The following is a 144,179-nucleotide window of genomic DNA, read 5'->3' as shown; positions in this document are numbered from 1 at the left end:
TGAGCGCTGTATATATAACGTACTGAGAATACAGGGGGGTGTACTCACAATGAGCGCTGTATATATAACGTACTGAGAATACAGGGGGTGTACTCACGATGAGCGCTGTATGTATAACTTACTGAGAATACAGGGGGGTGTACTCACGGTGAGCGCTGTATATATAACGTACTGAGAATACAGGGGGTGTACTCACTTACGCTGAGCACTGTATGTATAACGTACTGAGAATACAGGGGGGTGTACTCACGATGAGCGCTGTATATATAACGTACTGAGAAAACAGGGGGGTGTACTCACGATGAGCGCTGTATATATAACGTACTGAGAATACAGGGGGGTGTACTCACGATGAGCGCTGTATATATAACGTACTGAGAATACAGGGGGTGTACTCACTTACGATGAGCACTGTATGTATAACGTACTGAGAATACAGGGGGGTGTACTCACGATGAGCGCTGTATGTATAACTTACTGAGAATGCAGGGGGTGTACTCACTTACGATGAGCGCTGTATGTATAACGTACTGACAATACAGGGGGTGTACTCACTTACGATGAGCACTGTATGTATAACGTACTGAGAATACAGGGGGGTGTACTCACGATGAGCGCTGTATGTATAACTTACTGAGAATACAGGGGGTGTACTCACTTACGCTGAGCGCTGTATATATAACGTACTGAGACTACAGGGGGTGTACTCACGATGAGCGCTGTATGTATAACGTACTGAGAATACAGGGGGGTGTACTCACTTACGCTGAGCGCTGTAGATGTAACGTACTGAGAATACAGGGGGTGTACTCACGATGAGCGCTGTATGTATAACGTACTGAGAATACAGGGGGGTGTACTCACGATGAGCGCTGTATATATAACGTACTGAGAATACAGGGGGGTGTACTCACGATGAGCGCTGTATATATAACGTACTGAGAATACAGGGGGGTGTACTCACGATGAGCGCTGTATATATAACGTACTGAGAATACAGGGGGTGTACTCACGATGAGCGCTGTATATATAACGTACTGAGAATACAGGGGGTGTACTCACGATGAGCGCTGTATATATAACGTACTGCGAATACAGGGGGTGTACTGACGATGAGCGCTGTATATATAACGTACTGAGAATACAGGGGGTGTACTCACGATGAGCGCTGTATGTATAACTTACTGAGAATACAGGGGGGTGTACTCACGATGAGCGCTGTATATATAACGTACTGAGAATACAGGGGGGTGTACTCACGATGAGCGCTGTATATATAACGTACTGAGAATACAGGGGGGTGTACTCACGATGAGCGCTGTATATATAACGTACTGAGAATACAGGGGGGTGTACTCACGATGAGCGCTGTATATATAACGTACTGAGAATACAGGGGGGTGTACTCACGATGGGCGCTGTATATATAACGTACTGAGAATACAGGGGGTGTACTGACGATGAGCGCTGTATATATAACGTACTGAGAATACAGGGGGTGTACTCACGATGAGCGCTGTATGTATAACTTACTGAGAATACAGGGGGGTGTACTCACGGTGAGCGCTGTATATATAACGTACTGAGAATACAGGGGGTGTACTCACTTACGCTGAGCACTGTATGTATAACGTACTGAGAATACAGGGGGGTGTACTCACGATGAGCGCTGTATATATAACGTACTGAGAATACAGGGGGGTGTACTCACGATGAGCGCTGTATATATAACGTACTGAGAATACAGGGGGGTGTACTCACGATGAGCGCTGTATATATAACGTACTGAGAATACAGGGGGTGTACTCACTTACGATGAGCACTGTATGTATAACGTACTGAGAATACAGGGGGGTGTACTCACGATGAGCGCTGTATGTATAACTTACTGAGAATGCAGGGGGTGTACTCACTTACGATGAGCGCTGTATGTATAACGTACTGAGAATACAGGGGGTGTACTCACTTACGATGAGCACTGTATGTATAACGTACTGAGAATACAGGGGGGTGTACTCACGATGAGCGCTGTATGTATAACTTACTGAGAATACAGGGGGTGTACTCACTTACGCTGAGCGCTGTATATATAACGTACTGAGAATACAGGGGGTGTACTCACGATGAGCGCTGTATGTATAACGTACTGAGAATACAGGGGGGTGTACTCACTTACGCTGAGGGCTGTATGTATAACATACTGAGAATACAGGGGGGTGTACTCACTTACGCTGAGCGCTGTATGTATAACGTACTGAGAATACAGGGGGTGAACTCGCTTACGATGAGCGCTGTATATATAACATACTGAGAATACGGGGGGGTGTACTCACTTACGATGAGCGCTGTATATATAAAGTACTGAGAATTCAGGGGGGTGTACTCACTTACGCTGAGGGCTGTATGTATAACGTACTGAGAATACAGGGGGGTGTACTGACTTACGCTGAGCCCTGTATATATAACATACTGAGAATACATGGGGGTGTACTCACTTACGATGAGCGCTGTATATATAACGTACTGAAAATACAGGGGGGTGTACTCGCTTAAGCCGAGTGCTGTATATATAACGTACTGGGAATACAATATGATGTACTCACTTACACTGAGCGCTGTATATATATAACGTACAGAGAATACAGGGGGTGTATTCACTTACACTGAGCGCTGTATATATAATGTCTGAGAATACAGGGGGTGTACTCACTTACACTGAGCGCTGTAGAAGTAACGTACTGAGAATACAGGAGGGTGTACTCACTTACACTGAGCGCTGTATGTATAATGTACTGAGAATACAGGGGGGGTGTACTCACTTACCCTGAGCGCTGTATATATAACATACTGAGAATACAGGGGGGTTTACTCACTTATGTTGAGCGCTGTATGTATAACGTACTGAGAATACAGGGGGTGTACTCACTTACGATGAGCGCTGTATATATAACATACTGAAAATATAGGGGGTGTACTCACTTACGATGAGTGCTGTATATATAACGTACTGAGAATACCGGGGGGGTGTACTCACTTACGCTGAGTGCTGTATGTATAATGTACTGAGAATACAGGGGGGTGTACTCACGCTGAGCGCTGTATATTTAGCATACTGAAAATACAGGGGGTGTACTCACTTATGTTGAGCGCTGTATGTATAATGTACTGAGAATACGGGGGGTGAACTCACTTGCAATGAGCGCTGTATATATAACATACTGAGAATACAGGGGGGTGTACTCACTTAAGATGAGCGCTGTATATATAACATACTGAGAATACAGGGGGGTGTACTCACTTACGCTGAGCGCTGTATGCATAATGTACTGAGAATACAGGGGGGTGTACTCACTTATGTTGAGCTCTGTATGTATAACGTACTGAGAATACAGTGGGTGTACTCACGCTGAGCGCTGTATATATAACATACTGAGAATACAGGGGGGTGTACTCACTTATGTTGAGCACTGTATGTATAATGTACTGAGAATACAGGGGGTGTACTCACTTACGATGAGCGCTGTATATATAACGTACTGAGAATGCAGGGGGGTGTACTCACTTATGCTGAGCGCTGTATGTATAACGTACTGAGAATACAGGGGGTGTACTCGCTTACGATGAGCGCTGTATATATATAACGTACAGAGAATACAGGGGGTGTATTCACTTACACTGAGCGCTGTATATATAATGTCTGAGAATACAGGGGGTGTACTCACTTACACTGAGCGCTGTAGAAGTAACGTACTGAGAATACAGGAGGGTGTACTCACTTACACTGAGCGTTGTATGTATAATGTACTGAGAATACAGGGGGGGTGTACTCACTTACCCTGAGCGCTGTATATATAACATACTGAAAATACAGGGGGGTTTACTCACTTATGTTGAGCGCTGTATGTATAACGTACTGAGAATACAGGGGGTGTACTCACTTACGATGAGCGCTGTATATATAACATACTGAAAATATAGGGGGTGTACTCACTTACGATGAGTGCTGTATATATAACGTACTGAGAATACCGGGGGGGTGTACTCACTTACGCTGAGTGCTGTATGTATAATGTACTGAGAATACAGGGGGGTGTACTCACGCTGAGCGCTGTATATTTAGCATACTGAAAATACAGGGGGTGTACTCACTTATGTTGAGCGCTGTATGTATAATGTACTTAGAATACGGGGGGTGAACTCACTTGCAATGAGCGCTGTATATATAACATACTGAGAATACAGGGGGGTGTACTCACTTAAGATGAGCGCTGTATATATAACATACTGAGAATACAGGGGGGTGTACTCACTTACGCTGAGCGCTGTATGCATAATGTACTGAGAATACAGGGGGGTGTACTCACTTATGTTGAGCTCTGTATGTATAACGTACTGAGAATACAGTGGGTGTACTCACGCTGAGCGCTGTATATATAACATACTGAGAATACAGGGGGGTGTACTCACTTATGTTGAGCACTGTATGTATAATGTACTGAGAATACAGGGGGTGTACTCACTTACGATGAGCGCTGTATATATAACGTACTGAGAATGCAGGGGGGTGTACTCACTTATGCTGAGCGCTGTATGTATAACGTACTGAGAATACAGGGGGTGTACTCGCTTACGATGAGCGCTGTATATATAACATACTGAGAATGTAGGGTGGTGTACTGAGCGTTGTATGTATAACGTACAGAAATACAGGTGGGTGTACTCACTTACACTGAGCGCTGTATATATAACATCTGAGAATACAGGGGGGTGTACTCACGCTGTGCCCTGTGTATATAACGTACTGAGAATACAGGGGGTGCACTCACGCTGAGCGCTGTATGTATAACGTACAGAAAATACAGAGGGTGTACTCACTTACACTGAGCGCTGTAGATGTAACGTACTGAGAATACAGGAGGGTGTACTCACTTACACGGAGCGCTGTATGTATAATGTACTGAGAATACAGAGGGGTGTACTCACTTACGCTGAGCGCTGTATATATAACATACTGAGAATACAGGAGGGTGTACTCACTTATGTTGAGCGCTGTATGTATATCGTACTGAGAATACAGGGGGTGAACTCACTTACGATGAGCACTGTATATATAACATACTGATAATACAAGGGGGTGTACTCACTTACGATGAGCGCTGTATATATAACTTACTGAAAATACAGGGGGGTGTACTCACTTACGCTGAGCGCTGTATATATAACGTACTGAGAATACATGGGGGTGTACTCACGATGAGCGCTGTATATATAACGTACTGAGAATACAGGGGGGTGTACTCACGATGAGCGCTGTATATATAACGTACTGAGAATACAGGGGGTGTACTGACGATGAGCGCTGTATGTATAACGTACTGAGAATACAGGGGGGTGTACTCACGATGAGCGCTGTATATATAACATACTGAGAATACAGGGAGGTGTACTGACGATGAGCGCTGTATATATAACGTACTGAGAATACAGGGGGTGTACTCACTTATGTTGAGCACTGTATATATAACGTACTGAGAATACAGGGGGGTGTACTCACTTATGCTGAACGCTGTATGTATAACGTACTGAGAATACAGGGGGGTGTACTCACGATGAGCGCTGTATGTATAACTTACTGAGAATACAGGGGGTGTACTCACTTACGCTGAGCGCTGTATATATAACGTACTGAGACTACAGGGGGTGTACTCACGATGAGCGCTGTATGTATAACGTACTGAGAATACAGGGGGGTGTACTCACTTACGCTGAGCGCTGTAGATGTAACGTACTGAGAATACAGGGGGTGTACTCACGATGAGCGCTGTATGTATAACGTACTGAGAATACAGGGGGGTGTACTCACGGTGAGCGCTGTATATATAACGTACTGAGAATACAGGGGGTGTACTCACTTACGCTGAGCACTGTATGTATAACGTACTGAGAATACAGGGGGGTGTACTCACGATGAGCGCTGTATATATAACGTACTGAGAATACAGGGGGGTGTACTCACGATGAGCGCTGTATATATAACGTACTGAGAATACAGGGGGGTGTACTCACGATGAGCGCTGTATATATAACGTACTGAGAATACAGGGGGTGTACTCACGATGAGCGCTGTATATATAACGTACTGAGAATACAGGGGGTGTACTGACAATGAGCGCTGTATATATAACGTACTGAGAATACAGGGGGGTGTACTCACGATGAGCGCTGTATATATAACGTACTGCGAATACAGGGGGTGTACTGACGATGAGCGCTGTATATATAACGTACTGAGAATACAGGGGGTGTACTCACGATGAGCGCTGTATGTATAACTTACTGAGAATACAGGGGGGTGTACTCACGATGAGCGCTGTATATATAACGTACTGAGAATACAGGGGGGTGTACTCACGATGAGCGCTGTATATATAACGTACTGAGAATACAGGGGGGTGTACTCACGATGAGCGCTGTATATATAACGTACTGAGAATACAGGGGGGTGTACTCACGATGAGCGCTGTATATATAACGTACTGAGAATACAGGGGGGTGTACTCACGATGGGCGCTGTATATATAACGTACTGAGAATACAGGGGGTGTACTGACGATGAGCGCTGTATATATAACGTACTGAGAATACAGGGGGTGTACTCACGATGAGCGCTGTATGTATAACTTACTGAGAATACAGGGGGGTGTACTCACGGTGAGCGCTGTATATATAACGTACTGAGAATACAGGGGGTGTACTCACTTACGCTGAGCACTGTATGTATAACGTACTGAGAATACAGGGGGGTGTACTCACGATGAGCGCTGTATATATAACGTACTGAGAATACAGGGGGGTGTACTCACGATGAGCGCTGTATATATAACGTACTGAGAATACAGGGGGGTGTACTCACGATGAGCGCTGTATATATAACGTACTGAGAATACAGGGGGTGTACTCACTTACGATGAGCACTGTATGTATAACGTACTGAGAATACAGGGGGGTGTACTCACGATGAGCGCTGTATGTATAACTTACTGAGAATGCAGGGGGTGTACTCACTTACGATGAGCGCTGTATGTATAACGTACTGAGAATACAGGGGGTGTACTCACTTACGATGAGCACTGTATGTATAACGTACTGAGAATACAGGGGGGTGTACTCACGATGAGCGCTGTATGTATAACTTACTGAGAATACAGGGGGTGTACTCACTTACGCTGAGCGCTGTATATATAACGTACTGAGAATACAGGGGGTGTACTCACGATGAGCGCTGTATGTATAACGTACTGAGAATACAGGGGGGTGTACTCACTTACGCTGAGGGCTGTATGTATAACATACTGAGAATACAGGGGGGTGTACTCACTTACGCTGAGCGCTGTATGTATAACGTACTGAGAATACAGGGGGTGAACTCGCTTACGATGAGCGCTGTATATATAACATACTGAGAATACGGGGGGGTGTACTCACTTACGATGAGCGCTGTATATATAAAGTACTGAGAATTCAGGGGGGTGTACTCACTTACGCTGAGGGCTGTATGTATAACGTACTGAGAATACAGGGGGGTGTACTGACTTACGCTGAGCCCTGTATATATAACATACTGAGAATACATGGGGGTGTACTCACTTACGATGAGCGCTGTATATATAACGTACTGAAAATACAGGGGGGTGTACTCGCTTAAGCCGAGTGCTGTATATATAACGTACTGGGAATACAATATGATGTACTCACTTACACTGAGCGCTGTATATATATAACGTACAGAGAATACAGGGGGTGTATTCACTTACACTGAGCGCTGTATATATAATGTCTGAGAATACAGGGGGTGTACTCACTTACACTGAGCGCTGTAGAAGTAACGTACTGAGAATACAGGAGGGTGTACTCACTTACACTGAGCGCTGTATGTATAATGTACTGAGAATACAGGGGGGGTGTACTCACTTACCCTGAGCGCTGTATATATAACATACTGAAAATACAGGGGGGTTTACTCACTTATGTTGAGCGCTGTATGTATAACGTACTGAGAATACAGGGGGTGTACTCACTTACGATGAGCGCTGTATATATAACATACTGAAAATATAGGGGGTGTACTCACTTACGATGAGTGCTGTATATATAACGTACTGAGAATACCGGGGGGGTGTACTCACTTACGCTGAGTGCTGTATGTATAATGTACTGAGAATACAGGGGGGTGTACTCACGCTGAGCGCTGTATATTTAGCATACTGAAAATACAGGGGGTGTACTCACTTATGTTGAGCGCTGTATGTATAATGTACTGAGAATACGGGGGGTGAACTCACTTGCAATGAGCGCTGTATATATAACATACTGAGAATACAGGTGGGTGTACTCACTTAAGATGAGCGCTGTATATATAACATACTGAGAATACAGGGGGGTGTACTCACTTACGCTGAGCGCTGTATGAATAATGTACTGAGAATACAGGGGGGTGTACTCACTTATGTTGAGCTCTGTATGTATAACGTACTGAGAATACAGTGGGTGTACTCACGCTGAGCGCTGTATATATAACATACTGAGAATACAGGGGGGTGTACTCACTTATGTTGAGCACTGTATGTATAATGTACTGAGAATACAGGGGGTGTACTCACTTACGATGAGCGCTGTATATATAACGTACTGAGAATGCAGGGGGGTGTACTCACTTATGCTGAGCGCTGTATGTATAACGTACTGAGAATACAGGGGGTGTACTCGCTTACGATGAGCGCTGTATATATATAACGTACAGAGAATACAGGGGGTGTATTCACTTACACTGAGCGCTGTATATATAATGTCTGAGAATACAGGGGGTGTACTCACTTACACTGAGCGCTGTAGAAGTAACGTACTGAGAATACAGGAGGGTGTACTCACTTACACTGAGCGCTGTATGTATAATGTACTGAGAATACAGGGGGGGTGTACTCACTTACCCTGAGCGCTGTATATATAACATACTGAAAATACAGGGGGGTTTACTCACTTATGTTGAGCGCTGTATGTATAACGTACTGAGAATACAGGGGGTGTACTCACTTACGATGAGCGCTGTATATATAACATACTGAAAATATAGGGGGTGTACTCACTTACGATGAGTGCTGTATATATAACGTACTGAGAATACCGGGGGGGTGTACTCACTTACGCTGAGTGCTGTATGTATAATGTACTGAGAATACAGGGGGGTGTACTCACGCTGAGCGCTGTATATTTAGCATACTGAAAATACAGGGGGTGTACTCACTTATGTTGAGCGCTGTATGTATAATGTACTTAGAATACGGGGGGTGAACTCACTTGCAATGAGCGCTGTATATATAACATACTGAGAATACAGGGGGGTGTACTCACTTAAGATGAGCGCTGTATATATAACATACTGAGAATACAGGGGGGTGTACTCACTTACGCTGAGCGCTGTATGCATAATGTACTGAGAATACAGGGGGGTGTACTCACTTATGTTGAGCTCTGTATGTATAACGTACTGAGAATACAGTGGGTGTACTCACGCTGAGCGCTGTATATATAACATACTGAGAATACAGGGGGGTGTACTCACTTATGTTGAGCACTGTATGTATAATGTACTGAGAATACAGGGGGTGTACTCACTTACGATGAGCGCTGTATATATAACGTACTGAGAATACAGGGGGGTGTACTCACTTATGCTGAGCGCTGTATGTATAACGTACTGAGAATACAGGGGGTGTACTCGCTTACGATGAGCGCTGTATATATAACATACTGAGAATGTAGGGTGGTGTACTGAGCGTTGTATGTATAACATACAGAAATACAGGTGGGTGTACTCACTTACACTGAGCGCTGTATATATAACATCTGAGAATACAGGGGGGTGTACTCACGCTGTGCCCTGTGTATATAACGTACTGAGAATACAGGGGGTGCACTCACGCTGAGCGCTGTATGTATAACGTACAGAAAATACAGAGGGTGTACTCACTTACACTGAGCGCTGTAGATGTAACGTACTGAGAATACAGGAGGGTGTACTCACTTACACGGAGCGCTGTATGTATAATGTACTGAGAATACAGAGGGGTGTACTCACTTACGCTGAGCGCTGTATATATAACATACTGAGAATACAGGAGGGTGTACTCACTTATGTTGAGCGCTGTATGTATATCGTACTGAGAATACAGGGGGTGAACTCACTTACGATGAGCACTGTATATATAACATACTGATAATACAAGGGGGTGTACTCACTTACGATGAGCGCTGTATATATAACTTACTGAAAATACAGGGGGGTGTACTCACTTACGCTGAGCGCTGTATATATAACGTACTGAGAATACATGGGGGTGTACTCACGATGAGCGCTGTATATATAACGTACTGAGAATACAGGGGGGTGTACTCACGATGAGCGCTGTATATATAACGTACTGAGAATACAGGGGGTGTACTGACGATGAGCGCTGTATGTATAACGTACTGAGAATACAGGGGGGTGTACTCACGATGAGCGCTGTATATATAACATACTGAGAATACAGGGGGGTGTACTGACGATGAGCGCTGTATATATAACGTACTGAGAATACAGGGGGTGTACTCACTTATGTTGAGCACTGTATATATAACGTACTGAGAATACAGGGGGGTGTACTCACTTATGCTGAACGCTGTATGTATAACGTACTGAGAATACAGGGGGGTGTACTCACGATGAGCGCTGTATGTATAACTTACTGAGAATACAGGGGGTGTACTCACTTACGCTGAGCGCTGTATATATAACGTACTGAGACTACAGGGGGTGTACTCACGATGAGCGCTGTATGTATAACGTACTGAGAATACAGGGGGGTGTACTCACTTACGCTGAGCGCTGTAGATGTAACGTACTGAGAATACAGGGGGTGTACTCACGATGAGCGCTGTATGTATAACGTACTGAGAATACAGGGGGGTGTACTCACGGTGAGCGCTGTATATATAACGTACTGAGAATACAGGGGGTGTACTCACGCTGAGCACTGTATGTATAACGTACTGAGAATACAGGGGGGTGTACTCACGATGAGCGCTGTATATATAACGTACTGAGAATACAGGGGGGTGTACTCACGATGAGCGCTGTATATATAACGTACTGAGAATACAGGGGGGTGTACTCACGATGAGCGCTGTATATATAACGTACTGAGAATACAGGGGGTGTACTCACGATGAGCGCTGTATATATAACGTACTGAGAATACAGGGGGTGTACTGACAATGAGCGCTGTATATATAACGTACTGAGAATACAGGGGGTGTACTCACGATGAGCGCTGTATGTATAACTTACTGAGAATACAGGGGGGTGTACTCACGGTGAGCGCTGTATATATAACGTACTGAGAATACAGGGGGTGTACTCACTTACGCTGAGCACTGTATGTATAACGTACTGAGAATACAGGGGGGTGTACTCACGATGAGCGCTGTATATATAACGTACTGAGAATACAGGGGGGTGTACTCACGATGAGCGCTGTATGTATAACGTACTGAGAATACAGGGGGGTGTACTCACGATGAGCGCTGTATATATAACTTACTGAGAATGCAGGGGGTGTACTCACTTACGATGAGCGCTGTATGTATAACGTACTGAGAATACAGGGGGGTGTACTCACGATGAGCGCTGTATATATAACGTACTGAGAATACAGGGGGTGTACTGACGATGAGCGCTGTATATATAACGTACTGAGAATACAGGGGGTGTACTGACGATGAGCGCTGTATATATAACGTACTGAGAATACAGGGGGTGTACTCACGATGAGCGCTGTATATATAACGTACTGAGAATACAGGGGGTGTACTGACAATGAGCGCTGTATATATAACGTACTGAGAATACAGGGGGTGTACTCACGATGAGCGCTGTATGTATAACTTACTGAGAATACAGGGGGGTGTACTCACGGTGAGCGCTGTATATATAACGTACTGAGAATACAGGGGGTGTACTCACTTACGCTGAGCACTGTATGTATAACGTACTGAGAATACAGGGGGGTGTACTCACGATGAGCGCTGTATATATAACGTACTGAGAATACAGGGGGGTGTACTCACGATGAGCGCTGTATATATAACGTACTGAGAATACAGGGGGGTGTACTCACGATGAGCGCTGTATGTATAACTTACTGAGAATGCAGGGGGTGTACTCACTTACGATGAGCGCTGTATGTATAACGTACTGAGAATACAGGGGGTGTACTCACTTACGATGAGCACTGTATGTATAACGTACTGAGAATACAGGGGGGTGTACTCACGATGAGCGCTGTATATATAACGTACTGAGAATACAGGGGGTGTACTGACGATGAGCGCTGTATATATAACGTACTGAGAATACAGGGGGTGTACTCACGATGAGCGCTGTATGTATAACTTACTGAGAATGCAGGGGGTGTACTCACTTACGATGAGCGCTGTATGTATAACGTACTGAGAATACAGGGGGTGTACTCACTTACGATGAGCACTGTATGTATAACGTACTGAGAATACATGGGGGTGTACTCACGATGAGCGCTGTATGTATAACTTACTGAGAATACAGGGGGTGTACTCACTTACGCTGAGCGCTGTATATATAACGTACTGAGAGTACAGGGGGTGTACTCACGATGAGCGCTGTATGTATAACGTACTGAGAATACAGGGGGGTGTACTCACTTACGCTGAGCGCTGTAGATGTAACATACTGAGAATACAGGGGGTGTACTCACGATGAGCGCTGTATGTATAACGTACTGAGAATACAGGGGGGTGCACTCACGGTGAGCGCTGTATATATAACATACTGAGAATACAGGGGGTGTACTCACGATGAGCGCTGTATGTATAACGTACTGAGAATACAGGGGGGTGTACTCACTTACGCTGAGCGCTGTAGATGTAACGTACTGAGAATACAGGGGGTGTACTCACGATGAGCGCTGTATGTATAACGTACTGAGAATACAGGAGGGTGTACTCACGATGAGCGCTGTATGTATAACGTACTGAGAATACAGGAGGGTGTACTCACGATGAGCGCTGTATGTATAACGTACTGAGAATACAGGGGGGTGTACTCACGATGAGCGCTGTATATATAACGTACTGAGAATACAGGGGGTGTACTCACGATGAGCGCTGTATGTATAACGTACTGAGAATACAGGGGGGTGTACTCACGATGAGCGCTGTATATATAACGTACTGAGAATACAGGGGGGTGTTGTCACGCTGAGTGCTGTATATATAACGTACTGAGAATACAGGGGGGTGTACTCACGATGAGCGCTGTATATATAACGTACTGAGAATACAGGGGGGTGTACTCACGATGAGCGCTGTATATATAATGTACTGAGAATACAGGGGGTGTACTCACTTACGCTGAGCACTGTATGTATAACGTACTGAGAATACAGGGGGGTGTACTCACGATGAGCGCTGTATATATAACGTACTGAGAATACAGGGGGGTGTACTCACGATGAGCGCTGTATATATAACGTACTGAGAATACAGGGGGGTGTACTCACGATGAGCGCTGTATGTATAACGTACTGAGAATACAGGGGGGTGTACTCACTTACGCTGAGCGCTGTAGATGTAACGTACTGAGAATACAGGGGGTGTACTCACGATGAGCGCTGTATGTATAACGTACTGAGAATACAGGAGGGTGTACTCACGATGAGCGCTGTATGTATAACGTACTGAGAATACAGGGGGGTGTACTCACGATGAGCGCTGTATGTATAACGTACTGAGAATACAGGAGGGTGTACTCACGATGAGCGCTGTATGTATAACGTACTGAGAATACAGGGGGGTGTACTCACGATGAGCGCTGTATATATAACGTACTGAGAATACAGGGGGTGTACTCACGATGAGCGCTGTATGTATAACGTACTGAGAATACAGGAGGGTGTACTCACGATGAGCGCTGTATATATAACGTACTGAGAATACAGGGGGGTGTTGTCACGCTGAGTGCTGTATATATAACGTACTGAGAATACAGGGGGGTGTACTCACGATGAGCGCTGTATATATAACGTACTGAGAATACAGGGGGGTGTACTCACGATGAGCGCTGTATATATAATGTACTGAGAATACAGGGGGTGTACTCACTTACGCTGAGCACTGTATGTATAACGTACTGAGAATACAGGGGGGTGTACTCACGATGAGCGCTGTATATATAACGTACTGAGAATACAGGGGGGTGTACTCACGATGAGCGCTGTATATATAACGTACTGAGAATACAGGGGGGTGTACTCACGATGAGCGCTGTATGTATAACTTACTGAGAATACAGGGGGTGTACTCACTTACGCTGAGCGCTGTATATATAACGTACTGAGAATACAGGGGGTGTACTCACTTATGCTGAACGCTGTATGTATAACGTACTGAGAATACAGGGGGGTGTACTCACGATGAGCGCTGTATATATAACGTACTGAGAATACAGGGGGGTGTACTCACGATGAGCGCTGTATATATAACGTACTGAGAATACAGGGGGGTGTACTCACGATGAGCGCTGTATGTATAACTTACTGAGAATACAGGGGGTGTACTCACTTACGCTGAGCGCTGTATATATAACGTACTGAGAATACAGGGGGTGTACTCACTTATGCTGAACGCTGTATGTATAACGTACTGAGAATACAGGGGGGTGTACTCACGATGAGCGCTGTATATATAACGTACTGAGAATACAGGGGGTGTACTCACTTACGCTGAGCGCTGTATATATAACGTACTGAGAATACAGGGGGTGTACTCACTTACGCTGAGCGCTGTATATATAACGTACTGAGAATACAGGAGGGTGTACTCACGATGAGCGCTGTATGTCTAACGTACTGAGAATACAGGGGGGTGTACTCACTTACGCTGAGCGCTGTAGATGTAACGTACTGAGAATACAGGGGGTGTACTGACTTACGCTGAGCGCTGTATATATAACTTACTGAGAATACAGGGGGTGTACTCGCTTACGATGAGCGCTTTATATATAACGTACTGAGAATACAGGGGGTGTACTCACTTACGCTGAGCGCTGTATATATAACGTACTGAGAATATAGGGGGGTGTACTCGCTTACGATGAGCGCTGTATATATAACGTACTGAGAATACAGGGGGGTGTACTCACTTACTCTGAGCGCTGTATGCATAACGTACTGAGAATACAGGGGGGTGTACTCGCTTATGCTGACTGCTGTATATATAATGTACTAATAATACGGGGGTGTACTCACTTACGCCGACTGCTTTATATATAATGTACTAATAATTCAGGGGTGTACTCATTCACAAATTTGTCTCTGTCTTTTGTCCTGGACATATTTTCGTCATTGATCCACACTGAGCACACTCATTCTATAGAGGCTTCGGACAGAAGGACACATCCCTGGTTATATTATAGATAATAATAGATAAGAAGGACTGTGGCCGGGGTGAAGGACTGTGGTGCCAGAGATCGCGGTATGCGGAAGCGCTCACCACATACCGCTATCTCTGGCACCATTAGGCTACATACCTCGCTCTCCGGTGAGTCTGGAGGAGGAATTTGGCGCCGGAATTCGCACATGTGCATAGCGCGATCTGTGGCGCAAAATGGCGCATGGAGATCGCGCAATGCGCAGGCGCGGACTCCGGAGCCACAGTCCTTCACCAAAGCCTCGTCCTCCTCCCTCTCACCTGTAACGGCAGATGTTTTCTTCTGTATGGAGTCAGATTGTCAGTCAGTCTTCGGACAGAGGGACGCGTCTACGGTTATATTATAGACTAGCTATTGAACCCGTTCTACGCCCGGGTAGCAAGCATTTTTATTGGTATATGGTGTCTCACATGCTGGTATGTGCTGCCCCCCTCCTGGTATTTGTGCTGCCCCCATCCTGGTAATTGTGCTGCCCCCATCCTGTCCCCACCATCCTATCCTGGTATGCATGGCACCCCTCATCCCTATCCTCGTATGCATGGCACCCTTCACCCCAATCCTGGAATGTATGGCACCCCTCACCCCCAATCCTGGTATGCATGGCACCCCTCACCCCTAATCCTGGTATGCATGGCACCCCTCACCCCCAATCTTGGTATGCATGGCACCCCTCACCCCCAATCCTGGTATGCAAGGCACCCCATCCCTCATCCTGGTATGCATGGTACCCCTCATCACTATTCTGGTATGTATGGCACCCCTCATTCCCCAATCCTGGTATGTATGGCCTCCTCATCCCCCAATCATAGTATGCATGGCACCCCATCCCTCATCCTGGTATGCATGGTACCCCTCATCCCTATTCTGGTATGTATGATACCCCTCATCCTGGTATGCATGGCACACCTCATCCCAATTCTGGTATGCATGGCCTCCTCATCCTAGAAACCTGGTATGCATCGCACCCCTCATCCCTATCTTGGTATGCATGGCACCCCTCATCCCAATCCTGGTATGTATGGTATCCAATACATCATCCTGTTATGCATGTCACCACTCATCCCCCAATCCTGGTATGCATGGCACCCCATCCCTCATCCTGGTATGCATGGTACCCCTCGTCCTGATATGCATGGTACCCCATTCCTCATCCTGGTATGCATGGTACCCCTTATCCCTATTCTGTCATGTATGGCACCCCTCATCCCCCAATCCTGGTATGTATGGCCTCCTCATCCCCCAAACCTGGTATGCATGGCACCTCATCCTGGTATTCATGGTACCCCTCATCCCTATTCTGGTATGTATGGTACCCCTCATCCTGGTATGCATGGCACCTCATCCCAATTCTGGTATGTATGGCCTCCTCATCCCAGAAACCTGATATGCATGGCTCCCAATCCCTCATCCTAGTATGCATGGCTCCCTCATCCCTATCCTGGTATGCATGGCACCACATCCCTTATCCTGGTATGCATGGTACCCCTCATCCCTATTCTGGTATGCATGGTACCCCTTATCCTGGTATGCACGGCACCCAATCCCTCATCCTAGTATGCATGGCTCCCTCATCCCTATCCTGGTATGCATGGCACCCCATCACTATTCCTGTATGCGTGGTACCCCTCATCCCTATTCTGGTATGCATGGTACCCCTCATCCTGGTATGCATGGTACCCTGCATTCCTATCCTGGTATGTATGGTACCCCTCATCCCTATTCTGGTATGCATGGCACCCCTTACCCCCCAGTCCTGGTATGCATGGTCCCCTCACTCCTCAATCCTGGTATGCATGGTACCCTCAGCCCCCAATCCTGGTATGTGTGGTACCCCTCATCCTTGTATGCATGGTTCCCTCAGCCACCAATCCTGGTATGTGTGGTACCCCTCACCCCCCAATCCTGGTATGCATGGTCCTCTCACCCCCCGATCCTGGTATGCATGGTCCCTTCATCCCCCAATCCTAGTATGCATGGTCCCCTCACCCCCCAATCCTGGTATGCATGGTCCCCTCACCCCCCAATCCTGGTATGCATGGTCCCCTCACCCCCCAATAATGGTATGTGTGGTACCCCTCATCCTGGTATGCATGGTCCCCTCACCCCCCACTCCTGGTATGTGTGGTACCCCTCACCCCCCAATCCTGGTATGCATGGTCCCCTCACCCCCTAATCCTGGTATGCATGGTCCCCTCACCCCCCAATTCTGGTATGTGTGGTACCCCTCATCCTGGTATGCATGGTCCCCTCACCCCCCAATCCTGGTATGTGTGGTACCCCTCATCCTGGTATGCATGATCCCCTCACCCCACAATCCTGGTATGCATGGTCCCCTCACCCCACAATCCTGGTATGCATGGTGCCCTCACCCCACAATCCTGGTATGTGTGGAACCCTCATCCCCCCCAATCCTGGTATGTATGGCCCCCTCATCCCCCTATCCTGGTATGTGTGGCCCCCTCATCCCTTTCACGCTGCACACACATACAAAATATAAACACTTATACTCACCTTTCTTCCCTGTGCTCCAGCCCTGCTATGTCCTGTTCTGCCAGAGGCCGGGGGAGGAGTGTGGCACCGGAGTACACGCGTGCTCATACCGCGCTGTCCGGCGCCTTTTTGCTGAACACACACTGCAAATGTGTCTTCAGTAAAATGGCGCCGGATAGCAGTATGCGCATGCGCCGTTTCCAACGCCTCACTCCTGCCCCGGTCTCCGGCGAAGAGAGGCTCCGGGGCAACGCTCCTCCTGGTCAGGTAAGTATGTAAGGATGGCGCCGGAGATCGCGGTATGCGTTGTGTCTACGCATACCGTGATCTCCGGCGCCATACACACTCCTCTTATTTGTAACGGCTCCATGCGGTTTTCTGTCTGGAGCCAGACTGCGGAGGCGTGTCACGCTTGCGCAGTCTATAAAGGCTTCAGACAGAGACACACGTCTCCGCTTATATTATAGATATTATCGCTATTATAGCTTCAGACAAAAGGACACATCCCTGGTTATATTATAGACTAGCTATTGAAGCCGTTCTACGCCCAGGTGGCAAGCATTTTTATTAGTCTCCCATGCTGGTATGTGCTGCCCCCCTCCTGGTATTTGTGCTGCCCCCATCCTGTCCCCACCATCCTATCCTGGTATGCATGGCATCCCTCATCCCCATCCTGGTATACATGGCACCACTCATACCTATCCTGGTATGCATGGCACCCCTCACCCCCAATCCTAGTATGCATGGCACCCCTCACCCCCAATCCTGGTATGCATGGCACCCCTCACCCCCAATCCTGGTATGCATGGCACCCCTCACCCTCAATCCTGGTATGCATGGCACCCCTAACCCTCAATCCTGGTATGCATGGTACCCCTCACACCCAATCCTGGTATGCATGGCACCCCTCAACCCCAATCCTGTAAGGCATGGCGCCCCTCATCCCCAATCTTGGTATGTGTGGCACCCCTCACCCCTAATCCTGGTATGTGTGGTACTCCTCATACCTATCCTGGTATGCATGGTACCCCATCCCTCATCCCTATCCTGGTATGTATGGTATCCCTCATTCTGGTATGCATGGCACCCTCACCCACATCCTGGTATGCATGGCACCCCTCACCCACATCCTGGTATGCATGGCACCCTTCACCCCCATCCTGGTATGCATGGCACTCCTCATTCCTATCCTGGTATGCATGGCCCCTCATCCGAATCCCGACATTCATGGCACCCCTCATCCCCAATCCCGTTATGCATGGCACCCTTCTTCCCCAATCCCGGTATGCATGGCACCCCTCATCCCCAATCCTGGTATGCATGGCACCCCTCATCCCCAATCCTGGTATGCATGGCACCCCTCATACCCAATCCTGGTATGCATGGCACCCCTCACCCCCAATCCTGGTATGCATGGCTCCCCTCATCCCCAATTTTGTTATGCATGGATCCCTCATCCCCAATCCTGGTATGCATGGCACCCCTCACCCCCAATCCTGGTATGCATGGCTCCCTCATCCCCAATCCTGGTATGCATGGCTCCCTCATCCCCAATCCTGGTATGCATGGCTCCCTCATCCCCAATCCTGGTATGCATGGCTCCCTCATCCTCAATCCTGGTATGCATGGCACCCCTCATCCCCAATCCTGGTATGCATGGCTCCCTATCCTGGTATGCATGGCTCCATCCTCCCCAATCCTAGCATGCATGGCACCCCTCATCCCCAATCCAGGTATGCATGGCTCCCTCATCCCCAATCCTGGTATGCATGGCTCCCTCATCCTAAATCCTGGTATACATGACTCCCTCATCCCCAATCCTGATATACATGGCACCCATCATCCCCAATCCTGGTATGCATGGCTCCATCATCCCCAATCCTAGTATGCATGGCTCCCTCGCCACCATCCTCGTATGCATGGCTCCCTCATCCCCAATCCTGATATGCATGGCACCCCTCATCCCCAATCCTGGTATGCATGGCTCCCTCATCCCTATCCTGGTATGCATGGGCCCCTCATCCCCAATCCTGGTATGTCTGGTATTCCTCATCCTGGTATGCATGGCACCCCTCATCCTTATTCTGGTATGTATGGTACTCCTCATCCTGGTATGCATGGCACCCCTCATCCCAATTCCGGTATGTATGGCCTTCTCATCCCAGAAACCTGGTATGCATGACACCCTATCCTTATCCTAGTATGCATGTGACGCGCCCCCTGGGCCTGTGTTGTGCGGGGGATACACGGAGCCGGATCGCTGGGGGTTGTAGTCTCAGTGTGGTGGTGACCCGGTCCGTGCCCAGGGCGGTCAAACCAGTGGCAGTCTTAGGTAATAACAAATGTCCGACTACGCCACCCGTGGATTGCGGTCAGTGGGGACCGCCGCTGCGCTGCAGACCGCTGAGGCTGATGTAATTTGCGCAGCCGAGTATGGAATAACTCTCCACGGGAGAAGTATTGCCTCAGGGCAGTTAGTGTGGAAGATGGGAGTGATGGTGTGAGCGTCCCAGTACTATTGGTGCTGGTGCGGCGATGAAACACAGAGAAGTGTGGTGCAGTTCAGGGTCTTTACTGATGGTATAAAGCAGACCCTCCCGGGAGTACTGGTTAGCAGTAGGGGCCTGGTCAGTCTGTGAGCAAGCAGGATCTCCCCCTGGCCAGGTGGAGTTGTAGGCCTCCCCGTCTATCTGCACTCTTTCCTGGCTACCTTGCTCTATGCGGGTAGAAGTAGCCCACGTCCCTGAGTATACCGTGTGGTGCTCACCCGTATGGCCGGTGACTTGGGGCCTTCTGTTAGCCTCCGCTTCACAATGGCGTTGCTGGTCCCTTGCTTGTGACCATGCCTCCGGGCTTCTATGGCCAGAGGACATGGAATCCCCTGCCGGTTGGATTCTGCTGCTGGACCTGGATGTCCCCACAGCCTCGGACTCCGTGTCCGGTATTAGTGTCTTCAACCAGAGCGAACTCTGCTCAGCTCCAGCCCCTGGTATTCAGCTACTGTTCCTACAGAGCTCCTGGTTCTTACTTTCCCTTTCCAGGCTCTGACTCTCAGACTCTGTCTGACCTAATCCCGCCCCAGACCCAGTTTATAAGGGCAGATTCCTCCCCTCCCAGGTCTGGGCGGGCAGTGTTGCATGCTTAGGGCTCCTGACCAGAGAAACCTCCCACTTGCTCTCAGACATAACATTTCTATTACTGTGGCAACCAGACCCCTGGGGTGCCACATTCCCCCCTAGTAAATTTTAGTACTCCGGGACTAAACACATTTTTAAAGAAACATAAATACAAAGGTATAACAATAATACAATAACATATTTACAAGAAGCTTTAGTTCTTTAAAGGTCACGGCGTGTCCGCAACCGGGTGTCCATATCACCTAAGGTGAAGCTTTAAGCGAAGTAGGGGACCTGTCCAAAGCAAACCCCTTGCGTTGGCCTTGGGCGTGGCTGCAAGGCTAGACTAACTACTTTGGGCCGCAAAGAGGCCACGCCAGACAGGTTTTCTCTTCCGCGGCCGTCTTCGCAAGAGGCACAATGTGCAACTATCTACAAAATTGTTCCGGTTATCCAGTGTCCATAACCTGTTAGTCCAAAGAAATCTGCAGGGTAACTGAGAAACATAATTAATAACAGGCAACAACAAAAACCATAAACAGTTAAACAGATAAATTCACAGTGCACTAGTTTAGATTTTCCAGCGAGCGGGCATCTGACCTCTAGTGACTCTAGTGGACCTACGGAGCTCACTAACTGGTCCTGCACTACAGGGTGTAGGAGGTGTTATGGGTAAGCTGGGCAGCTGTCTGCGCACTCTTTGGCTCACTAGGGGCACGGCAGGCTCACTACTAGCAGAGGGTTGATCCTTCTGCACTGCTGGTGTGGACTCTTCTGCCTCCTGGGCCGGCTGCTCTTCCAGCTCTACCTGGTCTTCTGTAGGCACTTGAGGGGCTGGCTGGAGAAAGGTGAGGACGGGCACCACGATAGCGTTGTTTTCTTGTGTCCAGGACCGGGGAAAGTCTCAGAGTACGGTGCTGATCATTTCCTCCTTTTCCTCTACGGGTTGAGGGTCTTCCTGATCTTCATCCGTGCTTTGCAACTTCTCGGGGCACTTTTTCAGGTGGTCTCTGGAGACAGTGGCTGTGGTCTCTCCTCCATCCTTGCTGATGACGTACACCTTTGGATTATTGTGGCTTGAGGGCAGTACGGTGTACGGGTCCTTTTCCCACTGGTCGTCCGACTTATGGAGCCCCCTCTTTCTTTTCAAGACCTGCTCTCCCGGTACCAGGGGAACAGCGGGAGCATGTTGGTTATAAGTCCTCTCCTGCCTTTCTCTTGATTGACAGAGACTTCGCTCGACGCTCTCCTGTACCTTCCGGTACTGCTGCTGCCGTTCTGTATCCCAGTCTGCTTCTGGCGAGGTGTCCTCGGGTATCAGGACTCCCATATCCAGGTCAAGAGGCAGCTTACCAGGTCTTGCTCACATTAGGTAAGCCGGGGTACAGTTGGTGGAACCTACCGGGATGTGGTTATACAGGTCCACCAGATCGGGCAGTTTCTCAGGCCACAGACTGCATTCTTCCAGGGGCAATGTTTTTAGCAGATCTATCACCACCTGGTTCATCTTCTCGCAGAGTCCATTGGTTTGGGGGTGATAGGGCGTTGTTCTTATCTTCTTGCAGCCATACAGGTTGCAGAACTCCTGGAAGACCTCCGCTTCGAAGGCTGGTCCTTGGTCCGTCAGCACTTGGTCCGGGTACCCGTGTGGGCGGCAGAAGTGCAGCTGGAAGGCTCTAGCTGCTGTTTGTGCTGTTAAGTCTTTGACGGGGACCACCACTAGGAATCGGGAGTAGTGATCCACGATGGTTAGGGCATAGACATACCCGCTTCTGCTTTGAGCCAGTTTAACATGGTCCAGAGCGACCAGTTCCAGCGGCTGCCTGGTGATGATGGGCTGCAGGGGAGTCCTCTGGCTGGCACGGTCCCTTCTTCTTAGATTGCACGGGCCACAGTCTCTACACCACCTCTCAATGGCTCCTCTCATGCCTATCCAGTAGAACCGTTCACGCAGCAGGAACTCCAGCTTCTTCCATCCGAAGTGCCCTGCCCCATTGTGGTAGGCCTCCAGCACCATAGCTGCGTCCCGTCTCGGTACCACAACCTGCCAGATCAGCTCATGTGTCCGGGAATTGACCATTCTGCGGCACAACTTCTCCTTGTAGAGAAACAGTCTGTTCTTTTCCGTCCACAGTTGCTTGGTCTCTTCCGGAGCGTCCGGGTCCAGGCGGGCGTCAGCCTGGGTCAGCATCTCCTTCACCAGACGGACTGCGGGGTCACTGTCTTGCGTCTCCGCCCAGTTGTAGTGGGGCAAGGGGTTGAACGTAGCGGATCGCTGGCCCCTCACACGGTGGGAATACTGGGTAATCCCATGACGGTGAAACGCAGGGAGTTCGATCTCTTCCAATTCTTCTGGATCCTCCCCTTCGTCCGGTAGGTTTGGCATCCTGGACAGGGCGTCCGCGTTGGTATTGGAGCGTCCTGCCCGGTATTTGATCGTGAACTCATAGTTGGACAGGCGGGCCATCCATCTCTGCTCCAGGGCACCCAGTCTTGCAGTGTCCAGGTGTGTCAACGGGTTGCTGTCCGTGTACACGGTGAACCTGGAAGAGGCAAGGTAATGCTTGAAACGTTCGGTTACTGCCCACACCACTGCCAGGAACTCTAGCTTGAACGAGCTGTAATTCTCAGGGTTTCTTTCCGTGGGTCGCAGTTTTCGGCTGGCGTAAGCAATTACCCGTTCTCTCCCCTGCTGGATCTGGGACAGTATGGCTCCTAGCCCGATGTTGCTTGCGTCCGTGTGGAGGATAAAGGGCTGGCTGTAATCAGGGTACGCCAGGATCTCATCCCCCGTGAGGGCCATCTTCAGCTGGCGGAAGGACTCCTCTTCCAGCTTTTCCCATTTGAAGGGTGGCTTCTGGTTTTTGGCCTTCCTGGACTGGCCTATCAGGAGGTCCTGCATAGGAGCTGCCTTCTTGGTAAAACCGGGAATGAATCTTCGGTAGTAGCCTACCAACCCGAGGAACTGCCGCACTTCCTTTATGCTGGATGGTCTTGGCCAGTCCTTAATCACGGTGATCTTGTCAGGGTCGGGGGCCACTCCGTCAGCACTCACCACGTGTCCCAGGTACTGTACCTTTGGCTTCAGTAGATGACACTTTGAGGGTTTTACCTTTAAGCCGTAGTTTGCCAGAGCTTCAAACACTTCGGCCAGGTGTTCCAGATGGTCCTCATAGGTCTTGGAATAGACGATGACATCGTCCAGGTATAATAGGACCGTCTCGAAGTTCCGGTGTCCCAGACAGCATTCCATCAACCGTTGGAAGGTTCCTGGTGCGTTGCAGAGCCCGAACGGCATACAGTTAAATTCGCTGAGTCCCATCGGGGTGGTGAATGCGGTCTTCTCCCGGTCCGCCTCTGCTACAGGAACCTGCCAGTACCCGCTAGTGAGGTCCAAAGTAGAGAAGAAGTTAGCAGATTTTAATGCAGCTAAGGACTCTTCTATCCTTGGTAACGGGTACGCATCTTTGTGTGTGATACGGTTGACCTTCCTGTAGTCTACACACATTCTCATGGTATTGTCTTTCTTTTTCACTAAGACTAGTGGAGCTGCCCAGGGGCTACAGCTGTCCCTAATTACCCCAGCCTCCTTCATGTCTTTTAGCATCCCCTTGGCGTGTTGATAGTGTGCAGGGGGTACGGGTCGGTATCTCTCCTTTATGGGAGGATGGTCTCCCGTGGGGATGTGATGTTCTACCCCCTTTACTCGCCCGAAGTCCAGCGGGTGTTTACTAAACACTCTCTCGTACTCTTGAACCACCCGATAGACTCCCTGTTTTTGGTGTGAGGGAGTGGAGTCAGTACCCAAATGCAGTTGCTGACACCAGTCCTCCATTGGTTTCTTAGAGCCGTTACCTTCCTCTGGTTGAGATGGAGGCAAGGGTTCCACGGCCTGTACAGAGTTCTGGTTGATGGTGAACAATTTGGCTAGCGTGGCATACCGGGGCAGGTATACTTCTCTCTCCCCGATATTTATGATGCGGATGGGCACCCTCCCATGGCGTACATCGACCACCCCCCGTGCTGTCAAGATGGTGGGCTTACTGTCTGAGTAGACGGGTTCTACCATTGCTTGGTAGTCTATACCTCTTAGACCAATAGCTGCCCGGCACCAAATCATCATCTCACTTTTCGGGGGCATGGCAACAGGGAACGGGTCACACATTCTCACGTTACCTATCTCACCACCAGATAATTCCACCTGTTTCATCAGTGCCCGGATCTCTTTTTGGAGGACACGCTGCTGGCTGGAACTGGCGTTCTTGGCAACCTGTTGCAAAATAAGAATCACCTCTGCAAGACAGTTTTCGATTACATTAGTACCTAGGGTTATTTTTGGGTGACTCTCGCGACGGTCAATGTCCACAATGATAAGTCCTTGTGCCGGCAGTTCAACTTTACCGACCTTGATGGTCACTTCCTTAAATCCTATCTGTGGCACGGGCTGACCATTGCTGGCGATAATGCTCAGGTCGTCATCTGGGTAGCGGGTTATGTCCGAGTCATTCCAGTACCGCTTAAAGAGCACGTACGGGATGGTGGTGACCTGTGACCCGGTGTCCAGTAGGGCACTCATAGGAATGCCGTCCAGTACCACAGGCAAGACCGGACGTCCCCCTACGTATTTGTCACGCCAGTTCGATGGGCCTGATGATCTTATGCCTGGGGGTTGGCCCTCTACCCCAGGTTGTGCCAGTTTAAATGACAGTACCTTGCCATATGTCCGGGTTGATTGCAGCGGCGGCAGATGGGTCGTCCATACTCGTTGTATCTGTCGCTGGGTCTTCCTCTGGCCGGTGGGGTTATTGTTCAAAGCCTGCGTATCAGCTCCCACAGGCCTTGCAGACAAGGGCGCCGCGTCCTGGTGATAAGTGATAGCAGGGCGCCTGTGGGGCACCCGGATGGCTCTGTCCTTGAACTGTGCAAAGTCCAGGTCAGGGTCCTATAAGGCCATTGCCCGCAACTGCGTTCGGTGGGCATTGCACAGTAGACCCTCAATAAATTGTTCGGTCAACAGCTTGTCTTCATTCCCCACGCTGTCAGGGTCTGCCTGCTTAATGACTCTCAGGGCCTCTTGTAGGTTTAGAGCATAGTCTCTTATACTTTCATGTGCCCGCTGTTTGCACCCGTAAAATCTGAGTTTTATTTCAGCTGAGGTGCGGGTGTCAAATGTGTCTTTCAGACTGGCTAGTATCTCTCTGACAGTCCTCTTCTTCCCAGGTGACCAGGACTTTACCTCCCTTTGGGCTGCCCCGATTAACTGGGCCACCAGGATGCTCACTTTTTGCTCTTCCGTGAGGGGGTATACCTGGAAGAGGCTATCCAGTCTTTCCCTAAAGTCACTTAGGGTATGTGACTCCCCTGAATAACTGGGGTAGCCAGGTTGCCCCCGGGATATAGGGCATGGTGAATGGCATGACCGCAGCAGCGGTTGCGCTGGCGGCCTGTGTGGCGGTGGAGCTCCCCTCGATGTCCGACATCCTCCTTCCCCCCTAGTGGACCGTGGCCTACCTTGCGATGCTCTTCTTCCGTAGGCCGCGGCTCCGCAGTCAATCGTCGGGGTAGAGGACCTGGCGTCGCGCTCCGATGACGTCAGCGTCGCTCTTCCTCCCTTCCAGGACCTTGCGCAGCGTCAGTGCGTGGGGCGCAGCTTCGGATCTGGCGCGCTTTTCGGCGTCCACGCCCCTCTTCTTCCCGTGCGGCGTCCTGAAGATGGCGTCCGATGGCGGGAAGCGGCTGCGGATGGCGGGAAGACGGCAGAAGATGGCGGGAAACGACCCAAGATGGCGTCCGATGGCGGGAAACGACTCCGGACGGCGGGAAACTTCGCCACAGGTAAGTATAAAAGTCTTTTTCAGGGACGCAGTACCCGGTGGTTGCGGGCACGAAATCCTGACGACTACGCCAAAGTTGACGCGCCCCCTGGGCCTGTGTTGTGCGGGGGATACCCGGAGCCAGATCGCTGGGGGTTGTAGTCTCAGTGTGGCGGTGACCCGGTCCGTGCCCAGGGCGGTCAAACCAGTAGCAGTCTTAGGTAATAACAAATGTCCGACTACGCCACCTGTGGATTGTGGTCAGTGGGGACCGCCGACGCACTGCAGACCGCTGAGGCTGATGTAATTTGCGCAGCCGAGTATGGAATAACTCCCCACGGGAGAAGTATTGCCTCAGAGCAGCTAGTGTGGAAGATGGGAGTGATGGTGTGAGCTTCCCAGTACTATTGGTGCTGGTGCGGCGATGAAACACAGAGACGTGTGGTGCAGTTCAGGGTCTTTACTGATGGTATAAAGCAGACCCTCCCGGGAGTACTGGTTAGCAGTAGGGGCCTGGTCAGTCTGTGAGCAAGCAGGATCTCCCCCTGGCCAGGTGGAGTTGTAGGCCTCCCCGTCTATCTGCACTCTTTTCTGGCTACCTTGCTCTATGCGGGTAGAAGTAGCCCACGTCCCTGAGTATACCGTGTGGTGCTCACCCGTATGGCCGGTGACTTGGGGCCTTCTGTTAGCCTCCGCTTCACAATGGCGTTGCTGGTCCCTTGCTTGTGGACATGGAATCCCCTGCCGGTTGGATTCTGCTGCTGGACCTGGATGTCCCCACAGCCTCGGACTCCGTGTCCGGTATTAGTGTCTTCAACCAGGGCGAACTCTGCTCAGCTCCAGCCCCTGGTATTCAGCTACTGTTCCTACAGAGCTCCTGGTTCTAACTTTCCCTTTCCAGGCTCTGACTCTCAGACTCTGTCTGACCTAATCCCGCCCCAGACCCAGTTTATAAGGGCAGATTCCTCCCCTCCCAGGTCTGGGCGGGCAGTGTTGCATGCTTAGGGCTCCTGACCAGAGAAACCTCCCACTTGCTCTCAGACATAATATTTCTATTACTGTGGCAACCAGACCCCTGGGGTGCCACACATGGTACCCCTCATCCCTATTCTGGTATGCATGGTACCCCTCATCCTGGTATGCATGGCACCCCATCCCTCATCCTGGTATGCATGGTACCCCTCATTCGTATTCTGGTATGCATGGTACCCCTCATCCTGGTATGCATGGCACCTTATCCCTCATCCTGGTATGCATGGTACCCCGCATTCCTATCCTGGTATGTATGGTACCCCTCATTTCTATTCTGGTATGCATGGCACCCCTCACCCCCCAATCCTGGTATGCATGGTCCCCTCATCCCACAATAATGGCATGTGTGGTACCCCTCATCCTGCTATGCATGGCACCCCTCATCCCTCATTCCTGGTATACATGGTCCCCTCACCCCCCAATCCTGGTATGTGTGGTACCCCTCACCCCCCAATCCTGGTATGCATGTTCCCCTCACCCCACAATCCTGGTATGTGTAGTACCCCTCATCCTGGTATGCATGATCCCCTCACCCCACAATCCTGGTATGCATGGTCCCCTCACCCCCAAATCCTGGTATGCATGGTCCCCTCACCCCACAATCCTGGTATGCATGGTCCCTTCACCCCACAATCCTGGTATGTGTGGTACCCCTCATTCCCCCAATCCTGGTATGTGTGGCCCCCTCACTCCCTAATCCTGGTATGTGTGGCCCCCTCACCCCCCAATCCGGGTATGTGTGGCCCCCTCACCTCCCAATCCTGGTATGTGTGGCCCCCTCATCCCTTTCACGCTGTACACACATAAAAAAAACCTTTCTTCTATGTACTCCAGCGCTGCTGCGTCCTGTTCTGCCGGGGGAGGAGTGCGGCGCCGGAACACTGCGCTGTCCGGCGCCATTTTGCTGAAGACACACTGAAAATGTGTCTTCAGTAAAATGGTGCCGAATAGCGCTATGCGCATGCGATCCAACACCTCACTCCTGCCCCGGTCTCCGGCGAAGAGAGGCACCGCGGCAACGCTCCTCCCGGTCAGGTAAGTATGTAAAAATGGCGCCGGAGAACGCAGTATGTGTTCAGCGTCTACGCATACCTTGATCTCCGGCACCATACACACTCCTCTTACCTGTAACAGCCGGATGCGGTCTTCTGTCTGGAGCCAGACTGCGCGTCGCGCATGCGCAGTCTATAAAGGCTTCAGACCGAGACACGCATCCCCGGTTATATTATAGATATTATCTATAATATAAACAGGGATGTGTGCTTCTGTCCGAAGCCTCTATAGACTGAGCATGCTCAGTGTGGATCCATAATATGTCCAGGATAAGAGAGAGAGACAAATTTGTGAGTGAGTACACCCCCTTATTATTAGTACATTATATATACAGCAGTCGGTGTAAGTGAGTACACCCCCCTGTATTCTCAGTACGTTATATATACAGCGCGCATTGTAAGTGAGTACACCCCCCTGTATTCTCAGTACGTTATATAGAAAACGCTTAGCGTAAGTGAGTACAATCCTCTGTATTCTCAGTACGTTCTCTACACATCGTAAATGAGTACACCTTCTGTATTCTCAGTACTTTATATATACAGCGCTCAGCGTAATTGAGTACACCCCCCTGTATTCTCAGTGCGTTATACATACACCGCTCAGCGTGAGTACACCCCCCTGTATTCTCATTACGTTATACATACAGTGCTCAGCGGGAAGTGAGTTTCCCCTCTGTATTCGTAGTACGTTACATCTACAGCGCTCAGCGTAAGTGAGTACACCCTGCTGTATTCTCAGTACGTTACATCTACAACGCTCAGCATAAGTGAGTACACCCCTCTGTATTGTCAGTACGTTATGTATACAGCGCTCAGCATGAGTACCCCCCCCCTGTATTCTCATTACGTTATACATACAGTGCTCAGCGGAAGTGAGTTTCCCCTCTGTATTCGTAGCACGTTACATCTACAGCGCTCAGCGTGAGTACACCCTGCTGTATTCTCAGTACGTTACATCTACAACACTCAGCATAAGTGAGTACACCCCTCTGTATTGTCAGTACGTTATATATACAGCGCTCAGCGTGAGTACCCCCCCCCCATGTATTCTCATTAGGTTATACATACAGTGCTCAGCGGAAGTGAGTTCCCCCTCTGTATTCGTAGCACGTTACATCTACAACGCTCAGCATAAGTGAGTACACCCCTCTGTATTGTCAGTACGTTATATATACAGCGCTCAGCGTGAGTACCCCCCCCCCATGTATTCTCATTAGGTTATACATACAGTGCTCAGCGGAAGTGAGTTCCCCCTCTGTATTCGTAGCACGTTACATCTACAACGCTCAGCATAAGTGAGTACACCACTCTGTATTGTCAGTACGTTATATATACAGCGCTCAGCGTGAGTACCCCCCCCCTCATGTATTCTCATTAGGTTATACATACAGTGCTCAGCGGAAGTGAGTTTCCCCTCTGTATTCGTAGCACGTTACATCTACAGCGCTCAGCGTAAGTGAGTACATCCTGCTGTATTCTCAGTACGTTACATCTACAACGCTCAGTATAATTGAGTACACCCCTCTGTATTCTGTATTATTAATGGCACCCCTCGGCGCCATTAATAAAATTATGAGTATACCAATAAAAATGCTCGCCACCCGGCATAGAACGGGTTCAATAGCTAGTAGATGTATATGTGTAGTTGATGGATATGGAATGAGCATTTGTTGTACAGCATGTGTTTGTGTACAGTGGATATAAAAAGTCTCCACACCCCAGTTAAAATTCCAGGTTATTGTCATATTAAAAATAGTACTAAGAAGAAGAATTACAGAGTTTTTTTCCACCTTTAATGTCATCTATAATGTATACAATTTAATTAAAAATGAAATGAAATCTTTTTTTGGGGGGGGCAGGGGTGGGAGAACTAATATAATGTGGTTGCATAAAAATGTGAATTCTTAAACAAATACTTTGTTGGAGTATATATTGTATCTATGACAGCATTCAGTCTTTTTGGTTAGGAGTCTATCAGCATGGTACATCTAGAATTGGCAATCTTTGCCATCTCTTCCTTGTACTAGTGCTCCAAATCTGTCAGATTGTGAGGGCATCTCCTGTGTACAGCCCTGATAAACAAAATAATCAATACAGCTAATATAGTCCATAATTTGCCAATATGTTATATTACTTGTTATCAGGGGTGGATTAAGAGTAGTCAGGGCCCCAGGCAGTTTAGAAGGTGTGGGCCCCCCACAGGTACCCAATGTATCATGTGACATGTCACATGATCCCCTTTGATAGATCATGCGATAGGTCATGTGACTAACACAGATGCTTTTGACGCGCCCCCTGGGCCATATTCTTTAGGGGGAATATCCGGAGCCGGATCAGATGGGAGTTGTAGTCTTCCGAGTGGCTGTGACCCGGTCCGTGCCCAGGGTGTCAAACTCAGTTGTATGTGGCAGTCCTACAGATGTTAATAAGTTCTTAATGTCGACTACGCCACCCGTTGTATTGCGGTCACTATGGCCGCCGCTGCAGCAGGGTCCGCTGAGGCTGATGGTGTTGGTGCAGCTATTGATAGTATAACCCCCAACGGGTGGGGTATAGCCTCAGGGGGTCAGGTGCAGAGGATGGGGGTTGTGGTGGTGCAGCATAGATGGTAATGAAGACAGAGTCGGGTTATGCAGTTAAGGGTATTTACTCACTGCTGATGTTCCGGTCACTCCAGCTTCAAGTGACCTCCCGAGCCGTGCTGCATCCACCAGGTCCTGGATCCAGCCAACCCCCAAGCGAGTCCGGAGCGTGACCCTGAGCTCTCCTTCTGTCCTTTCACTGGCCGTCCCCACTATTGATCCACCCAGGTCCAGCTCCCTCGGGCCTTCTGTTGGGAGACCCTTGGCCTTGGGTTCCCTGACCCTCCACGTGGTATGCCTTTGTGGTGGATGTGGTGGGTGGCCGTGGCAGACGCTGCCCACGGCCTCCGGTCTCTGGCTGGGGTGTGTTTTTGCCCCCACCAGCTTGGGTTCCGGTACCCTAATGCCAACTCTTCACCCGCTGATGGACTTTGGGTTCTCAGAGTTCCTTTTCTGTTTCCCCCTCTGGGTCTTTCTTTCTTTCTCCTCTCTCTCTCTCAGGGGCTTCTCTGCTCCTCTTACTTCTCTCTGCAAAGACTCACAGCCTGACTGACTGTGGCTGACTGACTGACCCTGTTCTTTGATGGTGCCCACCTTATATACACCCTCTATGTGTGAGCTCAGGTGACCAGCACCCAATGAGCTCCTATCTTTACCCAGGCTGCTCCCCCTATCTGCCCCTACACTACTTGGGATGTACCACCCCCCTCCCACTCCAGCCAGGAACAGACTCGGTCGTACCTGCACATTTCTAAGTGGGAGTACCGTCGGCCTGTTCCTCGGAAATGGGATGTGTGTAGTGCATGCAGCCTACCGAGCTCAGTTCCACACTCCATCCTTACCCGGGAGTGGAATATCACACCTCTGGGTTGAGGTGCAATACCCCTGTAGCAGCCGAATCCTCAGGGTGCTACACTTTCGTGACATCTGTAGACGGAAAATTATGGAAATTTTTTCCATTATGTACACAGCCCTATACATAATATAGCGCTATATATAGTAGAGCAGCGGTGGGAGATTAATTTCCTTGAGGGGCCACATGAGAGACCATGACTGTTGTAGAAGGTGAATCAATAGGCTGAAATTAATTCTGCTCAATATTAATAATATTAACAAAATAATAAAAAATATATTAATTGTATGACTCAGGCTATGTGCCCACGATGCAGAAATGCTCCGGATTTTTCCTGAGCGTTTCTGCATCTCCCTGGCAGAAAAAAATGCATGCGGATTGTACATGCAGATTGTACATGCGGATTGTACATGCGGATTCTACATGCGGATTCTACATGCGGATTCTACATGCGGATTCTACATGCGGATCCTACATGCGGATTCTACATGCGTTTTCCTGCCAGGGACATGCGGATGTGAAGCGTTCTTCACATGCATTCCCTCATGCGGGTTGACAAGCGCTTTCCAAGCGATTTTAGCATCACTTGGAAAGTGCTTGTCAACTTGGTCACACTATATAAATCCATGCAAACGGCATGGATTTATATAGTGTGACCGTAAGAATGTTTAAAAAAAATAAATAAATCTATACTTACCTTCTGATGGCCCCTGGAGTCTTGCTTCTCTCCATTCTCCCTTGTTGGGAGATCGCGGTATACTGAAGGACCTGCCGACGTCAGCGTTGCGTGACCCGTCACATGACTATGACGTCAGCGCAGGTCCTCCAGTCCATCGCGATCTGCCAGCATGAGAGGAAGAGCGCACCGGGGGCCGCCAGAAGGTAAATATAACATTTATTTTTTATTTTATTCATTTTTTCACAGTTTCTATGGTACCCGGGTCCGGAGGAGAGTCTCCTGTCCTCTAGACCCGGGTACCATCTGCACATTGAAACGCTTGGATTCCGCATGTACAGATGCAGTGATGCGGATTCCATGCATTCCAATGCAAGTCAATGGCGGCGAAAACGCAGCACTTCCGCAAAATAATTGGTAGTGCTGCAGATTTTTCCTCAATGATAATCCGCAGCGGAAATTTCCGCAGCATGTGCACAGCACATGCGGATTATCATTGGGGAACATGGCAGACCTTCTACCAAGCGTTCTTTAAGCGTTTCTGCAGCGTTTTTGCCACTGCAGAAACGCTTAAACGCATCATGGGCACAAAGTCTTAATATTGAGCAGAATTAAGTATGCTGACATCCCCCTATATACAGTTTGAGCCCCCACATAACTCCCTATATACAGTATGAGTCCGCACATAGCTCTCTAGATACAGTATGACCCCTCACATAGCTCCCTAGATACAGTATGAGCCCCCACATAGCTCCCTAGATACAGTATGAGCCCCCACATAGCTCCCTAGATACAGTATGAGCCTGTACATAGCTCCCTAGATACAGTATGAGCCCGAACATAGCTCCTTAGATACAGTATGAGCCCGTACATAGCTCCCTAGATACAGTATGAGCCCGCACATAGCTCCCTAGATACAGTATGAGCCCCCACATAGCTCCCTAGATACAGTATGAGATCCCGCATAGCCCCTATATACAATATGAGCCCGCACATAGCCTTCTATATATAGTATGAGCCCCCAAATAGCTCCCTATATACAGTATGAGCTCGTACATAGCTCCCTATATACAGTATGAGCCCCACATAGCTCCCTATATACAGTATGAGCACCCACATAGCTCCCTACATACAATATGAGCCCGTACATAGCTCCCTTCTCTGATCGATTGTCGGTTCCACAGCCAGCTCAGAGAATGGTCGAATGCAAAATGCAGCTACCTGGGAGACACCTCTGACCACCACATGAGGTGGCCCGAAGGCACCCCCCTGACGGCTGTACCCAGGTCACATGCCCCCCCTGATTCCCCTAGGTATGGCCCTATATAGTTTATATGACAATACATGACTGGTATCTGTAGTATAATCAGGGATGTGTCCTTCTGCCAGAAGCCTCTATAGATTGTGCAAGCGCAATACCTGTGCAGTCTGGCCACAGACAGAAAGACACATCCACATTCCAGACAGGGATGAGGAGTGTGGCGCCGGAGATCGCGGTATGCATAAGCACTGAGCGCATAACGCGATCTCCGGCACCATAAACACATACGTGTTTGGTCCTGTCATCTCTGGAGAGGCCAGGGGAGGAGTGTGGCGCAGGCGCCGATTTCCGGCGCTATTTTAGTGAAGACAAATATGAACAGTGTCTTCGACAAAATGGACAGCGTGGCATGCGCATGCGCGTACTTTGGCGCCATTTTGTTGAATACACTCTGCACATTTGTATTCATTCAAATGAAACCAGATATCGCGCTATGCGGACATGTGGAGCATGGACCAGAGTGAGGGGGGAGCATATACCAGGATGGGGAGCATATACCAGGATGGGGAGAAGCATACACCAGGATGGGGGAGCATACAGCAGGATGAGGGAGCATATACCAGGATGGGGGACCAGGATGGGGAAGCATACACCTGGATGGGGAAGCATATACCAGGATGGGGAGAAGCATGGACCAGGATGGGGGAGTATATACCATAATGGGGGGGAAGCATGGACCAGGATGAAGGAGCATACACCAGGATGGGGAAGCATACACCAGGATGGGGGAGCATATACCAGGATGGGGGACCAGGATGGGGAATCATATACCAGGATGGGGGAGCAGGATGCGGAAGCATATACCAGGATGGGGGAGCATATACCAGTATGGGGGAGCATATACCAGGATACGGGGCCAGGATGGGAGAGCATATACCAATAAAAAAGCTTGCCACCCGGGTGTAGAATAGGTTCAATAGCTAGTATGATATACTGTGATACAGACATTAGATGTTATATGCTATACACATTGTTATATCCCATCTGATGTCTGTACCACAGTATACCATACAGTAATCGATATACTGGATGACATTTTTTGTACATGGGTATACACTGTACTGATCACACTTGGACCTGCCTACAGGACCTCACATATTATATATGGAGCAGTATAGTATGTGACGTCCTGTAGGTTCAGGGTTGATCAGTCAGTGCAGGATCCGCTCTGCTGATGTCTGTGGTCGCTCTGCAGGGGCTCAGTGTGATTTATTGCATGACTCTGAATTTTCCTGCAGATCTGGTGACTCTGGAGCCGATGACCCAGAGTGACCTGATCTGCAGCAAAGGTCAGACTCTGGCCATAAGTCATACAGGGCCCCAGCAGAGCGCCGCCGACCTGACACTAAGGGATCCGTGTGAACTCATCAGGAGGGGAGCAGCGTCCTGCAGCCCCCTCCTCACTCCAGACATCCTGCCCAGGGCCCGACCTTGACCTCGTATTTACCGCCATCCACTGATGCACGAGCTCCTCTCCGGCAGGATGAAGTGAAGAAGCTCCAGGCGCTGCTGTGTGACGTCAGTCCTGGAGACACAGCCACAGCGTGCTGGGGGCATGTCTGTCTCCCTGATGTGGCCGGCCGGCGTCCAATGGTAATGTGCGGTCCCCCTGCCCCTGCCTCTCCAGAAAACATAATAATGAGGGCGATCTGACCGGAGGCTCGGGCCCCGGGCGGTAGCCCAGATCGTCCTCATTATAATCCGCCTATGCTTGTTATATTTCAATTTAAAAATTCATGTGTCGATTCAGATAAATGAAACCAAGGCTAAACCTGTAGATATTGTTACAATGTTCAGTAAGATGATAAACATATAAAAATTGGCAAAAAAAAACATTGGGCCACTAATATAACTAATTTATTGAGTTAGTAGTCAGAAATAAATATCTATAAATCTAAAAAAATGACTACACAAAATATCATACAAAAATGTTTATTAATACAAAGATAATAGTTTACATAATTTAAAAGCAACTAAAAACATGATAAAAAGTGATTTACATCAATGATAACCGAGATGGTCTAGGATCACTCCCACAGATATGCTAATCCCATAAGTAATCGTATACATGACTCTTAGGCTATGTGCCCACAATGCAGAAATGCTCCAGATTTTTTCCTGAGCGTTTCTGCATCTCCCTGGCAGAAAAAACGCATGCTTATTTTACATGCGTTTTTCTGCTAGGGATAAGCATATGTCCCACGTTTTTCACTTGCATTTCCGCATGCGGGTTGTCAAGCGCTTTTCTAAGCGATTTTAGCATCACTTGGAAAAGTGCTTGACAACTTGGTCACACTATATAAATCCATACAACTGGCATGGATTTATATAGTGTGACCAAGTTAATAGTTAAAAAGAATGGTAAAAAATAAACATTATACTCACCTTCTGATGGCCCCCGTTCTTCTCTCCTGTGTTCCGGTGTGTTGGGCGGCTCGCGGTGGTCTTAAAGGACCTTCCATGACGTCATTTAGTCACGTGACAGGTCACGCGACCGCCGACGTCATGGAAGGTCCTTTTAGACCATCGCGAGCCGCCAGGACGCATTGCTAAGGAGTCCTGGCTGCAGCCGGGGGTCTCTCTCTTCCACGTTCCACAGTGGCTGCTGGGCTGTGGGCAGGGTTACCCCGCGCGTCACACCCGGCATCCACCGCGTGCTCTCCCTCTCCCCATTCATTGGGAAAGCGGGCGGTGGATGCTGGGTGTGACGCGGTGGGGTAACCCCGCCCACAACACAGCAGCCACCGCGGGGACCCCAGCGCTGAGTCACGCCTCAATAGACGGGACGTCAGCAGGGGGTCACATGCTGCCTGTGAGCGACCAAGGATAGCGCCGCTCACAGGCAGAAAAGGCAGAGGGAGGTAATTATAAAGAAGTTGCATTTCATCATAAAAACACTTTGGCATATTTTAAATAGTAGTGTACAACCCCTTTAATGATGACAGGATACTGCTGATGAGGAGATTCCCTATGTTTAGTGGCTGTTTGTAGGAGAGAAGTGGCAGCTCTGGGAATATTATTTTCTCTTTGTGTGGCGTCTGGAATATAGCTTAAAGGGGTTGTCCAGTAAAAAACAATAAGTCTGCAGTCACTCCGTGTGACTGCAGACTTCTGAATCTGGTGACATGGGCTCCACATAGTTCTCCATACAGAATTATGGGCACCACATAGTCCTCCTTACAGAATTATGGGCACCACATAGTCCTCCATACAGTATTATGGGCCCCACATAGTCCTCCATACAGTATTAAGGGTACCACATAGTCCTTCATACAGTATTATGGGTACCACTTAGTCCTCCATACAGAATAATGGGCTCTACATAGTTCTCCATACAGAATTATGGGCACCACATAGTCCTCCATACAGAATTATGGGCACCACATAGTCCTCCATACAGTATTATGGGCCCCACATAGTCCTCCATACAGTATTATGGGCCCCACATAGTCCTCCATACAGTATTATGGGCCCCACATAGTATTCCATACAGTATTATGGGCACCACATAGTCCTCCATACAGTATTATGGGCACCACATAGTCCTCCATACAGTATTATGGGCACCACATAGTCCTTCATACAGTATTATGGGCCCCATATAGTGCTCCTTACAGTATTATAGGCCCCATATATATTGCTTCATACAGTATTATGGACCCCATATATTGCTCCATATAGTATAATGGGCTCCATATAGTGCTCTATACAGTATAATGGACAGGTATGGTATTAATTGCCACAGCAGTGATAATGACAATGCTAGAAATAATCCTGACTATAAATCATTACGACATATAAGATTCTGACGTTTATCTTTCCAACTTATGTCCAGCGTCTTTCCATTTTCTCTGTTTATTGAACTTGAATCAAAAGTCATCAAGGAGCCCTATCCAGAGATTTTTATTTAGATGGAGAAAATAAATGTGAAAGTTTGTGAAAAAAAATGTTTGGTTTGTGTAATCGTTTTTTGAGACATGACGTTTTAATCACTATTTATTGCATTTTGTTTGGGAAAGATGCCAACCTAGCAATTATAGCATTTAGATTTTGTTTCTTTAGATCATTTACTATATGACTATATTAATTGTAATTCAACATTTTAGATTTGTTTTTTATATTTATAAATAACTTTTTTTTATTAAATACTTTCTTTTTAGTCCCCTTAGGGCAGGGATGGGGAACCTCCGACCCACAGGCAGTTTACAGCCCGCGACGTCCTTTTCTCTGGCCCTCAGGCAGATTTCCGGGGACCGCAGTATTCGGGTCAGTGAACGCAGTGCTCGTTCTGCCGGCCGCAGGCCCTTTAATTACTCCTAAGGGCTCTTTCACACGTCAGTGTGTCTGGTACGTCAGGTGACAGTTTCCACACGTACCAGAGACACTGACACATGCAGACCCATTCAAATCTATGGGTCTGCGCACATGTCAGTGTGTTTCCACGTACCGTGTGTCCGTGTGCTCCACACGCTGACATGTCCATTTCAAAGGGTCCATGTAAACACATGCCGCACACGGATGCTATCCGTGTGACACGTACCGGCGTTTGGGAATCAGTGTACAGTTAGCACTGTTCCCAAGCACCGGGTGCTGAACGCTGCCCTCATCATGGTTCCTTGCTGGCGCTGCAATCAGCACCAGCAGGGACAATGATAAGGGTAGTAGTGTCTGCTCCCGCAGTGTGCACCAGTAGAAATAAGAATAAAATGAAAATCCTTATACTCACCTGTCCTAAGTGTCCCCCCAGAGGAGTGTCTCACCAGAGGAGCCAGTGAGAATGACTCCTGCAGCGAGCAGCCTCAGAGCTGCGCTCTGCGAGTGGCAGGACACCACTCCTGAGCTTAGCAGAGGTCCGGGGCCCGCTCGCAGCAGTGGCTCATTCTCCTTGGTGTGATCGGTCGCATGGATTACAGCAGGGGACACTTGGGACAGGTGAGTACAAGGATTTTTTATTTTATTCTTATTTTTACAGGTGGACACTACGGGAGCAGACACTACTACCCTAATCATTGTCACTGCTGGTGCTGCTCGCAGCTCCGGGAGGGAACTATCATGAGGGCACCTTTCAGCACCAGGCGCCGGTACGTGTGATCCTGATGCAGCACAGGTGTGACACACACAGGACACGGATAGCTCCGGTAGCAGTTTTTCGGTACCGGAAATATACGGACGTCTGAAACACTGTTCTGAACAGCCCTAACACTGTTCACTACTGAAAGCTGCGTCTCGTTCAATGAAGGATTACGTTCCAATGTGTGCCAGCATCAAAACATACTTTGTGGGCAGAGTTAGCGCACTATGTGCTCCAGTCCCACCGATTGCAACGACAACAGCAGCGGTAGCCCCAGCCCCCCTTGTAATATACACGCCCCAGCGTCTCCTGTGATGTATATACCCAAATGTCTCCTTTGATATATATGCCCCCAGCTCCTCCTGTGATGTATATGCCCTGTGCTTTTCCTGTGCTGTATATGCTCTAGTCTCTCCTGTAATATATATTCACCCAGCTCCTTCTGTGATGTATATGCCCCCAGCATCTCCTGTGATGTATGTGCTCCAGCGCTTCCTATGATGTATATGCCCCAGCATCTTCTGTGTAATGTATATGCTCCAGTCCCCAGCGTATCCTGTGTAATGTATATGCCCCAGCGTCTTCTGTGATGTACACGCCCCAGCCCGTGTATCCTATGTTATGTATATGCTCCAGTCTCAGTGTATCCTGTGTAATGTATATGCTCCAGCCCCAGAGTCTCATATGTGATGTATATGCTGCAGCCCCAGTGTCTCCTATGTTATGTACCGTATTTTTCGGATTATAAGATGCACTTTTTTCCTCCAAATTTTGGAGGAAAATGGAGGTGCGTTTTACAATCCGAAGTGAGCTTTATGGGGGGCGGCGGCAGTGGAGTGGGGTCACAGGAAGCAGAATCGCTGCCTCAGGAGGCCGGCGGGGCAAGGTCTCCCAAGATCTCAATCTGAGCATGCGCTGCCGGTGGTGGCCATTTTCCCAAAGCCCACCTCAGGGAAATCATTGGGAAAATGGACTCTGCTCACTGGCGCCAGCATCTGAGAGCCCAAGGCCCGCAGCATCATCCCACTCCTGCCGCTGCTGGCCTCCTGAAGCAGTGACACTGCCTCCTGTGACCCTGCTCCACCATAGCTGCCCCGCCAGGTAAGCCACCGTTAAAACGGATTATAAGATGGACCACCAGTTTATTTAAAAAAATATATTTTCCACCCCAAAATTTGAGGTGTGTCTTATAACCTGCAAAATACGGTATATAATGCAGACCACCCTCTGCTTGAGTTCTATAAATCTTATATGAGCTGTCATGAATTTCCCACTATGAGGAGACCTGCAGTGTAATATACATCTGTGTTCAGAAGTTACTGCTGCAAGTTCTTTTCAAAATTCACCGCACAGAGCTGATTGCGCTGCAGAGCGACTCAAATCTGGAAAAGCAGTTGTGAGTAGCAACATCATCATTATGACTACCTAACATTGTTACATTAAAGAGAAGCAGCTTCAGACATCACATTAGGGGTGACTTAATTAAATGTTTGACCAAATATAACAGGCTAAATTTCAAGTTTATAATTTTGTAATTTTGGTATAAATATCTAAATGGCCTTTGGCAGAAAAAAAAGGTTCCCCACCCCTGCCTTTGGGAATTTGATCTTGTGATCTCTTCATCGCTTGTTCTATATACTGCGATACTACTCTGTTGAAGTATAAAGAAAATGACAAGCACCTATGAAGCTCAGCTGATCCTGGGGTTCACAGGAGGACTGAGATGGCAGCCATTGAGGACAGAAGCATAAATAATGCTCTTTAAACTACAGTATGCCCAGTTACTGTAAACATCATCTCTTGACAATATTATATCAAAGAAAGTTATATCATATTAAATATCAAAAAAGACAAATTATATAAAATAAAAGATACTGAATAATAATTAAAATGAAGCATTTCTTATAAAAACAAAATTACTGTAAATTACCATGGCAGAGTATAATAGATCCTATCGTGTATTTTCAATTCTTTCAATTAAACCCTCAGGTACCAGATTGGACAGTTTGCAAATCCAAAAAGATTCCCGGTCAAAAGTGATAAGTCTGCAGTCACTCTACACTGTGTGCAGAATTATTAGGCAAATGAGTATTTTGATCACATGATACTTTTTATACATGTTGTCCTACTCCAAGCTGCATAGGCTTGAGAGCCAACTACCAATTAAGTAAATCTGGGGATGTGCATCTCTGTAATGAGGAGGGGTGTTGACTAATGACATCAACACCCTATATAAGGTGTGCTTAATTATTAGGCAACTTCCTTTCCTTTGGCAAAATGGGTCAGAAGAGAGATTTGACGGGCTCTGAAGAGTCCAAAATTGTGAGATGTCTTGCAGAGGGATGCAGCAGTCTTGAAATTTCCAAACTTTTGAAGCATGATCACCGAACAATCAAGCGTTTCATGGCAAATAGCCAACAGGGTTGCAAGAAGCGTGTTGGCCAAAAAAGGCGCAAGATAACTGCATATGAATTGAGGAAAATCAAGCGTGAAGCTGCCAAGATGCCATTCGCCACCAGTTTTGCCATATTTCAGAGCTGCAACGTTACTGGAGTATGAAAAAGCACAAGGTGTGCGATACTCAGGGACATGGCCAAGGTAAGGAAGGCTGAAAAACGACCACCTTTGAACAAGAAACATAAGATAAAACGTCAAGAATGGGCCAAGAAATATCTTAAGACTGATTTTTCAAAGGTTTTATGGACTGATGAAATGAGAGTGACTCTTGATGGGCCAGAGGCTGGATCAGTAAAGGGCAGAGAGCTCCACTCCGACTCCGACGCCAGCAAGGTGGAGGTGGGATACTGGTATGGGCTGGTATCATCAAAGATGAACTTGTGGGACCTTTTCGGGTTGAGGATGGAGTGAAACTCAACTCCCAGACCTACTGTCAGTTTCTGGAAGACAACTTCTTCAAGCAGTGGTACAGGAAGAAGTCGGTATCGTTCAAGAAAAACATGATTTTCATGCAGGATGTAGCATCGGCGTCTCTGCCCCTTGCTAGGCAGAGACGCCGTCCCTCTCACCTCCCCGCTTCTGGCGCGGCGTCCTCCAGCGCTTCTCTCCCCGCTACTTCCGGCACGCGCTCCTTCCCCGGCAGTGTGCTTAGGGCGCGCGCTCTCCCCCTCTCTTAAAGGGACCGCGCGCGCCGTCCTAAGGAGTCCCCGGCCAATTGCCGTTGGACCTCCCATATATAAGGCACCTCCTCCAAAATGGAGGTGCCCGAGCAATGTTGTTGCAAAGCCTTTCAACTCTGCTTCAGCCCTCAGGTCCCGTTACCAGATACCTGCCAGTTACCTGCCAGATTCCTGCTTGATACCTGCTTGATTCCTGTCTATCTGCTTGCATTCCTGCGGTCCGACAGTCTGCCTACCAGCACCTGCCAGTCTGTCTATGGATCAGTCTGCCCGCTCACCTGGGAGCGCCCACCTGCTACCTGCCTGCTAGCCTACCTGGAGGCTCTGCCGTCACTTGCCGTGACCACCTGCCAGCCAGCCGTGAGACTCTTACCCGCTCACCTGGGAGCGCTCACCTGCTACTCGCCTGCTAGCCTACCTGGAGGTTCAGCCGTCACTTGCTGTGACCACCTGCCTGTCCAGAGACTCTTGCCCGCTCACCTGGGAGCGCCCACCTGCTACCTGCCTGCTAGCCTACCTGGAGGCTCTGCCGTCACTTGCTGTGACCTCCTGCCTGTCCAGAGACTCTTGCCCGCTCACCTGGGAGCGCTCACCTGCTACCTGCCTGCTAGCCTATCTAGAGACTCTTTCCCTGCTGTCACTTGCCGTGACCACCTGCCTGTCTAGAGACTCTTACCCTGCTGTCACTTGCCGTGACCATCCGCCTGTCAAGAGACTGTCCCCGTCACTTGCCGTGACCTCCTGCCCTTCTACCCAGAGACTGTCCCTGTCACTTGCCGTGACTACCTGCCCGCCTTCCCTGGGAGCCACCCGCTTCCTTACAAGGACTGCCCCTTTGTATAGTTGCTCAGAGGTTCCACCTCCCAGACCCGTTACACAGGACAATGCTCCATCACATGCATTCAACTACTCCACAGCGTGGCTGGCCAGTAAAGGTCTAAAAGAAGAAAAAATAATGACATGGCCCCCTTGTTCACCTGATCTAAACCCCATAGAGAACCTGTGGTCCATCATAAAATGTGAGATCTACAGGGAGGGAAAACAGTACACTTCTCGGAACAGTGTCTGGGAGCCTGTGGTGGCGGCTGCAAGCAATGTTGATCGAAAACAGATCAAGCAACTGACAGAATCTATGGATGGAAGGCTGTTGAGTGTCATCATAAAGAAAGGTGGCTATATTGATCACTAATTTTTTTGTTTTTGCATGTCAGAAATGTTTATTTCTAAATTTTGTGCACTGATACTGGTTTACCTGGTGAAAATAAACAAGTGAGATGGGATTAAATTTGGTTTTTATTAAGTTGCCTAATAATTCTGCACAGTAATAGTTACCTGCACCAACAGATATCCTCCTAAGATAGCCAAATCTAAAAAAAAAACCACTCCAACTTCCAAAAATATTAAGCTTGGATAGTTATGAGTCTTTTGGGTTGATTGAGAACATAGTTGTTGATCAATAATAAAAATAATCCTCTCAAATACAACTTGCCTAATAATTCTGCACACAGTCTATATGACTACAGACTTTTGGATCCCCCCAGCGCAGGCAATGTGCGCTGCCGGGATTTGCCGGTTTCAGACCCGGTAACAGAAAGTATGTGTAATACATACCCCCGGCCAGTGGGCACGGCCTCGCTCTCTATACACTTGTATTGAGCGAGGCCGGGCCTTCTAGTCGGACACGCCCAATGGTCGTCCACGTCACTAGACGGGGCGTGGCCACGTTCCATACAAGCGTATGGAGAGAGGGGGCGCTGAATGGCCGGGGGTATGTATACCGTAAGCATAGTCTCCGGTCCCGGGTCTCATACCAGCGAATCCCCACAGAGCACATTGCCTGCACTGGGGGGATTCATAAGTCTGCAGTCACACAGAGTGACTGCAGACTTATCACTTTTGACCGGACAACCCAGTTTGTTTATTTTCATGTATCTATCTGCCAAATATTGTTAAATGCACATTACTGGGTTCTTTATGATGTTCTAACAAAAAATGCCTGGACAAGCTATGATTATGTTCCCCATTCCTAATGTTATGTCTGTGTTTATTCATTTGATTCCGAACAGGTTATATCGTTCTGCCAACATACTGGAGGATACAATTGTATTCCAATAAATATATGATAGAGGATGTGCTGCAATTTATAATTTGAGTGATAGTAATATTCTCTTTAGTAGCCACAGATCTAAGGTCCCTACAACCATGTGTCATCATAGGGCAACACTGACATTTGGAGCCACCGCACTGAAAGGATCTACTCAAATCAAGAAAGAGGGACAATCTGCCTGGTTTTGTACAAATTAATTTGTTGGATTTAATATGGCTAAATGCATACTGATTCTTCAAACTCATATGCCACCTGAATTAGGGTTGTTTGGTAAATTATTTGATATTAATTAATTTTTATTATAGCCCAATGTTTTGTTAAGATCTTCCTGCTGTTCTTATGGGACTTATTAAAAGTTGCAATGAAACTAAGTTTGTGACTGAGGGACATTAGAGATTGGTGATTTTACTCCAATATTACAGTATAACAGTGAATTATACAAGCGATCTAGTGATCTCAGTCTCAAGTCCTCTAGGGGGACTAATAAAAAAGGTAAAAAAAAGTTTAAACAAAGAAAATATATAAATATTAGTGATGAGCGAGCTCTAAAATACTCGGGTGTTCGTTGCTTGGGTCGAGCAAATCGTAATGCTCGGGTGCTCGATCCGAGCAACGAGCCCAATGTAAATCTATGGGAAATTCGAGCATTTTTCTGGTGCCCCCACCCCTCCGGAGGTCTGGAAGGGGCATAAAAATTGCCCTAATCGATGGGAACAGTGCTCAAATGAAATGAGAACAGCATGGGGAAGACCCCTGGAAGCATTTCTGACTCCCAGGTCACTGCTGTGAACAATGTTGTCAGATATTATGCCACTTTTACGGACTCACAATAAAAAATACAAAAAAGGAAGAAACATTTTTTCTAGGGTAATGACTTGTATAGAAGGCAAAATAAATAACCAAAAACAAAAATGCTCCTCCACACCTTGGCCTATGTTCACACGTAGCGATTTTATGCATTTTTTCACTTTCGCATTGCTTTCAACGGTGAAAAATACATTCACCAGTAAATCTCATTTTAACATTTTACTACCTTATCTTGCCATGTGGTGTGTGAGACATGATCAGACACATCCTGTTTCATTTACAGTATGTCAACAAAGCTTATTTTTATAGCATCCTTAGGTGGCCCTTAAAGGGCCCGCAGTCGGCCCTCACTATTGTTAGAGGGCCATCAGCCGGCTATGCTTTGCTGTTCCAATTATTAAGGAGTGGGTCTCCTATAGCGTATGCAGTAACTCTAAGGCCTGCCCAAAATTTGGAAAAATTCCAATACACCTTTGAAGACACATAGAGGGCCTGATTGAGGCCACGGCCCCACTATCAGTATTTGGTTAGTATTCAGTCAGTATTTTTTCTCAGGAGTGGGAGAAAGTGGGAGCTGTGTACTGTGTAACGGCTGGGTCTTACCGTGCAGGAACATGGTCTGATCATACCACATCTCCTGGGCAGGGGAGGAGGCAAAAGAGTACACTGACATTTCAGCAGGGGATTGCAGCTGATTCTTTCTTTGAGGTAAAACATTGTTTAAAAACAGGCAGGGAAATGTTTTACCTCACAAAAAGAATCAGCTGTGATCCCCTGCTGTAATGTCTGTATAACCCTTTTGCTTCCTCCCCTGCCCAGGAGCTGTGGTATGATCAGACCGTTTTCTGTACACGGTCAGACATAGCCATTACACAGGGGAACATTTATAAGATTATCTCAGCACAGGAACATTTTATTTAAACACCTCCAATTGTGGAAGTTATTATTATTCTAAGATCTATTGATTAAAACGAACTTTTGTTCGTGGGAAAACCCCTTTAAACCCCTTTCCAACCCTTGCCGTATTAGTACGCACATTTGCGTACCCCCGGTTCAGTGAGGGCTTCTGCGCTGAGCCCTCACTGAACCGAGCACATGTCAGCTGATTCTTACAGCTGACATGTGTCCGCAACAGCCGCGGGTGGAATCGCGATCCACCCGCGGCTGTTAACATGTTAAATGCCGCTGTCAATCTCCGACAGTGGCATTTAACGCGCGCTTACGGGTTGCGCGTCATAAGCCCCGCCCATCGGCGACCCCATCACGTGATCGCGGGTCGCCGATGGGCGTGCATGACAACCCAGGGTCTGCAGCAGACGCCTGTGGTTGTCATGATCTGGTCGCTATGAGCGCCACCTAGTGGTCGGCGCTCATAGCACAGGACCATTTCTGCTGCATGCAGGGGATCTGCTCGTCCCCTGTATGTAGCAGAGACGATCAGACAACTGCTGCTTCTAGTCTCCTATGGAGACTATTGAAGCAAGCAACAAGTGAAAAAAAAAATGTTTTTAAAAATATAAAATAAATAAAAAATATATAAAAGTTTAAATCACCCCCCTTTCGCCCCATTCAAAATAAAATATAAAAAAAAAAAACCCACATACACATATTTGGTATCGCCGCGTTCAGAATCGCCCGATCTATCAATATAATAAAAGAATTAATCCGATCGGTAAACGGTGTAACGAGAAAAAAATTCTAAACGCCAGAATTACGTTTTTTGGTCGCCGCAAAATTGCAATAACGGGCGATCAAAACATCGGATCTACCCCAAAATGTTATCAATAAAAACGTCAGCCCAGCGCGCAAAAAATAAGCCCTCACCCAGCCCCGGATCACGAAAAATGGAGACGCTACAGGTCTCAGAAAATGGCGCTATTTTTTTTTTAGTTTTTTTTACCAAATTTTGGATTTTTTTTTCACCACTTAAATATAAAATAACCTATACATGTTTGGTGTCTACGAACTCGTAATGACCTGGAGAATAAGAATGGCAGGTCAGTTTTAGCATTCAGTGAACGTGGTAAAAAAAATAAATAAAAAACAACTGTGGTATTGCACTTTTTTTGCAATTTTACCGCACTTGGAATTTTTTTCCCGTTTTCCCGTACACGATATGGTAAAACTAGTAATGGTGTTGAAAAGTACAACTTGTCCCGCAAAAAATAAGCCCTCACATGGCCATATTGTCCAAAAAATAAAAACGCTATGGCTCTGGGAACAAGGGGAGCAAAAAACGAAAAAGCAAAAACGACAAAACCCAAGGTTGCGAAGGGGTTAAGGAATGGGCCTCCTATACTGGTAATGCCCATGCACTAAGTGCATGGGCTGAAAAACATTTACCCCTGGGGTTATACAAGAACAGAACATATTGTATAACATACAGAATGTTAGAGGTAGGCCTCTAAAAAAATTTCCTACGGGCATCATAAACACCCTTACAAAAAAATTATGTGGGTGTTGCATCACAGTCACCCCAGTGATATGGTGGTAGAGGATGAGGAGAAGGACAACAGAAAATAGACAAAATCAGGAAGCGTATACCCATGTCTGGGTGTGAAGAGGTGCATGGGAATAGACCCAAACCCCCCCCCCCCAAAAAAAGCCACTGGATTTGACTTTATGCTTTATGTTTCGCTGCTATCATCCGGTGGTGTTGAGAAGTCTGGCCCAATCCAGCCCTTGTTCATTTTTATAAGATTCAGCCTGTCGGCATTTTCAGTTGACATGCGGATGCGCCTATCAGTTATAGTGCCCCCGGCGGCAATAAAAAACAGCTCTGACAAAACGCTAGTGGCAGGGCAGGCCAGGACCTCCAAGGTGTAGAGAGCCAGTTCATGCCACGTGTCCAGCTTGAATACCCAATAGTTATAAGGCACAGAGGAATCACGGAGGACGTTGGTACGGTCGGCAAGGTACTTCTTCAGCGTCTTCCAAAACTTTTCCTTCCTTGTCAGAATATCCTGCTCATCAGGGCATGGGCACTGGGAGAGTCAGAGAAAACTGTCCCACACCTTTGACAGTGTTCCTTTGCCTCTGCTGTGTCGTATTTGTGTCTCCCTCGCCTGTACTTTTTGGTTGTCCAAGGAACTGCGACCTCTGCCGCCAGCGTTCTTTGGAATTTTTTTTAATAATTCCGCAACAAGGGCCTTCTGGTACTGCAACATTTTACTAGACCTCTCCACCACGGGAAGGAGAGATACAAAGTTCTCCTTGCAGCATGGGTCTATAAGTGTGACCAACCAGTAATTATTGTCGGCCAAAATGTGTATAACATGAGGGTCACGGGAAAGGCAGCGTAACATAAAGTCAGCCATGTGTGCCAGACTGCCACCAGCCAAGACTTCCCTGTCCTCACCAAGAGGTCGACTGTCCATGCTCTCCTCCTCATTCTCCCTTTCCTCAGGCAATCCACGCTGAACAGACAGTATGAATGTGGTGTGGGTAGTACCATCAGTAGCGCAGGAAGCCAGCTTCTGTTCCTCCTCATCCTCTTCATTAGCACCCAATCCGCATTGGGATGAGATGAGGCTGGGCTGTTTGGCATCACCCTGTATGGTTCCTTGCTCCATCTCATCATGCTGCGCCTGCAATGCCTCCTCGCTAGGAACAGGCAGCCCGCTACATCGTAGGGATTTAGCTTAGTCTTACTGTAGGGACCGCTTTCCCCTATCTTTCCTTAGTGCATGTTGCAGATCACAACAATGTGGTCATTTCGGAGATGGAGGCTGAAGCTGAGGAGGAGGAGGTGCAGGAGCTGTAGGATGTGGGGGCAACCCTTATTGACCCAGGGCCCGCAATCATCGGAGTCAAGAGGACGTGTTCTGTTCCAGGGTCCGACTGGGTCCCAGCTTCCACCTACAGTACATACCAAAAGTTTGGACACACCTTCTCATTTAAAGTTTTTTCTGTATTTTCATGACTTTGAAAATTGTACATTCACACTGAAGGCATCAAAACTATGAATTAACACATGTGGAATTATATACTTAAAAAAAGTGTAAAACAACTGAAAATATGTCTCATATTCTAGGTTCTTCAAAGTAGCCACCTTTCGCTTTGATGACTGCTTTGCACACTCTTGGCATTCTCTTGATGAGCTTCAAGAGGTAGTCACCGGAAATGGTCTTCCAACTATCTTGAAGGAGTTCCCAGAGATGCTTAGCACTTGTTGGCCCTTTTGCCTTCACTCTGCGGTCCAGCTCACCCCAAACCATCTCGATTGGGTTCAGGTCTGGTGACTGTGGAGGCCAGGTCATCTGGCGTAGCACCCCATCACTCTCCTTCTTGGTCAAATAGCCCTTACACAGCCTGGAGGTGTGTTTGGGGTCATTGTCCTGTTGAAAATTAAATGATGGTCCAACTGAACGCAAACCGGATGGAATAACATGCCGCTGCAAGATGCTGTGGTAGCCATGCTGGTTCAGTATGCCTTCAATTTTGAATAAATCCCCAACAGTGTCACCAGCAAAGCACCCCCACACCATCACACATCCTCCTCCATGATTCACTGTGAGAACCAGGCATGTAGAGTTCATCTACGGTGGTTGGAACCAAAGATCTCAAATTTGGACTCATCAGACCAAAGCACAGATTTCCACTGGTCTAATGTCCATTCCTTGTGCTCTTTAACCCATCCAAGTCTCTTCTGCTTGTTGCCTGTCCTTAACAGTGGTTTCCTAGCAGCTATTTTACCATGAAGGCCTGCTGCACAAAGTCTCCTCTTAACAGTTGTTGTAGAGATGTTTCTGCTGCTAGAACTCTGTGTGGCATTGACCTGGTCTCTAATCTGAGCTGCTGTTAAACTGCGATTTCTGAGGCGGGTGACTCGGATAAACTTATCCTCAGAAGCAGAGGTGACTCTTGGTCTTCCTTTCCTGGGGCGGTCCTCATGTGAGCCAGTTTCTTTGTAGCGCTTTGTAGCGTCGGCGTCCCTGCCCTCTGCTAGGCAGGGACGCTGTTCCCCTCACCTCTCCGCTCCGAGCCCGGCGTCCTCCTCCCGCTCTGCTGGCAGCGCGCGCTCCTTCCCGGCCACGGTGCTTAGGGCGCGCGCGCTCCCCCCTCTTAAACGGGCCGCGCGCACCGTCCTAAGGAGTCGCCGGCCAATGGCCGGAGGACTTCACCATATATAAGGCACCTCCTCCAAAATGGAGGTGCCCGAGCAATGTTGTTGCACTGTTCACTACTCTGCTTCAGCCCTCAGGTCCCGTTTCCAGTTACCTGCCAGTTTCCTGCCAGATTGCTGTCTGATTCCTGCCTGTTATCCGCTTACCTGCTTGCTAGCCTGAGGTCCGACGGTCTGCCTTCCGACACCTGTCAGTCTGTCTATGGACCAGCTTGCCCGCTCACCTGGGAGCGCCCACCTGCTACCTGCCTGCTAGCCTACCAGGAGGTTCCGCCGTCACGTGCTGTGACCACCTGCCAGTCCAGAGACTCTTGCCCGCTCACCTGAGAGCGCTCATCTGCTACCTGTCTGCTAGCCTACCTGGAGGCTCCGCCGTCACGTGCTGTGACCACCTGCCAGTCCAGAGACTCTTGCCCGCTCACCTGGGAGCGCTCATCTGCTACCTGTCTGCTAGCCTACCTGGAGGCTCCGCCGTCACGTGCTGTGACCACCTGCCAGTCCAGAGACTCTTGCCTGCTCACCTGGGAGCGCTCATCTGCTACCTGCCTGTTAGCCTACCTGGAGGCTCCGCCGTCACATGCTGTGACCACCCGCTTATCCAGAGACTCTCGCCTGCTCACCTGGGAGCACACATCTGCCATCTGCCTGCTAGCCTACCTGGAGGCTCAGCCGTCACAGGTCGTACCTACCGTTTACCCAGAGACTGTCCCGGTCACTTGCCGTGACCTCCTGCCCGTTCACCCAGAGACTGCCCCGGTCACTTGCTGTGACCTCCTGCCCGTTTACCCAGAGACTGTCCCGGTCACCTGCTGTGACTACCTGCCTGTCTTCCCTGGTCGCCACCCGCTTCCTTACAAGGACCGCCCCCTTGTATAAGTTGCTCAGAGGTTCCGCCTCCCAGACCCGTTACACGCTTGATGGTTTTTGCAACTGCACTTGGGGACACTTTCAAAGTTTTCCCAATTTTTCAGACTGACTGACCTTCATTTCTTAAAGTAATGATGGCCACTCGTTTTTCTTTACTTAGCTGCTTTTTTCTTGCCATAATTCAAATTCTAACAGTCTATTCAGTAGGACTATCAGCTGTTTTTCCACCTGACTTCTGCACAACACAACTGATGGTCCCAACCCCATTTATAAGGCAAGAAATCCCACTTATTAAACCTGACAGGGCACACCTGTGAAGCGAAAACCATTTCCGGTGACTACCTCTTGAAGCTCATCAAGAGAATGCCAAGAGTGTGCAAAGCAGTCATCAAAGCAAAAGGTGGCTACTTTGAAGAACCTAGAATATAAGACATATTTTCAGTTGTTTCACGCTTTTTTGTTAAGTATATAATTCCGCATGTGTTAATTCATAGTTTTGACGCCTTCAGTGTGAATGTACAATTTTCAAAGTCATGAAAATACAGAAAAATCTTTAAATGAAAAGGTGTGTCCAAACTTTTGGTCTGTAATGCATATTAACCCAGTGTGAAATCAGCGAGATGTACCGTCCCTGGCCACAAGCACTTGTCCACGTGTCCGTGGTTAGGTGGACCTTCCCAGTAACTGCGTTGTTGAGGGCACTGCTAATGTTCTGGGACATGTGCTTGTGTAATGTGGGGACGGCACACCGGAAGAAATAGTGGTGACTGGGGACCGAGTACTGAGAGATGGCCGCTGCCATCAGGTTGCGGAAAGATTCCATCTCCACGAGCCTAAAAGGCAACATTTCAAGCACAAGTATTCGAGAAATGTGTGAGTTTAGTAGTGTGGCCTGTTGGGCTGCATATTTGCGCTTGCGTTCCAAGGACTGGGGTAGGTACAACTGAACGCTGCGCCTGGACAAGGACATGGACGGTGATGGTTGCAAGTGTGTAATGACAGGTGCAGGGTGGGAGGCATCTACGCCTGCGCCATGGACAGGGGATTGGCGTGCACGCACAACAGCGGAACAGGCAGTGGTGTCACCCGCAGACACTGTTTCTGGACCCTGGCGTTTGGCCCACCTAGTCGGGTGCTTTGCTGTCATGTGCCTGAGCATGCTGGTGGTGGTCAGGCTGGTAGTTTTGCTGCCCTTGCTGATGCTGGCATGGCAGAGGTTGCAAATGGCCTTTTTGGAGTTATCTGGACAGTCTTTAAAAAAGAGCCAGACTCGGGAAGACCTAACAGTTGGACTGGCAACTTCCCCTGTGTTGGTGTTTCGGGGAACAGTTGTCTGCCTTGTGTCTGTCACTGCTTGTTCCTGCCTGTTGTGGTGCTACGCCTCCCTCCCCCTGTGTGCTGCTGTCCTCGCTCTGCATGTCAGCTTGCCTAGTTGGTTCAGTGACTTCATCGTCCACCACCTAGTCTTGCACGTATGCACCCTGGGCCTCCTCCTGACTTGGTGGCAATTGTGTCTCATCATCATCATCCACCTTTTGCGACAGTTTCCCACCGTCGCCTTCGTGTGACTGTGGCTGCTCAAATATTTGGGCATCGCTACATGCGATCTCCTCTTGCCCCACTTGAAGCTGGCTGGGTGAGAGGCCTGAATCTATAAATGGAAAAGTGAACAGCTCTTCGGAGTGTCCAAGTGTGGGATCAGTTGTCTCCGGGCACTCGGCATGGTGGGGGGAAGGAGGATCAGGGTGAGGAATATGTGGTCCAGAATCATGGCAACTGAGAGTTGACCGTGTGGAAGACAGGGTGGTGGTGGCGGCAAACTGACTGGAAGCATTATTTGCTATCCAACCAACAACCTTTTCACACTGCTCTGGCTTCAAGAGTGGTGTTCCGCGGCCCCCTAGTAATTAGGATAGGAAGGTAGTTCGACATTATGTGGGTGTTTGTTGTACTCCCTCAGCAGTCACAATTTAATCTTGCCCACGGCCTCTGCATGCACCATCACGTCCACTTCCCCGTCCCTTGCCATGCGCCTTTACCATTTTAAATGGAGTGGAATATTTGGCATGCTCCACAAAATGTCTGTATTTTTACCGCAGTAATATGGGATCACGTGTGACGACCTCTGTTTTAGGCTGTGGTCTTGTAGTATAGTATTGGTCTGCAACCAAGTGTGAATAGGTTCAACAAAACACAGATGGCTGACTTTAAATGGAGTGGAATATTTGGCACTCTCCACAAAATGTCTGTATTACTATTGCAGTAATATGCAATCATGTGTGACAACCACGGTTTTAGGCTGTGGCCTTGTAGTATAGTATTGGTCAGAAACCAAGTGTGAATAGGTTCAACAAAGCACAGATGGCTGACTTTAAATGGAGTAGAATATTTGCCACGCTCCACAAAATGTCTGTATTATTACTGCAGTAATATGCAATCACGTGTGACAACCACGGTTTTAGGCTGTGGGCTTGTAGTATAGTATTGGTCAGCGACCAAGTGTGAATAAGTTCAACAAAACACTGATGGCTGCCTTTAAATGGAGTGAAATATTTGGCATGCTCCACAAAATGTCTGTATTATTACCGCAGTAATATGCGATCACGTGTGACGGCCACGGTTTTAGGCTGTAGCCTTGTAGTAGAGTATTGGTCAGCGACCAAGTGTGAATAGGTTCAACAAAGCACAGATGGCTGACTTTAAATGGAGTAGAATATTTGGCATGCTCCACAAAATGTCTGTATTATTACTGCAGCAATATGCAATCATGTGTGACAACCACGGTTTTAGGCTGTGGGCTTGTAGTATAGTATTGGTCAGTGACTAAGTGTGAATAATTTCAACAAAACACTGATGGCTGACTTTAAATGGAGTGAAATATTTGGCACGCTCCACAAAATGTCTGTATTATTACCGCAGTAATATGCGATCACGTGTGACAGCCATGGTTTTAGGCTGTGGGCTTGTAGTATAGTATTGGTCAGAAACCAAGTGTGAATAGGTTCAACAAAACACTGATGGCTGACATTAAATGGAGTAGAATATTTGGCACGCTCCACAAAATGTCTGTATTATTACTGCAGTAATATGCAATCATATGTGACAACCACGGTTTTAGGCTGTGGGCCTGTAGTATAGTATTGGTCAGCGACCAAGTGTGAATAAGTTCAACAAAACACTGATGGCTGACTTTAAATGGAGTGAAATATTTGGCACGCTCCACAAAATGTCTGTATTATTACCGCAATAATAGGCGATCACGTGTGACGGCCATGGTTTTAGGCTGTGGGCTTGTAGTATAGCATTGGTCAGCAACCAAGTGTGAATAGGTTCAACAAAACACTGATGGCTGACTTTAAATGGAGTGGAATATTTGGCACACTCCACAAAATGTCTGTATTATTACCCCAGTAATATGCAACCACGTGTGACAACCACAGTTTTAGGCTGTGGCTTTGTAGTATAGTACTGGTCAGCAACCAAGTGTGAATAGGTTCAACAAAACACAGATGGCTGACTTTAAATGTAATGGAATATCTGGCACACTCCAAAAAATGTCATAATTAACTACCGCAGTAACATGGAATCACGTGTGATGATGGAAAAGTTTCTCTGCTTACAAAATACAGCAATGTGAATAAAATCAAATAATCTGGCTGTATTCTGCTAACAAGCAAATGGAGCAGAAAAATGGAGTACTGTATTTCTTTTTAAGCAAATAATCAGGATTAAGAGCAAAAAAAATAGCCCTGACATGTAAAGCTATGGCTATCTGTAACAACAGAACGTGCAATGGAGCCTATTGTGCTGTATACAGTGTCCACAAACTCTGCCTAACTTTTGCTATCACCAGTACATGCAGCTGTATTAGTCCTCATGAGGACTGTTAGTTTAGATGTATATATGTATGTATATATAAGAAAAAAAATGTATATGTGTGTGTATATATGTATACTAGCTGTTGAACCCGTTCTACGCCCGGGTGGCGAGCATTTTTATTGGTATATGATCTGCCATGCTGTTATGTGCTGCCCCCCTCCTGGTATTTCTTCTGCCCCCATCCTGGTATTTCTGCTGCCCCCACCATCCTATCCTGGTATGCATGGCACCCCTCATCCCTATCCTGGTATGCATGGCACCCCTCATCCCCATCCTGGTATGCATGGCACCCCTCATCCCCAATCCTGGGATGCATGGCTTCCCTCACCCCCAATCCTGGTATGCATGGCACCCCTCACCCCCAATCCTGGTATGCATGGCACTTCTCATCCCTATCCTGGTATGTATGGTACCCCTCATCCTGGTATGGATGGTACCCCTCATCCCTATCTTGGTAGGCATGGCAACCCACCCCTCATCTTGGTATGCATGGTACCCCTCATCCCTATGCTGGTATGCATGGCCCCTCATCCGAATCCTGGTATGCATGGCCCCCCCACATCCCTATCCTGGTATGCATGGTACCCCTCATTCCTATCCGGGTATGCATGGCCCCCTCATCCCCAATCCTGGTATGCATGGCACCTCTCATCCCCAATCCTGGTATGCATGGCATCCCTAATCCTGGTATGCATGGCACCCCTTATCCTTAATCCTGCTATGCATGGCACCCCTCATCCCCAATCCTGCTATGCATGGCACCCCTCATCCCCAATCCTGGTATGCATGGCACCCCTCATCCCTATCCTGCAATGCATGGCACCCCTCATCCCCAATCCTGGTATGCATGGCACCCCTCATCCCCAATCCTGGTATGCATGGCACCCCTCATCCCCAATCCTGGTATGTATGGCCTCCTCATCCCCCAATCCTGGTATGCATGGCACTCCATCCCTCATCCTGGTATGCATGGTACCCCTCATCCCTATTCTGGTATGTATGGTACCCCTCATCCTGGTATGCATGGCACCTAATCCCTCATCCCCAATCCTGGTATGCATGGCACCCTCATCTCTAATCCTGGTATGCATGGCACCCCTCATCCCTAATTCTGCTATGCATGGCACCCCTCATCCCTAATCCTGCTATGCATGGCACCCCTCATCCCCAATCCTGCTATGCATGGCACCTCTAATCCCCAATCCTGGTATGCATGGCATCCCTCATCACCAATCCTGGTATGCATGGCACCCCTCATCCCCAATCCTGGTATGCATGGCACCCCTCATCCCCAATCCTGGTATGCATGGCACCCCTCATCCCCAATCCTGGTATGCGTGGAACCCCTCATCCCCAATCCTGGTATGCGTGGCACCCCTCATCCCCAATCCTGGTATGCATGGCACACCTCATACCAAACCTGGTATGCATGGCACCCCTCATCCCCAATCCTGGTATGCATGGCACCCCTCATCCCCAATCCTTGTATGCATGGCACCCCTCATTCCAAATCTGGTATACATTGCACCCCTCATCCCAATCCTGGTATGTATGGTACCCAATCCCTCATCCTGGTATGCATGGCACCCCTCATCCCCCAATCCTGGTATGTATGGCCTCCTCATCCCCCAATCCTGGTATGCATGGCACTCCATCCCTCATCCTGATATGCATGGTACCCCTCATCCCTATTCTGGTATGTATGGTACCCCTCATCCTGGTATGCATGGCACCCCTCATCCCCAATCCTGGTATGCATGGCACCCTCATCTCTAATCCTGGTATGCATGGCACCCCTCATCCCTAATCCTGCTATGCATGGCACCCCTCATCCCTAATCCTGCTATGCATGGCACCCCTCATCCCCAATCCTGCTATGCATGGCACCTCTAATCCCCAATCCAGGTATGCATGGCATCCCTCATCACCAATCCTGGTATGCATGGCACCCCTCATCCCCAATCCTGGTATGCATGGCACCCCTCATCCCCAATCCTGGTATGCATGGCACCCCTCATCCCCAATCCTGGTATGCATGGCACCCCTCATCCCCAATCTTGGTATGCATGGCACCCCTCATCCCCAATCCTGGTATGCATGGCACCCCTCATCCCCAATCCTGGTATGCATGGCACCCCTCATCCCCAATCCTGGTATGCATGGCTCCCTCATACCCAATTCTGGTATGCATGGCACCCCTCACCCCCAATCCTGGTATGCATGGCACTTCTCATCCCTATCCTGGTATGCATGGCACTTCTCATCCCTATCCTGGTATGTATGGTACCCCATCCCTCATCCCTATCCTGGTTTGTATGGTACCCCTCATCCTGGTATGGATGGTACCCCTCATCCCTATCCTGGTAGGCATGGCAACCCACCCCTCATTCTCATCTTGGTATGCATGGTACCCCTCATCCCTATGCTGGTATGCATGGCCCCTCATCCGAATCTTGGTATGCATGGCCCCCCCACATCCCTATCCTGATATGCATGGTACCCCTCATTCCTATCCGGGTATGCATGGCCCCCTCATCCCCAATCCTGGTATGCATGGCACCTCTCATCCCCAATCCTGATATGCATGGCACCCCTCATCCCTAATTCTGGTATGCATGGCACCCCTCATCCCTAATCCTGCTATGCATGGCACCCCTCATCCCCAATCCTGCTATGCATGGCACCCCTCATCCCCAATCCTGGTATGCATGGCACTCCTCATCCCTATCCTGCTATGCATGGCACCCCTCATCCCCAATCCTGGTATGCATGGCACCCCTCATCCCCAAATCCTGGTATGTATGGCCTCATCCCCCAATCCTGGTCTGCATGGCACTCCATCCCTCATCCTGGTATGCATGGTACCCCGCATTCCTATCCTGGTATGCATGGTACCCCTCATCCCTATTCTGATATGTATGGTACCCCTCATCCTGGTATGCATGGCACCCCATCCCTCATCCTGGTATACATGGCACCCCTCATTCCAATTCTGGTATGTATGGCCTCCTCATCCCAGAAATCTGGTATGCATAGCACCCAATCCCTCATCCTTGTATGCATGGCACGCCTCATACCCAATCCTGGTATGTATGGCTCCATCATCCCTATCCTGGTATGCATGGCACCCCATCCCTTATCCTGTTATGCATGGTACCCCTCATCCCTATACTGGTATGCATGGTACCCCTCATCCCTATTCTGGTATGCATGGTACCCCTCATCCTGGTATGCATGGCACCCCATCCCTCATCCTGGTATGCATGGTACCCCGCATTCCTATCCTGGTATGTATGGTACCCCTCATCCCTATCCTAGTATGCATGGTACCCCATCCCTATCCTGGTATGCATGGTACCCCGCATTCCTATCCTGGTATGCATGGTACCCCGCATTCCTATCCTTGTATGCATGGTACCCCTCATCCCTACCCTTGTATGCATGGCCCCTCACCTCCCAATCCTGGTATGCATGGAACCCTTACCCACCAATCCTGGTATGCATGGTCCCCTCACCCCCCTATCCTGGTATGTGTGGTACCCCTCATCCTGGTATGCATTGCACCCCATTCCTCATCCTGGTATGCATGGAACCCCTCATCCCCCAATCCTGGTATGCATGGCACCCCTCATCCCTAATCCTGGTATGCATGGCACCCCTCATCCCCAATTCTGGTATGTATGGCACCCCTCATCCTGGTATGGATGGTACCCCTCATACCTATCCTAGTATGTATGGTACCCATCATCCTGGTATGGAAGCTACCCCTCATCCCTATCCTGGTATGCATGGCAACCCACCCCTCATCCTCATCCTGGTATGCATGGCCCCTCATCCGAATCATGGTATGTATGGCCCCCCCACATCCCTATCCTGGTATGCATGGTATCCCTCATTTCTATCCTGGTATGCATGGCCCCCTCATCCCCAATTCTGGTATGCATGGCACCCCTCATCCCCAATCCTGGTATGCATGGCACCTCTCATCCCTAATCCTGCTATGCATGGCATCCCTCATCCACAATCCTGGTATGCATGGCACCCCTCATCCCCAATCCTGGTATGCATGGCACCCCTTATCCCCAATCCAGTTATGCATGGCACCCCTCATCCCCAATCCTGGTATGCATGGCACACCTCATCCCCAATCCTGGTATGCATGGCACCCTTCATCCCCAATCCTGAAATGCATGGCACCCCTCATCCCCAATCCTGGTATGCATGACACCCCTCATTCCAAATTTGGTATACATTGCACCCCTCATCCCAATCCTGGTATGTATGGTACCCAATCCCTCATCCTGCTATGCATGGCACCCCTCATCCCCAATCCTGGTATGCATGGCACCCTCATCCCTCATCCTGGTATGCATGGCACCCCTCATCCCAAATTCTGGTATGCATGACATCCCTCATTCCAAATTTGGTATACATTGCACCCCTCATCCCAATCCTGGTATGTATGGTACCCAATCCCTCATCCTGGTATGCATGGCACCACTCATCCCTATCCTGGTATGTATGGCACCCCTCATCCCCCAATCCTGGTATGTATGGCCTCCTCATCCCCCAATCCTGGTATGCATGGCACCCCATCCCTCATCCTGGTATGCATGGCACCCCATCCCTCATCCTGGTATGCATGGCACCCCATCCCTCATCCTGGTATTCATGGTACCCCGCTTTCCTATCCTGGTATGCATGGTACCCCTCATCCCTATTCTGGTATGTATGGTACCCTTCATCCTGGTATACATGGCACCCCTCTTCCAAATTCTGGTATGTATGGCCTCCTCATTCTATAAACCTGGTATACATGGCACCCAATCCTTCATCCTGGTATGCATGGCACGCCTCATCCCCAATCCTGGTATGTATAGCTCCCTCATCCCTATCCTGGTATGCATGGCACCCCATCCCTTATCCTAGTATGCATGGTACCCCTCATCCCTATACTGGTATGCATGGTACCCCTCATCCCTATTCTGGTATGCATGGTACCCCTCATCCTGGTATGCATGGCACCCCATCCCTCATCCTGGTATGCATGGTACCCCGCATTCCTCTCCTGGTATGTATGGTACCCCTCATCCATATCCTGGTATGCATTGTACCCCATCCCTATCCTGGTATGCATGGTACCCCGCATTCCTATCCTGGTATGCATGGTACCCCACATTCCTATCCTGGTATGTATGGTACCCTTCATCTCTATCCTAGTATGCATGGTACCCCATCCCTATCCTGGTATGTATGGTACCCCTCATCCCTATTCTGGTGTGCATGGCACCCCTCACCCCCCAATCCTGGTATGCATGGTCCCCTCACCCCCCAATCCTGGTATGCATGGTCCCCTCACCCCCCAATCCTGGTATGCATGGTCCCCTCACACCCCCCAATCCTGGTATGTGTGGTACCCCTCATCCTGGTATGCATGGCACCCCATTACTCATCCTGGTATGCATGGCACCCCTCATCCCCCAATTCTGGTATGTATAGTACTCCTCATCCCCCAATCCTGGTATGCATCGTACCCCTCATCCCCCAATCCTGGTATGCTTGGTACCCCTCATCCCCCAATCCTGGTATGCATGGCACCCCTCATCCCCAATCCTGGTATGCATGGCACCCCTCATCCCCAATCCTGGTATGCATGGTACCCCACATACCCAATGCTGCTATGCATGGCACCCCTCATCCCCAATCCTCGTATGCATGGCACCCCTCATCCCCAATCCTGGGATGCATGGCACCCCTCATTCCAAATCTGGTATACATTGCACCCCTCATCCCAATCCTGGTATGTATGGTACCCAATCCCTCATCCTGGTATGCATGGTACCCCTCTTTCCTATCCTGGTATGTATGGAACCCCTCATCCCCCAATCCTGGTATGTATGGCCTCCTCATCCCCCAATCCTGGTATGCATGGCACCCCATCCCTCATCCTGGTATGCATGGTACCCCGCATTCCTATCCTGGTATGCATGGTACCCCTCATGCCTATTCTGGTATGTATGGTACCCCTCATCCTGGTATACATGGCACCCCTCATCCCAATTCTGTTATGTATGGCCTCCTCATCCCAGAAATCTGGTATGCATGGCACCTAATCCCTCATCCTGGTATGAATGGCATGCCTCATCCCCAATCGTGGTATGTATGGCTCCCTCATCCCTATCCTGGTATGCATGGCACCCCATCCCTTATCCTGGTATGCATGGTACCCCTCATCCCTATACTGGTATGCATGGTACCCCTCATCCCTATTTTGGTATGCATGGTACCCCTCACCCCCCAATCCTGGTATTCATGGCACCCCATCCCTCATCCTGGTATGCATGATCCCCTCTCCCCCTGATCCTGGTATGTGTGGTACCCCTCATCCTGGTATGCATGGCACCCCATTCCTCATCCTGGTATGCATGGCACCCCTCATCCCCCAATACTGGTATGTATGGTACTCCTCATCCCCCAATCCTGGTATGCATGGTACCCCTCATCCCCCAATCCTGATATGCTTGGTACCCCTTATTCCCCAATCCTGGTATGTGTGGCCCCCTCACCCCCCCCAATCCTGGTATGAATGGCACCCCTAATCCCTTTCACGCTGCACACATATAAAAAAATAAACACTTATACTCACCTTTCTTCCCTGTGCTCCAGCGCTGCGGTGTCCTGTTCTGCCGGAGGCCGGGGGAGGAGTGCGGCGCCGGAGTATGTGCGTGCCCATACCGCGCTGTCCGGCGCCATTTTGCTGAAGACACACTGCAAATATGTCTTCAGTAAAATGGCGCCGGATAGCGCTATGCACATGCGCCGATTCCGACGCATCACTCCTGCCCCGGTCTCCAGCAAAGAGAGGCGCCGCGGCAACGCTCCTCCCCTTCAGGTAAGTATGTAAGTATGGCGGAGATCGTGGTATGAGTTCAGTGTCTCCGCATACTGTGATGTCCGGCGCCATACATACTCCTCTTACCTGCAACGGCTCCATGCCTGCTTCTGTCTGGAGCCAGACTGCGCAGGTGTGTTGCCCTTGCGCAGTCTATAAAGGCTTCAGACAGAGACACGCATCTCCCGTCATAGATATATAATATATATATATATATATATATAGCTGTGGAATACCTGACTAAAACCACCAATTCTGTCCCTCACTCAACAACAGCTCTCCCTACTCTGCATGTTTCCGGTGTACACTGTGAAACAAGCATAGGGTCACCAGGTGTTATATAGACCCGATGACGCTATGCGGCCAGCCAATCACTGTAATGCCACAACCAACATGGCTACGGCATTACAGTACGCGACAAGCAATCCCTGCATGTTCATTGGCTCTCTAAAGAGCGCCAAACATGCGGGGAGGGGACCCGAGCTCCCGCCCGAGAAACCCGGAAATACTCGCCAAGCATCTCGAGCAGTGACGAGAACGCTCACTCATCACTAATAAATATATATAAAAGTTTATACAGTATTATCCTCTTTTCCCAAAACATAAATAGAATGTAAAAAAACAACTAATTTGGCATCTTCATGGCACAACTGCCCAAACTAATAAATTATCATGAAATTTATCCCAATAAATATGTAAAACAGTCAGGTCTGGGTCCTGCTCTGTCTAGTCTCTGCCTGCTCTGCTGGGTCCTGCTCTGCCTACTCTGCTGGGTCCTGCTCTGCCCAGTCTCTGCCTGCTCTGCTGGGTCCTACTCTCCCAATTCTCTGCCTGCTCTGCTGGGTCCTGCTCTGTCCAGTCTCTGCCTACTCTGCTGGGTCCTGCTCTGCCCAGTCTCTGTCTGCTCTGCCCAGTGTTTGCCTGCTCTGCTGGGTCCTACTCTCCCAAGTCTCTGCCTGATCTGCTGGGTCCTGCTCTGCCCTGTCTCTGCCTACTCTGTTGGGTCCTGCTCTGCCCAGTCTCTGCCTACTCTGCTGGGTCCTGCTCTGCCCAGTCTCTGTCTACTTTGCTGGTTCCTGCTCTGCCCAGTCTCTGCCTACTCTGCTGGGTCCTGCTCTGCCCAGTTTCTGCCTGCTCTGCTGGGTCCTGCTCTGCCTAGTCTCTGCCTGCTCTGCTGGGTCCTGCTCTGCCTAGTCTCTGCCCTGTCTCTGCTGAGTCCTGCTCTCCTGTGCCCAGCTCTGTCCCGTCTCTGCCTGCTCTCCTGGGTCCTGCTTTGTCTAGTCTCTGCCTGCTCTGCTGGGTCCTTCTCAGCCCTGTCTCTGCCTACTCTGCTGGGTCCTGTCTGCTGAGTCTCTGTCTGCTCTGCCTAGTCTCTGCCTGCTCTGCTGGGTCCTACTCTCCCAAGTCTCTGCCTGTTCTGCTGGGTCCTGCTCTGCCCAGTCTCTGTCTGCTCTGCCCAGTCTCTGCTTGCTCGGCTGGGTCCTACTCTCCCAAGTCTCTGCCTGATCTGCTGGGTCCTGCTCTACCCAGTCTGCATTATATTGTATGGAGGACCATGGAGTGCATTATATTTTATGGAGGACCATGGGAAGAGCATTATATTTTATGGAGGAGTATGGGGGTGCATTATATTGTATGGAGGACCATGGCGAGTGCATTATATTGTATGATGGACAATGGGGAGTGCATTATATTGTATGGAGGACCATGAAGGTGCATTATATTGTATGGAGGACCATGGCGAGTGCATTATATTGTATGGAGGACCATGGGAAATGCATTATACTGTATGGAGGACTATGGGGGTGCATTATGTTGTATCGAGGACCATGAGGGGTGCATTATGTTGTATGGAGGACCATGGGCAGTGCATTATATTGTATGGAGGACCATGGCAAGTACATTATATTCTATGGAGGACCATGGGGGGTGCATTATATTGTATGGAGGACTATGGGGGGTGCATTATGTTGTATGGAGGACCATGGGGGGTGTATTATATTGTATGGAGGACTATGGAGTGCATTATATTTTATGGAGGACCATGGAGAGAGCATTATATTCTATGGAGAATCATGGGGATTGCATTATACTATATGGAGGATTATGGGGGGCGCATTATACTATGTGGAAAGTTATGGGGGGGCTATGAGGGGGGCCATTATACTGTATGCTAGCAATTATACAGTGTGAAGGTTTGTGTGGAGTATTACTGTGTGAAGGGTTGTGTGGGGGACATTACACTGTTTGGAGGGCTAGTGCGGGTTGTAATACTGTATGTAGGCCCATTATAGTGCATGGAGAGCTATGTGGGGGTCACCATACTTTGCCAGGGGAGTTGAGGTGGTACAGTAGGGTCATTATACTGTGGGTATATAGGCTAATGTGGAGGAATTCACCATGGGGGTATCATACTGTGTTCGGGGGGCACTTTTATTTTCATCATACTTTATGGGGTAATGAAAGAGGAATCTAGGACTTCAGTAGGAGGAAAATTACTATGTAAAGACTGAAAAGTTGTGAGATCTGCTCACAATGTATGTATCTCCATAGCAGTACTAGGTGACCCTGACAATTATTACTATTTTTTTTTTTTTGGTGGGGGGTGCATGATTTCTATGTACGGTACCATTTTTTCACGTACGTGTATAAACATGGATGTGTGAATGAGGCCTTAGGGTGGAAACTTCTATCACTCACTGACAGCCTTCTGCCATTTCTGGTGATTACTGTGATTGGCAGGAGGAGTCCCGCAGGTACTTGCCTTCAATATACACTGCTCAAAAAAATAAAGGGAACACTTAAACAACAGAATATAACTCCAAGTAAATCAAACTTTTGTGAAATCAAACTGTCCACTTAGGAAGCAACACTGATTGACAATCAATTTCACATGCTGTTGTGCAAATGGAATAGACAATAGATGGAAATTATTGGCAATTATCAAGACACACTCAATAAAAGAGTGGTTCTGCAGGTGGGGACCACAGACCACATCTCAGTACCAATGCTTTCTGGCTGATGTTTTGGTCACTTTTGAATGTTCGTTGTCCTTTCACACTCGTGGTAGTATGAGACGGACTCTACAACCCACAGAAGTTGCTCAGGTAGTGCAGCTCATCCAGGATGGCACATCAATGCGAGCTGTGGCAAGAAGGTTTGCTGTGTCTGTCAGCGTAGTGTCCAGAGGCTGGAGGCGCTACCAGGAGACAGGCCAGTACACCAGGAGACGTGGAGGGGGCCGTAGGAGGGCAACAACACAGCAGCAGGACCGCTACCTCCACCTTTGTGCAAGGAGGAACAGGAGGAGCACTGTCAGAGCCCTGCCAAATGACTTCCAACAGGCCACAGATGTGCATGTGTCTGCACAAACGGTTAGAAACCGGCTCCATGAGGGTGGTATGAGGGCCCGACATCCACAGATGGGGGTTGTGCTCACAGCCCAGCACCGTGCAGGACACTTGGCATTTGCCACAGAACACCAGGATTGGCAAAGTCGCCACTGGCGCCCTGTGCTCTTCACAGATGAAAGGTTCACACTGAGCACATGTGACAGAGTCTGGAGACGCCGTGGAGAGCGATCTGCTTCCTGCAACATCCTTCAGCATGACCGGTTTGGCAGTGGGTCAGTAATGGTGTGGGGTGGCATTTCTTTGGAGGGCCGCACAGCCCTCCATGTGCTTGCCAGAGGTAGCCTGACTGCCATTAGGTACCGAGATGAGATCCTCAGACCCCTTGTGAGACCATATGCTGGTGCGGTTGGCCCTGGGTTCCTCCTAATGCAGTACAGTGCCAGACCTCATGTGGCTGGAGTGTGTCAGCAGTTCCTGCAAGATGAAGGCATTGAAGCTATGAACTGGCCCGCTTGTTCCCCAGACCTGAATCCGATTGAGCACATCTGGGACATCATGTCTCTCTCCATCCACCAACCTCACGTTGCACCACAGACTGTCCAGGAGCTGGCGGATGCTTTAGTCCAGGTCTGGGAGGAAATCCCAAAGGAGACCATCCGCAACCTCATCAGGAGTATGCCCAGGCGTTGTAGGGAGGTCATACAGGCACGTGGAGGCCACACACAATACTGAGCCTCATTTTGACTTGTTTTAAGGACATTACTAGTGTTGAGCGAGTATGTTCTATTAACCCTTTCGCCGAGTATGCTCGGGCCGAGCTCCGAGTATTTACAGCTGCTCGGTGATGAGGTTAAATCGCTCCCGTGTGCATGATTTGCAACTGTTTGACAGCTTTATTACATGTGAGGAATGTCTATTTCTTACACATTCCTCACATGTAATAAAACTGTCAAACAGTTGCCAATCATGCACACGGGAGCGATTTAACCTTATCACCGAGCAGCTGTAAATACTCGGAGCTTGGCCTGAGCATACTCGCTCAACCCTAGACATTACATCAAAGTTGGATCAGCCTGTAGTGTGTTTTTCCACTTTAATTGTGGGGGTGACTCCAAATCCAGGCCTCCATTGGTTAATAAATTTGATTTCCATTGATGATTTTTGTGTGATTTTGTTGTCAGCACATTCAACGTTGTACAGAACAAAGTATTCAATGAGAATATTTCATTCATTCAGATCTAGGATGTGTTATTTGAGTGTTCCCTTTATTTTTTTGAGCAGTGTATATTCGATTCGGAGTGGTGATTTTTGAGAAACAGATACAGTTAGAGACAACTGGGTTCTATCATAGTTCCCAACCGTCCCGTTTTCCGCGGGATTGTCCTGCGTCCCACGGCTCAGCTCAGCTGTTTTCCGGCTTGGCTTCTATACTTACCTCTGTCCAACGTTCTCATCCTCTGTAGCTCCTCCTCCTCGGGGGGGCATGGCCGATCATCTCTTCGTAGTGCATAAATTAAATCATTAGCTTACAAAAGTCCCACAATGGTATCCCATATATAGTGATATTCATCACAAACAACTCTAACAATATGTAACGACTGCTTCCATATAGGATATTAATCCAAAAAAGCAAGAAAATGAGTATATCAGATCATAAAATTTAACCTTTATTGAATAAAGTCATGACACAATAAAAACTTATTAAAAAACACCAGTAACTTCATAAGGTGGGTATCGTCAGAATAGCAATAAATCACATATACCATGCAAATGGATCACAGGACAGTGAAAACAGGGTTGTGGGGCTAAAGTGTATAAATTGGACCCAGTAGCATTAACAGACCAAACAATAAGTATGGTTGCACAGCAATCTATATTTAGAATAGAATTGGTGTTAGTAGCTCAGATTAGTGGGTCAAAATAAACTTAACCCACATATAATCACACACACAGTGTTTGCCATAGTGTCCATTACCTGGTGAATAGGGGGATAAACAATCCGGACGAACCGCCGCTCCGACGCCCATTTCGTCAGCCTTCTTCAGGGAGCGCAATGTTAGATATGTGAAGTAGATTATATATAGGGGTTGCTGATTCTCAGGCATCTGTACGTGTCACACTGATGACACACGGATGTCACCCGTGTGTGTTCAGCATGAGACACTTTTTCCGTCCATGCATCCGCAAAAAAACGGACATGTCAGAGTGTGGAGCACACGGACACATAGTCTGTGGAAACACACTGGCATGTGCACAGACCCATTTATTTGACTGGGTCTGCGTGTGTCAGTGTCTCCGGTATGTGTGTAAACTGTCACCACTCGTACCGGAAACACGGATGTGTGAAAGAAGCCTTAAGCTGAGATTGTCCAGTAGCAGACATCCCCTTTAAGCTAAGATTGTACAGTAGCAGATATCCCCTTTAAGCTCAGATTGTACAGTAGCGGACATCCCCTTTAAGCTAAGATTGTCCAGTAGCGGACATCCCCTTTAAGCTGAGGTTGTCCAGTAGCGGACATCCCCTTTAAGCTACAGTACATACCAAAAGTTTGGACACACCTTCTCATTTAAAGATTTTTCTGTATTTCCATGACTATGAAAATTGTACATTCACACTGAAGGCATCAAAACTATGAATTAACACATGTGGAATTATATACTTAACAAAAAAGTGTGAAACAACTGAAAATATGTCTTATATTCTAGGTTCTTCAAAGTAGCCACCTTTTGCTTTGATGACTGCTTTGCACACTCTTGGCATTCTCTTGAATATAAGACATATTTTCAGTTGTTTCACACTTTTTTGTTAAGTATATAATTCCACATGTGTTAATTCATAGTTTTGATGCCTTCAGTGTGAATGTACAATTTTCATAGTCATGGAAATACAGAAAAATCTTTAAATGAGAAGGTGTGTCCAAACTTTTGGTCTGTACTGTATATATAATAAATAAATTAACATCATAACAACATAATTGTAACATTAAATTAAAGTGTGTACAGAATACATGATGCATAATTAAAGTGCCAAGTGCCAATAGACTATATAGGTCAAAAACATGAATGCATATTATATAGTGAATAAATAAACAACATGAATAGCATAAATAAATATAACATTAGATCCAAATATATACTAACATGAATATATCTAGTGTTAAATTCAAATACATAAAGAAAAAGAGGAAAGAAAAACACACAATGATGCTGATCCGCCATCATAATAATCTCTGTCACGCAGATCCTCAAATGAGATGGATACCCAAACAACAGATGGCCGCGGCAATCAGAGCAAAAAGATGGATGATGAGACATCCCCACTATACATAAAAAATAAATTTAATTATATATTCATCTTCTCTTACTCCTGGTTATCTGTCTTACCTGGGACCTGAACTCTTAACCACAGTGTCACAACATACTTCCCCATGACTCACAGGTTGTGTGCTTTAACCACTGAGCTACAACCCATAAATATAAAAGTAGGAGATTTTGGTTGCCTTGACTCTACATTGCAATGAATCCAGAAACAGAGTATACATCTCCATAGAAATACATTGTATATATAACAATGTATTTTTATGGTGGCTGTATACTGAGGTGAAGAAAAATATTAATCTTGTTCCTATAAGGCTATTAGCCCACGCTCCGTAATGGCAGCGTTTTAGACACAGCTCACCCGTGGTGCGTAAACTCGCCAGCAGCGTGGATTCACAAGCCGCAGCATGTCAATTTCTGTTGCAGTGACACTGGTCTCCACTATGAAATTTCCACAATAAAATGTCTTCAGATGCGGTAACTCCACATGGTTCATTGAACACATGCGGATTTGTCTGCGTGATTATAACGCAGCATTTTGGACGCAGCGAGAATACGTTGCGTCCAAAGCGCTGCTGTTCCTGATCGTGGTAATGTAGCCTAAAAGTATTAAAAATAATAATCAAAATAAAAAACTTTTTGTTATAGCATCTACTCAGGTCTTGAACGCACAAACCTTCCCACAGATAGATGGGAGCTTTAGTGTGCTGAGCCACAAGCTCTTGTAGAATATTGAGCAGAATTCCATGTACTTGATCTGTACTGCAGAATCTGACCAGGCTGCTAGGAATACACTGCTGTGTACAATGTATGTATTTTTATTCTACAGGAAGAATTAGGGTATGTGCCCACGATGTGTACCAGCCTGCGGCCGTGACACTGCGGATTAGCCGAAGGTGGCTTCCGCTCAATATGCAAATGAGCAGCGACATTTTTTATTTTTTTTCACCTGCGGACTTTCCTCATAAGATTAGGTCTAAGGGGAAAGCCACATGCAGACCCACAAGATACATTGACATGCTGCGGTCTGGAAAGACGCACCACATATAAGTTTCCGCGGGTGATGAGCAGGTGCACGGCGACACATAGTGGACATGGGATTTCTACACATCCCATCCACTATTCTGTAACAGCTGGCAACTGCGGGTTTGACGCTGCATAACACGCAGCGGCTCTGGATCGTGTGCACATACCCTAAGAGATTTTTACATCTTATAAAATTACTAAAAAAATAATGAAAAACACTTGATAATGAAAAAAAAAAGTTATTTTTAATGCGTTTATTTTTAAATAATGAACATCACAAATCAGCAAATAAAAAGGACATATTTGGTGTCCCTGTAATCGGAACGACCCGCACAACACAACGATTGGATTATTTATGGGGATCGGTAAAGGACGTAAAAAGAAAATGGCGTAATTTATATTTTTCTCTATTAAACTTATAAAAATGTAACAAAACTGTTAGGCTATGTGCACACGGTGCACATTTGGTGTGTTTTTTTCAGTGCGGAAATGCAGGTGAAACGCATTGCACATCTTATCCCATGACTTCCTATGACATTTTGCAAGTTCTGTGCACATGGTCAGGATATTTTAGGTGTGGAAAAAAACGCAGCATGACCATTTCTTGTGCGTTTCCGCATGCGGATTTGCCTATACAATGCATTGGAAAAACGCTTGGCAAATCCGCAAGTAAAAACACTTCAAAAACGCGTGTAAAATCCACAAGCGTTTTTTCTGCCAAGGAGATGCAGAAATGCTCCGGAAAATTTCTGCTTCATTTCTGCATCGTGGGCATATAGGCTTAGGGTATGTTCACACACGTTGTGTTTTGCTGCGTATTTGCAGCAGATTTTTATGTTCATTTTCAGATGCATCTGGCAGTACCAGCAAAGTGTATGAGAAACCAGAATTCACTGTTCCCACATGTAGCTTTTTGTTTGCTGCGTATTTTCAGTGATTAGAAAAACGCTGAAAGAAGTGACGTCACCTCTTTCAGCATTTTTTCAGCAGAAACGCGCTAATTTTGTCGCGTATTTTGCTGCGTTTTTCACCTATAGGAAGTAATGGGTGGTCAAAAATACACACGAAAATATGCAGCAAATACACGTGTTTTTGACGCAGCTAATCTCCTGCCAGAGAAAAGTTATCAGCAGATTTGGTGCAGAAAAATCACAATGTGTGCACATGCCCTTACGCTGAGGCCGTGTTCACACATAGCGTAAATGCTGCGTTCTTTCTGCTGCTTTTTTCTGCAGGTGTCCGCACCGCACGACACAATAACAATCTTCTCTGATTATGGCGTCTTTGCTGCGTTTCTTTTATGCATTTTCCTCTTTGTTTGATGCGATTTTGGGGAAGATATGAAGCAGAGTTTTTAACGCTTTTTAACAGTACAGAAAAGCTTTGATTCTTATTGTGGAGTTTGGTGCGGATCCTGCAGAAAACAAAAAACACAGTATTTCTGCACCGTGTGAACACGGCCTTACAGACACAAAAGCAAGATGTGGTATAGTGAAGCTACACAAAGATGAGAAAGTTCTGGCGGCTCCGACTGTGAATGAAGAACAAAAAATAATCCTCAGGTCCCAAAAAGAGATGAGCAGGATGCACAGATGACGTCGCGCTGCCCTGGGTGATCAAAAGCCGCTGGGGACGCCGGAAGGTTAGAGATTCATAGACCTCCTGTCCAACCGCCAGGTACCACTGACCTGGACGCTGGACCAGAGACCCGGGAATCCATCCGCTCATCTCTAGTCCCAACTGTCCCGGATACAGCGGAAAGGCCTGGATTTGGGTCTACGCCGTAGTCTCGGGCGTTTGCTGAATGCACCTCATTACCAGCGCCCCTCTGACAACTCCTCCTGCCAGGGCAGAAAGAAATGGTAGATGGGCGGGATTGCGATCTGGCCAAAATTTGCTACGCCCCGCATGATGTGTCCCTCTTTCTATTCTTTGAAAGTTGGGAGGTATGGTTCTATGAAAGTACAATTAGGTGAAAATTCAATCAGTTAATTTAATTAAACGGGTATTCCAATACTCTGTTATTGGTAACCAGTCCACCAGATGGGGCCAACATCCAGCACCCTCGCGATCGGCCGATCCCAGTACTCGCAGAGATCAGCCGATCCCAGCACCCCCGGATGTTGCTGTCTATCTCCACCGCGTCATTTCCAAACGTTCTCTCAGAAATCAGTGACAGCGCTCCCTCTACCGGCAGCTCTACATAATGACACGTCGGGTAAGGGCGGTAGTGAGAGCACCTCAGCGCGCAGCAGAGAAGGCCCCGCCCTGTACGTCACCCACGGCTCACACAAACTAAGTGAGCGTGACCACTACGGGGAAACCCGTCCTCCGGCAGCTGCAGCCATCCTATCTGGAGCACTGCTGATCATACATGTCCTCTTATCTACAGTATTATACTTTATAGTGCGCCTGCGCGTTATTAATACACTACATTATGATGAATGGAGATAGTCCCGCCCCTCCAGGCCTGCTCCCCAGCCATAGGTGACCTTGCTGCTCGATGCTCGTCATGTGACCTGCGACGTGACGTCAGGACGCTCCTCCCCGGACGCGCTGGTTGCCTTGGTTGCTGTGGCCGTGATGACTCCGGTGGGCGCTCCAGCGATGTGTACACGGAGGTGACTATACACGCACTGTGTGTAATGTGTATGCGTGTGTTCTGCGTGCGGGTGTGGACAAAGCGCTGCTGTCAGGCTGCCTCACAGTGTACGGGGCTCTGTTATGTATAAATAAAGTTTGTTTGAGGAGGCTGGTAATTGTCGTTTTGTGCTCATTTCAATAAACTTTATTTATACTGTTTAGATGTACTAAAGGGAACCGACAACCTCAGCTTCAAGGGGATGTCCGCTACTGGACAACCTCAGCTTCAAGGGGATGTCCGCTACTGGACAACCTCAGCTTCAAGGGGATGTCCGCTACTGGACAACCACAGCTTCAAGGGGATGTCCGCTACTGGACAACCTCAGCTTCAAGGGGATGTCCGCTACTGGACAACCTCAGCTTCAAGGGGATGTCCGCTACTGGACAACCACAGCTTCAAGGGGATGTCCGCTACTGGACAACCACAGCTTCAAGGGGATGTCCGCTACTGGACAACCTCAGCTTCAAGGGGATGTCCGCTACTGGACAACCTCAGCTTCAAGGGGATGTTTGCTAATGTACAATCTTAGCTTAAAGGGGATGTCCTCTACTGTACAATCTTAGCTTAAAGGGGATGTCCTCTACTGTACAATCTTAGCTTAAAGGGGATGTCCGCTACTGGACAACCACAGCTTCAAGGGGATGTCCGCTACTTGACAACCACAGCTTCAAGGGGATGTCCGCTACTGGACAACCTCAGCTTCAAGGGGATGTCCGCTACTGGACAATCTCAGCTTCAAGGGGATGTTTGCTAATGTACAATCTTAGCTTAAAGGGGATGTCCTCTACTGTACAATCTTAGCTTAAAGGGGATGTCCGCTACTGGACAATCTCAGCTTAAGGCTTCTTTCACACATCCGTGTTTCTGGTACGAGTGGTGACCGTTTACACACATACCGGAGACACTGACACACGCAGACCCAGTCAAATAAATGGGTCTGTGCACATGTCAGTGTGTTTCCACAGACCATGTGTCCGTGTGCTCCACACGCTGACATGTCTGCTTTTTTGCGGATGCACGGACGGAAAAAGTGTCTCACGCTGAACACACACGGGTGACATCCGTGTGTCATCAGTGTGACACGTACAGACGCCTGAGAATCAGCGCTACAGGCAGCGCTGTTCCCAAGCGCCGGGTATTGAACGCTGCCCTCATCATGGTTCCCTGCCGGCGCTGTGATCAGCATCAGCAGGAGACCATGATGAGGGTAGTAGTGTCTGCTCCTGGTGTCCCAACCTGTAAAAATAAGAATAAAAAAATCAAATCCATATTCTCACCTTTCCGGGGATGTCCCCGCTGTAATCCTCTGACCGTTGAGCCGAGGAGCCGGATTAAAAAATGAATTAAAAATAAAGATGGACTTTTTTATACTTTATTGTGTCACATGACCTCTACAATTAGTGTCTTTGTGCCACTGACTGGTTGTAGCGGCTACATGACACAACAATATCACATCACCCACCAGGAATAGTAGGATCAGTGCCGTTGCGGGAGGGGGGGGGGGCATACATTGTTTTTGTTTTATATGAGGTCCTGAATTGATTAAGCTCAGGTTATCCAGTAGTGAAAATCCCCTGTAATATCATCAGTACTTTTTTGCAGGTCTTAACGTTTCCAGAAAGGAGTCCTCACACCATCATTTCACCTGATGAAGAGACAGCCGAACGAGTGATGGTTGGGGTACCCCTGTTCTGGGGAAGGCAAGTGCCAAAACGTACAATACATCTAAGCAAGTTATTAAAAGTGTATTCCTACCTCAGCCCTTCTATATGTGGGCAGGAATCCGGAAACAGCTGTGCTCAGTTTTAAGAGCACAACCCCCTTCGCCCTCTCTGTAATGCTGCCACATTGACAGGTTTGCCCATCTCAGCTGTTTGGCCATGCCCACAGATGAGTAGATTACGCTGCTTCACTAAGGTTAGTGAAGGTCCATTTCCAAAGTCTGCGGTCAGAGCAGGGGCGGACATACCGCCGGTGCAACTGCATCGGGGCCCGGCGGTCCAGGGGGGCCCTAGCCGGCTGGCTAATACTGAGGGCAATCTGGCCAGTTTCTCGGAGCCCTAGGCTTCGGGGGGGCCCATGGCCAAATTGCTCTCATCATACAGGACAGGCAGGGAGCGATTCGTCCAGCTCTGCTGCCTACAGGAGAGAATAGGCAGCGAAGCTGCAGGGATCCGTCCTCTGCTTCCTGCCTGTCCAGCGTTTTCTGTCTGACACAGGCGCGCGCAGCTTGATGACGTCAGGAAGCAAGCGCGCGCTTGTGTCAGGGAGAAATTTGCTGAGAGGTAAGTGTTTTTTTTTTTTAATTTTGTTTTAGCCAATACACTGGGGACTGGGAGAGTACACTGAGGTGTGGGATGGGAGAGAGTAATGATGAGGGTGATGGGGCTGCTGGGTGAGTGCAATGATGAGGGTGATGGGGCTGGTGGGTGAGAGCAATGATGGGGCTGGTGGGGGAGAGCAATGATGAGGGTGATGGGGCTGGTGGGGGAGTGCAATGATGAGGGTGATGGGGCTGGTGGGGGAGTGCAATGATGGGGCTGGTGGGGGAGTGCAATGATGAGGATGATGGGGCTGGTGGGGGAGTGCAATGATGAGGATGATGGGGCTGGTGGGGGAGAGCAATGATGAGGGTGATGGGGCTGGTGGGGGAGAGCAATGATGAGGGTTATGGGGCTTGTGGTGGATAGCAATGATGCGGGTGATGGGGCTGGTGGGGGAGAGCAATGTTGAGGGTGATGGGGCTGGTGGGGGAGAGCAGTGATGAGGGTGATGGGGCTGGTGGGGGAGAGTAGTGATGAGGGTGATGGGGCTGGTGGGGGAGAGCAGTGATGAGGGTGATGGGGCTGGTGGGGGAGAGCAGTGATGAGGGTGATGGGGCTGGTGGGGGGGAGAGCAATGATGAGGGTGATGGGGGAGAGCAATGATGAGGGTGATGGGGGAGAGAAATGATGAAGGTGATGAGGGTGGTGGGGGAGAGCAATGATGAGGGTGATGGGGCTGGTGGAGGAGAGCAATGATGAGGGTGATGGAGGTGGTGGGGGAGAACAATGATGAAGGTGGTGGGGGGAGCAATGATGAGGGTGATGGAGGTGGTGGGGAGGAGCAATGATGAGGGTGATGGAGGTGGTGGGGGGAGCAATGATGAGGGTGGTGGGGGAGAGCAATGATGGGGGTGGTCGGGGAGAACAATGAGGAGGGTGATGGGGAGAACAATGATGAGGGTGGTGGAGGAGGTGTGGGAGAGCAATGACGAGGGTGATGGAGGAGGTGTGGGAGAGCAATGATGAGGGTGATGGAGGTGGTGTGAAAGAGCAATGATGAGATGGTGGGGAAGAGCAATGATGGGGGTGGGGGAGAGGACACAGGTGTCGAGTGGGAGAACAATGATGAAGGTGGTGGGAGAGGACACTGAGGTGTGGTGGGGAGAACAATGATGGGGGTGGTGGGAGAGGACACTGGTGTGTGGGAGAACAATGATGAGGGTGGTGGGAGAGGACACTGAGGTGTGGTGGGGGAGAACAATGATGGGGGTTGTGGGAGAGGACACTGGTGTTGGGTGGGAGAGCAATGATGGTGGTGGTGGGTCAGAGAATGTCCTGTTCTGATCTGATTTTGAGTGTCAGAATAGGGCATGCTCAATGCGTCTGTAAAAGTGGGCAGCTCACTGACACTGCACACAGATGCAGGAATGTAGCCTTATTATGTATAGCACAGTCCCTTAGTATATAGTGTACTCACTTATTATGTATAGCGCTGTCCTTAGTTATATACTTGTAGTTTCCTCTTATTATGTGTAACATCGTCCCTTATTATGTACCATCCTCTCTAGTTATATATGCTACAGTCCCTTATTATATAGCTTACTCTGCCGTTATGTACAGTGTTGTCCCTTACATAGCGTATTCTTGTTATTTTTGGCAGTCACAGCGCCCTCTTTTATTACATAGTCGTCTCTTATTACATATGAAATGACTGCTGGTGGAGCACCCGGTAACCAGAAGACCAGTCCGTCAGCTCCTCCATCAGGAAAGAAGCTTTCCCATGCTCCATCAGAAGTCATTGCATTATATATCTAACAAGAGAAGACGGTATGTAATAAAGAACAGGGCTCTATATAATCCGATATGTAAGGGACAGTGATGTACATAACAAGAGAGGACGCTATGTAATAAAGACAGGGGGCTATAGATAATCCGATATGTAAGGGACAGAGCAGTACATAACAAGAGAGGGCTGTAGCTTTGTCGCAATAAAAGGAGGGGGGCCCAGACACATTTCTTGCACAGGGGCCCCGAGCTGTTAGTGTCCGCCCCTGGGCCAGAGGAAGGAGCGTAGTAGCACAACAGTAAAAACGTAAACTTATTAACATTACTCAACCCACCCCCCTTCCCCAAAAAAATTATATATATATTTATTTATGTCATCTTTAACTACCACCCCTGTATCTGGTCAGATGAATTACAGATTTATTTTCCACCCTGGTCAATATAGAGGGAGAAATCAGAGCAGAGTCCACATTTAACACAAGCAAAGCTTTGCTGTGGGTACGTGGACCTGACCTCAGCATGTTGGTGTGGTGCCATGTGTATTTGTGCACGGTCCTCCTGTCTGGGTGAAGCCTGTAGAGCCGCTTTTGCAATCTGCACCTGTCGTCATAGATGCATTTTAACCCTTTCCCATGCAGCTAGGATGGCAGGTCTCTAGGATTCGGTCACTCAGCATCCCTGGACCATGGCCAGTAGTTTAGTACCCTTGTAATACATTCTAGTGTGATGCCAGGATTTGGGAAAAGCCTTAGTCATTGTTATAAAGGTTTGTAATGTATGTGACATTTGAGCCTTATCAGTGCACTTGGTTCCATAGCCGCAGGGGTTTGCCTGTATCAGAGAAGAAATTGGTCTCCCGGTGTGCCAAGCTTCACTTGTATGGTTGGCATAGTATATGTGCACATAGAGATCATCACCATGTGTTTACCACTCTCCTGAGACCACTGGCTTCACTGTCTTACTGGCTGGTTGTGTGAATGATGGTCGGATGTACTGTATATACGGTGAGATAAATCAAGAGCTTTGCACATGGCGTCTTCTCAGCATCTCTGATGCCTTGTTCTCTGTGCCCATTAGAAATAGCAGGAAGCGTGCAGAAATAAATTGAGAAAAACACAGCAGAAATTGTCTGCTCTCACCATTGTGGCTATTTGTACTTCTCAGCTATTCAGAGATTATTGGCTGGCGGAGATGACCGGTGTGGGCCGTCGGAGATGACCCTTGTGGGCCGGCAGAGATGACCCTTGTGGGCCGGCGGAGATGACCGGTGTGGGCCGTCGGAGATGACCGGTGTGGGCCGGCGGAGATGACCGGTGTGGGCCGTCGGAGATGACCGGTGTGGGCCATCGGAGATGACCCGTGTGGGCCGGCGGAGATGACCCGTGTGGGCCGGCGGAGATGACCCGTGTGGGCCGGAGGAGATGACCGGTGTGGGCCGGCGGAGATGACCCGTGTGGGCCGGCGGAGATGACCCGTGTGGGCCGGCGGAGATGACCCGTGTGGGCCGGCGGAGATGACCGGTGTGGGCCGGCGGAGATGACCCGTGTGGGCCGGCGGAGATGACCCATGTGGGCCAGCAGTGTGTGCACAGCTTTTTACAGTTGTCTTCCCCTGTGGGTTTTACTTTAGTTTAACAGTTCATCCACTGCAGAATTCGCAGCCAGCAGGTTTCTTTTGCCAATTTCCCTCCTCACTATTGAACCCAATATTTTATTTTCAGCTCAGCAGTTTGAATTGTGATTTTTATGTTGATTTTCTGCCAGATTTCTCTGTGTATGAATGTCCACAGCAAATGTAACCTGAGTGAAAGTACCCTTCATTAGACTAACAAATCTTTCTTCTTTATTTTTGCAAATATTAATTTTACCCTTCCTTTTCTACATGTGACCCTGAAATATATGAACGTAAAACATGTCAATGTCTTCAATGATCAGTACTTTTATTTGTTTGTACATGTGCCATGTTAGTTCTAGCTCTGTTGTGTTATCTTCCTCTTACTGTTGTTTTCTTAATGTATTTTCAGCCATGCCATTCTGCAGTGAAAACAGAAAAACTCCTGGGAAGGCGCTGACAGGAGCCTGACTACAGGACTTCTTATTTGTGGGCTCTTTCTTGTAAGAAGCTACGAGACAGCCGGCTGTCATCAACATGGAGCTGCAGTTAAACCGTGTGGATTACTTGCAGGTATGACACAAAATCCCTGTTATCCTGTTGTCAAGGAGAAGTGTTGTGAAGCTGGGGTGTTGTAATAATCTGTATTAATCTGCAGATGGCCAAAGGAAGAGTAACCCTTTGAGGCCAGGAAATGTACTATTCTAAAAGGGCTTTTCCAGTCTTAGAAGAAAAGTCTGCAGTCACTATGTGACTTCAGATTGCCAAATCCTAATAGTATGCGATGCACCAAGTAAGGGGGCAATCACTGAACTGCTTATATGTGATTTGCATACTTGTGGTCACATGCCAACTAGTCTCACCAGGCTTTTCTAAAGTCAAGTTTTTACTAGCCGGCACATGAATACAAGTATGCAAATTGCTTACGTGACTGCCCACTTGATGGGACCATAAAGGGAAATCATTACTGTTCACATTGTACACTGTCACGATTTGGCAGTCACATAGACGGCAGACTCTAGTTAAGCCTGGAAAAGTCATTTAAAGTTAGAAGATAAATGTGCATTGCTTGTATTACACATTAAATAGAGAATTTATAAATGTGTTCATATCTATATCATATCTACCTTATATATCTCATTCTATCTACCTGTATTTAGGTTGGGGTCACCGCTCAGAAAACAATGAGATTGCTTCCAGCATCTGGAAGAAGAGCAACTCAGAAGGTATTGTACTGTTGAAACGCAAATTTCTTTTCTCTCCTCCAGGTTCATTATGATAGGTGCCTTACAACCACACAACTTGTTACATAACAATAGTCTGTCTTTAACATTTTTTTATAGTACAAATGAGCCCATGGGTGATTATAAATCAATAAAAAATAGATACTCTCCTAGTGGACCATGGTGTGCCTCCCCAGTGTTACCTGTGTCCCCCTGGCCTTCTCATTTTCCTTTCCAACACGGGGAACATCACTTAACCCCTGCAGCCAACCAGCGGCCATTGATCAGCTGCTGCTTTCACATTCTGTTCAAGCTGGAAGAAAGAATCTCTTTTCTGGCTCATACGCAATGTGAAGGCTGCAGCCAATTGTCACTTCTGGTGTTTTTTTCGATGTTTTAATACTCCCATGGGGCTATTGTAAATATAACAAATGTAGAGAACAACCATTTAATCTCTTAACGCTGATTGGTGTACTGTTACCTCGTGGAATGTGTTGGGATTCTTTGGAGCAAGCTCAGAAACTGAGCCCTCTCAAAACAGAGAAGATACCAGCTATAATACATAGCTGGCATCGTCCTTTAACAGCAGAAATCTACACTATCATTGATCACTGCCGTTAACCTTTTATATGCTGCTGTCAATCACTAACAGTGCCATGTAAGTGGCAAGATTCGTCCCTGTCATCTGTTTGGGTGCCCATCCAACAGCCACCATCCAACTACACCTGGAAGTATTGTGAGTATCTGGTGGGTTGCAACGACAGCCGTGGGCCGGCTGAAGGACCCGTTCCTGTCATGTTCATTTTCCTGTGATGTCCAGCCACAGGCTGTGCTTCATAGGAGACACTGATTTTTATTATATGCAGCACACTGTGATATTGTTGTGTAGAGTACAAATGATCAAACAATAGCAGGTTCAATTCCTCTACGGGGACTAACAAAGTAAAAAAAAAAAAGTCCACTACTACAACAACCCCTTCTCATTCTGAATGTTTGTCCCTGTTAAAATAAAAACACCTATACTCGCCTCCCGTGTCAGCACCGTTCCAAGGTTGTCGGCATTCGCGTTCCCGGGTCTCACGTGAGGTTGTTATGTCAGGTGAACCCTGCGCCCAATCAGCGCTGGCGTCGCTGTCCTCGCCTTCTGTCGTATAAATAATCAACAGGAAGTGAGAGCTGCGGCTGCCACTCACCTCTTCTTGCTTACTCGTATATCTGAAGGCGGAAACAGCGACGCCAGTGCTGATTGGGCACAGGGCTCACGTGAGACCCGGGAACGCGAATGCCGACAACCTTGGAACGGTGCTGGCACGGGAGGCGAGTATAGGTGTTTTTATTTTAACAGGGACAAACATTCAGAATCAGAAGGGGTTGTCCTAGTACCACCTTGCCACACAAAAACACAAGCCCTCACATAGCTCCGTTGATAGAAAAAAAATTCTTTAATTTTTTTTTTTTTGTTATGTCCCTAATATAGTAGAAATCTACACATAGGACTACACACGTTTTTACTGTGCAATTAACTTTGTAAAAAAAAAAAACAAAAAAAAACAATGGCGAGATTGTGTGGTTTTTTTTCACCGTTTCACCGCACTCAGAATTTTTTAAACATTTTCCCATATTCAATATGGTAAAATGAATGGTGTCATTCAAAATTACAACTTGTCCCGCAAAAAAAAACCAACAACCTCGTACAAATAACATCTTGAAAATGGGGAAGAAAAAAATGAAAATGCAAAAACAAAAAATGTGCTGCGGATTTAAAGGGTTAAATACTGTCAAGTAACGTATGTGTCAAGTTCACATCAGCCCTTGTATTGTAATATAGGGGCTGTTCTAAGTGCTTGTCTAATGCTGAACTCTCCGTTATGGCTGCCCGGAGAACGGCTGCTCTGTTTCTTTCCTGGAATTGTTTCTATGATGCTTGTTTTACTCTCCATTGTTCTAGGTGGTAATTGGAGATCAGGATGGAGTGGTTACATGCTTTGGAATCAAGAAAAGTGAAGCAGTGGTAAGGGTCTGGCGGTGCCTGATATAACAGGATATGTTCCTGGACACTGGTTTAGCTTGTGATGTGTATTCTGTATCTCTCTCCAGCCGGTTTTTAAGACTTTACCCGGCCAAAAGATCTCACGGTTGGAGCTTGGAGGAGCACTCGGCACAGTTCAGGAAAAAATATTTGTTGCATCTGGATCTGAAGTTCGGGGCTTCACAAAAAGAGGAAAACAGTTTCTGTCCTTTGAAACAAACCTAACAGAAAGCATCAGAGCCATGTAAGCATCAGAGTCGTGTATCACAGCATTGCTTTGCTGTATTTTGTCGTCTGCCATTTTTTTTTTAATCTATTTTATTTACCAGTGATCAAAGAAGCTGAAGAAATCCCATCTGTAATAACATTGCTTGTAACTTAACAGTTATAGTTCCAATGAGATTTTTATTCACCATTTTTATAAACCAGTCCTTTCAAACTTTTTGCAGGACAATGCATATGTAGTTTTATCTTGGTATCCAGTTGGGACCCTCGGCTTAGAGTCCGAGCAGACAGCTATTACAGAAAATCTAATACTGTCTGGATGAAAAGATTACTATGGTGGACTGGTGCTTAGCAAAAAAATAATCAATTAAAGGCATTCTATCAGCAGGTTTTAGTTACTTCATCTGAGAGCAGCATAATGTAGGCAAAGAAAAGCTGAATCCAACGATGTGTCACTTTGATTACTGGGTGCTGCTGTTCTCACACAATCAGAGCTTTTAGATTTAGCAATGCAGCAGAGCTGAGAAAGTTGCCCCCGCCCACACCAGGATCAACTTGTACAAAGTCCATAGACAGTGAGGTGCTTATCACAGGAGGGGGCGTTGCCGGACTAGTCCAGCAATGTTAAGCTCTTAGTGATAAATCCTTCACAGTTAGTAAACAACAGCATGCACCTTGACAAGTGACACATCCCTGAATTCTGTGTTTCAGCCTCTATCTCCTGCTGTCTTCAGATTACATAGCAAAAATCTGCTGACAGATTCCCTTTTAATCTGTGTTACCCTGACTGCTATACATTTAAAGGGGAAAAACCTATAGGAGATGTATATATTTGGGCCTGGCCTTACACTTCTCTTTAGAACACCCAGTAGTCTAAGGGTATGTGCCCACAATGCAGAAATGCTCAGGATTTTTTCCTGAGCGTTCCTGCATCTCCCTGGCAGAAAAAACGCATGCGGATTGTACATGCGGATTGTACATGTGTTTTTCCTGCCAGGGACAAGCGGAAATGAAGCGTTCTTCACATGCATTTCTGCATGCGGGTTGTCAAGCGCTTTCCAAGCGATTTTAGCATCACTTGGAAAGTGCTTGTCAACTTCACACTATATAAATCCATGCAAACGGCATGGATTTATATACTGTGACCTTAAAGAATGGTAAAAAATAAAAAAATTAAATCTATACTTGCCTTCTGATGGCCCCCGCAGTCTTTATTCGCTCCGTCCTCGCTTGCCGGCAGCTTGCGGTACACTACACCGAAGGACCTGCCGTCACATGACTATGACGTCAGCTCAGGTCCTTCAGTCCACCGCGAGCTGCCGGCAAGGGAGGACAAGGAGACCGGGGGCCATCAGAAGGTAAATATGATATTTATTTTTTATTTTATTCTTTTTTTTACAGGTTCTATGGTACCCGGGTCCGGAGGAGAGTCTCCTGTCCTCCGGACCCGGGTACCATCCGCACATTGAAACGCATGGATTCCGCATCTACAGATGCAGTGATGCATAATCCATGCTTTCCGATGCAAGTCAATGGCGGCGAAAACGCAGCGCTTCCGCAAAATAAATGGTAGTGCTGTGTTTTTTTCCGCAATGATAACCCGCAGCGGATTATCATTGGGGAACATGGCAGGCCTTCTACCATGCGTTTTTAAGTGTTTCTGCAGCGTTTTTGCCACTTAAAAAACGCATCGTGGGCACACAGCCTAATAGTATTTCCTGTGGGGGTTAATGCTGTGCCCCCCTCCCCATTTCCCTAGTAGCACCACCTCTCTCTTAAGTAGTTACAGCAGGATTTATTCCATCCCTGCTCTCCTAGGAGCCACATCAGGGATGGCACACCTCATCCCTGCTTACAGTCTCATACCTCCAGCAAACCCTCATTCCTCTACCATACTGGCATAGACTTCTGCTAACTGTGACCTATGCATGAGGAGAGGAGGAGCACACATCTCTAATATTCTAATAATGTAGAGATTGAAGCCCACAGAGAAAAAGTGCATGAAGATCCCAAAATTAATAATAGGTAAACCTTTTATAGAAAATAGAAAAAACTCATAAAAAATTATTAAAAAGTGGGAGACCAGCAGGTGGCGCCACAACACAAGAATATGACAGGAGGTGATTACTGAAATCACATAGTATGGGACAGAGGCTAAAAAATAAATGTGAAAACACAAAATTTGAGCTTGGTTTAAGTTGGTATATATGCAGCACAAAAATGCATGTTTCACAATGGCCATGAATCAGAAAAACCTACAAGAAGCAAAATGAACAAAAACCCTGCTGTAAATAAATAAAAAGCAAGTGCATTTATATAAAATAGGGTTCTTAGTAACACTGTTTTTGATCAAAAATAGTATATAAGCTATCCCACCTTAAAATAAGTGTGGACCAAAGTAAATACCAGTGCAAAATCAGCACTATGACTACAGTGTTAATCTTCTACATAGTATAGTATAGTATATAGTGTTAACATAATGTATAAATAACATAAATCTCAATAAATGCATGTGGTAAATCATTATAACATTATGTTAAAATGTAATAACATTACAGGGAAGCCCACGAGGATCCAATCCACTCATGCAAATCTGAATGGAGTAACCATTACCTGCTGCTGATGTGGGGCCCGTGTCATCGCGACCTGCACTAATTAACGCATGTGTTTTATACAACATGGCACGGTCGCTTGATACAATTAGTCACTGGTCTGCTTATATAGATTTCTCTGCAGGGGAGATGCCACCCCCAGACGATGGCATTGCACCTAAACACACGTCATGTGGGGCCTGGCAACACATCACAAGGTAATGTTACTTCATTCAGATTTCACTCATGTTATTTGCATTAGTGGATTGGATCCTCTTGGGCTTCCATGTAATGTTATTACAGTTTACCATAATGGTATAATGATTTAGCTCCTGCCATATTCCTGTGTTATGGTGCCGGCTGCTGGTTTCCCACTTTCTAATCTTTTTATGAGTTTTTTTTCTATGTTCAATAAAGCTTTTCCTTTTTTCATTTTGGGTTCTTTGTGCACATTTCTTCTGTATTCTTCTATCTATTTCTGGGATGAACCATTTATGTATTTTATATGTATATACCCCAGCACTGATTATAGCTATCTTTGCATTTATTATTATTTTGTTCCTTATAAGCCTAGTGCATGTGCCGTGACCTGTTGCTTCATTCATATCTAATGTAGAGATTGGTAGGACCTCCAGCGATCAGTTATAGGAGATAAATGTCCATTGTAAGACTGCCCCTTTAATTACAATAGATAAGATTACTTAAAGGGTGCATTCATCTTCCTGATTGCCAGGAAGGGGGGGGGGGTGGTCTCCTGAAGATTGGACTAGTGGCATAGTCCATAGACCAAATAACATTGCAGAAATGAAGTATCTCTTTTTAAGATTTGGTCCATACTTTCCTAGGCATGTGTCTGGATCTGATCTTTTCTTGTGTGCGAGTTACATCTACAACCATTATTGTGACTGCAAAGACCAACACTACTATCTCTCTGGGGATAAAATTAGCGATGTCCTTTGCCTACCAGTAGAAAAGCTGGAAAGGATCACACCAATACTTGCCTGCCAGGACAGAGTGCTCCGTATATTAGAGGTAAGATGGTTTTACACATGAAACGGTTGTTGGACTAGATTGTTGATTTGCTATATACTTTAGTTTACACTGTGCCCAGTAACGTGATATTATCAAAGTGTACCTGATATGTTTATAACTAGACCATGTCACCTGAAAAGCTGCCCTGAACTATTCTAATGCCTGGATAATACTCATCTCTGTACTCACTTTTCCGACAGTAAATGTCCAAAGCTGCCATTCCCTGCATTCTCCGGAGACATCTAGGAGTTCTGAAGTTCGGGAATGCGTCATAGCTCATAGCATGGACCATTTGTCACCTTGCTGTGTGGGAGTCCATCTCGTGGGAACACCGTTCCAGGCGCCTATGAGCCCCACGTCAAGGAGATCGCTGGGTGCCAATGGGCTGCCATGGCAGGCTGTGGCCTACTGGAGGCACAATCGCTGCAATGTTCGTACTCTTGTGAAGCCAAGCTGGCTTCACCTGGGAACATACTTTTTGCTATATACTATTTAACCATATAGAACAAGTGATGAATCGCAGGTTCAAACACCTGTGGACTTTTTACAAACTTTTCCTTTTTTTATATTAAAAAAATATAAAAATTTGAATTACCTCGCTTTTCCACTATTAAACATACATTTTTCTTTAATATCTTCTGCGACCATGTTGGAATTGAATATAAGTCAAAGCTATTAAAATATAAAATAATTTAACTTCTAAGGTAAATGCTAAAGCAAAAAGAAAAAATTGAAACTCCAGAATTACTGTATTTAAGTTGCTGCCTTTCCTTCAAAAAGCCCTTACACAGCTCCATTGGCTATAAAATAAAAAAAAAAGGCAGAAAATGTGGACACAATTTTTTTTTTTGTTACAAATTTCAAAATAATTTTTTTCATCACTACAATAAAAAGAAAGGCCCCGATTTATCAATACCTGCAGTTGAGGGGAAGTGTTGGATTTAGACACCCCTGATTCATTAAAGGGAACCTGTCACCAGGCTTGTCCCATATGAGGTAAGGTCTGTACCTTTCAGCCCTCATATACAGCAGTCTAATATGTTATATATATATGCCCCCACTCCGGCCTGCAAGAAAAAGAGCCTTTATTATACTCCCCTACGAGGCAGTCATGACAGATGGGCATCTGGTTCCGGTGCCTCCTCTCTTCTTTCAATGCCGTCCTCCTTCTTGCTTTGTGTGTATGACGCGTCCTACATCATCTACAGTGTGCAGCGTCACGCTCCTGTGCAGGCGTACTTCTCTTCCCTGTTGAGGACAGAGCAAAGTACTGCAGTGCGCAGGAAAAGGCCAAAGAGTGCTGGCGCATGCACACTGCAGTAATTTATGCCTGCGCAGGAGCACAATGTTGGACACTGTGTGTATGACGCAGGATGCGTCATCCACAAGAAGCAGAGAAAGAGGACGGCATCTCAAGAAGAGAGGAGGCACTGGATCAAGACCAGTGACTCCCATCGGACCCAACCGCCCCATAGGTGAGTATAATAAAAGGTGTTTTTCTTGTCTTGCATGCCGGATTGGGGGCATATATACAGCATACTAGAATGCTTTATATCAGACCTGAAAGGTACTGGCCTTACATAATGTGGGACAAAGCTGGTGACAGGTTCCTTTTAAGGTATAAGCTTTGATGATGTTTGCACCTCAACGTCAACTTTACACACCATGAATGCCATAAAAACAAAATAAAAAAAAAACACTCTGAATTGCGTAGGTTTTTTTTTTCTCCATTTCACCTCACTTAGATTATTTTCCCCATTATACAGCATGTTATATTGTAAAATAAATGATGTCATTCAAAACTAGAATTCGTCTTACAAAAAACAAGCCTCATAAGACCACGGCTACAGAAAAATGTAAAAGTTATGGATCTGGGAGGAAGAGGATGAAAAAACAAAAGTACAAAAATGAAGTGGTAAAGAGTGCTTGTCGCCATTCCTGATTCCTGTTACCATTCCTGTTTTATTAATATGTGTTCCCCAAGAACTAACAATTCTAAAACCTCTTTTCTTAGAACTCGTTATTGTACTGTTCCTCTGTTATTCCTTCTAGAAATGTAGCAATAAATGGACTACTAGATGTTACTGTTCGTCTTACTATAAAGGCGCTTCCCTTCAGTCTGTTACTTGCCCTCAACCTAGTTGTACATTTATTCATATATTCTAGGAAGAATAACAGAGAAACAGTACAACCCAAACGTCTTAGAGAAGATGATCCAGGATTGTTATATTTTAGAGAATACAATCCTTTACTAAACGAGACAAGTCAGGAGAACAGACAGGTCCTTTATAAATCCCGGCTACTCTGGGGAGTTTACTGAAGGCAGATATGTGGAGCCCCCAGGGAACTCCTTTAGTGATCTCCTAATGCTGGATGGAGGCTATCCTGTCATTATAGCCCATGTCCATTCACAGGGTTCCTATAAAAATATATTTTTAAAATAATCCACAAAGTATTTTTGACTTGCGTAAAATAGAGCAAAAATGACAAGCACACTAGCAATGAAAAATAAATATTTTGCTAGGTACGCACTACCTTTCTTTTTTTATAATATTGCCCAAATGTTTCTTCATCTTTAAAGTTGTTCTTTCTTTTAAGGGGTCTGATTTATTGTACGAAGTTGAAGTTCCTGGTCCACCGTCTGTCCTGGCCTTGAGTAGCGGTGATGGAGGTTAGTATTTCATTGATTTTCTTCACGTGTATTATAGGAAACCTGTCAGGAGATTCATGCTGTGCATGGTTCATACGTCATAATTATAATTATGGATTTTGTTTTGTATGTCAGATACTATTGTATTGTAGTAGAAATTAGCAGGAGAGTGCTTGGGAATATTGCTTAACTTGCTCAAAAGTGTATTATCTATACTACAAAGTGTTGTTCCCAACTCTGACATCTGTAACCTATTCCCAGTCCCAATAATATGTTGGGGAGTAATGTCCATACTTGAGCGGTGCTCTTATTCAGCCTCAGGACTAGTGCTTTTTGGAGATCTCAGTGATCATACATCTATTACCTGTCTTATGGATAGGTGATAGTTTTTGTTATGGTCCTGCTCCTTTATCATTTCATTTTTACATGTTGTAGTCATATGTGAACCCGTGGTAGCCAACTCTTTAACTTTTCCACGCTGCACTCTTGTCTATTTCAGTCTGATACAGTCAAATCTATCTCTTGTATTTCAGCGCAGATAACCCTTTTTCTGCTGATCTGTGACAATACTTTTTCCTTTTTTTTATGTATTTTGATGATTTGAGTAGAAATGATTTATCTGTTCTCAGGATATCATTGAGATCACAGGGCTTTTCATGTCTTTCTATGCCCTAAGCTTAGACAGGAAATACTTGTAATGATTTTTTAATGGAATTTATTCCATGATAACAGGGGAGGAAGATGAAAAGGCCCCATACACATTAGATGAAAGCTACCAGAACCTTCAGTCACGTTTATGGGGACCTTCTGACTCTACCCCGATATATGGTGTCTGGGGAGAGAAGGATGGGGCAGTTGGAATTTCAACCGCCAATCTTTTTGCTTTCATAGGACACATGCCATAGTAAGAGGAGAATGGCAGCAGCTTTCTCCTCTTACTGTTGAAAACACACAAAAACGCTTGGTCTAGCTGCGTGCTGATGTGTGTGTGGGAATCAATAGAGAGAGCTTTCTGCCGAACATTTTTCCAACTAATCTCATATGTACAATTAGCTTAAAGAAGACCTTTAACCAATTTTTATTGCTGTACTCGATACAGCAGGATGTAATAGTGGCTACAGAGCAAAATAAAATGTTTTTGTTTGTTTTGTTTTGTTATTTTGCCTCTCTGATGCAGAGATATTAGCAATCTAAGTATTTGGCACCTAATGCGTTAACTTTTTTAAATGGGTTGTCCAGGTTTGGCAAGAAAGTCTGCAGTCACAAGTTGCTTGAATGCAGCAGACTTAATTGATTACTTGCACTCCGTAATTAGGAGAGCTGATAGAAGGGTTTGTAATGTGACACAGCTAAACTCAGCTGCACTGCACTTCCCCCCACATTGACTCATGCAGGAGGTTAGGCCAGGAGATCAGAGCTATATCATTACATCTCACACACTAAAAAATCTGCTCTAGCTATAGTGGGACCTGTTAATTTTTCCTTTGAGTGTTAATGTCTGCTTATGATTGGTCAGCATCATATAAGGACAGTGTTCCCCAACTCCAGTCCTCAAGAGCCACCAACAGGTCATGTTTTCAGGATTTCCTTAGTATTGCACAGGTGATTGAATTCTTGCCTGTCTAAGTGATGCAATTATCACCTGTGCAATACTAAGGAAGTCCTGAAAATATAACCTGTTGGCTCTTGAGGACCGGAGTTGGGGAACACTGATATAGGGGGAAGAAGTACACGCCCCCAGTGAATACTCTATATGTAGTAGGTGTAATAATAATATTAACAAATACCCCCAATTAGAAATGTAGTATAGTTTTTCTGATTCACTACGTCACTTACCCCATGTTCATATGAAAGAAATGCTTTTTAATAAACCGGTGCGTGTTATAGTCAGCTTACGTTGGGAGGCGGCATTGGTGTTATGGTTGCTGCTGGCGGAGGCAGGACCGGGTGTTCGGAGGCAGAAGTCGGGAGATGGCTGCTGGCCACATGCTGGTAGGATGAGGTGTTCGGTGGTGCCGGGGCTCCACCGCCATTTTGTGAAAGCTGCAGCCCCGAACCCTCCATACTTTCTAATAAAGGTGGACTCCATGAAAATGGCCGCCATAGACGGCGCATCCTCAGATTGAGATCTCGTCTCCCAAGATCTCGGCTTCCGATCTCAATCTGAGCATGTGCCGCCTATGGCGGCCATTTTCCCGGAGTCTGCCGCATAGAAGAATATGGAAGGTGCGGGTCTCCAGCTTTCTCAAAATGTCGGCTGAGCCCCTGCACCACCGCAACCAGTAAGCTTCACCACTCAATTCAAATTATAAGGCGCACCCCCATTTTCCCCCTATGTATACAGTACAGACCAAAAGTTTGGATACACCTTCTCATTTAAAGATTTTTCTGTATTTTCATGACTTTGAAAATTGTACATTCACACTGAAGGCATCAAAACTATGAATTAACACATGTGGAATTATATACTTAACAAAAAAGTGTGAAACAACTGAAAATATGTCTTGTATTCTAGGTTCTTCAAAGTAGCCACCTTTTGCTTTGATGACTGCTTTGCACACTCTTGCCATTCTCTTGATGAGCTTCAAGAGGTAGTCACCAGAAATGGTCTTCCAACAATCTTGAAGGAGTTCCCAGAGATGCTTAGCACTTGTTGGCTCTTTTGCCTTCACTCTGCGGTCCAGCTCACCCCAAACCATCTCTATTGGGTTCAGGTCTAGTGACTGTGGAGGCCAGGTCATCTGGCGTAGCACCCCATCACTCTCCTTCTTGGTGAAATAGCCCTTACACAGCCTGGAGGTGTGTTTGGGGTCATTGTCCTTTTGGAAAATAAATGATGGTCCAACTAAACGCAAACCGGATGGAATAGCATGCCGCTGCAAGATACTGTGGTAGCCATGCTGATTCAGTATGCCTTCAATTTTGAATAAATCCGCAACAGTGTCACCAGAAAAGCACCCCCACACCATCACACCTCCTCCTCCATGCTTCACGGTGGGAACCAGGCATGTAGAGTCCATCCGTTCACCTTTTCTGCGTCGCACAAAGACATGGTGGTTGGAACCAAAGATCTCAAATTTGGACTCATCAGACCAAAGCACAGATTTCCACTGGTCTAATGTCCATTCCTTGTGTTCTTTAGCCCAAACAAGTCTCTTCTGCTTGGTGCCTGTCCTTAGCATTGGTTTCCTAGCAGCTATTTTACCATGAAGGCCTGCTGCGCAAAGTCTCCTCTTAACAGTTGTTGAAGAAATGTGTCTGCTGCTAGAACTCTGTGTGGCATTGACCTGGTCTCTAATCTGAGCTGCTGTTTACCTGCGATTTCTGAGGCTGGTGACTCGGATAAACTTATCCTCAGAAGCAGAGGTGACTCTTGGTCTTCATTTCCTGGGGCGGTCCTCGTGTGAGCCAGTTTCTTTGTAGTGCTTGATGGATTTTGCAACTGCACTTGGGGATACTTTCAAAGTTTTCCCAATTTTTCGCACTGACTGACCTTGATGTCTTAAAGTAATGATGGCCACTTATTTTTCTTTACTTAGCTGCTTTTTTCTTGCCATAATACAAATTCTAACAGTCTATTCAGTAGGACTATCAGCTGTGTATCCACCTGACTTCTGCACAACACAACTGATGGTCCCAACCCCATTTATAATGCAAGAAATCCCACTTATTAAACCTGACAGGGCACACCTGTGAAATGAAAACTATTTCCGGTGACTACCTCTTGAAGCTCATCAAGAGAATGCCAAGAGTGTGCAAAGCAGTCATCAAAGCAAAGGATGGCTACTTTGAAGAACCTAGAATATAAGACATTTTTTCAGTTGTTTCACACTTTTTTGTTAAGTATATAATTCCACATGTGTTAATTCATAGTTTTGATGCCTTCAGTGTGAATGTACAATTTTCATAGTCATGAAAATACGGAAAAATCTTTAAATGAGAATGTGTGTCCAAACTTTTGGTCTGTACTGTATACAGTGGTGGCCAAAAGTATTGGCACCCCTGCAATTCTGTCAGATAATACTCAGTTTCTTCCTGAAAATGATTGCAATCACAAATTCTTTGGTCTTATTATCTTCATTTAATTTGTCTTCAATGAAAAAAACACAAAAAGAATTGTCCTAAAGCCAAATTGGATATAATTCCACACCAAACCTAAAAAAGGGGGTGGCCAAAAGTATTGGCACTGTTTGAAAAATCATGTGATGCTTCTCTAATTCGTGTAATTAACAGCACCTGTAACTTACCTGTGGCACCTAACAGGTGTTGGCAATAACTAAATCACACTTGCAGCCAGTTAACATGGATTAAAGTTGACTCAACCTGTGTCCTTGTGTGTACCACATTGAGCATGGAGAAAAGAAAGAAGACCAAAGAACTGTCTGAGGACTTGAGAAACCAAATTGTGAGGAAGCATGAGCAATCTCAAGGCTACAAGTCCATCTCCAAAGACCTGAATGTTCCTGTGTCTTCCGTGCGCAGTGTCATCAAGAAGTTTAAAGCTCATGGCACTGTGGCTAACCTCCCTAGATGTGGACGGAAAAGAAAAATTGACGAGAGATTTCAACGCAAGATTGTGCGGATGGTGGATAAAGAACTTCGACTAACATCCGAACAAGTTCAAGCTGCCCTGCAGTCTGAGGGTACAACAGTGTCAACCCGTACTATCCGTCGGCGTCTGAATGAAAAGGGACTGTATGGTAGGATACCCAGGAAGACCCCACTTCTTACTCCGAGACATAAAAAAGCCAGGCTGGAGTTTGCCAAAACTTACCTGAGAAAGCCTAAAACGTTTTGGAAGAATGTTCTCTGGTCAGATCAGACAAAAGTAGAGCTTTTTGGGAAAAAGCATCAACATAGAGTGTACAGGAAAAAAAAAGAGGCATTCAAAGAAAAGAACACTGTCCCTACAGTCAAACATGGCAGAGGTTCCCTGATGTTTTGGGGTTGCTTTGCAGTCTCTGGCACTGGACTGCTTGACCTTGTGCATGGCATTATGAAGTCTGAAGACTACCAACAAATTTTGCAGCATAATGTAGGGCCCAGTGTGAGAAAGCTGGGTCTCCCTCAGAGGTCATGGGTCTTCCAGCAGGACAATGACATAAAACACACTTCCAAAAGCAGTATACAATGGTTTGAGAGAAAGCACTGGAGACTTTTAAGGTGGCCAGCAATGAGTCCAGACCGGAATCCCATAGAACACCTGTGGAGAGATCTCAAAATGGCAGTTTGGAGAAGGCACCCTTCCAATATCAGGGACCTGGAGCAGTTTGCCAAAGAAGAATGGTCTACAATTCCAGCAGAGCATTGTAAGAAACTCATTGATGGTTACCGGAAGCGGTTGTTCACAGTTATTTTGGCTAAAGGTTGTGCAACCAAGTATTAGGCTGAGGGTGCCAATACTTTTGTCTGGGCCATTTTTGGAGTTTTGTGTGAAATGATCAATGATTTGATTTTTGCTTCATTCTCTTTTGTGTTTTTTCCTTGCAAGCAAATTAAATGAAGATAATAAGACCAAAGAATTTGTGATTGCAATCATTTTCAGGAAGAAACTGAGTATTATCTGACAGAATTGCAGGGGTGCCAATACTTTTGGCCACCACTGTGTGTATATATATATATATATATATATATATATATATATATATATATATATATATATATATATATATATATATATATAATATAATTTTTTTTTTCTCTTTTTTAATTCCGCTCTACAGCCACTATTGCATTGTGTGTCCAGTTCAACATGTAACATTTGGTGAAAGGTCCTTCAAACCATTAAAAAAGCAAACTTGCATTACTTAGTTAAATAGGTACTCCCATGTTACCTGTTGTGATGCAGTTATGGTGTATACACAGGAGGAAGTACTGTTTCTCTTTATTAAAATTGGTGTAAGACACCTCAAGGCTTAATGCCCCAAAAATTGGAAACTCAATAGTTTATAGAGACACAATAGCCACTTGGAAGGAATTAAGGAGAAAGTTAAAGTTACGGAGAATATCGAAAGATTTACCCTTATGGGAAAATCCTGCATTCCAGGACTTGGGAAAGAACAAACTTTTTCAGGAATGGAAGCTGAAAGGGGTTCATAAAGTAGCTAATTTATTGCATGAAGTAGAGAATAGTTGGATGTCCTGAAAGGAGATCATTGCAAAATACAAATTAAGTGAACACCAGTTTCTACAGTATGGGCAAATTAAGGGATTGGTTATGTCACAACTAATAAAAGTAAGAGGAGAAACGAAAAGAAATTTGAAGGATAAACTGCTGTTTGATGGAAATGGTCTACAAAATATATCCACAGTATATAGAGGTCTAAAAACCATTTGCGTAACTAGAGATATGACACAACCATTTAAAACTTGTGTGAGACAAATAGAGGGGAAAGAAGGAGGGGAGAAAATACTGTCAGGTTGGCAGAAGTACAGAAAAAACATTTTGAGTGAGGTCTGGAGAGATACACAATATAGGATCATGCATAGAGCTATATTGGCATTCAATATACCACCAATTAGTAAAATAAGACCGCTTGACACAGTGTCCAAAATGTGCGCTTAAAGACTCAGATGTGTTACATGGTTTTTGGAGTTGCCCAAAAATACAAGTAGTTTGGAAGGATATAAAAGCTATGTTAGATAATATGGGCATTGGAAATGTTGCACTACACCCCTTACCTTTCCTTTTTCACTCTTATTTGGGGAAGGCAGGTGGGGATATACAAAAAAAAAAGAAAGGAAATCTTGGCTCCATTGTTCCATTCAGTATGTCTGATAACAAAAAGAAGCATATTAAAGCTTTGGTTCAGTAAAGCCACCCCAGATCAGAAAGCTATAATAAGCCAAATAAAAGAGCTGTTCCATTTGGAATCCGAGCGTAACAAATAAAAAAGTATAAATGCACTTATGGTAAAATGGAAGTGTTTTTTGCTTAAACACTACACAAATGAAGAGCTTATTGAGATTATGAGACCATTCAAACTGACCAGTTGGTACTTACTGGAAGACATAAGGGGGACTCTGGGAAAGTTGAAAATGATTGATTGACATAGACTTGGGAAAGTTTAAGGATTATTGGATAAGAATTACTATGAGATCCGGACATTAACTAATTAATTGCCACTAGCTAGGAGGTAAAGGTGGATAAATGCAATAATAAACTATGTATATTGCGATGCACAAAAAGTAAGGAAAGGAAAGCGTGTATATATAGAAATTTGGATTCTATCTTATGTTGTATCTGCATATATGGGTAAAGGGAGGGTAGTTGAGGGTTGTTATGTTATGTTTTTTGCTATCTGAATGTTGGTAAGAAATGATAACTAAAGTATTTTTAAAAATGTTACTATGCATGTATTTAAGATAAAAATTATTGTTTAAAAAAAAAATTGGTGTAAGAAATGTGTTACTCTCAAATTCAACCAGGTTTCTCTTATATCCAGGTGGCAATGGAGAAGAGCTTTTATATGGAACATCAGACGGAAAGATTGGATTAATTCACATTGCAAGAGGCTCGCCTGTGCCCAAATGGGAAATATTCAATGAGAAGAAAAGAGGAGGTTTGTATAAATATTTTCATGCATTTTGCCACTGATGGAGACGTAAACAAGATAGATCACTAATCCCTTTATTTCATATGTCTTGCTAGGCATTTTATGCATTGACAACTACGACATAATGGCAGATGGAGTAAAGGACATATTGATTGGTCGAGATGATGGGACGGTGGAGGTATATGGCTTTGACAGTGCAGGTGATCCTGTTCTCCGATTTGACCATGTAAGTCTGTGCAAAGTATCTTTTGGAAACTGTAATTCTGTATTACATAATAACCTATCGGAACAGATCAATACTATGAATTATTATACTGTAAGATTCCAAGAAGGTTTGGAATAATTTCAACCAGAATAGGTTATTTAAGCTGCCAAGTAATTATTGTGTCTTTGTATTTATTTTTGCATATTAATCTAATGTAGCTTCTCCATAAAGATCGCTCTATGACGTAACCATTTATTCAATCTTCCAGCTCAGTGTAAAAAGCATTAAATATATTGAAGACATATCTATATATATAATCCTGAGAGTACCAATATCTCTAAGAGAACTTTTATAAGGGAGCCAATTGTGCATGACTCACATTTCCATTATAATAACAGTACATTTCGCAATAGATTTGTCTTTTTTTTTTTTTCTTTTTTTTAGTCCTTGACAGAAAGCATAACATCCATCCAGGGAGGCTGTGTTGGGAAAGAAGGTTATGATGAAATTGTATTATCTACTTACTCTGGTAGGTTATTTGTGTTTAGGCTAACAAGGTTTGATTAAATATTTAATTTCTCTTTTAGATGATGTAAGACATAACAATTTCTTAATTGGAATGTGAAGGTTTCACCAATTTAAGATACACTAGGTAACTGCTCTCCTACAAATTAAAGATGTCCGAGTGCATGCAGAGAAGCTAATTAACCAAATCTGCTAATCTGGTTGATAAACTTCACTCAGAGACTGAACCACGCAAATGGCATACTTTATTACGTAGACATGGGGTTAAATAGCATTCTCCTTCTAGGTGGGATTAGTAAAATTTATTGCTCTTTTCTGATAACTTGGCACGATGTAATTTGCTCATCCATGTATCTCTTGCACTCAGTAACGCCTTAGGAATTCTGATGGGAGGGGTGAGTTCGTTTCTCAGCGCCATCTTTGCCAACTCGACATGAATCTCTCTGTTATCAGCCATGCACATGCTTACGTCATTCCCAGGAAATTATTTAGTTGTTCGTGTCTACAAATTAGAACAGAAGCTGTTAGTTATATATTCATTAACTATTAACATAATCCATGTGCATATACAGTACAGACCAAAAGTTTGGACACACCTTCTCATTTAAAGATTTTTCTGTATTTTCATGACTATGAAAATCGTACATTCACATGGAAGGCATCAAAACTATGAAATAACAAATGTGGAATTATATACTTAACAAAAAAGTGTGAAACTACTGAAAATATGTCTTATATTCTAGGTTCTTCAAAGTAGCCACCTTTTGCTTTGATGACTACTTTGCACACTCTTGGCATTCTCTTGATGAGCTTCAAGAGGTAGTCACCGGAAATGGTCTTCCAACAATCTTGAAGGAGTTCCCAGAGATGCTTAGCACTTGTTGGCCCTTTTGCCTTCACTCTGCGGTCCAGCTCACCCCAAACCATCTCGATTGGGTTCAGGTCTGGTGACTATGGAGGCCAGGTCATCTGGCGTAGCACCCCATCACTCTCCTTCTTGGTCAAATAGCCCTTACACAGTGTGGAGGTGTGTTTGGGGTCATTGTACTGTTGAAAAATAAATGATGGTCCAACTAAACGCAAACCGGATGGAATAGCATGCCGCTGCAAGATGCTGTGGTAGCCATGCTAATTCAGTATGCCTTCAATTTTGAATAAATCCCCAACAGTGTCACCAGCAAAGCACCCCCACACCATCACACCTCCTCCTCCATGCTTCATGGTGGGAACCAGGCATGTAGAGTCCATCCGTTCACCTTTTCTGTGTCGCGAAAAGAAACGGTTGTTGGAACCAAAGATCTCAAATTTGGACTCATCTGACCAAAGCACAGATTTCCACTGGTCTAATGTCCATTCCTTGTGTTCTTTAGCCCAAACAAGTCTCTTCTGCTTGTTGACTGTCCTTAGCAGTGGTTTCCTAGCAGCTATTTTACCATGAAGGCCTGCTGCACAAAGTCTCCTCTTAACAGTTGTTGTAGAGCTGTGTCTGCTGCTAGAACTCTGTGTGGCATTGACCTGGTCTCTAATCTAAGCTGCTGTTAACCTGCGATTTCTGAGGCTGGTGACTCGGATAAACTTATCCTCAGAAGCAGAGGTGACTCTTGGTCTTCCTTTCCTGGGGCGGTCCTCATGTGAGCCAGTTTCTTTGTAGCGCTTGATGGTTTTTGCAACTGCACTTTGGAACACTTTCAAAGTTTTCCCAATTTTTCGGACTGACTGACCTTCATTTCTTAAAGTAATGATGGCCACTCGTTTTTCTTAACTTAGCTGCTTTTTTCTTGCCATAATACAAATTCTAAAAGTCTATTCAGTAGGACTATCAGCTGTGTATCCACCTGACTTCTGCACAACACAACTGATGGTCCCAACCCCATGGATAAGGCAAGAAATCCCACTTATTAAACCTGACAGGGCACACCTGTGAAGTGAAAACCATTTCCGGTGACTACCTCTTGAAGCTCATCAAGAGAATGCCAAGAGTGTGCAAAGCAGTCATCAAAGCAAAAGGTGGCTACTTTGAAGAACCTAGAATATAAGACATATTTTCAGTTGTTTCACACTTTTTAGTTAAGTATATAATTCCACATGTGTTAATTCATAGTTTTGATGCCTTCAGTGTGAATGTACAATTTTCAAAGTCATGAAAATGCAGAAAAATCTTTAAATGAGAAGGTGTGTCCAAACTTTTGGTCTGTACTGTACACATTTGCATACATACATACACATAGATTATTCCATCATCTCTATATTGATTCACACTGATTAGGTAATCTATTAAAATAAACGAATTGATTTTCTATAATATATATATATATATATATATATATATATATATATATATATATATATTACCTTGACAGGAATAATAAAACAAATGTTCCTTATATACTTGGTATGATGCCCCTTGCTGTTCTTTTAAAGGGAATCTGTCACCTAGTTTTTGCTAAATGATCAGATAGTCTGAATCCATTGATGTATCACTTACTGGGCTGCTTGGTGTAGTTTTGATATAATCCTGGTTTGTCTGATGTAGATGTAGAAGAGCTAACTCTTCTGCTCTGTGTATAACCCGGACCACACTCCTGATTGGTAGTTTCCTGTGTACACTGTGCATTGTGAGGAAGCAGCCAATCATTGGTGGGGGTGGGGTTACACAGATTAGCCTGACTGCAGTGCACACGAGATGTTGTCCTGAGGTGTAAATCTCCTGCTGATAAAATACTGATTGTATTGGAAATACAACACACAGCCTAATATGTTACATATCCCTGGAATCAGGCTTTTGTGCCCTATATTATGCTGCTTTTAGTATAAATAGCAAAAACCTGCTGACAGATTCCCTTTAATTATATCCTCAAAATGTCCATCAAATATGTCCAGTGCAGGTGGTCAGACATGCTCAGTAACTTAATCCCACCTCCCCGATCCTTGAGTGCTGGTGTTACTCCTGCTATTGTGCAGGCCAGTTAATAAAAATCAGGGCACTAGAACCGGCTTCTTCTCACTTGCCCTAAATGTGCTTGGTGAGCAAGATAATAAAAAAATCAGCCATGTCTCGCCACAGGAGAAATTTTTTTCTATTTCAATTCAGTTATTTCATTAGAAAAATCGTGAAGTTGTGCTTAATCTACAAACCCCAATTCCAAAAAAGTTGGAACGCTGTGTAAAATGTAAAGAAAACAAGAATGCAATGACTTGAAAATCTCTTATAGACATATTTTATTCACAGTAAAACATAGAACACAGATCAGAAGTTGTAAGTTAGACATTTAAAAAAAATAATAATTTAGAAATTAATTGCTGTAAAATATCTTTAAAAAAAAAGTTGGGACAGGACCATGTCTGCCATTAGGTAGCATCCCCTCTGCCTTTTACAATGTGCCAAATGTTTTTTATTGGTGAAAGGTCTGGACGACAGGCAGCCCGTTCACCACCGAAACTGCCGAAGCCATTCCTGTTGTGATGGATTAAAATATGCAAGGCCTTCCCTGATATAGACATTGTCTGGAAGGGAGCAGATATTGTTCTAAAACCTCTCTATAATACTCAGCTGGCCATGCCTAGGGGACTAATGCAACCCTAATGATATAATGTACTGTAGATGGTGGAATATTCAAAATCTTTGCAATTTTGTATTGAAGAACATTTTTCTGAAATTGTTCTATGATTTTTAGACAACGTTGTTCACAGATTGGTGAACTTCCGACCACCTTTGCTTCTGAAAGACTCTGCCTCTCTAAAATTGTCTTGGTATACACAGACATGTGACTTAGTTAGAAATTGATCGTCCAGCTGTTTTTCATTAGTACCACTTACTTTTTTAGCCTTTTGCTACCCCTCTCCCAACTTTTTTGTGATATGTTGCTACCAGGGCTGTGGAGTCAGAGTCGGTATAAAATGGACCAACTCCGACTCCTAAAATATATAATAAATTGGGTACAGTAGTTCAGTGCAGTTTGTGGGGAATATTTTTTTCTTAAGAATTTGGGAAAGTTATGAAATGTCCTATTCCTGATTTTAGGGTCTAGACTTTTAGCTGAGATGAATCTGTGCTACAGTAAATTTATCACTTAAACATGAGCCATGGATGAGGGAATCGGAGTCGTGGAGTCGGTGGCATGGAAATTGAGGAGTCGGAGGTTTGGCTTACCGACTCCACAGCCCTGGTTGCTACCATTAATTTCTAAAGGAATTTGTTTCATTTGAAAAAAATATGTCAAACCTTCAACTTCTGATATGTGGTCTATGTAAAATATGGCTATAAGAGATGTACAAATTGGTGCATTCTTGGTTTCTTAACATTTTACTCAACATTACAACTTTTTTTGGAATTGGGGTTGTATTAGAGATATGTAATATTCATTTGTGGGACAACCTTTTAATCCTTTTGCTGGCAGTATCTTTTTCTCTATGCTGAGAGAAGTTTGGTGCTGGTTGTAGAGATTGACGGACTGAAACCACAGGAAAAAAAGTGATCACATACTGTTAAATAATGTATTCCGCATATTATGTCAGCTATGCTTAGCTTTAATGGTGGGAAAAAACAAAAAGTCCAGAATTCGGGTGCAATTTGCATAAAAAAAACGACCTGCATACCTTGTACCACATTTATTACGAGATTTAGAAATTGTGGCGCAAAGTAATTCAAGTAATAGGCGACTAGGCAATCTGAGGCCTCATCCAGATGTCTGTGTTTATGGATAGAATATGAACCCGTTATAATTTATGGAGCTGATCACGTTCGTGTCTTTTTGTGGACCGTGTGTCCTTAAAAAAAAAAATTATGGAGACATGTCTGTTAATGATCCGCATTACCAATGCAAGTCTATGGGTCTGTGAAAATGACGGAAAGCACACGGATGCCATTAACGTGCTGTCCGAGATTAACACTGGAGAAGATTTTCAGTGTATTTTATTTTTTTCATACGTGAAAAACACTGATGGTAAAAACTGACGCACTGACCAAGCACTGATGAAACTCTGCAGCTCTGACTGTTTTTTTGCACACAATAAAAATCATTGCTTGAATGAGTCCTAGCGAAGCATCACATTTACCATCCAGCATGAGCCACTATGATAAATATGGTGCATTCTAAGACTACCTTTACATCATCTAAAAATTAGACAGGATTAATAAGTAACTAGCGTATTTTTCGGACCATAAGACGCACCAGACCATAAGACGCACCTAGGTTTTAGAGGAGGAAAATAGAAAAAAGAATTTAAGCAAAAAATGTGGTCACGATGCACTGTTAAGGGGGAGGGGGTCTGCTGCTGACACTGTTATAGGGGTAATGTCCCCCAATTCTGATAATATCCCCCATCCTGGTAAATATGCCCCCCCTTTCTATTATACATGGCCCCCATCCCCATCCTGGTATGCATGGCACCCCTCCATCCTGATATGCATGGCACCCCTCATCCTTATCCTGGTATGTATGCCCCCCTTATCCTTATCCTGGTATGTATGCCCCCCTCATCCTGGTATGCATGGTCCCCCTAATCCCCATCACGCTGCACATAAAAAAAAATAAACACTCCTACTCACCATTTTTCTCTCTCCTCCAGCGCTGTTTCCGGTCTGCCCGCACTGATCTCTCCTTGTGAGCCGCGCATGGCGTCACTTAGTGCGGCTCACAAGGAGAGATCAGCTGCCGGAAGTCACTGCTCCCCACGCCGGGACTGTGTGCGCGGGGAGCAGTGACTTCATGCTCCTTAATAGCCGGCACACAGCGTAGCCGCAGCACGTCTCCTGCTGCTGCCGGGCGATCGCGTGTTCCCGCTATTAAAGGGCATGAATATTCACCCCTCTCCACTCCCATGGGCGTGGAGGGGGGTGAATATTCATGCCCTTTAACAGCGGGCACACGCGATCGCCCGGCAGCAGCAGGAGCCGCGCTGCGGATACACTGTGTGCCGGCTATTAAGGAGCATGAAGTCACTGCTCCCCGCTCACACAGTCCTGGCGTGGGGAGCAGGGAATATTAATTTTCTTTAGCAGCGGGGACAGTGTAGGCTGCAGCGGGCAGCTACTGCCTCCTGTGCCCCGTTCCTCCATCACTACCGCTCCCCTCACACCCCACACAGTAGATATATATATATATATATATATATATATATATATATATATATATATATATATATACACCCCCCCCCCCCCCAACATTCGGACTATAAGACACACCTCTCATTTTCCTCCAAAATTTGGGAGGATAAAAGTGCGTCTTATAGTCCAAAAAATACGGTAAATCTTCCCTTGTATATTTTTTTTTCTATTTTGTTACTTTGAAAATTGCCCTATGAAGCTGCTTATTCCAGCAAATTCACATAAAAAAATATAAAGGCCTCATTTTAGTGGCAAAGGCTACATTCACACATCAATATGAATTTTACTATTCCTAAGTAGCAGACTTTTTTTTTTTTGTTTGGTGTCATCCTGGTTGCATTTTAAAAGAGGTCTGTTAGTTCCTAAAGGCAGTAAAAGCCTCCCGGAAGGTCAGATGTCTGTATATAAATGTATCACTATGCAACAGATCCTTGTGATATGGATACAGATTGGAAACATTCTGATTTGCACCAATGTTTTACCTATCCCTGTTGCTCTGAATATCACGGATCTCGCACTCTGATCTGAGATCCATTCTACTCTATCGGTCTCTGTGTTAACCCATTAAAAAAATCAAATAGCCCATGGACATTGTACCAAATGTACAAATGGAGCCTTACTTGTGAAAGGGTATTAGCTGGATACTTGATTGAGTTTGACAATACAAGAACAGCCATTTCTAATAACTTCAAGGAGCCATTTTTTTAGCTGTGATTACAAATTGCATGTTTCTTGTGTGTTTCTGGTAGGGTGGGTTTCTGGACTTACGACAGAACCGACTCATAAAGAAGTTGGTCCAGGTGAGGAGCTGAAGATGAGCCAAGAAATGCAGACCAAAATATCATCTCTAAGGTCAGAGCTGGTAAATATATAAAAAATGACTAATATTAATTATTACATCTTGTTATCTCTATAACATAAAAGGTCCCTGGAGCTATTTTAGCAAACACTAAGGGTTGGCAGGAAAAACGCAGCATTAAAAATGCACCATTTGTGACATGTTTGGTTTTTTTTTAATGCTTTTTTATGCATTTTTCTCATTCATTAGAATAGATGCATAAACTCTGAAAGAATTGACATTCTGCTTATATGAAACTTCAGTTTATCCAACAAATCTGTGCAAAATAGAAAAAAACATGACTAAAGTGCAGCAAATACGTAACGTGCGCACATATACCATAGGGGGTTTCTGCACAGTTTTTCTGTGCATTTTTCCTGCCAACACCTCAGGATTCGTTCACACGTTGCATTTTTGCAGCATTATTTTATGTAAATTTTCAGCTGGATTTTAGAGTACCAGCAAAGTCTGAGATTTCAGAAATATCATGCACATATTTTTTTCCTGTTTTGTCAAAGAGCTGCTTTTTTTGCAAAATACAGCATGTCAATTCTTTCAGCATTTTTTCAGTGTTTTTTTCAGCATGTTTCACCTATTGCGTGGTGCCAAAACCTGAGGAAGTTGAATCAGGTTATTTTTTTTATGCACTAAACTTTATCATTATACACAAAAGACTATGTACCCTGACAAAATACCACAAAAAAAAGCAGCAAAAACTCCTTAAAACCTGCTTTTTTGTTAGTGCCTCTTTACTGCCAAGAGAGCAGGTTTTCCCTGCGGGAAAAAACACAGTAAAAACTCAACGTGTGAACATAGCCTAAAAGAGAGTGTGCCATTTAGTTAAAGAAGTTGTACAATACTTTATTTTACCCCCCCCCAATGTATCCCCCTGGGGCCCCTAAGACTTTTTGTAATTACCTTACGTTGCTGATACTGCCTGTGAGCGGCGCTATCGGTGGTCGCTCACAGGCATCACGTGACCCCACGCTGACGTCGCGACAAGTGAGGCGTGGCTCAGCGCTGGGGTCCTCGCGATGGCTGCTAGGTTGTGGGCGGGGTTACCTTCCCCCGTGTCACACCCAGTATCCACCGCACACTTTCCCAATGAATGGGGAGAGGCAGAGCGCGCGGTGGATGCTAAGTGTGACGTGGGGGGTAACCCCGCCCACAGCCTGGCATCCACCTGGAACGCGGAAGACAAAGACCCCTGGCTGCTGCCAGCACTTGTTGCGACATCAGCGGATGTCAGAGCCTGCTGCACCCCGGGGGGCACGTGATGCCTGTGAGCGGCCAGTGAAAGCGCCGATCACAGGCATTATCTGCAATATAAGGTAATTACAAAAATCCTTAGGGGCCCCACGGGGGATACATTGGGGGGGGGGGGTGGTAATATAAAGTAATGGACAACCCCTTTAATAGCTACTTAGAAAGAATACAGCAGACTCCTAGATTTCATTAAGATGTAAAATGGTGACTTAGTAACTAGTTGCCATCAGAAGTCACAGCAACTAATTCCCTACTGCACATCGAAAGTTATGACTTGCTACTAGTGTTGAGCATTCCGATACTGAAATATAGGGTATCGACCGATATTCGCGGTATCGGAGTTCCGATACTGAGTTCCGATACTTTTACAATATCGAATACTGGAATCGGAAGTTCCCATAATGCCTGCGCTCTGCCGTGTCTCTGAAGGATGACAAGCTGGCTGGCAGCGCTCAGCTTACTGTACTTGTCATTTAGTGTAAAGGATTTATTAAAAAAAACAATAGTGTTTTCGTGCACCGTCTCTTAAAAAAAGCCGGCCGGCAATTCAGCAGCGGTACCCGACAATTTAGAATAGAAAGAATAGAGTATCACACACAGATTAGATAGAAACATGTCAGTCACATATATATGAAGTACAGTGACAGTGTTGCTTACTGTACTTGTCATTTAGTGTAAAGGATTTATTTAAAAATATAATAGTGTTTTCGTGCACCGTCTCTTTAAAAAAGCCGGCCGGCAATTCAGCAGCGGTACCTGACAATTTACAACAGAAAGAATAGATGATCACACATAGATTAGATAGATAGAAACATGTCAGCCACATATATAAGAAGTACAGTGATAGTGTTGATTACTGTACTTGTCATTTAGTGTTAAAATAAAGGATTTATTTAAAAAAAAATTGGCGTGGGGTTCCCCATAATTTTAGTCTCTAGCGGAGGTTAAGCAGACGGCTGGGGCAGATGTTTGAAGCCTGGGAAGGGGTAATACCCACGGAGTTTCCCAGGCTACTGATATCAGCCCCCAGCTGAATACCTAGCCTTTACTAGCTATTAAAATGGGGGACCCCCCAAAAAAATGACGTGGGGTCCCCCCTATTTTAATAGCTAGCAAAGGCTAGGCAGACAGCTGGGGGCTGATATTAATAGCTCAGGAAGGGTGCCATGAATATTGGCCCCCTCCCTGGCTAGAAACACCAGCCGTCAGCCGCCCTAGAAATGGCGCATCCATAGGATGTGCCAATTCTGGCACTTAGCCTCGCTCTTCCCACTGCCTTGTAGCGGTGGCAGTGGGGTAATAGGGCTGGGGTTGATGTCAGCTTATAATGCCAGCTGACATCAAGCCCAGGTTAGTAATGGAGAGGCGTCTATAAGACACCCCCATTACTAACCCCATAGTCAAAGTTAAAAAAAAACACAAACACCCAGAATAAAGTCCTTTAATTGAAATAAACACACAATTCTTTATTGTTCTAAATTAAACCATACTTACCATCACGCCCATTCCAGCTGAAGCCAACGATCTCCTGCAATAAAAGTAAAATAATAAAGCAACATCATCCTTACCTTTCCATGATGGCTCCAGCTATGCTACATTCACATGACAGGCTGGACCGCAGCAGAACGCTGCCATCCAGCTTGCCATTCCGCAGACACTGAGAAGCGCAGGCATGCTTGCGCTCCTCAGTGTCTCGCTGTGACGGCATCCAGATGAGCCGAGTTCATGTCCAATGAACTCAGCTCACCTCATGCACGTCACTGACAGCGTGGGAGAATTCTCCTGCTGAAGCGCTGAGTGCAGGAGAATTTTCCCACGCTGTCAGTGACGTGCATGAGGTGAGTTGAGTTCATTGGACATGAACTCGGCTCATCTGGATGCCGTCACAGCGAGACACTGAGGAGCGCAAGCATGCCTGCGCTTCTCAGTGTCTGCGGCATGGCAAGCTGGATGGCAGCTTTCTGCAGCGATCCAGCCTGTCATGTGAATGTAGCAGAGCTAAAGCTGTCATGGGAACCATGGAAAGGTAAGGATGATGTTGCTTTATTATTTTTCTTTTATTGCAGGAGATCATTGGCTTCAGCTGGAATGGGCGTGATGGTAAGTATGGTTTAATTTAGAACAATAAAGAATTGTGTGTTTATTTCAATTAAAGGACTTTATTCTGGGTGTTGTGTTTTTTTAAATACTTTACTAGAAATTCATGGCGGTCATGTCTAATATTGGCGTGACCCCATGAATTTCGGGCTTAGGGCCAGCTGATAATACCAAGCTGGCCCTAACCCCTTTATTACCCAGTGAGCCACCGCACCAGGGCCCTGGATGAGCTGGATACAGCGCCAGAAGATGGCGCTTCTATGAACGCGCCATTTTCCGAGGTGGCTGCGGACTGCAATTTGCAGCGGGGGGGGGGGGCCAGAAAGCTTGGGCCTCCCTGCGCTGCAGATTCCAGCCCCCAGCTGCCTAGTTGTAACACAAAAATAGGGCGAAGCTCCACGTATTTTTTTTTTAATTATTTCATGAAATTCATGAAATAATTAAGAAAAAAAGGGCTTCCCTATATTGTTGTGTCCGGCCAGGTACAAATAGGCAGCTGGTGGTTGGGGGCAGCCCGTTCCTGCCTGCTGTACCTGGCTGGACACAAATATAGTGCGAATCCCCACGTCAATTTTTTTAAATTATTTCAGGAAATTCATGAAATAATTTAAAAAAAATTGACGTGGGGCTTCGCACTATATTTGTGTCCAGTCAGGTACAGCAGGCAGGAACGAGCTGCCCCCAACCACCAGCTGCCAATTTGTACCTGGCCGGACACAACAATATAGGGAAGCCCTTTTTTTTATTATTATTTCATGAATTTCATGAAATAATTAAAAAAAAAAAATATGTGGGGCTTCGCCCTATTTTTCTGTCCAGCCTGGTACAACTAGGCAGCTGGGGGCTGGAATCTGCAGCGCAGGGAGGCCCAAGCTTTCTGGGCCCCCCCCCGCTTCAAATTGCAGTCCGCAGCCACCCCGGAAAATGGCGCGTTCATAGAAGCGCCATCTTCTGGCGCTGTACCCAACTCATCCAGGGCCCTGGTGCGGTGGCTCACTGGGTAATGAAGGGGTTAGGGCCAGCTTGGCATTATCAGCTGGCCCTAAGCCCGAAATCCAATATTAGACATGACCGCCATGAATTTCTAGTAAAGTATTTAAAAAACCACAACACCCAGAAAAAAGTCCTTTAATTGAAATAAACACACAATTCTTTATTGTTCTAAATTAAACCATACTTACCATCACGCCCATTCCAGCTGAAGCCAACGATCTCCTGCAATAAAAGTAAAATAATAAAGCAACATCATCCTTACCTTTCCATGGTTCCCACGACAGCTTCAGCTCTGCTACATCGAGATGACAGGCTGGATCGCAGCAGAAAGCTGCCATCCAGCTTGCCATGCCGCAGACACTGAGAAGCGCAGGCATGCTTGCGCTCCTCAGTGTCTCGCTGTGACGGCATCCAGATGAGCCGAGTTCATGTACAATGAACTCGGCTCACTTCATGCACGTCACTGACAGCGTGGGAAAATTCTCCTGCACTCAGCGCTTCAGCGTGAGAATTCTCCCACGCTGTCAGTGACGTGCATGAGGTGAGCTGAGTTCATTGGACATGAGCTCACCTCATGCACGTCACTGACAGCGTGGGAAAATTCTCCTGCAATCAGCGCTTCAGCGTGAGAATTCTCCCACGCTGTCAGTGACGTACATGAGGTGAGCTGAGTTCATTGGACATGAACTCGCCTCATGCACGTCACTGACAGCGTGGGAAAATTCTCACGCTGAAGCGCTGAGTGCAGGAGAATTTTCCCACGCTGTCAGTGACGTGCTTGAGGTGAGCCGAGTTCATTGGACATGACCTCGGCTCATCTGGATGCCGTCACAGCCTGACACTGAGGAGCGCAAGCAAGCCTGCGCTTCTCAGTGTCTGCGGGATGAAAGGCTGGATGGCAGCGTTCTGCTACGATCCAGCCTGTCATCTCGATGTAGCAGAGCTGGAGCTGTCGTGGGAACCATGGAAAGGTAATGATGATGTTGGTTTATTATTTTTCTTTTATTGCAGGAGATCGTTGGCTTCAGCTGGAATGGGCGTGATGGTAAGTATGGTTTAATTTAAAACAATAAAGAATTGTGTGTTTATTTCAATTAAAGGGCTTTATTCTGGGTGTTTGTGTTTTTTTTTAACTTTGACTATGGGGTTAGTAATGGGGGTGTCTTATAGACGCCTCTCCATTACTAACCTGGGCTTGATGTCAGCTGGCATTATAAGCTGACATCAACCCCAACCCTATTACCCCACTGCCACCGCTACACGGCAGTGGGAAGAGGAGGCTAAGTGCCAGAATTGGCGCATCCTATGGATGCGCCATTTCTGGGGCGGCTGACGGCTGGTGTTTCTAGCCTGGGAGGGGGCCAATATTCATGGCACCCTTCCTGGGCTATTAATATCAGCCCCCAGCTGTCTTTCTAGCCTTTGCTAGCTATTAAAATAGGGGGGACCCCACGTCATTTTTTTGGGGGGGTCCCCCATTTTAATAGCTAGTAAAGGCTAGGTATTCAGCTGGGGGCTGATATTAGTCGCCTGGGAAGCTCCATGGGTATTACCCCCTTCCCAGGCTTCAAACATCTGCCCCAGCCGTCTGCTTAACCTCCGCTAGAGACTAAAATTACGGGGAACCCCACGCCAATTTTTTTTTTTAATAAATCCTTTATTTTAACACTAAATGACAAGTACAGTAATCAACACTATCACTGTACTTCTTATATATGTGACTGACATGTTTCTATCTATCTATTCTATGTGTGATGCTCTATTCTTTCTGTTATAAATTGTCGGGTACCGATGCTGAATTGCCGGCCGGCTTTTTTAAAGAGACGGTGCACGAAAACACTATTATTTTTTTAAATAAATCCTTTACTCTAAATGACAAGTACAGTAAGCAACACTGTCACTGTACTTCTTATATATGTGACTGACATGTTTCTATCTATCTAATCTATGTGTGATGCTCTATCTTTCTGTTCTAAATTTTCGGGTACCGGTGTATGCTGCTGCTGAATTTCCGGCTTTTCATGTTTCACTGTGAGCACTGTTCCCATCGATTTGGGCAACCTCCTCCCCCAATACATTCTACATTATTGTTAGTTGTTTTCCTTCATGTAGAATTAACCTACAAGGAAAGAAAGGGTTTATTTTCATTCCCATATTTGTGTCCCATTGACTTGCATTGGTTTCCGGTATCGGAATCGGCGATATCCGATACTTTTTGAGTATCGGCCCGATCCAATCCGATCCGATATTTCCTGATATCGGAAGGTGTCGCTCAACACTACTTGCTACATGTTAGAATATCTCCCCCATATGGGCAATTTTTTATGCTATAGGAGGGATAACAGTGAAGAAGATTCATTTAATTTACAAGCAGATGACCTATGCAACTGGCTTAGAGTAAGGGGTTACCCTCACAATAAATGAAGATGCATTGCATGTTGTAAAAAATGGAATATAAGAGAGTTGCTTCTCAATACCAGTAGAAGGTATAGACAGACAAGAAAGAAGATTGTGCTTTCCTTTATACATATCCCAATGGGAGATATAATATGATCCACTGTTAGGGAGAACTGGTATATAGTAGAAAATGAAATGGTTCTCTGAGATTGCACACAAAAACAATTGTTTTTTTTTAGTCGCTACTACAATCTGACAATTATACTGGGAAAATGGCTTTTTGAATCAAATATTCACAGTAATAGATGGTTACAAGGTTACATGAATGTATAAAAAACTGTTGAGAGTTTCATACAGAAAACTGTTGTCGTCCGTGCACAGTTCATATAATAATTTACAAAACTATTGTTTCGGATGTTAGTAAAAAAGAGAGAAGAAAACCGAGATAACTGTCAAAAGATACAAAAACATATTTTTATTAAAAACAATTCAATCAGGGTATCCACAATGAATCTGCAACATAGCGGAAAGGAGGCACATACAGAGTTAATATGACAAGTAAGATAAAAAAAAAACCTAAAAGATAGATAGATATTAATATATAGAAATTATTTTTCTAGAAGTGTGTGTGTGTGTGTATATGTATGTATATATATATATATATATATATATATATATATATATATATATATAATATAAATAATCACCGGGTTATACTATAGTAAATAAATCAACAAATCCTACATGCTAGTCCATGAAAATGAAGAGATATATGCTCAAATTTAAAAAATGAATTTTATTAGACACAATTCTAAAAAGTAAAGAAATATTTAAATTAAGCAGGAAACTAAATAAAATTCAGCCTAGGGATCAGCAATTCATGATATTAATCAATTCTCCACTCCCATGGACGTGGAGAAGAGTGAATATTCATTCTCTTTAGTAGCAGGCATGGAGGACCGCTGAGCCGCAGCTGGAGCTGCAGCGCTGCTAACAGTGTGTGCCCGCTATTAAAGAACGTGGATATTCACTCCTCTCCACGCCCATAGTCCCGGCGTGGAGAGGAGTGAATATCCCCGCAGCTCACGTCGGAGTCTGAGGGTGCATGTCATGATGTCATGCGCTGCTCAGATGCTGACATGAGCTGCTGGCAGAACAGGACGCAGCGCTGGAGCAGAGGGGAGGAAGGAAGGTGAGTAGGAGTGTTTTTTATTCTTTTTTCATGTGTGCAGTAATAGGTGGGGGGGCATGTATACCAGGATGAGGGGGCCATGTATACAAGGATGGGGGTCATTCTTACCAGGTTGGGGAGCATGCATACCAGGATTGGGGATGAGGGGGCCATGCATACCAGGATTGGGGATGAGCGGTGCCATACATACCAGGATTGAGGATGAGGGGGCCATGCATACAAGGATGGGGAGCATGCATACCAGGATCGGGGATGAAGGGGGCCATACATTTCAGGATTGGGGATGAGGGGTGCCATACATACCAGGATTGGGGATGAGGGTGCCATTCTTACCAGGATGGGGAGCATGCATACCAGGATTGGGGATGAGGGGGGCCATACATATCATGATTGGGGATAAGGGAGACCATGCATACCAGGATTGGGAATGAGGGGTGCCATACATACCAGGATTGGGGATGAGGGGTGCCATACATACCAGGATTGGGGATGAGGGGGCCATGCATACCAGGATTGGGGATGAGGAGGGTCATGCATACCAGGATTGGGGATGAGGGGTGCCATGCGTATCAGGATTGGGGATGAGGGGTGCCATGCATACCAGGATTGGGGATGAGGGGGGCCATGCGTACCAGGATTGGGGATGAGGGTGGCCATGCGTACCAGGATTGCGGATGAGGGGGGCCATGCGTACCAGGATTGGGGATGAGGGGTGCAATGCATACCAGGATTGGGGGATGAGGGGGCCATACATACCAGGATTGGGGGATGAGGGGGCCATGCATACCAGGATTGGGTATGAAGGGGCCATACATACCAGGATTGGGGATGAGGGAGCAATGCGTACCAGGATGAGGAAATTTACCAGTAGCTGCTGCATTTCCCACCCTAGGCTTATACTCGAGTCAATACGTTTTCCCAGTTTTTTGTGGTAAAATTAGGGGCCTCGGCTTATACTCGGGTCGGCTTATACTCGAGTATATACGGTTCTCTGGCTCTTCCATTACCAACACAGCTTTTACTGATCTGTTCTTTTCTGATTAACTCAAAACTTAATGCTATAACACAGAATCAACCTGCTTATGAAATACTTATTTAAATGCAGGGAATCCAGAAATGTAATTCGTTTTTTTTTTTTAATTGGAAGTGGTTTCAGATATATGAAGTTTTATTAAGGGATTTCCATCTTACAATAATGCATGTGCTAGAAATCCAAGCTTCCGAATTAATTCTTTAGCATAAAACACATACAGTTAGGTCCATATATATTTGGACAGAGACAACATTTTTCTAATTTTGGTTCTAGACATTACCACAATTAATTTTAAACAAAACAATTCAGATGCAGTTGAAGTTCAGACTTTCAGCTTTCATTTGAGGGTATCCACATTAAAAATGGATGAAGGGTTTAGGAGTTTCAGCTCCTTAACATGTGCCACCCTGTTTTTAAAGGGACCAAAAGTAATTGAACAATTGACTCCAAGGCTATTTCATGGACAGGTGTGGGCAATCCCTTTGTTATGTCATTCTCAATTAAGCAAATAAAAGTCCTGCAGTTGATTTGAGGTGTGGGGCTTGCATTTGGAAGGTTTTGCTGTGAAGTAAACGTGCGGTCTAAGGAGCTCTCCATGCAGGTGAAACAAGCCATCCTTAAGCTGCAAAAACAGAAAAAACCCATCCGAGAAATTGCTACAATATTAGGAGTGGCAAAATCTACAGTTTGGTACATCCTGAGAAAGAAAGAAAGCACTGGTGAACTCATCAATGCAAAAAGACCTGGGCGCCCAAGGAAGACAACAGTGGTGGATGATCGCAGAATAATCTCCATGGTGAAGAGAAACCCCTTCACAACAGCCAACCAAGTGAACAACACTCTCCAGGAGGTAGGCGTATCAATATCCAAATCTACCATAAAGAGAAGACTGCATGAAAGTAAATACAGAGGGTTCACTGCACGGTGCAAGCCACTCATAAGCATCAAGAATAAAAACGCTAGACTGGACTTTGCTAAAAAAACATCTTAAAAAGCCAGCACAGTTCTGGAAGAACATTCTTTGGACAGATGAAACCAAGATCGACCTTTACCAGAATGATGGAAAGAGAAAAGTATGACGAAGGCGTGGTACAGCTCATGATCCAAAGCATACCACATCATCTGTAAAACACGGCGGAGGCAGTGTGATGGCTTGGGCATGCATGGCTGCCAGTGGCACTGGCTCACTAGTGTTTATTGATGATGTGACACAGGACAGAAGCAGCCAAATGAATTCTGATGTATCCAGAGCCATACTGTGTGCTCAGATCCAGCCAAATGCAGCCAAACTGATTGGTCGTCGTTTCATACTACAGATGGACAATGACCCAAAACATAAAGCCAAAGCAACCCAGGAGTTTATTAAAGCAAAGAAGTGGAATATTCTTGAATGGCCAAGTCAGTCACCTTATCTCAACCCAATTGCGCATGCATTTCACTTGTTAAAGACTAAACTTCAGACAGAAAGGCCCACAAACAAACAGCAACTGAAAACCACCGCAGTGAAGGCCTGGCAGAGCATCAAAAAGGAGGAAACACAGCGTCTGGTGATGTCCATGAGTTCAAGACTTCAGGCAGTCATTGCCAACAAAGGGTTTTCAACCAAGTACTAGAAATGAACATTTTATTTACAATTATTTAATCTCTCCAATTACTTTTGGTCCCTTTAAAAACAGGGTGGCACATGTTAAGGAGCTGAAATTCCTGAACCCTTCATCCAATTTTAATGTGGATACCCTCAAATGAAAGCTGAAAGTCTGAACTTCAACTGCATCTGAATTGTTTTGTTTAAAATTCATTGTGGTAATGTCTAGAACCAAAATTAGAAAAATTTTGTCTCTGTCCAAATATATATGGACCTAACTGTATGCAACTTTTTTTCATTCACGTGTGGCCAGGGTGCTTTGTATATTATACACTGCACCTCTTTGTCCTTGCTTTTATTAAAGCCAGAGCAAATAAACACTTCCGTAATGCCATTTACTAATTTATTAATTATGACAACTTTGTTGTTTATCATGTAAAAACCCTGAAAGCAAATAGACATGGGTAATTTGAGTTAGTTTTTATTATGTAGATCACGCTTTTCTAGCTTCCGAAACGTATTTGTTTGGAACTCGGGCTGCTAGTTGTTAACCCCTTTACAACCCAAGGTGGTTTGCACGTTAATGACCAGGCCAGTTTTTACAGTTCTGACCACAGTCACTTTGAGGTAATTACTCTGGAACGCTTCAATGGATCCCCCTGTTTCTGAGATTGTTTTTTTCGTGGCATATTGTACTTCATGACTGTGGTAAAATTTCTTCAATATCACTTGCGTTTATTTGTGAAAAAAATGGAAATTTGGCGAAAATTTCGCAATTTTTAATTTTTATGCCCTTAAATCAGAGAGATATGTCACACAAAATAGTTAATAAATAACATTTCCCACATGTCTACTTTACATCAGCACAATTTTGGAACCAACATTTTTTTTTTATTAGGGAGCTGTAAGGGTTAAAAGTTGACCAGCGATTTCTCATTTTTCCATTTTTGTTGTGCAAAATTTCCAAAACCATTTTTTTAGGGACCACATCACATTTGAAGTCACTTTGAGGGGTCCTTATGACAGAAAATACCCAAAAGTGACACCATTTTAAAAACTGCACCCCTCAAGGTGCTCAAAACCACATTCAAGAACTTTATTAACCCTTCGGGTGCTTCACAGGAATTTTTGGAATGCGGAAGAAAAAAAATTAACGTTTAACTTTTTTCACAAAAATGTTACTTTTAGACCCATTTTTTTTCCCAGGAGTAACAGGAAAAAATGGACCCCAAAATTTGTTGTGCAATTTCCCCTGAGCACCCCATATGTGGGGAAAAAACACTGTTTGGGCGTACAGCAGGGTTCAGAAGAGAAGGAGCGCCATTTGACTTTTTGAATGTAAAATTTGCTTGAATAATTAGCGGACGCCATGTTGCGTTTGGAGAGCCCCTGATGTGCCTAAACAGTGGAAACCCCCCACAAGTGACACCATTTTGAAAACTAGACCCCTCAGGGAACTTATCTAGACGTGTGGTGAGCACCTTGATCCCCCAGGTGCTTCACAGAAGTTTATAACATTGAGCCGTAAAAATAAAATTTTCAAATTTTTCCCACAAAAATGTTTTTCAGCCCCCAATTTTGCATTTTCATAAGGCTAACAGGCGAAATTGCACCATGCAGTTTGTTGTGCAGTTTCTCCTGAGTAAGCAGATATCCCATATGTGGGGGAAAACCACTGTTTGGGCGCACGGCAGGGTTCGGAAGGGAAGGAGCGCCATTTGACTTTTTGAATGTAAAATTTGCTTGAATAATTAGCGGATGTGCCCCTGATGTGCCTAAACAGTGGAATCCCCCCACAAGTGACACCATTTTGGAAACTAGACCCCTCAGGGAACTTATCTAGATGTGTGGTGAGCACCCTGAACCCCCAAGTGTTTTACAGAAGTTTATAACATGGAGTCATGAAAATAAAAAAATCAAACTTTTTCCACAAAAATTAGGTTTTAGCCCCAATTTTTTTATTTTCACAAGGGTAAGAGGAGAAAATGGACCCCAAAAACTTTTGTGCAATGTCTCCTAAGTACGCCAATACCCCATGGGGAAAATACAGTGTTTGGGCGCACGGCAGAGTTCAGAAGGGAAGGAGCACTGTGTGACTTTTTGAACGCAAAATTGGCTGGAATCGAGAGCGTTTGGAGAGCCCCTAATGTGCCTAAATAGTGGAAACCCCCCCACAAGTGACCCCATTTTGGAAACTACACCCCTCAAGGATTTTATCAAGGGGTATAGTGAACATTTTGAACCCAGAGGTACGACACAGAATTTGATAACATTAGGTCATCATATTGAATAAGTTGTCATTAGTCTTGAGCACAAGTGCTCGTTACTTGAGTTTGCATTGGGTACTCAGGTATGCACCATGTATCAAGGGTGCTCGAGTGACATGCTCGAGTCCCCGCCCGCATGTTTCACGGTTATTAGACACCCAAAAAAAAACATGCGGAGAGCGCTCGTGCATGGCAGGCAATCCTCGAGAGTTTTTTTTGGCCGTGAAGCATATGGGGCGGAGACTCGAGCATGTCACTCGAGTACCCGCGATACCCAGTGAATACCCGAGCACCCGATGCAAACTCAAGTAGCGAGCACTTGCGCTCAACACTAGTCGCCATATCGTCATCATCTTTTTTTTTTTACTTTTGAAAAAAATCCCAACCCTAACCCTAGCACAACCCCAACCCTAGTCCAACACTAGCCCAAACCCCAACCCTAGTCCAACACTAGCCCAACCCTAACCCCAACCCTAGCCCAACCCTAACCCCAACCCTAACCCTAGCACAACCCTAACCCTAGCACAACCCTAACCCGAGAGTTTATTTTTTACGCCGTTCCTCGTGCGGTATAAGTGATTAGACGACTTTATTCTTCAGGTCGGTGCGATTACAGCGATACCAGAATCATATCCGGCTTTTATGATTGACAGCGGTCACATACTAAAAGACGCATTTTTAGTTTTTGCATCGCCATATTTTGAGAGCTATAATTTTTCCATATTTTGGCCGACAGAGTCATGTGATGGCTTGTTTTTTGTGGGATGATTTGACGTTTTTAGTGGTGCCATTTTCAGGCACGTGACATTTTTTGATCGCTTTCTATTCCGATTTTTGGGAGGCGGAATAAACAATAACCAACAATTCAGGAATTGTTTTTTTTTTTTTTTTTTTATGCTGTTCCGCGTGTGGTAAAATTTATAAGGTAGCTTTATTCTTCGGGTCAGTACATTTACAGCGGTACCACATTTATATTGTTTTTCTATGTTTTGGTGCTTTTACACAATAAAAGCTATTTTATAGGAAAAATTATTTTTTTGCATTGCTTTATTCTGAGAGCTATAACTTTTTTATTTTTCGCCTGATGGAGCTGTATGGTGGCTTGTTTTTTGCGGGACAAGATGACGTTTTCAGCGGTACCATTTTTGTTTATATTCGTCTTTTTGATCGTGTGTTATTCCATTTTTTGTTTGGCGGTATGATGATAAAGCATTGTTTTTTTTTCTTCATTTTTTTTTTTTTTTTTTTTTTTACCGTGTTCACTAAAGGGGTTAACTAGTGGGACAGTTTTATAGGTCAGGTCTTTCCTGACGCATACCAAATATGTGTACTTTTATTGTTTTGGTGTTTTTTTTTATAATAATATTTATTGATGTGTACATTATATTTAGATTTTTGGTGGATTATTTATTTTTATATTTTTACAATTTTTTATTTTTTTTTCACTTTGTGACACTTTTTTTTACTTTTATTCTTTGTCCCACTATGGAACTTTTTTTATTCTGATCACCTGTATAGCACAGGAATGCAGCACCATCCCTGTTCTATACAGGCTGTCAGTGCTGCAGATGCAGAAGATATTTTGGTCATGCACCACATGCACATGACCAAAATATCCTCCCGCTGTCTGGTGACCCGGATGTTGTCATGACGACATCGGGTCGTCATGACAACATCCGGGAAGCCGCGGCAGACAGCGCTGGAGGCAGGAGAGGTGAGTATCCCGATCACCTCCCCTTGCCACCGCAATTCTGCGATCGACTTCGATCGCAGCATTGCGGGGGTTAATGTGCCGGGAGCCGTGCGGGACCGCTCCCAGCACATAGCATCGGGTGTCAGCTGTGACAATCAGCTGACACCCGGCGGCGATCGCGCCTGCACAGCCTGTGTGCGGGCGCGATCACAAAGACATATTAATATGTGTCAGGCTCTTAAAGCCCAGGGCGCAGATACGTATTAATACGTCTTGGGCTTTAAAGGGGTTACAGTATTTTATTCTGGGTGTTTGTATTTTATTTATTTGAAATAATGACACAGACTCCTTTATTGAATCTACATTCATCAAAAAGCCTTATACATAAGGCCCAATCCATTGAAGCCCATGTCACCTGTAAAAGAGTTCAAAAAATAAATAAACAACCATATTCCGCACCTGTTCCGAACGAGAAGATAATAATCCATTTGTCCTGCAACACATCTAGCTCTGCTACATGTAGACGGCAGGCTGAATTGTTGCATCATGCAACTATACAGCCTGCCAACCGGCAGAGACAATGAGCTGTGTGTGCTTGTGCACCTCAGTGACTAGCAGTGACTTGATAAAGTTGAGTGGCGTTTAGATCCAAAAAACTCCTGTCCTGTCACCTCACTGACATCACCACAAGCGTGGATAGGAGTTCATTGGGTATGAACTTCGCTCACCTTTTTCCCGTCACCGTGAGTCACTGAGGTGTGTGCTAGCATACGTAGCTCAGTGTCTCGGCTGCCTGACATTCTGAACGCTCGCATCATGCTAAGTGTTCAGCATGCCAAGTAGATGTAGCAGAGCTAGACGCGTTGCGGGACAAATGGATTATTATCATCTCGTTGGAGAGGTAAGGAATATGGTTGTTTATTATTTTACTTATTTTACAGAGGACTTTGGCTTCAATGGATTGGGCGTTACAGTGAGTATAATCGTTTTTGATAAATTGAGATTCAATAAAGGAGTCTGTGTCATTATTTAAAATAAAGGACTTTATTCTGGGTGTTTTTTTTTTTTTTTAACAATTGACTATGGGATTAGTGGGGTTAGTAATGGGGGCTTCTCCATTACAAACCACCGGGCTTGATGTCAGCTGCCAATACTAAGCTGACGTCAACCGCAACCCTATTACCCCACTTGCCACCACTCCAGGGCAAGTGGGAAGAGCAGATGCTAAGCACCAGAATTGGCGCATCTTATAGATGTGTCTTTTCTGGGGTGGCTGAGAGCTGATGTTTTAAGTCTGAGAGGGAGCCAATATCCATGGCCCCTTCCTTGCCTAATAATATCAGCCCCCAGCTGCCTGCCTAGCCTTTGCTGGTTATTAATTATAGGGGGGCCCCACATCATAGTTTTTGGGGTTTTTAATAACCAGTAAAGACTACGTATACAGCTGTGAGCTATCAGACAGCTATCATTGCAATCAGACAGCACACGCATGGTCTGAGTGCCATCCGATTTTTTTAATCGCACCCATTGACTTGCATTGGCGAGTCTCGTCCGATATATGTGGAAAATCGCAGCATGCTGCGATTTTTTTTTTTTTTTTTTTCTCACCCCGATCTGAGAAAAAAATCGCAAAAGAGCAGGGAGTCACTGAATAACATTAGTCAGAGTGCAATTAGATTATTTTATTGGATTGCACTCGTCCGTTTTTCACGCAGATGAGTATGAGACCTTAGTGGTGTGGAGAAACCTGTACACTTCAAGCTCTTGATCACACTGGACAGCAAAAAAACTTATGCTGATCAAATATCACAATGTATATATTTTTTATTTAGACATAGTAGATCAGTGGACCTAGTCCATGGGTATAGTTATGGTTACATATACAGTACAGACCAAAAGTTTGGACACACCTTCTCATTTAAAGATTTTTCTGTATTTTCATGACTTTGAAAATTGTACATTCACACTGAAGGCATCAAAACTATGAATTAACACATGTGGTATTATATACTTAACAAAAAAGTGTGAAACAACTGAAAATATGTCTTATATTCTAGGTTCTTCAAAGTTTTGCTTTGATGACTGCTTTGCACACTCTTGGCATTCTCTTGATGAGCTTCAAGAGGTAGTCATCGGAAATGGTCTTCCAACAATCTTGAAGGAGTTCCCAGAGATGCTTAGCACTTGTTGGCCCTTTTGCCTTCATTCTGCGGTCCAGCTCACCCCAAACCATCTTGATTGGGTTCAGGTCTGGTGACTGTGGAGGCCAGGTCATCTGGCGTAGCACCCCATCACTCTCCTTCTTGGTCAAATAGCCCTTACACATCCTGGAGGTGTGTTTGGGGTCATTGTCCTGTTGAAAGATAAATGATGGTCCAACTAAACGCAAACCGGATGGAATAGCATGCCGCTGCAAGATGCTGTGGTAGCCATGCTGGTTCTGTATGCCTTCAATTTTGAATAAATCCCCAACAGTGTCACCAGCAAAGCACTCCCACACCATCACACCTCCTCCTCCATGCTTCACGGTGGGAACCAGGCATGTAGAGTCCATCCGTTCACCTTTTCTGCGTCGCACAAAGACATGGTGGTTGGAACCAAAGATCTCAAATTTGGACTCATCTGACCAAAGCACAGATTTCCACTGGTCTAATGTCCATTCCTTGTGTTCTTTAGCCCAACAAGTCACTTCTGCTTGTTGCCTGTCCTTAGCAGTGGTTTCCTAGCAGCTATTTTACCATGAAGGCCTGCTGCACAAAGTCTCCTCTTAACAGTTGTTGTAGAGATGTGTCTGCTGCTGGAACTCTGTGTGGCATTGACCTGGTCTCTAATCTGAGCTGCTGTTAACCTGCGATTTCTGAGGCTTGTGACTCGGATAAACTTATCCTCAGAAGCAGAGGTGACTCTTGGTCTTCCTTTCCTGGGGCGGTCCTCATGTGAGCCAGTTTCTTTGTAGCACTTGATGGTTTTTGCAACTGCACTTGGGGACACTTTCAAAGTTTGCCAAATTTTTCGGACTGACTGACCTTCATTTCTTAAAGTATTGATGGCCACTCGTTTTTCTTTACTTAGCTGCTTTTTTCTTGCCATAATTCAAATTCTAACAGTCTATTCAGTAGGACTATCAGCTGCGTATCCACCAGACTTCTGCACAACACAACTGATGGTCCCAACCCTATTTATAAGGCAAGAAATCCCACTTATTAAATCTGACAGGGCCACCTGTGAAGTGAAAACCATTTCCGGTGACTACCTCTTGAAGCTCATCAAGAGAATGCCAAGAGTGTGCAAAGCAGTCATCAAAGCAAAAGGTGGCTACTTTGAAGAACCTAGAATATAAGACATATTTTCAGTTGTTTCACACTTTTTTGTGAAGTATATAATTCCACATGTGTTAATTCATAGTTTTGAAGCCTTCAGTGTGAATGTACAATTTTTCAAAGTCCTGAAAATACAGAAAATCTTTAAATGAGAAGGTGTGTCCAAACTTTTGGTCTGTACTGTATGCTATAATAATAAAGCAACATCATCTTCCATGACCACATATTATGTGCTTCAAACCAGAAGCACAGAGCAAACTAAGTGAAGCAGATATAGAAAAAATCCAGCAATCAGTGGTGAACGTACTGCCAGTAACACTTAATACACATCACAATTGCTAAGACAGCTTTGCCGTATTGATTTGCACAGCACTGATTTTTTTCCTTTTCCCCAGTACTCGTGTCACACACTATAGCATAGTAACATACGACAGGCTACGACTTATGACACGGATGTATGGTTATATCCAGGGCTGAATTGGAGCAGCTTCAGTTTAAAGTTGTTCAGGAGCGGGAGAGATACCAGCACTCATCCCAGTCCACCACCGCTGTCTCCGCTGTGCCTGTATTCAGCATCAATGACAAGTTTACACTGAATAAAGACGATGCCAGCTACAGCCTTATCCTAGAGGTCCAGATGGCTATTGACAATGTGCTGATACAGGTTGGTAGTCACCATTATTATTGAAAATATTTTCAGTTAAGTTTTCTTGTCTTTAAAATGAAGTGTGCTACTGTGCGTGTGTGTATATGTTGTGTGCGTGCATGTGCAATGATACCTGCAATAATCCTGAATCCTGCACATGATTCTGAGTATATGACCAGGATATTAAGTAGTATCTTCACATTTTTTGTTACACCCAGGACAGATGCAGGAATACATCATTCTGCTTACTCCAGAAAACTGGCACATAAAAGTCACACATTTTTGCACAAAACAAAGTTGGGCATTGTGTTGTGTCTTTTGCTTTTTTCATGGCTGGGCGTTGGATGGGGGCATATTCTAGCACTATACAATGGATTCACTACCATTACGCCGGAAAGTGGCATAAATTATAGCAGAAATGTAGGCTAGACACTGACTATGGTACATTTTCTGACTCTGGAAGCCCAAAAAGTGAGCGAAATTTATTAGGAGACATGCACTTCTTAATGAATTTGGCACGTCTTACTCCAGCAGAATTTTACATACAACGCCAGTCTTTATTAATTCCACCCATGGTATTTAGGATTTGTTATAATTATTGACTTTTTAAAGTGAGACAGTAAATACAATTTATTTTTTAAGATCCAATAAACCTTAAAATAGAATATACATTTGTGTCCACTAGCATTTAACTTTTATTTGGTTATGTAAGGTCATCAAAAATCTTTGGGCAATTTCATTCATTTATTTTTACTACAATTTTAACTAGGGCACAGAACACTTATAGGAGAAGGCATCGTCTGTGCTGGGTCTAGATAGTTAGACTCGTCGGGTGTGCGACTTGGCTGCTGTTCAAACAATCACAAGATGACAGGGACCACAAGAACCAGGGTATCCGGCTGTCTGTGACTACAAGATGCCTGTATTGTGGATGTATCATCGTACTTGAAGCCACTTTATTGCAGCACTGTAAAATCCAGGCAAGGCCGGACTGAATACAGTTCTTTAAAGGGATACACCAGAAATATAATATTGATGACCTACCCAAAGGAATCAATGGTCACTCCCACCTATGAGTGGTTATTAGCTCTAAAGAAAAAACATCCCAGGCACCAAATGTCTTTCTCAGTAAATTTCTTTATTAGTTGCAGCACAAAGAAAAAAAAGCGACATTTCAGCAGCAGATGGCATTTATAAAGCCATATCAAGAGAGAGATTACATCTCTGAGCGTTTATTAGCCCTGATGGCTGTAAACATATTGAATGGAGCTGCACTGCACAGGTCAGTTCAGTGTGTAGGGGCCAATGCCAGGTACTGCACGTCGCTCCTACTAATAGACTGGGAGCTGTTCTGCAGTTCCTGGCAGCAGATGCTACACATAAAATGCAGCTGTGTAACTCCACTTAATGTTTACATCTGGTCTCCACCGGAGATATGGGCAGATAATCGGTGAGGGAGCCAGGTGCTGGACCCCCCACAGATCTGGTATTGATGACCTATCCTCGGGATAGGTCATCAATACAGTATCTTATGACCAGACAGCCCTTTTCATACCCACAGCAAAAACACTTCTGGTGATAGATAAGGGGTTAAAAATACATTACAGTAAGTTTAAAACATTTTTTTGTAATCTCTGGCAGAGAGCCTAATCTGTGTTTACGACTACAGAACCATCTGACATATCATGCCTTTACAAGCTATTTTGTATCCTTTACCATTGTGCATTCTGATTAAAAAGGCATAACCAGGATTTATACCTTGTTTTCCTGAATATGATCTTGTGCCGTGAACGTTCTGCATTTTAGCTGTGCACTTAGTGGACACGTATTGATTTCTCCAGCACTGATGCTCTTGATATTTGCAGAGTGACGTCCCCGTGGATCTGCTGGATGTTGACAAGAACTCGGCTGTCGTGAGTTTTAGTGGCTGTGACAATGAGGTGAGGACATTCTTACAGATGAGAGGATTAGGTTTTTATTTCTGACGTATGTTCTAACATGTCACATTTGTTACACAGCCAAATGGGAATTTCCTCCTTGCTACCTATCGCTGCCAGGCTAACACCACCCGCCTAGAACTGAAGGTAATTGTGAAGCTAAAAATCAGCATTCTGTCTAACGTCACCATTCTTTTATAAAATGTATACGATAGTGAGAATAATGCCTGACATCTGGAGAATGTATGTAGCCGGTCACAGAAGTCTTCTTGGCCTCAAATTTCTATTAATGTGAACAGTTAAGCAAGTTGAAGATGAGATTATCTCTGAAAGGCCGAAAGTTAAAGATGGCACATTTCCTTTGTATTTTCGGCAAAAAAAATATATAGAGATTTTCATCTTTTATATGTTAAAAATTGCAAAAAGTAAAATGGGCCGATGCAAAAGTTTTTGCACCCTGCATGGTTAGTACCTAGTAGCACCCCCTTTTGAAAGTATCACAGCTTGTAAACGCTTTTTGTAGCCAGACTAGAGTCTTTCAATTCTTGTTTAAGGGATTTTCATTCATTCTTCCTTGGAAAATTCTTCCAGTTCTGTGAGATTCCTGGGCCGTCTTGCATGCACTGCTATTTTGAGGTCTAGCCACAGATTTTCAATGATGTTCAGATCAGGGGACTGTGAGGGCCATTCATCCTGTGCCTTTTGAGGTAGTCTATTGTGGATTTTGATGTGTGTTTAGGATCATTATCCATTTGTACAAGCCATCCTCTTTTCAACTTCATCTTTTTTACAGATGGTGTTATTTTTGCATCAAGAATTTGGTAAAATTTCATTGAATCAATTCTTCCCTCTACCTGTGAAATGTTCCCCGTGCCATTGGCTGCAACACAACCCCAAGGCATGCTTGATCCCCCCCATGCTTAATGGTTGGCGAGATGTTATTTTCCTGAAATTCTGTGCCCTCTTTCTGCACACATACCTTTCAGCATTGTGGCCAAAGAGTTCTATTTTAACCTCATTGGTCCACAGCACTTGTTTCCAAAATGCATCAGGCTTGTTTAGCAGACTTCTGACGCTGAATTTTATCGTGAGGACGCAGGAGAGGTTTTCTTCTGATGACTCCTCCATGAAGGCCATATTTCTGCATGTGTCTGAACAGTAGAACAATGCACCACAACTCCCGAGTCTGATAAATCTTTCTGAAGGTCTTTTGCAGTAAAGCGGGGGTTCTGATTTGCCCCTATAGCAATCCTATGAGCAGCTCTCACTGAATTTGTGCTTAGTCTTCCAGCCCTCATCGTGACCTCCACTCTTCCTGGTAACTGCCATTTCTTAATAAAGGCCCCGTCACACTTAGCGACGCTGCAACGATCCCGACAACGATACCACCTATCAGGGATCGTTGCTGCGTCGCTATGTGGTCGCTGGTGAGCTCTCAAACAGTCAGGCTCACCAACGATCAGGGGAGCAGCGACATCGTGGAAAGAATCTTTCCACGATGTCCTGCTCCTGGTTACCAGCCTGCTGAAGCAGGAGCAGGCTGGTAACCATGGTAAACATCGGGTTACTAGGGGCACACGCGCACCTAGTAACCCGTTGTTTATCATGGTTACCACTCTGCTACAGTGAGCGGGAGGTTAGCGCTCACTTTAGCAGGCTCGTAACCAAGATAAACAACGGGTTACTAAGTGCGCGTGTGCCCCTAGTAACCCGATGTTTACCATGGTTACTTGCCTGATCGCTGGTCCCGTTGGTCACACACAGCGATGTGTGCTGACCAGCGGGAGGGCAACGACCAAAAAATGGTCCAGGACACTTTGCAGCGATCAGCGACCTCACAGCAGGGGCCTGATCGCTGCAAAGTGTCACACATAGCGACATCGCTGGTGAGGTCGCTGTTGCGTCACCAAAACCGTGACACAGCAGCGATCTCGCTATGTGAGACGGGGGCTTTACATTTTGAACTGAGGCAGCTGCTTAGAAGAACCCATGGCTGCTGTTTTTGGCACAAGGTTAGAGGAGGCTGGGTTTTTATAAAGCTGGGAAATTTGCATCAGCTGGCCTTTCCTAACAATGATAGTGAACAAGCCATAACCCAAAAAGGCTAATTAAGGTCTGAAACATTGTTCAAAGTTATCTGAGCACACAAATCTCAAAGGGTGCCTACTAAACTTTTTCATCTACCAAAAAATGTGTCATCTTTAACTTTAGGCCTTTTAGAGATCTAAAGTTTCATCTTCAACTTACTTAACTGTTCACAATGACAGTAATTTTGACCAGGGGTGCCCAAACATTTACATCTCTTCTAATACAAGGCAGTGGGTGGATTTTATTAGACAGCATACACAGAGTAGGAGATATGCTTGAGAGTACGACAAAGGACATTACATGGAAGAATTGACATAATAACCTCATAGTTTCCACTTCGTTATAGCATTCACAGTGGGAAGATCTGCTGTGGAGCACAAGCTGCTGCTATCACACTAAAAGAACATGTACAATTCACAAGTTATAGTTATTTTTGCTTTAGTACAAAAGATGCCCCAGATTTACCAATGTTTCTATTTAGTGAATTGCTATTATTCATAAAGCTTGTCTATATAACTTGGCAATTCTGTATTCATACAGATTCGCTCAATAGAAGGACAGTATGGAACATTACAGGCCTATGTAACACCTAGAATCCAACCGAAAACATGCCAAGTTCGTCAATACCAAATTAAACCCTTGTCTCTTCATCAGAGGAGTCATGTCTTCGATCAAAACAGGTACATGAGTGACGACGGGAAAATATGGCGTACGTTTGTACTATTCATATCGCATCCAATAGTATTGTATTTACCATGCTGTATTATATAACTTCAAGATTCTTTGCATACAGACAAGTCAAAAATTTAAAATTTATATTGATGGAAATCCAATACCGGAGACCACTACTAAGCATTAAAACAGGGGACAGAAGCTTTCATAAGAACTCAATGCCTATATTCTAACACTATATACCCTGCACTGTATTGAAGCTAAGCACCTCTGGTTCCTTCTTCTTTCCTTCTAGCAAAATGTTTATGTCTCAACACTCAGAACCCCATATATATTAGGTTTTTCCATATTAGGAGTTTAGTAAAATGACAGGTACGGCTCCTCCGTGACATTTGGTCGCCTGCGATTCATTGTAAAATCATAGAATGACTACGGTGAATACTCAGTATTAAATCCTACAACACTGAATCCATGTAACAAAGCACAAAAGACATGTATCTGTAACATGTCATGCATGTATGTTCTAAACAGACAAATATTTGGTTAAATGATGTCAATAGTCCATTTTATTAATCAAGTGTAGATAAAACGTATCATTTTTCTCAGGCCTATGAATATATTGAGCCTGACAGGCCAGTTCAGCTTTGCGGAGATCCATTCATGGATGGTGTTTTGTCTGCCCGAGGTCCCGGAGAAGCCTCCAGTTGGGGAAGATGTTGTTTTCTACTTTCAGAATACTTTCCTGGATACATTGCTTGAATGTTCGTACAGGTAACTATTTCTTGCAGAACCGCGCGGTTTCTTCATATTAGTTTGTAGGGGTCTAGTGTAACAGTTGTAGGGTTCCTACATGATTTGTTGACTGCTGTGAAGTTTAGTACTGTATTTCGCTCCGGTAATATCAATGTTTTAATTATTTTTGCAGAAAAGGAGAAGGAGTTTTCAAGTCTGACAATATTTCCACAATTTCAATTCTAAAAGATGTCTTATCTAAAGAAGCCACTAAAAGGAAGATCAATCTTAATATATCATATGGTAATATCCAGTGCCTGTACCCAATGCTGCCAATTAGCATTCATTTAGACAAGAATATGTTTTATCTGTGTGCCAAACAAACTTACAGACTAGTGAAAATGAATGTGGTATTAATAACAAGTGCAAAAAAAACTTGGCATGCAGTAGGATCCTTTTTTTTTCGGATCAGATTCGCCCATTAAACATAAAAGGTGCATAAAAAACAGATTCCATACGGATACCATCTGATTCTAACGGATCCATTGCAGCTAACATACAAAACTTTATTTGGCCTCGTGTTATTTTTAATTGTTAATATATAAAACATATAGTGTCGGAGACAGACTTATTGATAGCGTATGGATGAAAAATCTTTTCTTTTTCTGGATGAAATTTTTTTGACCCATCAGTTTCTTTAATACAGATATTAAATTATATGAAAAAAAACATCTGTATAATGTAAGGTTGTAATTGAAGTCACTTTTCTGTGTTTTCCTGAGCAGATATAAGTGAAGAATCTGTTGGCCATACTCTCAAAATGATCCATCCAAAGTTGGAGTACCAGCTGCTGTTGGCTAAGAAGGTTCATTTAATTGATGCTTTGAAGGTACAGTATATATAATGTGTCTGCGTGCCTCCATGATATCCAGCATGGTATACATTTATGTATAAAGAAATGTGTGAGCCAAGATGAAAGTATAAATAGAAATTTATTATAACAATACTACAAAAGACAAGTGTTAAACATAGGGGAAACACTAGAGGGTGACAGACACAGCTGGAGAATAAAATAGAACATAAAAACGTGTGTTACAATTTAACACAAGTATATGAAGTGTGGGAAGATGACAAAAGATGAGGTATGTATACAGGGATATTCTGGTAAAATAGGTGTCACGGTTTCATATCTGACTGTGGCCTAGGGACGCTTTGAGTGACAGTCCAGTCATCCAATCTGATCCTGGGATGTGCTGGGCTGTCAGTCTTTTGATTGACAGCCTTGCTTCTCTATCTGGTCTAGCCTGCTCAATTTGCAATCTATTTAGCTGGGTTGCTGTGTGCAGTCCAGTGTCAGTTGTAGCATTGCTTTAGTTAGGTGTGTGTGCTTGTGTTGTGTCTGACTTCTTGATCTTGTTGCTGACGTTGGATTTGTTGTGACTATTCGTATGGATTATCCCTTCTGCTTTTGACAATCTCTGACTTTAGGTATCTGACCCGGACTTGCCCTCTGATTATCCGTTTGTTGTACTCCCTGGCATTTGACCCTGGACTGTTACCTGACCTCGCCTTTGTCTTACCCCGCTGTACTACGAGCCCTCCTGGTATCTGACCTCGGACCTCCTGACCACCCTGTCTCACGGCTTGCCCGTGAGTAGTGACTCAGCATCACAATAGGGTAGATAAGTATGAATATGCACAACAGGGGTTGCATAACGTTTTTAAATATATTAGACTGTAAGTACAATACAAAAAGAAAAGAAATTAAATGCAGAATCAAAGATCAAAGTCACCTTTACCCATATGCTGCCCCTGCTGGAATGGCGCCAGCTCCAGCAATGTGTGTTTTGGTGCGAGCTTTCGTTAGGGGGTATACATTTATGTATAATTTGCAAAGGAAGGACACTCATACAAGTCTTTTCCTACTAAATAATTGAAATAACAATCCTAGCTAATGTATTAATGCTTGTAAAGGACTTTTGGCCAAAATAAATGCCAATGGTGTCATATTGGTATTTTTAAATAACAGAATTCAATTTTTCCAAACATGGTTGCCAAGTATTGATATGAAAGACGGACCAAAGCTCAGACAACATGTCCAGTGGCTATCCCCTGCATCTCAGAACACAGGCTAGCTGGGGTTATGGGGTAGAGCAAATTACCTGACCACACAATTTGATAATCCTGTTAGTCATCTTGTTTCGGTGGAGAACCTTGTCCTAGAGTTTAGTGCCTCTGAATTTCACATTTATATTATATATTCTTCTTGTATTTTATGACTGTCCAAATGTTATCACTATTTTTTATCATTTAAATTGTGCACTGGTTCATATCTTGACAAATTTGTATAAGACAACATGCTGGCTGCCTGCAAACCCTGTTATAAGTTAGGATTCTGTTACTGCCCATTTAACTCTTTTACCATGTGCTCTTTTAGTACCTCACAGAATCTATCTATACAGGTCCTTCATTCTGCTGTACTATTACTGTGCAGTGATGTAGCCGTCATAGGAGCTGCTATGTTAACTGCAGCAGCTCAGTTCCAGGAGAGAGGTTAACGCTTAGCATCCCAGTAAGGTCTCTCCAGTCCATTGATTTCTATACAGCTCATCTCCCTCCCTCTCAGTTTCTGACAAGCTGCTGCAATTAATCTTGCAAAATCACCAACTGGCAGCTTTCCCAGCAGGTCTGCTAATCTCTGTATGCTCGCCCTGTCTCGCTGTGTGCTTGTTCAAATGTCCTGTTATCTCTTGTGTAAATGTAGTGATAGGAGTGAACACTCAGAACAAACCACTGATGGCTGAATGTGTTACAGCAGACCTTGTGCAGAGCTTTATAGTTCTGCTAATACCAAAGTTGTACTATTCACCAGGAGTGCTCATCCAGTCAGAGACCAGGATGTTAAGGAGAGTACATTGCTCTGAGCTGCTCAAGAGACAACTTAAGAATACCCCTTTAAATATCAAACTAGGCTACAATCATACTGAGTTAAAGAGGAACTGTCCGGTCTCCTGACATGTCTTTTTTGAGAAATATTTGCATTGGATAGTGTCACACTATGTAAGTTACACCCTGTCAGAGCTTACATAGTCTGACACTGTCCAATCAGTGCTGACAAATATTTTGCCAAGGGATGGGGGGATGATTATACACAGTGTTCTCCAAAGTGTTCAGAAGTAATAACGGTGGAAGAAAAGATGCTCCAAAATTGTCTTTAAGGCTCTTCCAGCTGTGCTCGCTCTGCATCGGGAGGTGACTGGGGCTGTAATGTCAGGTATCTGCTGGCAGGTACCACCAACTTGTCTTGTTAGAATTCTAATAAATAGGAGAGGTTCATGATACCGGCCGCGCACCCACACGATCCGGCTGATGTTTGTAGATGTGACGTCACCAGAAAAAAATACACATCTACTAAAATAGCCATGTTTTTTTTAACTGCCCTTCAAAGGCAAACAATATTGTAAGCGGTTTCAGAAATATTCCAGCTATTTGACATCATGGAGCCTCGTGGCCCCATGAGTGTTAATCAGTATAGTAGAGTTTTCTGATTTCTGTGAATTATTTTATTCTGGAAGGAGCTTCAGGTTCATGAAGGAAACGCAGACTTTCTGATCCCAGAATATCGCTGTATTCTAGAGGAGGCTGAGAAGCTCCAGGAGGAATACAAGAAACAGCCAGCGCATCTTGAAAGGCTTTATGGTAAGATTTTTTTTGCACTCTATTAATGATTTACACAGCATCTGCTTTAGTTCAGCATCGTTAACTTGGCATTATCATAGGGTGCAGTAGCCCAGCACTTTTCCAGGTTTCTTGGGATTTTTTTTCATGCTGGACTAAAAATGTTACTGCATATTAGAATAACAACCAATAAGAAAAAACTCCTCTGAGTACAGAAAATTTAGAACAATCAATCTTTATTAGATATACAGTACAGACCAAAAGTTTGGACACACCTTCTCATTTAAAGATTTTTCTGTATTTTCATGGCTATGAAAATTGTACATTCACACTGAAGGCATCAAAACTATGAATTAACACATGTGGAATTATATACTTAACAAAAAAGTGTGAAACAACTGAAAATATGTCTTATAGTCTAGGTTCTTCAAAGTAGCCACCTTTTGCTTTGATGACTGCTTTGCACACTCTTGGCATTCTCTTGATGAGCTTCAAGAGGTAGTCACCGGAAATGGTTTTCACTTCACAGGTGTGCTCTGTCAGGTTTAATAAGTGGGATTTCTTGCCTGATAAATGGGGTTGGGACCATCAGTTGTGTTGTACAGAAGTCTGGTGGATACACAGCTGATAGTCCTACTGAATAGACAGTTGGCTGCTTTTTTCTTGCCATAATACAAATTCTAACAGTCTATTCGGTAGGACTATCAGCTGTGTATCCACCAGACTTCTGCACAACACAACTGATGGTCCCAACCCCATTTATAAGCCAAGAAATCCCACTTATTAAACCTGTGAAGTGAAAACCATTTCCGGTGACTACCTCTTGAAGCTCATCAAGAGAATGCCAAGAGTGTGCAAAGCAGTCATCAAAGCAAAAAGTGGCTACTTTGAAGAACCTAGAATATAAGACATATTTTCAGTTGTTTCACACTTTTTAGTTAAGTATATAATTCCACATGTGTTAATTCATAGTTTTGATGCCTTCAGTGTGAATGTACAATTTTCATAGTCATGAAAATACAGAAAAATCTTTAAATGAGAAGGTGTGTCCAAACTTTTGGTCTGTACTGTATGCATACAACAATTAAAAGTATGTTAAAAGAGTGGCACATCCATCCAGAGAATAATTAAGTTTTATGTTTTATTGGTCACATAATTAATAACTTTAAAATAGAAACCTCAGTCCTGGTTCGTTTCTGGGGCAAGACGCACCCTTAATCATAGAATAATTAAGGATTATTCCTGTTAATGTTGATAATTATGGCTTACAGCCAATGAAAACGCAAAAGTCATTATCTCAGTAAATTAGAATACTTTATAACAACAGCTTGAAAAATGTTTTTGAAAACCGAAATGTTGGCCTACTGAAATGTATGTTCAGTAAATGCCCTCAATACTTGGTCGGGGCTCCTTTTGCATCAATTACTGCATCAATGCGGCGTGGCATGGAGGCGATCAGCCTGTGACACTGCGGAGGTGTTATGGAAGCCCAGGTTGCTTTGATAGCAGCCTTCAGCTTACCTGCATTGTTGGGTCTGGTGTCTCTCATCTTCCTCTTGACAATACCCCATAGATTCAGGGGGTCAGGCGAGTTTGCTGGCCAATCAAGCACAGTGATACTGTTTTTGTAAACCAGGTATTGGTACATTTGGCAGTGTGGACAGGTGCCAGGTCCTGCTGGAGAATGAAATTTCCATCTCCAAAAAAGCTTGTCGGCAGAGGGAAGCATGAAGTGCTCTACAATTTCCTGGTAGACTTCTGCGCTGACTTTGGTCTTAATAAAACACAGTGGACCTACACCAGCAGATGACATGGCTCCCCAAACCATCACCGATTGTGGAAGCTTCACACTAGACCTCCAGCAGCTTGGATCGTTGCCTCTCCACTCTTCCTCCAGACTCTGGGACCTTGATTTCCAAATGAAAATTGGAACTCTGGGACCTTGTGGAGTGTGTCAATGACTGCCTTCTGGACATCTGTAAAGTCAGCAGTCTTCCCCATGATTGTGGAGCCTACTTAAACAGACTAATGGACCTTTTTAAACTCTTAGGAAGCCTTTGCAGGTGTTTTTTGTTAATTATTTTACTTTACTGAATAATGCTGTAAGCCATAATCATCAACATTAACAGAAATAAACACTTGAAATAGATCACTCTGTTTGTAATGACTCTATATAATATATGAGTTTCACTTTTTGTATTGAAAAACTGAAATAAATTAACTTTTTTGATGATATTCTAATTTATTGAGATGCACCTGTATACATAGATTTGCTATCATTTTAATTATTGTATCAGAATGACAACCTCTTAATGGTTCATCCAATACAGTTCTCTGTGGATTATTTTTTTCTTATCTATATTTAGTCTGAGATATCTTCAGTCATAGAGTATATTTTGTAGAAAGCACACTGATATACTATTTAGAGACCACCAGAATATTTGTCTCTGCAGCTAAACTCTTTTTAATGTACTTTTAATTGAATGCATATATCTAATAAAGATTGATTGTTTTCGATTTTCTGTACCCAGAGGAGTTTTTTCTCATTGGTTGTTTTTCGATTATTGTAAACTCTTAAAGTATGATCATTCTTTGTGAATTTTGCATATCAGAATAGTATATCCGCAGTGTAAAAAATGGTGGTGAAGCATGTACAAAGGCTTCATGGAGAAGATGGAAGTGTTTCCTTCCATTTACCAACTCTTCACTCATGTAAGATGCAACAGTGTGTAAGAGTACAAGCCCGACAGCCAGTGTTTAGGGGAAGCTGCTGAGATTTACTAGACACAAATCCTCTTTCTCCATTTCCAAGTCAAAGATGAAAGATCAAGCCATGATCACACAGACCCTACAGTCTCAGCTGCCTCTGTCTTCCTTTGGTACAGCGCTGCCGTGTGTTACACGTGCCATGTGTTTATGTGGGCCACTGTTGAAGTAAGCTTACATGCCACGTTCAGGTTAGGATTTTCATAACTGGGGGGGGATTTTAAATAGAAACTGTAGAAATAAAGCGAACATATTAGTGTAACTGTTATGTTTATGCTAATTTTAATACCTTTCATGAAGATTTTATGGTATGGATAAATAACCATTTTATTATTTTATCTACTTGGGAAAATGTAAAGCAATATGCATAATTACAGTGGTGGCCAAAAGTATTGGCACCCCTGCAATTCTGTCAGATAATACTCAGTTTCTTCCTGAAAATGATTGCAATCACAAATTCTTTGGTATTATTATCTTCATTTAATTTGTCTTCAATGAAAAAAAAAACAAAAAGAATTGTCCTAAAGCCAAATTGGATACAATTCCACACCAAACCTAAAAAAGGGGGTGGACAAAAGTATTGGCACTGTTTGAAAAATCATGTGATGCTTCTCTAATTCGTGTAATTAACAGCACCTGTAACTTACCTGTGGCACCTAACAGGTGTTGGCAATAACTAAATCACACTTGCAGCCAGTTAACATGGATTAAAGTTGACTCAACCTCTGTCCTATGTCCTTGTGTGTACCACATTGAGCATGGAGAAAAGAAAGAAGACCAAAGAACTGTCTGAGGACTTGAGAAACCAAATTGTGAGGAAGCATGAGCAATTTCAAGGCTACAAGTCCATCTCCAAAGACCTGAATGTTCCTGTGTCTTCCGTGCGCAGTGTCATCAAGAAGTTTAAAGCCCATGGCACTGTGGCTAACCTCCCTAGATGTGGACGGAAAAGAAAAATTGACGAGAGATTTCAACGCAAGATTGTGCGGATGGTGGATAAAGAACCTCGACTAACATCCAAACAAGTTCAAGCTGCCCTGCAGTCTTAGGGTGCAACAGTGTCAACCCGTACTATCCGTCGGCGTCTGAATGAAAAGGGACTGTAGGGTAGGATACCCAGGAAGACCGCACTTCTTACCCCGAGACATAAAAAAGCCAGGCTGGAGTTTGCCAAAACTTACCTGAGAAAGCCTAAAAAGTTTTGGAAGAATGTTCTCTGGTCAGATGAGACAAAAGTAGAGCTTTTTGGGAAAAAGCATCAACATAGAGTGTACAGGAAAAAAAAAGAGGCATTCAAAGAAAAGAACACGGTCCCTACAGTCAAACATGGCGGAGGTTCCCTGATGTTTTGGGGTTGCTTTGCTGCCTCTGGCACTGGACTGCTTGACCGTGTGCATGGCATTATGAAGTCTGAAGACTACCAACAAATTTTGCAGCATAATGTAGGACCCAGTGTGAGAAAGCTGGGTCTCCCTCAGAGGTCATGGGTCTTCCAGCAGGACAATGACCCAAAACACACTTCCAAAAGCACTATAAAATGGTTTGAGAGAAAGCACTGGAGACTTCTAAGGTGGCCAGCAATGAGTCCAGACCTGAATCCCATAGAACATCTGTGGAGAGATCTCAAAATGGCAGTTTGGAGAAGGCACCCTTCAAATATCAGGGACCTGGAACACAAGAGGTTGATTTAAAGGGAATCTGTCAACCAACCTTTTGCTACCTAATCTGAGAGCAGCATGATGTATGGGCAGAGATCCGGATTCCAGCCATGTGTTACATACTTGTTTGCATAATGTAGTTTTTATAAAATCACTGTTTTATCAGCAGGAGATTATCCCTAGAAGACTAGTATACCTGCTGCCATGTACCCCTCCATATTCATGACCTCTGTGTAACCCCGCCCCCACCACTGATTGGTAGCTTTCTGTCTATGCACAGTGTACACAGAAAGCTGCCGATCAGTGGTGTGGGCGGAGTTATACAGAGTTCAGCATTCAGAAAACTGCAAGATCTGCAGCAGATAAAACCGTTTTAAATCAAAACTGCAGTAAGCAGCCCAGTAAGTGATACATTACTGGAATCAGGGTCTCTGTCCCTTTTTATGCTGTTCTCAGAGGGGTAGCAAAAACCTAGTGACAGAATGACAGATTCCCTTTAACACACATCCATAGTTTATTTTACTCTGGTACTCCAATGGTAAGGTTTCAAGACATTTCACAAATATACATGAAATCTACCTAACCTCGCTATTGGGGGGTGAATAAATTAAACTAAATCCACCATATAATTTTATTGTAATTTCATATATACCAGGAACAGAATTGCTTAGATCTGTATTTATTTGACTGTGGTATTATGGTTCACATGCATTAGTAGAATTGGTGTACAAGCCTTCATATGAACTCTAATTCACCGTTATCTGCCCATGTAAATATACCTGTGCTCGCCCAACGAACGATCGTCTCACTTTTGTTTCTGAAAAAAATCATTATCAGCAGCACACTGCCCCATGTATACTGGGGATTTGCTGACGACAATGATCGTTCTGATCCCACCATTGTTCGTTGCCTGTGTGAGCAGGCTGGTAACGACCTCTGAACAATGTTGTGAAAAAAAAAAAAGCTGTTGCGTATTTTGGTGCAGACCTATGCAGAAAACACGCAGCGGAAGGAATGAAGTGTTTTTGCACTTAGGAACATAGCATAAGGCTGCTTATCCTATATTTATTATCATTTGTAAAAAGTTTTCTTTCATAAGGGTTTTGCCTCCCAATCTGAGAGCAGCATGATGTAGAGACAGAAGCCCTAATTCTAGCAATGTATCACTTACTAGGCTGCCTGCTGTAGGTTTGATATAATCACTGTTTTATCATCAGGAGATTATCACTAGTAATCCTGCTGCTATGTAGTCCTCCATATTCATGAGCTCTGTAAAAATCCTGACCCAACCACTGATTGGTAGCTTTCTGTACATGCACAGTACACACAGAAAGCTGTCAATCAGTGGTGTGGTCGAGTTATACAGAACTCCACATTCAGAAAACTGGTAGATCTTCAGTAAGTAATTTTTATCAAAACTGCAGAAAGCAGCCCAGTAAGTGATGCACAGCTGGATTCAATGTCTCTGCCTCCACACCATACTCCTCCATGACAGGGTAGTAAAAACCTGGTGACAGATTATCTTTAATATGTTACAGAGGCTGCAATCAGTTGCTGATCAGTGGGCTTCTGGATCCTGAGACCCCCTACCGACTACTCTCTGACGTGAACAGTGTACAAGCTCAATAATAAGTCTATGGCCATCCACTGCTTTGTTCAGAGTTTGGTGAATGAGCCCATAGATTCACTATTGAGCCCGTACACCGCTCTGTATTCTCATCTCACACTGGAACTGTGCGCTTCAGAGGAATCTTTTGAGCGATCTGTGAGGGTCTAAGGATCCAGACCCCCACTGATCAGCAACGCGTTGCAGACCCTGTCACATCATAGAACTTTTTTAACCAATGATAGTTCCCCTTTAAGGATGGGAGAGTTATGTATGAAACCTCTTATATTCGGAAATGTGTCAGATGCTGATTTCCATGGTTTTCAGGAAGTTCAATGGCAGCGGCACATTCACCGTCCTTATTGATGTTGGTCTCAGGTCTTCCTTTTTGTCACAGCCTTACAGTAGGTCTTGTCAGTAAAGATGCAGATCCAATAGAAATACAGATTTAGCAATTAATAAACTCCAATGCTAAAACTAAAATCTCCGTATTTACTTAATCCAGAAGTAACAGCCATAGATTACAACACAGAATCCCAGGTAACGTTAATCGCTGGTCTTCGCATACATTGAAATTGTGATTTTGTATGATTAAGTCGTTTAAGTTTCAATACAGATTTCTTATCAAATAGTTATGTTATTAGTTTAGTTTCAATAAGACGCTTTGTTCCACTCCTATCATTAACTTGTGGATAAAGAAGCCATATTGCTATGGAGTATAAGAGTATTTATAGAATTGTCTCCTTTGTTTTCTAGGCATGATCACCGACCTCTTCATTGACAAGTTCAAATTCAAGGGCACAAATGTGAAATCCAAGGTGCCGCTCTTACTGGAGATTTTAGACAATTATGACCAGAACGCTCTAATGACATTTTTTGATACTCAATAAATAGTTCTTACCAATGGACTGTGAATTATATTAGTTGTGTATAGTATTTATAATACAGAGATGTTGTGATGTCACTGTTCTGTTGTGTTAGATTATTCACACCCGGCAATGACTATAAGCTGCTTCTTACATTAGGACCTTTCTATATGTGCTGACTTGTGATTGCTATTAAACCTCATTAACAATGCAGAGGTTTAGAATGAAAGCAGGGGCCAATGAATCAGAGGAGCTGATTGGATCCGTGTCAGGGAGTTTCAATAACAATTGCCTGGAGGCTTTACAGTGCCCCATTCACAGGAAAAAAATCGAACAGAAAAGACAAGTTTGAACAGAAAGCTGTATATAAACAAGCAGCTTACAGGGAACATGTCGTCAGAAAATTCCCAATTGTTTAAATCATGTTTTTGTGTATTGTGAAAACAAGGTGTGCTTTACATGCCCTTACCCGGTCCAGAGTCTTTACCACTGTTTTCAATGTGGGCTATTGGCTGCAAGGGCTGACCTCACGTAGACAGCGCTGCAGCCAATAATTGAACTCAGCGCCGCGAGCCATCAACTCAGGCTGAGCTCAATTATTGGCTGCAGCGCTGTCAATAGGACATCAACGCTGCACACGATAACAGACATCACTGATTCAATGCTGGACCCCGGGCTGAGAACAAAGAACCGGAAATCCCAGTTAAATATATTTTTGCAATGGCCAAAAATTTTTATTTTTTTTTCCCATATTATAATCTGAATTAAAAATACAAATTAATCTTGTAATTTTCACACTGGCCACTCAGGTTTTTTTATACTCTAACGTCCTGCTTTTTCAGGAAATGCACATGTACATTAGCCACAATGAACAGACTCTTCTGTATTGAAGCGATGATCGTGTCTAAAGCATCGTGAGCAGCAGTGACATCTATTGTGAATGGTGGATTCTGTGTTATCAGCTGTGCATAGAGGTGGTAACACAAAAATCGGGATTAACCAATAGGTCATTTTCTGAGGTCCTATTCCTTTCATACAAGATAATTACTGTGTAAAAAATCGTTAGATCAACTAAAGGCTCCCAATCATTGTGCAGTGCAGCCATTGAACGATCAGCGTGAATTTACTCCTTTGTCAGTGATTGTGTCTTTTGTGAGCACCTAAATTATCGCTTGAGAGTGTGCTATCTCCTTGAGTGCAAACGAGGGGAAAGAAAAGTGAGCAATTATGGAAAAACAAACATTTGTTACATACAATCCATATTTTTCGACTTTATCTTCACGTGTAAAAGGCCCCCATTAGAATTGCTGTTATAGAGCCATGTACTTTTATATAAGCACGTGTTACATTCGTTCTTAGTCATAATTCCGTGTGCTACAATAAATGCTGCTTTTGTCTTTTCCGCTTTATTTATTATTCTGCATTTAAACAATATTTTTTATTGGAAAGAGATCTCGTTAGAAGGAAACACAAGCTTCAAATAAAACACAGCAAAATAATCAGCAGTGTTTACCTGCTCAGATCTTCAGGCCAAAATAAAGATGGCGGCTACACAGGTGCAAAACACTGATGAAACAACCACTCACAACCTACCATTTCATGGAGGGGGTGACTGTTTAGCATTTTGAATTGCACACAAAAAGGCTTGTATAGGGTGCTGTTCATACCAGGGTAGTGCACAGTATCCGGCTTACAGCCTATTAGTTACGCCCATACTATTAGACTAGGCGGGCTGCCCGGTACTATCCAAGTGCAAACCATGAGAACAGACACCCCAGTTTACAATACCAGCGCTGATGGGCCCGGCTGCACCCCGGAATAAAAAAGTGCAAAAATGCATATATATATTATATGAGGTATTAGTAGATATTTTGGCCAAAATACGTAAGCTCGTAACCCACGTCAGGGGTCCTCATGCTTACGAATCCCTACACTAAATACAAAAAGCAAAGCCACATTAAGAAGAATTAAAACTACCCAAGTGTGAACAGCACCCTATACAAGCCTTTTTGTATGCAATTCAATTGCTAAGCAGTCACCCCCTCCCTGAAATGGTAGGTTGTGAGTGGTTGTCTCATCAGTATTTTGCACCTGTGTAGCCGCCATCTTTATTTGGGTCTGCTGCACCCCGGTAGTGCATTTTGGTCTGAAGATCTGAGCACGTAAATACTGCTGATTATTTGGCTGTGTTATTTTTCTTGAATTTTGGGGGAATTTTAATTCTTCTTATTGAGGCTTTGCTTTTTGTAAACACAAGCTTCATTAAAATATTTCAATATACAAGTATATGTGTAGTGTCTGTGTTTCTTCTACATGGGATGTTAAAATAGCATATTTGACCCAGAACTTAGAAGAAAAGAATGCAAATGGTCATTTAAAGAAGTCGTCCCACAATCATGAATTTTCAACTGTTACACAATATAGATAAGTATCTGATTTACCCACTGATGTGACTCCCACTGGTCATGGGAGTCCTATGTCCTCCATTTGAATGTAACAGCAGTCGCACTTGTACGCTGCTGCTCAATTAATTGTCTATTGAACGAGTAGAAATAGCCAAGCTCTATACTCCACTATCTCTATCAGACCTATAGACAATGAATCATAGCTGCAGAGACTGGCAGCGTCTGGGGGGCGTTGTGAAAGTGCAAACCCCCAGAGAAGACTGTGAAGAAACACACAGTTGGATTGAAAGTATAGATTTCACATACTGCGCTCCAGAAGCAACAAATGTGAATATATCTGCAAAAGAGCAATGCATTGCAAAACAGAAAAAAATGACAGAATCGAGAACTCAAGGATTTTTACAAGGTACGGTATGTTAACTTTTTTAACAAGTGACTGGCCCTCTTTAAACATTAAATTGTAAGTCTAGTGTTCCTCTAACCCATAGGTACAAAATCATTTAAAATTACTCATTTAATACATTTATATTAAAAAAATACATACATATATGAATCAAAAGACATGATTATAGAAAAACAGACTCAGGGATATACAATAAATACCCAATAATTAATTCGCTGTGGGGCACAAATCAGTAAAAAGAAATATAGAGGGCAAGTCCAGACTATGTGTTAAAGTGCATCGTGCAATGAATACATACAACAGCAACTAAAAAATATAAATAAATCACAGTGGATATACAGTATATAAATTAGAGTGCTAAATTAAATGCATTAATGTGACCAAGTGAACACATAGGGAGGAATAAATGCCATATAAATACCATATAGCTAGGCCCCACCACCTCCAACGCAGTTTCGCCGGATGGCTTTCTCAAGGAGCTTTTTTTTTTTTTTTAATATAAATTTATTAAATGAGTAATTTTAAATGATTCTGTGGTTGTTCATTGTTTATTTGAGTGGGTTTTGTATTTAAGATTAATGAATAATCCATTATAGATATGCTATATTATTTCTAGATAGTTATGTTGCTATCTAACTCATAGGTGTCAAATTTAAGGTCCGCGGGCCGCATCCTGCCCGCCGTGTCATTCTATGCAGCACGCGAGGTCAGGACACACTTCAACACTGCTCCGACCTGCTATCCTTACGGGGAAAACGGAGAGCCTGTCGGAGCAGTGTTGAAGTGTGCGCCGGAGCTCAGAATCTAAGCTGGCAGCCACCCCCTGTGCTGGCGCCACCCCCTGTACTAAGTACTGGCTGCATTCTACATCGACACAGCCAGTGCTTAGCAGAGGGGGAGGAGCCAGCACATGGAGCTGGTGCAGCGAGCGGTAAAAAGAGGGGCACTATTTGTCAGAGTGAACAGTACACGCTGTGAACGCAGTCAGCCTGCACAAACTGTGAACGCAGTGATTGCAGTCAGCCTGCACAAACTGTGAACGCAGTGATTGCAGTCAGCCTGCACAAACTGTGAACGCAGTGATTGCAGTCAGCCTGCACAAACTGTGAACGCAGTGATTGCAGTCAGCCTGCACAAACTGTGAACGCAGTGATTGCAGTCAGCCTGCACAAACTGTGAATGCAGTTATCACAGGCAAGCAGCATAAACAGTGAACGCAGTCAGCCAGAACAAACGGTGAACGCAGTTATCAGTCAGCCAGCACAAACGGTGAACACCATGAATGCAGTCAGTCACCACAAACTGTGAAAGCAATGATCGCAATCAACCTAATATAAACGGTGAATGCAGTCAGCTAGTTCAAACAGTGATCGCAGTCAGCCAGCACAAAAAGTAAACGGAGTCTGCCAGCACAAACGGTGAACGCAGTGATTGTAATCATCCTGTACAAACAGTGATCGCAGTCAGCCAGCACAAAGAGTGAACACTGTCAGGCAACATGAACAGTGAACGGCAGTCAACCAGCACAAAGAGTGAACACAGTCAGCCAGCACAAATAGTGAATGCCGTGAACGCAGTCATGCAGCCCAAACCATGAACGCAGTCATCCAGCACAAAAAGTGAACGCAGCCAGCACAAAAGGTGAATGTAGTCATCCAGCACAAAAAGTGCAGTTAGCCAGCATTTTTTGTGGTTCCATCAATTAGAGCAGACGCAGCCAGTACTTGACATAGGGAACTGTCCATCTTGGCACAGCTCTCTTAGCCCTACTAACCAGGGAAATCTCTTTTAGCCCTGGTATCCAGTTACAGCGCTCTTAGCCCTACTATTCAGGGGCAGTACTCTTTGCCCTACTACCCAAAAACACCTTTCTTAGCCCTACTACCCAGGAACATCTCTCGTAGCCTTACTACCCAGAAACGGGTCTCTTAGCCCTAGCAGCTAGGGACAGCTCTTTTAGCCCTAGTACCCAGGGACAGCGCTCTTAGCCCTACTACCCAGGGACAGCGCTCTTAGCCCTACTACCCAGCGACAGTGCTCTTAGCCCTACTACCCAGCGACAGCGCTCTTAGCCCTACTACCCAGGGACAGCTCTCTTAGCCCTACTACCCAAGGACAGCGCTCTTGCTCTACTACCCAGAAAAGGGTCCCTTAGCCCTACTACCTAGGGACAGCTCTCTTAGCCCTACTACCCAGGGACAGCTCTCTTATCCCTACTACTCAGGGACAGCTCTGTTAGCCCAGCTACCCAAGCACAGCGCTCTTAGCTCTACTACCCAGAAACGGGTCTCTTAGCCCTACTACCCAGGGACAGCTGTCTTAATCACTACTACCCAGGGACAGCGCTCTTAGTCCCACAACCCAGGAACAGCTCTCTTGGCACTACTACCCAGGTAGACACACAGTTTAAGTAGTCAGGAACTAACTAATTGAACAAAACTCAATTTGTAATTAAAAAAACAGTAGAGGTCGGCACCCTATTCCTACGCAGTGGCGCCCCCACTCATCGGTGGCTAGCCTTGCTTTCCCTGTTAGGCCCTATATAGGGAAAAATGCTAGTGTCGCTACAAAAAAAAAAGAGACAATGTATGATAAATTAGTATCAAGAAGAGGTGCAATCACATGGACTGTAAACAGATAGATGTATCTAGTGTAAAGAAAATGCATCTATTAGCATGAGGTGAATGTCAATTACGGTATATCTTGATGACATAAAATATTAGAAATCAGATGACACTATTGATCATACATTGTTTCTTTTCTTTTTTGTAGCGGCTCCATTTAGAACAGCTGTCAATATCTGTAGGCCCCTGCCACTGCCATTTTGGTGCACCTTTGAAGCCCAGCCTGTTATTTTTACTATATGCAGCAATACTAATGTATTTGTATATTGTTATAACATGTATTGCAGTATATAGTACAAGAGCTTGCAGGTTAATGTCCCCTAGGAGACTAAAAAATATGTAAAAAGTACATTTATAAGGCAAGAAATCCCACTTATTAAACCTGACAGGGTACACCTGTGAAGTGAAAACCATTTCTGGTGACTACCTCTTGAAGCTCATCAAGAGAATGCCAAGAGTGTGCAAAGCGGTCATCAAAGCAAAAGGTGGCTACTTTGAAGAACCTAGAATATAAGACATATTTTCAGTTGTTTCACACTTTTTTGTTAAGTATATAATTCCACATGTGTTAATTCATAGTTTTGATGCCTTCAGTGTGAATGTACAATTTTCATAGTTATGAAAATACAGAAAAATCTTTAAAGGAGAAGGTGTGTCCAAACTTTTGGTCGGTACTGTATATACATGTGTGTTTCTTTATATATCAGTAATGAGCATATGAAGTGATTGGAAGCCTGTTTAGATGGGCCAATAGTTGTGACAAGTGCTCATATGAACTCCTTGGCCTATTATTGACTCCTATAAATGGGCCATTAGGATAACCACCGGTCTTGCTGTTCATTCTCTCCTTCAAAAGGGACCAAGGAGATTGATAATCTTTCCTGTATATTTG

At 45.1% G+C, this 144,179-nt stretch overlaps 1 protein-coding gene across 3 annotated transcripts; it reads left to right on the top strand.

Annotated features, from left to right (window-relative positions):
• Positions 1 to 72,561: 72,561 nt before the first annotated feature.
• On the top strand, positions 72,562 to 139,257 carry BBS7 (Bardet-Biedl syndrome 7). 3 transcript variants are annotated; one of them, XM_073641221.1, is made up of 21 exons: positions 72,570 to 72,700; positions 74,326 to 74,423; positions 78,796 to 78,956; positions 79,544 to 79,609; positions 81,555 to 81,617; positions 81,704 to 81,879; positions 85,297 to 85,483; positions 88,082 to 88,154; positions 95,579 to 95,695; positions 95,785 to 95,915; positions 96,339 to 96,423; positions 103,275 to 103,377; positions 121,678 to 121,870; positions 123,718 to 123,792; positions 123,871 to 123,936; positions 126,418 to 126,557; positions 127,156 to 127,320; positions 127,475 to 127,584; positions 128,067 to 128,170; positions 130,857 to 130,980; positions 137,746 to 139,257. In XM_073641221.1, exons 3-21 carry the CDS (start codon positions 78,921 to 78,923, stop codon positions 137,877 to 137,879), a joined length of 2,148 nt encoding a protein of 715 aa, XP_073497322.1. In that variant the 5' UTR covers positions 72,570 to 72,700; positions 74,326 to 74,423; positions 78,796 to 78,920; the 3' UTR covers positions 137,880 to 139,257. The 3 variants fall into 3 exon arrangements, with proteins under 3 accessions (XP_073497316.1, XP_073497326.1, XP_073497322.1); XM_073641215.1 differs by lacking the exon at positions 74,326 to 74,423 and having other exon boundaries at positions 72,562 to 72,700; XM_073641225.1 differs by lacking the exon at positions 74,326 to 74,423 and having other exon boundaries at positions 72,562 to 72,700; positions 130,918 to 130,980; positions 137,746 to 137,881.
• The last annotated feature ends 4,922 nt before the right edge of the window (positions 139,258 to 144,179 follow it).

Source organism: Phyllobates terribilis, unplaced genomic scaffold (genome assembly GCF_046119375.1).
Source record: "Phyllobates terribilis strain yellow unplaced genomic scaffold, ASM4611937v1 Scaffold_1__5_contigs__length_1240528914, whole genome shotgun sequence".
Classification (NCBI taxonomy): Eukaryota; Metazoa; Chordata; class Amphibia; order Anura; family Dendrobatidae; genus Phyllobates; species Phyllobates terribilis.
This window is presented reverse-complemented; position numbering and strand designations above follow the sequence as displayed.

Bases quoted from the DNA above. Each gene is read 5' to 3' on its own strand.
- BBS7 (XM_073641215.1), top strand. From the start codon at position 78,921: ATGGAGCTGCAGTTAAACCGTGTGGATTACTTGCAG. The intron at 95,916-96,338 runs GTAAGTCTGTGC...TCTTTTTTTTAG, and splicing joins CTGTTCTCCGATTTGACCAT to TCCTTGACAGAAAGCATAAC. The intron at 127,321-127,474 runs GTAACTATTTCT...TTATTTTTGCAG, and splicing joins TTGCTTGAATGTTCGTACAG to AAAAGGAGAAGGAGTTTTCA.